A 144,179-nucleotide genomic window follows, 5' to 3' on the forward strand; every position below is an offset into this window, starting at 1 on the left:
TGGCCTCTCTTCCTTGACCTAGAAGTCTTTTCCTTATAGGACTTTACTTGAGCAATCCCAAACGTGATGGGCAAACATTTTCTTGTAGAGTGGGTTTTTCATTAAGCGCGTATCTTCTAGAATTATCCTTGCACTAGTATTCTGATTTCCTTTAGGATTCTCTCGGATTTCAAACGTATGCCACAAGTATTTTTAAGTTATGCCAGGCCCTGGGCTCTCCCTTATTGCCAGCCCATGGGCTCGGATCCGTCAGGCCCAATGTAGCAAAGGTTCGTCATGCTATTTTTTACCCCTTCAGTTGCCCCCTTCACCCTATGGTCCGTCATGATTTTGGTGGTCAGACCAGTAGGGTGACGGTTAAATTTTATTTGGGGTTGACGGTCCAAGATTATTTATGTTGACGATCCAAGATTGTTTATGTTGACGGTTGAAGACTGTTTAGGTTGATGGTTGAAGACTCTTGTAGTTGACGGTTCTTCAAGGGGACATGAACTGCGAACATATGTTGATAGGTTGTCAAGCATTTATGAGGCATGACACGTGTCACTTTTTGATTAGATTTTGTACCGGATCGAAGCGTCGCTTCGTCTTCCATGCATCTCTCATATATATAACAAACCTCTCCCCCCTCATTTCTACAATTTTCAGCCAAAACATATTGTCAGCCCGTCGTCGTCAACATTGTCAGAGCAATCCGTCGAACATCTGTACCTGTCAACTATACAACCGTCGACTTTCCGTTACTCAAAGCGGTGAGTATTTATTATTATTATTTTTTCAAGTCTTGCATTTTGTGCTTACATTTTGCTAGACCTACACACCCGTCAGTCACTATTAGATCCGTCAGTCTTAGGTTTTGTCGTCAATTGTAGGCCATGTCTAGTGCGTCAAGTAATCAGTCTGTAGTTTGTGACGGGACGGAATATGAGGAAGTATACCCGTCCGGTCATAAAGACCCAGAGAGTCCCGGAGAAGAGAGGAGTCTGTCCGCCACTTCCTCATCCTCAACAAATGAGGACATGGAGATGGTTGAAGTAGAAGAAACGTCTGATGACGGCGAGGATCAACCATTGGGACCCGTCATCGGTGCTGATGGACTTAGGGAATTCATCATGCTACCAGAGTGGACGGTGCATAAATTCACTTCCGTCATTAAGGAGAAACACTTCAGCACATTTAGGCCTAACTTCCAAATTCCGGACTACATTCCAATCCGTCTACCCTATGTATCGGAGAAATGTTATTACGACGGGGTAGAAGGTGTCGGAGTGTACGAGCAGATGCTGAAGGCAGGACTTCGGTTTCCGCTAAGTACCCTTCATAGAGAACTTTTAAAATATCCGGGTCTGTCCGTCAACCAGACATCCCCAAACGCTTGGAAGGTCTTCATAGCCATGGAAATTCTCTATGGTGCAATGACAGACGGTGCTAGGAGGCTGACGGTGCGTGAATTCCTTTATTGCTACTGTCCAGACGAGATTGACAAGTCAAGGGGAATGTATAGTTTTGCCAGTAGGAGCCCGTTGTTGAAGGTCATTTTTGAAACACCCGACTCAAATAGAGACTGAAAGAGTCGTTACTTCTTCTTAGAGGGTGACAGATGGATGAGCCGTCCATGAGAGACGGAGTATATGCCCGTCGACACAACTTGGGGAGTTTTACATTCATCTTGTATACATCTGTCCAAATTTTGCAAATATTTTTTACATTCGTCAGCTATGGTTCTTTCCTTTAACCGTCTATTTTCTCTGTAAGTAGACGGCGCCTTCAAGTTAGTATTAAGGAGTTTAGTTTCCTCAAGAAGATCTTTCAGAAGACCAAGTCAGAAGAAAGGACTTGGGGGAAGTTGGTAAATCCTAACACCATCCATTGGTATTGTGACGGTCCTAAACCCACCCTTGAAGCCGTCAGATACGATGAAAGAATTCATAGACGTAAGTCCGTCAACCTTTACTTCGCATAAATGGTTTCAACTATATGTAAATAACTTCATCTGTCCTATTTTACAAAGATGGACGACGCTAAGAGGAGGGCCCTGATAAAATCACAAGCCGTCAAGCAAAAGGAGTCCGGTGAGGTGGTGGTTCCTAAGGGGACGGCAACATCGATAAAGAGGAAACCGTCATCCAAATCCGACCGTCTACATAAGCAGCCAAAGGTCTCTCTGGAACCTATCGTAGGGTTGATGGCTGAGGGTGTGAAGACCATCACCCCAGTAAAGCATGGGTCTGGCAAGGGCTTAATGAAGGCCCCGTCCACAAGCCAAGAGAAGCCTCCTCCTCTCCTCCGTGACGACTCCAAATTTGCCTTGGAGAAGCTTTCATCAATTATTTCGTCGGAGGACTACGAGGATTTGGGCAATCACTCGACGGAGGCAATGGGGGAGACGGGTCTCTTTGCTGTTGCACAGGTAACTTTTATCCGTCGATTTAAGCTCGTCTATTCTACTTTGTTTTTGTCTAACACTGTTTAACTTGTTTGTTCCAGTCCTTGGTCATGATGAAGGGCCTAATGGATCGGTGTCTTAACCGTGAGGCGGCTCTGGAACGTGTGCGAGCAAAGGCAGAGCAGACGGAGGATGAGCTTGGTCAACTTCACAAGTGGAAGTCCACTATGGAGAAGAAGTTTGACCTTTCAGAGTAGGCAAGGAAAGAGCTTGATCAGAAGACGGAGGAAGCTGGGAAGGCCTTGGAGGTCAAAGAAAAGGAAATCCAAGACTTAAAGGAAAAGCTCCGTCAAGCTAAGGAGGTTGTGGTCCGAGAATACCGTGATTCCGACGCCTTATTGGGCGAGCTGGGGGGATCGTTCCTTCAAGGCTTTGATGATGCACTCCGTCAAGTTAAGAAAGCCTACCCTGAACTGGATGTGTCAATGATAAATGTCAACGACCAAGACCAGACGTCTACTTTGCCCGTCGCCTCAGAAAACACAGACGACCTCTTTGGTGAGGATGCAGTTCAGGGTGACGGAGAATCAGTTCCAGCGAAAAATGTCCAAGATGCCGACCCAAAAATGTAGGTTATATTTTTTTTATTTTTTTATTTGAGAACGATCCGTCCTTTATTTTGTGTATTTAACAATTACCCTCTAAGGGTTTTATCCGTCATTATTGCATCATCTTATAATCTTATGCTTGCTATATCTTATTGTTTGAATTTTGCATAAATATCCATCCTCTTTAGAAAGGAGAAATTTGAGTAAATATCCGTCCATGTAATTTTTGTATAACGGTGTTGACGGTCTGGTACTCGTCTATTTTGCGGAATACGAATATTTCCAGCCTATGCGTGATCCGAATATCCTCACCATGAGAGTGATCCGTCCATTTTGTGGACTTCGTAATTATTCTCACTTTGGTGATCCGTCCACTTTGCGGACTTTGTAAATTATTCGTCTTTAGGTGATCTGTCCACATTGTGGATTATGTAAATTAATTTCACCCTTTGGGTGATCCGTCTACTTTGTGGACATTGTAAATTATTTTCACCATTTGGGTGATCCGTCCACTTTATGGATTATGTAAATTATTTTCACCCTTTGGGTGATCCGTCCACTTTGTGGACATTGTAAATTATTTTCACCATTTGGGTGATCCATCCACTTTATGGATTATGTAAATTATTTTCACCCTTTGGGTGATCCGTCTACTTTGTGGTCATTGTAAATTATTTTCACCCTTTGGGTGATCCGTCCACTTTGTGGACTGTAAATTATTTTCACCCTTTGGGTGATCCATCCACTTTGTGGACTTGTCTATCAACCTATTAGGACGACCCGTCCACTTTGTGGACTTTGTCTTATATCCGTCCATGTTGGACTTCAAATCCTCATCCTCTTAGGACGATTCGTCCACTTTGTGGACTTGTTATGTATCCGTCTACTTTGTGGACATTGTGTAGCCTATCCATTCATAATAAAAATCCATGTGGAAAATCAAAGCTGTATCTGAATATTCTTCTTTAAAGAAAATGCGTTTGTAGAAAAAAGTACATGCCCCCTTGGGCTTAAAAAGGCACAAAAAGATTGTAGCAAGAATAGTTAAAGAAAAACTAGTAAATTGTGGCTAAAGATTAAATAAACTGGGAAATTGGGGATTTGTTCATATTCTCTCTACTGGTAGTATTTCCATAGATGCTCCGTGTTCCAAGGGTGCTGCAGCTTTTGTCCGTCCATTGTCTCGAGGTGGTAGATCCCCTTCCTTTGCCATGATGCGATCCTGTAGGGTCCTTCCTAGTTGGGGCCGAGTTTTCCTTGTGAAGAATCTCTAGCGGCACCCATTACTTTCCGTAGTACAAGATCACCGACCTGGAAGTCCCTATGCCTCACTTTGGTGTTGTAGTGTTTTGCCATGAGATTCTGATAATGCGCCAACCTTTGCTCTACTGCCGCTCTGACTTTGTCCACTAGGTCGAGCTGGAGGCATATGGCCTCTTTGTTCTTATCTTTGTCGTAGCTCTCCACCCGGTAGCTCGTGAGCCCCACTTCTGCGGGAATGACAGCTTCGGTTCCATATGCAAGTCGAAATGGTGTTTCTCCAGTGGGTGTTCTTGCCGTGGTCCAGTATGCCCATAGGACGCTTGGAAGTTCGTCTGGCCAGATACCCTTTGCCCCCTCGAGTCGGGTCTTGATTATCTTGAGCAAGGACCGGCTCGTGACTTCGACTTGCCCGTTTGCCTGTGGGTGTACGGGTGACGAGTAGTGATTCTTGATCCCTAACTCCGAGCAGAAGTCTCTGAACGCGCTGTTGTTGAATTGCTTACCGTTGTCAGAGACCAGTACTCTGGGTATCCCGTACCTGCATATGATATTCCTCCAGACAAAACTTTGGATGTTCTTCTCCGTGATGGTGGCTAAGGCTTCCGTCTCGACCCACTTAGTGAAGTAGTCTATGCCAACTATCAGGAATTTTAGCTGTCGGATCGTCGTCGGGAATGGGCCCATGATATCAAGTCCTCATTGTGCGAATGGCCAGGGTGTTGTCATAGGTGTCAGTTCTTCAGACGGCTGCCTGATGAAATTGCTGAACCTTTGGCAATTGTCGCAGGACTGGACATAGGCTTGCGCATCCTTCATCATTGTAGGCCAGTAGTATCCTGCTCGGATCAACTTGTGTACAAGTGATCGTGCGCCCGAGTGGTTTCCGCAGATACCCTTGTGTACTTCTCTCATCACGTAATCCGCTTCCTCTTGGCCTAAACACCTCAGGTACGGTCAAGAAAAACCTCTTTTATATAAGACGACCTTTATCAGCATGAACCGTGATGCTTGGACCTTCAGCTTTCTTGCGGCGCCCTTCTCGTCTGGTAACACCCCAGTTTTTAGGTAGGATATCAATGGCGCAATCCAGTTGCATTCAGAGTTTACCACCTGCATATTTGTTCCATCATCGATAAGTGAGGAGATTTGAACGAATGATAATACCTATTCGGGAACCAGCATAAATTCGGCTGACGCAACTTTTGTTAGATGATCGGCCCATTCGTTTTCTTCCCTTGGGATCTGAATGAATTCGACTTCGAGGTCGCTGATTCGGTATTTTACTTCTTCTAAATACCTCTTCATTCTATCGTTCTTACACTCGTAGTTGCCATTGATCTAACTCGTTACCACTTGTGAATCGCAGTGTACCACTATGTTTTCTGCTCCCGCGGACTTTGCAAGGTCTAGTCCTGCCACCAAGGCTTCATACTCTGCCTCGTTGTTGGTTGTGGGGAAATCCAGTCGGATCATACATTGTATCTTGTCCCCTTGTGGAGTTTGGATCACTATGCCGACTCCTCCGGCTCGTCTATTTGAGGATCCGTCTATATAGATATTCCACTGTTCTTTCTCTTCCTCCACCTGGCCTTCTTTGAGAGTGAACTCGGCGATGAAGTCAGCTACTACCTACCCTTTTATGGCCGTTCGCAGGCGGTATTGGATGTCAAACTCTCTCAGCTCTACTATCCACAAAGCCATTCTTCCTGCTGCTTCTGGGCTACTCATGGCTCTTCTCAATGACTTGTTCGTTAAGACAATGATTGTATGCGCTTGGAAGTATGGCTTAAGTCTTCGTGCGGCGATCACCAACACGAAAGCCAACTTCTCCATTTGAGGGTACCTCTCTTCTGCTCCTCGGAGTGCTCGGCTGGTAAAGTAGACTGGTTTCTGGGATCCATCCTCCTCTCTCATCAAAGCTATGCTTACTGCAGCTTGTGAAACGGCTAAATATAAGTAGAGTTCTTCGGCCAGCATGGACGGACTAAGCAACGGTGGAGATGAGAGATATGCCTTCAAGTCGTTGAATGTCATCTGGCATTCATCCGTCCACTCAAATGATTTCCTTAGAGTGCGGAAGAATGGTAAACACCTGTCCATCGCCCTTGAGACGAACCTGTTTAGGGCTGCGATCTTCCGTTTAAACTTTGGACCTCCTTAACCGTCCTTGGTGGTTCCAACTCCATTATGGCACGCACCTTCTCTGGATTGACCTCTATTCCTCTTTGGGACACCATGAAACCCAAGAACTTCCCAGCTGTCACTCCGAATGCGCACTTGTTTGGATTCAACTTCATGTTGAACGATCGGAGCGTATCGAATGTCTCCCTAAGGTTGTCTAGGTGATCGACTTCATGAAAGCTTTTTACCAACATGTCATCAACATAGACCTATACGTTCCTGCCGATCTGATGTGCAAACATCTTGTTCATTAACCTTTGGTATGTTGCCCTAGCATTTTTGAGTCCGAAAGGCATCACCTTATAGCAGAATAATCCCTGGCTTATGACGAAGGAGGTCTTCTCTTGATCAGATTCGTCCATCCTGATCTAGTTGTAGCCGGAGAAAGCGTCCATAAAGCTTAGGAGCTGGTGTCTTGCAGTTGAATCTACCAGGGTATCTATCCATGGGAGCGGGTAGCTGTCTTTAGGGCAAGCCTTGTTGAGGTCCGTGAAATCTACGCACATCCTCCAGTTTCCGTTGGCCTTTTTAACCATATCGACGTTTGCCAACCAGTCGGGGTAGTATACTTCCCGGATGAAACCTGCCTCCAGTAATTTTCGAACCTCCTCGGCTATGGCCTTGTCCCGCTCCTGGGCGAAGACTCGTTTCTTTTGCCGGATTGGAGGGAATGAGGAAGACACATTTAATTTGTGGACCATGACTAAGGGGTCGATTCTTGGCATGTCTTAATGACTCCAGGCGAACACGTCTTGGTTATCCCTGAGGAAAGTCGTGATCGTTTGGCGCACTGGCCAACTAGCTAGTGTGCCAATTTTAGTCGTCCGTTCAGGCCGCGTGTCATCAAGTCTCACCTCTTCTAGCTCTTCAACTGGCTTTGCTAATGCTCGCTGCTTTCCGATACACATCGTTTGCTGTTGATCCTCAATTTCTAACATGGCAATATAGCATTCCCGCGCTGCTATTTGATTTCCCCGCAATTCTCCCACCCCATACTCCGTCGGGAATTTAATCATCAGGTGGTATGTTGAAGTTACCGCCTTCCAGGAATTGAGAGTGGGTTGCCCGAGGATGGCATTGTAGGCAGACGAGCAGTCAACCACGAGAAAAGTTACCTCCTTAGTGATCTGCTGAGGATAGTCACCTGCCGTCACAACTAGTGTTATTGCGCCCAAGGGGAACACCTTCGTTCCCCTAAATCCCATGAGTGGGGCATTGTTTGGGTCAACCGTTCCCTGTCAATTCTCATTTACTGGAATGCTGGATAGTATAAGATGTCTGCTGAGCTGCCGTTGTTGACGAGGACCCGATGGATGTTATAATCCCCTATTTGCAAGCTGACCACAAGTGCGTCGTCATGAGGATGGTGAAGTCTCCGAGCGTCATCCTCTGAAAATTCGATAACGGGGTTATCTATTCGCGGCATCTTGGGTATGGATCCTATAAGTTGGACGCTATGGACCATCCTGAGGTAGGTTTTGTGGGCTTTTTTGGAAGATTCGGCTGCGGTTGTGCCCCCTACGATCATTCTTATGTCCCCTATAGGTGGTCTAGGGCGCTCGTTCTCTCGTCGTGGGGCCTGTTCCTGCGGTGGATCAGTTCTTTCCCTGCTGACGAACCTCTGTAGCTTCCCTTGTTTAATAAGGGCCTCAATCTGCTGTTTCAGGTCGTAGCAGTTGGTTGTGTCGTGCCTGTGGTTTCGGTGAAAGCGACAATACTTGTCCCTTGACCTTTTGTTGGGATCTCCCTCTAATTTACCAGGGAACGTCAGTGCTCCTTCATCTTTGATTTGCATCAAGACTTGATCGATCGGGGCGGTTAATGGGGTGAAATTGGTGAACCTTCCATTGGGCGGTCTAGGGCGCTTTTCATCTCGTTGATCTCCGGTTCTAGCAACCTTTTGCCCCCTATCTTGTTGCGTGTCCTCCTGCCTCTCCCTCTTCTTAGGCTTTTCCTCGCGGGCTAGCAATGCATCTTCTGCATTCATGTATTTGGTGGCTCTGTAGAGCACGTCCGTCATGATCTTCGGGTCATTCTTGTATAAAGAAAACAAGAACTTACCTTTCCATAGCCCATTAGTAAATGCAGCTACGAGTATCTTATCATCAGCTTCATCAATTGAAAGGGCTTCCTTGTTGAAACGAGTTATGTAGGCCCGCAGTTTCTCGTCTTCTCGCTGCTTGATGCTCATTAAACACGCGGTGGACCTTTTGTACCGATGTCCGCCTATGAAGTGCGAGGTGAACTGGGCGCTCAACTCCTTGAAAGTATTGATGGAGCTTAGTGTCAATCTACTGAACCAAACCCTTGTAGGGCCCTTCAGCGTCGTTGGGAAGTCCCTACACATGATCTCGTCCGGTACCCCTTGAAGGTGCATTAGGGTCTTGAAAGTCTCTAGATGATCGAGGGGGTCCTTGACCCCGTCGTAGCTTTCGATCTGGGGCATGCGGAATTTCGGTGGTAGGGGGAATGAGTTGACGGAGGTAGTGAATGGTAAGTCGGTTCTGTTTATTAGGTCATCAAGATCAGTGGATACTCGTCCCTTAAGGGCATTCATCATGACCTTCATTTGCTCCTTCATCGCCTACAACTCTGCGATAATAGGCAGAGGGGCAAAATCCATGAGAGATGGAAGGCTTATGTTTTGCCGCTCTGGTCGGCTTGGGGTGTTGCTGCCCTCTGGCTTCTCCTGGTACCTTCGTTTGGCACTATTACCTTCTTGGTTTTCCTTCTGAACGTTAGGTCTTGCATCCCTTTGGCGGAGTTGCTCCTCCAGATCATGGTTTTGCTTTATGAGTCGTTCTACTGCTGCCATGAGAGTCTGGACCTGTCTCTCTAATGCAGTAGATCTCGGCGGCTCGTCTTCTTGAACGTTGTTGGTGGTAGCCATCGAGCGAGTGAGTACCATGCTACTCTTCTGTCCGGGAGGCGATAGTCTGGCTTAGGGGTGTCAATGTTCAACCCAACCTGCGAACACGACACAAACCCAACACGGATTTTTCCGGGTTAAGGTTGGGCCTTAATGGGTTTGGGTCATAAATGGGCCGACCCGAAAGCGACACGATAAGAAACGTGTCATAAGCGGGTCAACCCGCAATTGACACGTTTGACACGCCAATTTATTTGTGTCAACCCGAAATGACCCACTTAACACAACCCGTTTAACTCGTATAACAAATAAATATTTATTTTATTTTAGATTTGTCAAATACCTTTTATATCCAACATATATTTTAAATTTGAAAAGAAAAGTGAGTAATTACAAAAATTTAAAAGGGATATAATTGGAAATTAAAACTTTACAGACCCTAGAACTACTAATACTTTTTTTTTTTTTTTGGCATAGAACTTGCACAAATGAAATTGAATGAACTTATGGAAGATGTTATGAATTTGGACATCAACAAAGAATTTATGGATGATAATCGTGGTCATAGTCAGGATTAGTCTACTGTTTACTCAAATTCTTTCAATATTGATACTTAGCATTTAGCGAGTTCCAAGGATATTATATTTTTGTTGAACTATGTTATTTTATTTTTGTTAAACTTTGTTATTTTGAATTTGGGTTGAAGTGTATGCACTTCTTTTGGAGTGTAAAGAACTTATTTCTAGATGAATGTTATATTTTTGTCGAACTATATTATTTTGAATGTGGGTTGAAGACTTGAAGTGTATGCCCTGTTTTTTGGGATGTAAAAAAAAAAATTTCTAGATGAATGTTATATTTAATATTATGTAGGTTGAAATAGGTTATGTTACATTCGTGTCAACCCAACATGACTCGTTTATTAAGCGTGTCAAATGGGTTGGGTCAGGTCAACCCAACATATTAACAGGTCGGGTTAGGGTTGAAAGATCATGACACGATTATTAAATGGGTCGGGTTAGGGTTGAGCCATTTAGTTGAATACCTCTACCTCGACACGACACGAACCTGACACGCTAGCCCGAATTGACACCCCTAGTCTGGCTAAACTCTTCGCGTTCCCACAGACGGCGCCAACTGATGATGTCGTAAAATCACCAGTGAGCTACACGATCCACACTCGCTTAAACTAACAACCTGCAAGAAGAAAGAAGTGATCTCACAGAGGGTACCGGTGTGGTATCGGCCAAATACCCTCCGAAGGCCAAGTTAGAATTATTCTCAACTCTAGAGTGCTAGAGAGGTTAAATTATGTGTACCTTGATTTGTGAGGGTATTGGGGCTTTTATAGTAGTAGGAGGTTGGCCTCTCTTCCTTGACCTAGAAGTCTTTTCCTTATAGGACTCTACTTGAGCAATCCCAAACGTGATGGGCAAACATTTCCTTGTAGAGTGGGTTTTTCATTAAGCGCATATCTTCTAGAATTATCCTTGCACTAGTATTCTAATTTCCTTTAGGATTCTCTCGGATTTCAAACGTATGCCACAAGTATTTTTAAGTCATGCCAGGCCCTGGGCTCTCCCTTATTGCCAGCCCATGGGCTCGGATCCGTCAGGCCCAATGTAGCAAAGGTTCGTCATGCTATTTTTTACCCCTTCATTGACTAAAGCAAAAGTGGGAAGGGGGGGGGGGTGTTACATTTGCAATTATCACAAAATTTTATTCTTCACCAACTCAAGGTTTTTGCCAAAGCACATGACACACCAAAAAGGGATATCTAAGCCTAACCAAGAATTAATCACATTATGTTTTAATGCTAATTATATATTTCATATATAATATAATGAAAAAACACATACTAAGCATACCCAAAAAAAGCACTTAATGCAAAAACATGAACCGGTATTTTGTTGGCATAAATAAAGTATGAATTTCGAAAAATTTAGGTTGTAACCCAGCTTCTTTGAATTTGAATTTTTTATTTTTTTTTACTCACATGCCAGAATCATAAAAATATATATACTCTTATCCTTTTTATTTTATTTCTCCTCTTATTAGAACCTTTTTCTTTACATGTTAGATTTCAAAAAATATTTTATAACTCAAATTTTGGTTATGGTTATAAAAATCTCATTAATTTATCTTTTACATATACGCATAATACAAAAATATGCACACATGAAATAAGCGTAAAATCTTATTTAATTACTTAAATAAAGTTTGTTTTTACCAACATGTTTATATTTAGGTTTAGAAAAATGTTTAATGAGGGAAAGTCTCTTTATATGTATATTCAGGGTCCGTTTAGATACAGCTTATTTTGCTGAAAATTGAAAAAACTGTAGCAAAATAATTTTTAAATGTGTGAATAGTGCCGTGGGACCCATTTTTAATATTTTTTTTCCAAATAAAGTGGTTGTGAGTTCCATAAATAGTACGTGAACAGTGCTCAACAGTACATGAACAGTGCTAGTTGTTCCCTAAAGCTGAAACGCGTGAAAAAAAAAAAAAAGAAAACGCAAAACGTGAAACGCACAAAACATTAATCCAAACACATACTCAATTAAGAGTTCTCCTACCACTCACCACATAGGTGGCTATGACTCTAGAAACTCTTTGCTTGACAAAGTCTTACGCAAACTCATTAAAGTTTTACAAATAATTAATTAGAAGTTGATATTTTTATTTTTTTAATAATATAATTTTACTATTATTCAATAAATTTACAAGATTTTGTACGTTTGAAACACACAATTTTTTAAATAATGTACACAATTTTGGACATTTAATGTACGCAATTTTTCTAAGAATGTTCATAATTTTTTAGATTTACTTGCTTCATTTCCTTAAACCCTAGAGAGTGAAACAAGTTTCATTCACAAATTAGGTTCCTAAAACCCATGAGTCCAAATCTTCTGTCTCATTCTTACTACTCCACTATATACTCCACAAATAAAAACATGTCACATGTCTATCTATTTTATTAAATGCTAAATTTATGTCTTCTATTATTTCAATGTCTTAAAATAAATAAATAAATAACCCATTATATTTAGGTAATTGAAGTAATAGAAGACATAAATTTAGCATTTAATAAAATAGATGGACATGTGGCACATTTTTATTTGTAGAGTATATAATGGAGCAGGAAGAGTAGGATAGAAGATTTGGATAGAAGATTTGGACTCAAAACGAATACCCTAAGTCCCTAAGGGTTTACATAAACTATCATCTTTCACCACAAATTTAGAGATAATAAATTGGTGATAAATGACATTATCTTTATAAAAGCCTACTATTTCGGTGAGATTATAATCATTTTGCTTAGCATCCTCACTTTTTCACCTAGCGCTACATTTTCCACACAATCATCTCGGTATGCCTGATCATCTACAAGGAAGATTACCAACACTCCTTTTAAACTTTTTAAAGTATAAAGCACAATTGCATAAACATGCAAATAATTTTAATGTTAACCTAAATTAATGTTATATAAATTAAGTTACAACACATTAAACTATAATATTAATTATTTTATTTTAGATATAATAAAAAAAAAAAACACATTTGAAGCATACTAAAATAAAAATCACAATGCTTAACTGCACATACATCAATTTGTATTTGATTGATGTAGATAAAATATGAACTTTGAATCACTAACATCATAATCTCACTTCTTTTATTTATTGACTTTATACGTATATGAAATAAATAAAAAAAGAGCGTATATTCTTATCCTCATTTATTGGTTTTTCTTTTTCTTAGAATTATTTTCTTTAACATGTTATATTTTTTAAAAATAGTTTGCACCTTAAATTTTGTTATAATTATATAAATTTTGATATTTTTACTTTTACATATATCACATAGTACTGGAAAAAAAAAAGAACATAAAAATGATTTAATTCATTAAATAAACTTTATGTTTAACATTATGGTTATGTTTAGGTTTAGGAAACTTTTTTTTGAGGGCAAGTCACTTAAAGGCTCTTTTTTTTTTTTTTTTTTTTTTTTTTTTTTTTTTTTTGTAAAGGTTAATAATTTACATCTATTATAATTTAGAAATATATATGTGGGATTAAGGGCCCGAATTATATATTGGGCCTTAGGCCTTGGCCGAGAGCGAAAGTGGTCTAAGGAGGAACGAATGGTAATGAACGGTTTAGGCTCAGAATTTAATTAGCAAGATACAAATGGGAAGGTTGTCTGAGGAAGAATATCTCATCGGATACGATAAGTACAGCTCAAATATGTATTCCAATGATTAGAGTGGCCTTCCATGAAACTTCAGTGATAGGGATGTGCATTATGAACATACGAGAAGGAGGGGAACTCAAAAATATCTAAGGGAAAGTTGCTATCACCGCATTGAATGTACTGCAGCTACTTTTCTGACCGCATTTATGTGAAGAAGACCTCTGAATAATGCTGCATTGACTACCACAACTCACAGAAAGCCAAAGAGGGTATTTGATGGGACAAGTACTCAAATAAGGGCTCAAATGACCAACAAGTGTAGGATCAAGATGGTCCAAAGAGAGCTATATAATGTAAAAGACCCTCCATGAGGAAGGGATCGGAAAAAGAGAAAGAGAACACTGTAGCCATCAAAATTATACTTGTATTTGGTCTAGTTGATTTATATAAAGACTTACCTCCTTGGACAATGAATTGATTCAGATCAGTGCTTCTTGTTCTTGTTTGATCATCATTTAAATCCATATTAGCCGTTGTCCAATTCATTAAGACCTAGTTCTTTGACTCACTCTCTACAAATTTATTGTACTAGGTTCACTGGGTTAAGATCCCATACATTTTTGGGCTTGGGCTGCAAAACGTGTCCCTACAATTGGCACCGTCTTTAGGAAGAACTTGTGTAATAGTGAGTGCGACGTTTAACTATGGAAAGATTAGGTCCCCATCAACAAGAATCCATGGGTTCTTAACAACAAGATGATTTCCTTAACCTCGAACGCAAGCGGGATCGAGAAGGTAGAGTACACACCACACATACTAGAAAAAGTTACTCTCGAGTTCGGAGTCACGTCTCTCAGGAGTAGAACAACAGAGCCATGCAAAAGGAAATTGACCATCTAAAGAAGGAATTACGTCATGCACGATGAAGATGAACTCCCTCCCGGTCTGACTCCTCTTCTGATGATGAGAAGGATGGTAGTTATCGACGTAGATCAAGGACTCCTCTTAGTGAGTCTTTCTCATATGAAGAGGAATACCATCGTGAACGCAGATACAAGAGCCTAACTCGCAGAGGATTGGGAAACAATGCTATGATCAAAGCGTTGAATTAAATTTCCAAGTCGTCCTTCACGCACAAGATTGAAGGGGCAACTCTTTCTCGACGTTTCCATCAACCAACGTTCACCATCTACAATGGACGAACGGACCTGGTGGAGCATGTGAGCCATTTCAGTCAGAGAATGACTGTCCATTCTAAGGATGAAGCCTTAATGTGAAAGGTGTTCTCATCCAGTTTGGACCCGTTACGATGAGATGGTTCGACGGCCTAAGGGCAGATTCCATAAATTCCTTCAAGAAGCATACCTGGGCTTTTGGCTCTCATTTTATTACGTGTACCAGGGTCCCTCAACCCATAAATTCCCTACTGTCCTTATTCATGTGAGAAGGGGAGACTCTGAAAACGTACTTGGACAGATACTGGGAAATGTTCAATGAGATTGATGGCGACTTTGATGACGTGGCCATCAGCACCTTTAAGGCCGGCCTCCCAGCCGAGCACGGTTTAAGGAAGTTTTTAACTAGCAAACCTGCCACCAGTGTGCACCAACTCATGGACCAGATTGATAAGTTCAAGAGGGTTGAGGAAGACTAGCAGCTAGGGAAAGGAAAAGCTAAGGTTATCCCTCAAGAGAGGAGGGATTTCAGGTCGGACCGGTATAATAATAACAACTGGCCTCGGAGAGACTTTGTTGGCCAGTCAGGGCCTGCTAATACTCAGGTGGTTAATGTAGTGTTCCGAGAACCGGTGCATCAGGTTCTAGAGAAGATTAAGAATGAGTCGTTCTTCAAATGGCCAAACAAGATGGCTGGAAACCCCATGAGGCGTAACCAAAGCTTTTATTGCCAATACCATCAGGACCAGGGACACACCACAGAGGACTATAGAAATTTATGGGACCATTTGGACCAGCTAGTTCGAGAAGGAAAGTTGAAACAACTTTTGCACCATTCCAGTGGCCAGGCGGGCTAGACAGGTTTAGATCCCCGGAGAGATGCTTCTTCAAGACCTCCTCTGGGAACAATCAATGTTATCTTTGCTGCCCCTGGAATGACTGATTTTTGCCCCTCCAAAGTGATGTCTGTGACTCGGTTGTTCGCCAAGGATGATAATCTGGAGCTAAAGAGGGCTAGAATGGATATTCAACCTGCAATAAGTTTTTTGAATGAGGATAAGATTAGGACCATACAGCCCCATGATAATGCTTTGGTGGTCACGCTCAGGATTGGTGGATATGATGTGAAGAGGGTGATGGTGGACCAAGGCAGTGGTGCCGAAATTATGTACCCTGACTTATACAAAGGGCTGAATTTAAGACCCGAGGACTTGACGGCCTACAATTCTCCTTTGGTGAGTTTTGATGGGAAGGTAGTCATTTCGAGGGGTCAGATAAGACTACCCGTGCAAGCTGGTTCAGAAGTGGTGGAAGTAAACTTTATCGTGGTGGATGCCTATTCCCTCTACACGGCCATTGTAGCCAGACACTGGCTTCATACCCTGGAGGTCGCCTCTTCCACTCTGTACCAGAAGGTGAAATATCCATCCAGGGATCGCATTGAAGAAATTGTGGGGAGTCAATCCACAACTAGGCAATGCCTAGTGGCTGCCATCTTACATCAACTTGAAACTGAGTCCTCGACCTCTACTGGAGCGGGCTTGTAGCAATCAAAGGCTCCGGTATTGCCTATAAATGGACCAGCCAAGGAGGCAAAATGTGAAGATTTAGAAACGGTTATGGTCGGTGATGACCCGGAGAAGTTCTTTTTGATCAGAACTTAGCTACCTTATTAGGAGAAGAAAGAACTAGTAGAATTTCTTAGGAAAAATATTGACGTGTTTGCATGGAATGCTTACGAAGAACCGGGGGTGGACCCGAGCTTCATCTACCATAATTTAAATGTTAACCCATCCATCACTCTCAAAAAGCAATCACCTCGACGCCCATCCAAGGAACATGCAGATGCTGTCAGAGAAGAGGTGATGAAACTCAAGCAGGCAGGGACAATCAAGGAGGTTTTCTAACCTGAATGGCTGGCCAATACTGTGGTGGTGAAAAAGAAGAACGAGAAGTGGCAAGTGTGTTTAGACTTCACAGATCTGAATAAGGTTTGCACAAAAGATCCCTTCCCTATGCCTCGAATAGATCGATTGGTGGATGCAACGGTGGGACATCCTCAGATGAACTTCTTAGACGCCTTTCAAGGATATCATCAGATATCACTAGCCCTGGACGATCAAGAAAAGACAGCTTTTGTCACTCCTATTGAAAACTACCGTGATATCATCAGATATCACTAGCCCTGGACGATCAAGAAAAGACAGCTTTTGTCACTCCTATTGAAAACTACCACTACAAAGTAATGTCCTTTGGTTTGAAAAACGCAGGGTCTACCTATCAAAGGATGATGACGAGAATGTTTGAACCACAGTTGGGCAAAAGTATTGAAGTCTATATAGACGGCATGGTGGTGAAGAGCAAGGAGGTGTCTGAGCATGTGGGAGACCTCGGAAACATCTTTGAAATTCTGAGGAAACATAAGGATCAAGGTGGTCCAAAAGGAGCTATATAATGTAAGAGACTCTCCATGAGGAAGGGATCGGAAAAAGAGAAAGAGAACATTGTAGCCATCAAAATTATACTTGTATTTGGTCTAGTTGATTTATGTAAAGACTTACCTCCTCGGACAGTGAATTGATTCATATTAGTGCTTCTTGTTCTTGTTTGATCATCATTTAAATCCATATTAGCCGTTGTCCAATTCATTAAGACCTAGTTCTTTGACCCACTCTCTACAAATTTATTGTACTGGGCTCACTGGGCTAAGATCCTATGCATCTCGGGCTTGGGCTGCAAAACGTGTCCCTACAATATATTTTTTATTTTTCAAACAAATAAAAATGATAAACTTTAGAGACAAGCAGTAACTGTAATTTTTTTTGAACATGAAGGGAAAAAAAAAATCCTAAATTTTAGAAATTCTCTTTTTGAATTCAAAATGGAATTTATTATTTGACATTTATGACCCTATTTCTAAATGAAGTTACCATTTATTAATGAAGGTGTTTGTACACCACATAAAAATCCAGTTGAAAGAGGGGAATCCTCTTATATATAGTATAGTGTATAATTTAGAATTTAGAATTTAATTGAATTTAGACTCTTCGGTTTTTGTACCCAATAATTCACTTGCCACAAAAATTAAAAAAATTAGATGGACACGTGGCGCAAAATTGAACTCCAATTGAAATCCAATTTAGAATCTAATTGGATTTGAACTCTATGATTTTTACACTTAATAATTTACTTGGCACAAAAATTAAAAATTAAATGGGACATGCAAAATTGAGAGTGATGATAAGAAATGAGAGAGAGACTTAGAGGTTCAGAGAAAGACAGGAATTAATATTCTATTTATTCATTGCTTGCAATCTTTCTTTACAAATACAATGCTTCTTTATACTTGCATCTAACTAACATAACATGACATGTCAAGAGCTTTATATCTTAATTGGCACTTCTCCATACAGAAAAATGCTTGTAAGTTTATGGGGGAAGGAGGTTGAATTACAGGATTAGCAACATATTGTAATTATCTCAAAAAAAAAAAAAAAAAAAAAACCTAACATAATCGAATCTAGTAGCCTATAACAGCTTAACGGACTCTTAACCTGAAATAACTGTCAATGTAATTTTAATTCAAGATTAATTGTGTCTTTCTTCATCATGAACTCAAAGCTTTTATACTGATGAAATTATTTTGGGCATATCTCTTGGCTGCATTCAATCATTTGTTTGACATAATTAAAAAATTTTAGTAAACATGGTAAGAAATTTCTATTGGTTTTGTTTGAGTACATTTTACTTTCATAGGTATTCAAATAAGTATTCTACAAACAACTTGCATCCAAATTCTGTTGAAGGCCCTTAATTGTATAACACTCAACAATTAGTGTGCGTTTGGCTCCAAATTAAAAAGCTAGCTTATTTTACTATTCAGCTTATTTTTTTTACTATTTATGAGCCTCACTGCACTTTTTGGTACTATTCATGGGTCCCACTGTACTGTTTCAGTTAACTTTTACATTTATTTACAGTACTTTCAGCAAAAAAATTTCAGTTTCAGCAAAATAAGCGGATCTGAAATAGATTCTTAATGTCCCATTTGGAACTCCATAGACTCTTACCCGTCTCTGAAGGGGTGTTGCTTTTCAGTGCAAAGATAAGAAGAATTAGCTCATTTCCTTAAAATGTTGTTTTAGTTGGAATGCCTCACCTAAACTAGAGTACAATAGCAGTTGAAGGCCCTCCTAAGCAAGACCATAGGTCTTTTTATAAAGCTGATGCTAAACTCACCCTATATTTAGTGTGCGTTTGGGAAGCACGTTTTGTGCTTCCCACGTCCTGCGTCTGCATCATTTAGGCATGTGAACAGTGCAACGCGCGTGAACAATAACTTTTTTATTGTTTTCAGTTTTCAATTTTGAGCAAAATAAGCGGTATCCAAACGGACACTTACTTACAAGCAAGAAGGGGTTAAGCCACTAATAGCCATCGTCTAGCAATAGGGCCGACCCAACCTAATTTGGGGCCTAAAAAGATTTATGTGGGGCCTTTTATATATAAATATTAATTAAATAAAATTATTTAATATTAATCAAATTGAGGTTAATTTGTATTAAATATAATTCAATGAATAATACCAACTAAAACTAAGGTTAATTTCATATAGAGAATTGAATATCATAATTAAAAAATAAATTTAACAAAAAGAAAAAATATATTATTTTTTAAAAAGAAAATTAATTTATCTTGAATATATGATGATACATAGTTAATTACATTTATAATCTAATTTGTAATCTATGATATTAATTGATGTGTATCTTTGTAGTAGATTAGTTTACAAATATTAATGTTTCAAACTATTAAGGGAGATTAATCATCATTGATGATCTAGCACATTTGCAAAATTTTTTTAAAGCCTTGTTAGAAATAAAAAAGGAAAATGCTAAAGGTACTACAAAATGTTCATAATATAACGTGACAATAACAGTGATCGATGAGTTTCAATAATGTAATTAATGAATATTTAAAATACTTTTTTGTGATTGGTAACATGTTAGTTTGTAAATCTATAGTAAAATTTGCGATATTCCTAACATCACTAATAATAAAAAATACACATCCATTTGAAAAAATTCATATTTTTTATAAAATTGTGAGCTTTTTACAATTTGATGGGTCTTTTTTTGTAAAGGGTAAATATATATATATATATATATAATTTTTTTTTTTGTGGTGGGGTCCTTAGGTCTAGGCCCAAGTTGCCTAGGCCTTGGGTCAGCCCTATCTAGTAAAAAGAGTTATTTAATCAAAATCCTCTACTTTTTGTAAAATTTAAATTTAATTTTTTATTTGAAGAGAATGCAATGACCAAAATCCAAAATATTGCTACGAGACAACTTTAAATTGGATTGATAAGCAATGTTGGATTGATAAGCAATGTTTATCTCTTATGTAACATGTATCACCACTATATTTGAATATAAATCTACTTGCATGCTTGCTTTGAAAAGTCATTTCTAAAGGTTGATTAAGTTTAGGGGAAAAGTTGACGGATGACTTAAGGATATTAGTTTAAAAAAAAAAATTTATTTTCAAAAAAATTTATGAAAAATATTAAAGTAATTAATTTTTTTTCCAACTTTTTATATTTTCCTTGAAAATGGTGTTAAAACTTTTCTAAAATAATTTATTAATAATAGCCCTAAGAGCACCCATTAACATGATCTTAAGTTTAGTGGTACATTTTATCATTCAAAAAAGTTGTAATGATTTTATCAGACTTAATCATGTTATAAGGGGATCCTTGGATAAGTAAAGACATACCTAATTTCTAGTTTTCAAATACTACTTAAACATACTATAGCATTAATGGCCAATTAATACTGATAAATCAACCTTAAAACAATGTGTGAAGTTGGTTTCTTTTCAACCTTGACTTTAGTATCCTTCAATTTATGACTAAAGATATTAGGCCTGGTTATTATAGAGATGGTATTGATCTTTAAGCTACGTTTGGTTGGAGTGAAAATAGGTAGGATATAAAATAAGGAATAGTTAAGAGAAATTTTGATTGAAAGGAGTGTTTGGTTGGAGTTATTTTAGTGAGAGAAAATGGTGAGGCCCGACTATTTTTTCCCCGAGCCTACCATTTTTAAGGCCCTCAAGTTGGAGAGAACATGAAGAGGAAAAGTGAAATAGTTTGATAAAAATTACTAATCTACCCTTTATCCTCCCCCAAAATAAATTCATGTTAACACTCTTTTTCTTTATTCTCTACTACATTACAATTTAAACTCCTTTTCTTTTTTTTTTTCTTGGGTTCTTTGCTCTTTACGTTGAACTCATTTTCTAAGTTAGAGTTGCTTATTTTATTCCAAAAAAATATATATATATATATATATATTTTTTTTTTTCATTTTATTAAATACCTTTAATGTGGTGGTCACTTCACAATTATAAGTGTTTGTGGGATGTGTGGGGTAAGAGTCGGGGTTCAAGTCTTCAAGTGCAGGGACGGAGCCAGAACTTAGAGTTAGAGAGGCAGCTTTGTTGTTGGTTTTGTGTAGTGATTTCGGCTTTCGACTATGCTGTTGCTTAGCTGTTGGTTGTTTTAAATTTTTTAAATGGTCAAATTGTTTGTTTTAGGTAAAATTGGTTGATTAGGCTTAATTTTTTTAAGTTTTATTATTGGTAATTTTGTTGAACTAATTTTTTTGGGCTTGTATATTTTGTTTTAGATTTGGTCTTTAAAATGAGAAAAATGCTAGAATTACAAATTTTTTTACAAATTGCTGATGTGATGAGTAGTTATTAGTAAGTAAAAAAATATATATAAATGGTGGGCCCAAATGTGAATCAATAAGAATTTGTTACTTTAATAGTTTATAAAAATGTTGTAGAAAAATTTGTGACTATAACAATACTATTAAAAGAATAATGATATTGTTAAAGAGACAAAAGTGTAATTTTATAAAATAAAATTGCTAAAATTAGTACCTATATATAATAATATATTTTTTTAAAAAATTTGGCGGGCCATTGCTCCCCAAGTCCAACTATAGCTCCGTACATATCCAGGAGAGAATTTCACATATATATACACTTAGATTAAGTTATAATAGAATTTCTATCATGTATATAAAAAAAATATTCAAATAAATAAAGAGTTATATAATAGCAGCATAAAAGTAAATTCATATAAAAATAATAATTTCAATAAATACTTTTGTTAATAAAATATATCACGCAAGCTATTATCTAAGTATAAAATTCAGGGCCCTGGGCCCTGGCCATATTCCCAAATGATGGAGCGTACTTTGCACGTATTATAGAGATTTGTGGGTCTGGTGACTCTGATGGTCATTGTCCCTGCTACTTCGTGGCACCGGCACATGCATTCATTTTTGCTTGTACGTAATATAAAATCTCACAAATTAGATTTGAAAACTGGGAACTTGGAACCATCTACATTGATTTATATTAAAAGAATATTCAATATTGAGAGGCTGGTGAATGGTGAGTGGTGGCCGGTGTGAGCTTTTCAGTTGTCCTTTTCATATTTTTTATTGGTGGGGCCTTCTGCGCTGTCGTTTTGACGGGTTCGGGGGTTGACCACTTTTTGCTAGCTGACCAAACCAAAATTCCCAGGAGGATTATGGTCTGATCTGGGAAATAAATTATTAATTAAATAATGGTTTTTTACATGTTTGACACGTTAAGGATTTGATTTGATTAATCAAATTTCAAGTCTGTTTTGACAAATGTTACAGTTCAACGGCTTAAATCTAATCCCATTTTTTTCCTATACAATTAACATGACGTTACGCGTGATGTTTTTGCGTTATTATTAAATTGAAAAGAGACAATACATGAATTATGTGTCCATTAATGAAGGTGTAATCTAGAAGTGTTATTTTATTTCTTTATTTTATAAAAGTAATCTAGGAGTGATGCTTTCGATCATGGAATCAGAGTTTGAGAGTTAGGCAATAGAGGCATGGTGCAAGAGCATCAGTGGTAATGTGGAGAGCATGCAGCATGGTGCTTATGGGTTGGGATACTGGGATCGTCTCTGCTTAGAATTAGATTTAGATTTTATTTTATGGATATAACAATACAACAAACTGTCATGTCAATTAAAAAATAAAATAATAGTGGGTTTCGGTTTGTTTAATTGGTAATGTAGAGAGCATGCAACATGATGTGTATAGGGTGGGATCCTCTCCACTTTAATTTGAATTTAGATTTTTATTTTATGGATCTAACAATACAACAAACTATAAATGTCAATTAAAAAATAACGGTATGTTTCAGTTGACTCAACTAGTAAAATCTTTAATGGTTAAATAAAAGTTTCAGGATTAAATTCCTGCATACACCAAAAATTGATTGGTGTCTACGTGAAACTCGTGTGAGTGTGAGTCTGCGGTGTGAGTCTGTGAAACTCTATTAAAAAAGAAAAGAAAAGCGTGGAGCTTGTGTGAGTGTGAGTAAACGAGATAGGTTGATAGCATTCAGGTAAATGACTAGAATCTTGTAACTTAATTGGTCAACACTTATTGATGTTTCCAATGGAGACATTTATGATTCAATTCCCGCATACACCAAAAATTGATTGGTGTCTACGTGAAACTCGTGTGAGTGTGAGTTTGTAAAACTCTATTAAAAAAGAAAAGAAAAGCGTGGAGCTTGTGTGAGTGTGAGTAAATGAAATAGTTTGATAGCATTCAGGTAAATGACTAGAATCTTGTAACATAATTGGTCAACACCTATTGATGTTTCCAATGGAGACATTCAACGTTCCAATAAAAAAAAGGGTAATCATTTAAAAGTCCTATTAATGGTTGTCCTTAGAGCAAGTATTATTAAATTATTTTAAGAAAGTTTAATATCACTTTTATAAGAAATATAAAAAACCATCAAAAGATTCAATTACTTTTTTTATTTTCCAAATTTTTTTTAAAAAAAATATATTTTAAACTAATGCTCTTAAGGAATTAGTTAACTGTCCCTAATATCATCCCAATATCAGTTGCAGCTCTTAAAACTTGAGTTTTAGAGGCAAGAGTTCCTTAAGGGTCCGTTTGGATACAACTTATTTTTGCTGAAATTGAAAACTGAAAATTGAAAACATTGTAACAAAATAATTTTTAAATGTGTAAATAGTACCGTGGGACCCATTTTTAATATTTTTTTTGAATAAAGTGGTTGTGGGTCCCATGAACAGTGAGTAAACTGTGCTGCTATAGTGTGTGAACAGTGCTGCTACAGTACGTAAACAGTGATAATTGTCCCCTGGCCTAAAGCAAAACGCAAAAAAAAAAAAAAAAAAAAAAGAAAAAAGTAAAAAACACAAACACAATTACAGTACGTAAACAGTGATAATTGTCCCCTGGCCTAAAGCAAAATGCAAAAAAAAATAAAAATAAAAAAAAAAGCAAAAAACACAAACACAATAAACGTGACTCGGATCCAAACACATACTAAGTGTACTCAAGCATCTAAGACTGGTTTTTCTGATACATAACCAAATTGTTGGTAAAATCAGGCCAAATGGCCCAAAAAAAAAAGATCCAATATTTAATGGTTAGGCCAACAAGAATCCAGAATCCAGTTAATTTAATAATGGACCCCTGGCCCCAAAAAAAAAAATAATGGACCCATAAAACTCATGCCCAAAGCCCAAACTTAGCCCAAAAAAAGTTTCCTCATTTCTTCTCCACTGCAAGACTAGGGTTTTGAATCTATTCGATCCACTTACAGTAAAACCCAACAAAAACCCACACTTGCTACTTGCTAGTTCGGAATCGGAGACTTGGAAAAGGGAAGCCATTGCAAGAAGCAAGAACAATGGCGCTTCTTCAACATCTGGGGCGTTCAAAGAGCGTGGCGAAGAGGTCGAAGAAGTACTTAGAGGAAGCACTTTACACGAGGCTCTTCAAGGAAGGTGGGTCTGAGTTGAGCGTCAGACACCAGCTCAACCAGTTCATCAAGACCCACAAGCGAGTTTACAAATGGGAAGTCGGTGACACTCTCAGAAAGCTTCGCCAACGCAAGCTCTACTACCCTGCTCTCAAGGTTTGTATTGAAATTTTTGTCAATGGTTTCAATTCATTTGCTTATCTCTCTGTTTTATAAATTTACCCATTTCAACATTTGAGCCTTTAGGACTTGAATGGTTAGGAGTTGTGTGATTTTGTGCAATTTGATATGAAGGGCTTGCTTTGTCGTGGGTGTTATAGCTTTTATTTGGATTATCGGCATTGCTGCATTTTGTTGTTTTTAGAATTCAAGCATGTTAAAATGTTTATATTCTAGAGTATCGAGAGTGGCTAAGGCCGTCATGTATGTTTATAAATTAGAGCACTGATATTGTAAGCAGCTTGACGTGGTGACATATTGAAAGTTGAAACTATCTGATATGAAGTCAAATCTCGTCCTTCACATAACTTGGATTTCAATTAAAGGGCAGAAATGGAGAAGGCTTTCGTATATAGCTTTCAAATTTGCTTTTCAACTTGGTCGAATTATAGATGGAGCTGGATGTTGTTCAAAGATTTTAGATTGTTGGGAATTTGATACCATTATGTATCCTAGTTCTTAGGCACTATGTTTAATAGTGTGCACAAGCCTCTTAGGTCTTAGATATGCAGATAGAAGGGAATTTACTGTCCTAGGTGGCGAATGCCATATCCAATCACTCTGATGATGTGATCAAAAGTGTGAGTAAATGTCTTTAAGGTTTGATTTTGTTGTGGAAAGAATAGTTTATGCCCATATTTATGATTCAGCCATTATATAGGCAAAGTGATATAAGCAGTATGAAAAGCCAATAACTTATTAGCAATGTTGCTCCAACTTAGGTAAGATCTTAACAACAGACAACTTCATAAAAGATGTGTGCTTGTGCTTGATTGGTGCTATATGTGTAAGAGATGTGGGGAGTCAGTGGATCACCTTCTGCTTCATTGCCCCATAGCTTGGGAGTTGTGGTCTTTGTTTTCTGTTTGTTTGGTATTCACCGGGTTATGCCTCATACAATTATTGAGTTGTTTGAGTCTTGGCAAGGAAAGTTTGGGTGACATCGTAACATAGATGTTTGGAGAATAGTGCCTCATTGTTTGATCTGGTGCATTTGGCGTGAAAGGAATGCTGGAAACTTTGAGGGTTGTGAACGTTCTTTACTAGAGATTAAGTCTTTTTTCTCACTCTCTATGATTGGAGCGTGGTCTTTTCTCATTTTTCTTGTTCTTCCCTTCTTGTTTTTCTTGATCGTTGTAATTTTGGTTCTTGATTTGTGCCCCCATAGTACATCCCCAATGTACTCGGTTTGTCATTTTTTTTATTATTAATAATATTTTTACGTTACTTATCAAAAATAAAAACTTTTAACTTTCAATGCCTCCGTATTCAGGATGAGTGTAGTTTCTAAAAGCCTCAATTATTGCCCTCACACATGGGTAAATCCCATTTTTGATCCTAGAAAGATCCAGCAATTACTCACTTATCATGAAATAAGTAAGATCCTGCAATTATCCTGTTTATTGGATTAAGTGGTTTGGCTGTGTCTGTTTAGCGTTGCTCTTGGTTCCAACCCATGTTGTTTTTTATTTTTATTTTTATAAATTAAAATTTTATGGCCAGTATTCAGTTGATAATAGAAACTAATGCCCTTCCCCACCCCCTTCCTCATTTTTAGGGTTGTGCATTCAATCCGCCACCCCAATGGACCCAACAACTTGGATTGGTTTTTAGTGAGTTGATGGTTTTTGAAGTTTGTGTTGGTTCAGGTTTTGGGTTGGCACTTGGAAAAATGTTCAATCAGATATAACGGATCCAAGCCACAATATTAATAGTTGAAATTATTATTTTTTAAAATTTGTTAGTATTTTTTTTTATTGGATTTTTATGCTCAGTTTAAATATGTTATGAACTTGATCTGGCCTGACCCAACACAACGTCTCATTTGCCTCTCTCCATTTAATAAAACTACCCATTTTGCTTTTGCTATGGCATACGAATTAAGTTTTGCTAGATTTTTAATGGTTCACAGTTTTCTGGTTTTAGAGTTGTATGATTTGCTCTGGGCATTATAATTTTAATAGGATTTTCAGCATTGCTGGCTGTATTTTGCTTTATTTAGAATCTAAGAATGTTAAATTGTGTGAATACAAGAACAACCAAGCCTTAGTCCCAATTTTTTTGGGGTCGGCTATGGATCCTCAATAGATTAGTCAAAGTCGGTCACATACATTCTTTTTCGCCATTCTATTCTACCTGAAGGCATACTCTCTGTTACTATCTTAATTGACATTTCCTTTTTTTTTTTTTTTTTTACTACTTATGTTATTTTTTTCCTTCCTCTCTCTCTCTCTCTCTCTTCAACTTGAATCAACTTACTCTTTCTCACTAGTGTATTAATCGCTCTCTTCTGATGTCAAACTGTGTGAATTCTTATATATAAAATGGATGTATTCCTTATTTCTGTTAGCTCTTCCCTCTGATTTGTTTGTATTTGCTTCAAGTGCAGTGAGTTTACTATTGTAAACACATCGCACTTTTCTTATCAATAAAACTTTAATTACCTATCAAAAAAGAAAGAAAGATTTATTCCCTTTATTTTTATGTGTGACTTTTTGTGTAATCTGGGATTGATTATTGATTGTTGGAATCTTAATTAGTTATAATTATTTTAAATACTACAGCTTTCAGAAACTATGGCTAAAAGGGGCATGAATAAGACTGTCAGTGATCAAGCTATACATCTAGATCTTGTTGCCAAAACACGAGGTATATCTGCTGCAGAAAATTATTTCATTGATCTTCCTGAATCATCAAAAAATCATCTTTGTTATGGTGCCCTCCTAAATTGTTACTGCAAGGAACTGATGACTGAAAAGGCTGAAGCTCTTATGGAAAAGATGAAGGAACTGAACCTTCCTTTAAGCTCAATGCCTTATAACAGCCTTATGACCCTCTACACGAAAACCGAGCAGCCAGAAAAGATCCCGGCCATCATACAAGAAATGAAGGCATCCCATATCATGTTTGATGCCTATACATACAATGTCTGGATGAGGGCTCTTGCTGCTGTCAATGATATTACTGGGGTTGAAAGGGTTATTGATGAGATGAAGAGGGATGGCCGAGTTGCTGGAGATTGGACAACGTATAGCAACTTAGCGTCAATATATGTTGATGCTGGATTGTTTGAGAAGGCAGAAAAGGCACTCAAGGAATTGGAGAAGAGAAATGCCTACAAAGATCTCTCTGCTTACCAATTTCTAATTACGTTGTATGGCCGAACAGGGAACTTGCTTGAAGTTTATCGGGTATGGCGTTCTTTGAGGTTGGCTTTTCCTAAAACTGCAAACATAAGCTATCTGAATATGATTCAGGCACTTGTTAACGTAAAAGACTTACCAGGAGCGGAGAAGTGTTTCAGGGAGTGGGAATCTGGGTGCTCAATTTATGATATCCGTATAGCAAATGCTCTGATAGGAGCTTATGCAAAAGAGGGTTTGCTAGAGAAGGCTGAAGAGATCAAGGAGCGGGCTCGCAGGAGAGGGGCCAATCCTAATGCTAAAACCTGGGAGATCTTTTTGGATTATTATATGAAAAAACGGGAATTAAAATTGGCAGTAGATTGTGTTGCCAATGCAATATCTATCGGTAGAGGGGATGGTAAGAAGTGGGTCCCATCATCTGTGGTTGTCAGCAGTTTGATGAGGCATTTTGAGCAAGAGAAGGATGTTGATGGTGCAGAAGGGTTTCTTGAGAATTTAAATAAGGCCGTGGATAATCTAGGGGCAGAGGTTTTTGAATCACTGATAAGAACTTATGCAGCTGCTGGAAGGACAAGCCCTATAATACGGCGCCGGCTAAAAATGGAAAATGTTGAGGTGAATGAGGCTTGCAAGAAGTTGCTTGATACAATATGTGTTGAGTGAGTTTTTTTTCTCTTCATTCTAATTTTGGTATGTAAAAGTGATTTTGAATGGTTTCTACTTGCTATTATGTTTCAATAATAATGTTGCCTTCTTTTGTTTATTAATGTGAAGTGACACATGGATTAGCTGAGTTAGCTCATTCAAGGGTACCTTCCATGCATTTATTGAAAGGGCATTACCTTTGTTATAACTTGATATTCAGAAGACATTTCAATTAACCTATTGTTAAGGGATTGAGATTTCACACTGGTCAAGTTAGATAGGATGTATGTTTAGTTGTATGGAATATGATAAAGAGTGTGATGATATAAACATAACCATTGCAGTCTTGTTCTTTCTATTCAAGATACAGGAACATGGTAGACAAAGTTGTTACTATTTTATTTATTTATTTATTTTTATGGCATTACTTAATGCTGAATGTAGAAGGACAAATTGATGATGAAGGAGAAGAAACCTATGTTAATCTGTTGTAACAATTTAATTTCTTATGTTTCTTTGTTTTAGCTAACCCACTATTTGATGACTAGGGCTAAAGCATGCATAATCAAGTCCTAGGGTTTTATCTCCCACATGGACCCAAATTGATGGGAGTGCAAAACCCTGTGTTTGTAAACTGGGGAAGGGTATGCTTTCTCCCTACTCCGGATGGTAAAATTGTGGACTAGTAAAAGATTTGGCCATCACTGGACAAGTAAGCACAAACATATTGGAGCCTATAACTTCCAAATTGTTTGATTGCGGGTTGGAGGAATTGGGGGATGATGCTCCGTTGGGTGAAAATTATAAAATGTTTTTGAATGTGGATTGGGTTGGTGTCTGTAAACCTAACGGTGAATGCGCTGCCTAGATATTTTCTGGTTGAATTCCTAGCTGCCTTGCCTATATGAATAGGCACACAAAGTAAATTCATGTTTTTTCACTATATTCTGAATCATTTTATGCCATCAGAATTTCGAACTGCCATGTCCTGCTTATTGTGATACAGTGCTGGTGTGATAAACGCTTACTTTAGTATATCTATACTGTTCTGTCACAATACTGAATTATTCTGGGTATTGGTCCTCATCCTGGTAATGCTTTGAAAAATATTTAAACTATCTTCATTTCCTTTGTTTTTTTTTATGAACGGATGGAATAGTTTTTGTTTGTTGTTTAGTCTTCTTTTAGTTCTTATCCTGCAGTTGCAATTCTGCTGTGCAATTTTATTTGTCAAAAAAAAAAAAAAAAAAAAAAAATCTTCTGTGCAATTTGAGTTGGTTTGCTTTATATAAATAGCATTAATAATAAGAACAAAGACGTAGTTCCAAAACTTTGAGTTTGACTATGGATCCTCAATGGACTAATTGGGGTTTGTCGCATTAATTGTCACATTAATTTTTCTCTGCCATTCTTTCATAATCCAAACCATAATCCTTGTTATTTTCTTAATTAATGTCATTTTTACTACTATTAGTGTTATTCTAAGGAGATGCTTAGAACAATTTGGTTCCATTGTCTGATCCAAATCTCGAATCTCTCTCTGGACTGTAGTAGCTATTTTAGAAGAAATATTCCTTTCTTCTATGCTGCCTTGCTATTGTTGTTGGAAAATCTCAACCTATAAATGAGAACTTGAATAGTGTGGCCCATATATTAGGTCAATGGGTTTATTGTTATTATCGAGTTGGGCCTATACCAATCTTAGACAATAACCTTCCAGATTCGGTACTATTTATTATGTTGGAGGTGAAAAAGACTCCAAAACTCTAATCCAACTATTGAGTGGTTGGTTTGTGCTTCAATTTGGATTGAAAATCGATGACTATATCTTGAATAATTTCAAAATATAAATAGACTAAAACTACCCTTAAAAAATGATATTAGTCCAATAGCTTTACCTACATCAATTATTTTTTAGAAAAGGATATGCATAAAATTAAGAAGCCATAAGTCTATAGGTGCTGCCCTCCTTATTGAGGGCTATCAAATCCTCCACCATGTGCGGTGGGTTATCAAATACAACAAAAGTACTAGTAATAGAAACATTGAGGGGCTGTTTGGATTTGTTGTTTCCATAACTCATAACTCTGTTTCCATCACTCATAACTCAAAATATGTGAGTCCTACGAAAAAAAACTCTGTTTGGATTTGTTTCCAGTTTTTGTTTTCATCACTCAATTCTCTAATTTTTGAGTGATGAGTTATGGAAATTGAAAACACATTTTAGGTGTTTTTAGTTTCCAAAACTCAGTTTCTAATGACATTTTGGTAATTAAACACACATTGAGGGACCCACTAGATAGAGGTCAGCCGCAACTTTTTTTTTTCACTGGGTTCGGTGAGTTTGGTTTCACACTAGTCTTTTTTTTTTTTTTTTTTTTTTTTTTTTTGTCTTTTTCCTTTCACACTAGGTGATCTTCTTCTTCTTTTTTTTTCTTTTCCCTTTCACGCTGGGTCTGGTCTGGTCTGGTCTTCTTCATCTTTTTTTTTTTCTTCTTCTTTCACTGGGTTCGGTGAGTTTGGGTTCTTCTTCTTCTTTTTTTCCTTTTTCCTTTCACATTAGGTGATCTTCCTCTTCTTCTTATTTTTCTTTTCCCTTTCACGCTGGGTTTGGTCTAGTCTTCTTCATCTTCTTTTTTTTTTTTTTTTTTTTTTTTTTTTGGTAATTTTCACTGGGTTTGGTGAGTTTGGGTATTGGGGGTTGAAGGAAAAAAGAAAAAAAAAAGAAAAAGTAAAAGCTGCACCAAGTTACAGGTATAGGGCCCACAAAAAGTTGAAAAATTTGAGTGATGTGAATTGAAAACAGTGTCCAAATGGGTGGGGTTGGGAAAATTAGGGTATTTTAAGTGATGAGTAACGAAAATTGAGTGAGGAGTGATAAGTGATGAAAAAAAAAAAAAAAAAAACCCAAACAGGCCCTGAGTCTGCCAAGAGCATTCGCACATCAATTTGCTGCGTGATACGTGCGATCAACTTGGTTGCTAGTTCCTAAAAAAAAAAAACTTGGTTGTTAGGGAGGGTCTTCAAGAGGATCTTGTAATCAGATAACAAAGGTTCTGGTGATTGGTTGTCGAGATGAACCACAATTAAGGCATCTAACTCAGCAATCAGGTTAGAGATATTTAAGTCTCTAGCTAATAATAGGCCATCTTAGAGAGCTCCCAATTATGCCATTATACTAGTCAAGTGTTTGGAATTTTTGGGGAAACCTTTGATCCACTCACCAATGTTGTTCTTCAACAGCCCATCTCCACCTAATTCATTAGGATTCCCAAAGGATGACCATCATGTGTTAAGTTTAAGGGTTTGTTTAGTTGTGTTGTTTAAACAACACAACATGTATTTTCACAACACTTTTTCACCCATACGAATTTTCACAACACTTAAACAACGTTACTAGAATAACATTACCAAACGGGCCCTAAACCACCCACCTTGCAGTGTACTCCACGAAATTGGAATATAGGTCTTATTTGATGTTAGCATTGGGCTCATATACGAAATGCAAAAAAAATCTGCTCATTTTTTAACACAAGCATCAGCAACTTTTGGTTCTATAAACCCATTACGGAATATGTAGGAATTCCAGTGTAGCCAAAGTTGCCAGACTCTCATAAAATATAAGACATTCCATAGCAGTCTCATTTTGTTGGAAGTGCTGTTGGAAACAACATTAGAATGAATCCATTCCATCAGCAAGAGAGAGTGTTTTCCACATCTTGTCATATACTAAGGTTCGACCACGTCAGTCATATTCTTTATGGTTCGTTTGGATTGAGGAGGAGGAAGGGAGAGTAGAATAGAGTATAGAAGATTTGACTCAAAATTAGCCTATATTTAGCTAACTTTACTCTACTCTACTTCTTTCTAATCCTCCTTATTGCCCTCTCAATCCAAACAGACCCTTAGGATTTTTTTAGATTTAAGGGAAAAGTTAATGGATGTCCTAAGGGCATTAGTTTAGGATATATTTTTAGAAACTTTTACGGAAAATAAAATCACTTTTTTGACTGTTTTTTATATTTCTCATAAAAATTGTGTTAAAAATTTTCTAAAATTGTTTATTAGTAATTGCCATAAGAGCACTTATTAACAATACCTTAGATTTAATTCAATTAAAAATTTCACAAAAAAAATGTTTGTGATAGGATAAATAAGGTCATGAAAAAAATATTGATTTATTTATATCTCTTTACATATAATGGATTTGCTTGGACGTGCTTGCTTCATTTTTAGCTCTAGAAGTATTTATATATATATATATATATATATTTATTTATTTATATATTTATTGGTTCTTATGTTGCACAGTTTCAGTCAAAGAAAAGACTAATGAATTCTGACTCGGGGAATAGACCTGAACGAGTACCCTGTCAGACAGCCATCAATTCAGTAAAAGGACGTATGGAGTAATTTGCGTCGAAGACTCACTAATGACTTGTGGGATAATTCATGGAAGAAGAATTAAAGAAATGTTAATCCTACTGTTTCTCTTTTGATTTCCATATATGTTTCACTTTCACCACGCACTAATGACTTGTGGGATAATTCAGTCAAAAAAAAAAAAAAAAAAAAAACTTGTGGGATAAAAAAGTCATGAGCAAACCGTGTCAATTATCAGTGTATAAGAAAAAGCACACATTGATTGAGTAATCGTTTTTCATATGGAAGACTTAAGGAAGTCCTAGAATTGGCTTGTCAAAGAAGGACAAAAAAAGAGTATAAAAAAATGTTAAAATTATCTCTGTCCTTTGATTTCTTGTATATCACAGTTTCAGCCAAGGCTCGAGCAATTGCCTTGCCCCACATCCAGCGTTTCTGAGAAAGGACGTGATATTATTGAGTTCTCGTTATCAACACTACGGTTGGCTTGTCATAGTAAATAGTATTCCCTCAAAGTCCTGCCAATTTAGACTTTGTACACCAACTTTCAAATTGTAATTGAGTATTAAGCTCGGACACAGGTACGACTACAAACATGAATATGGATACAAATATAGATACGGACATGACACGGTGACACAAACAATTTCTGAAAAATTATAACTTTAAAAAAAATTATAACATGAAACGGCCATTATGACACTGATATAAAACGAACACGATATAAATATGACACGGATATAACCACCCTAAATAAAATAAAATGTCCCTATTCACACAAATACGTATCACAAAAAGATACTGCAGACACTGACTTAATGCTATGATAATAGGGTCCACAGACACAGAGTGATGAATATATAATTCTAAGGTCTAAGGTGCTCACTGTTCCTTGCACAAACAATTGTTCTGGTTTGTGTTACAATTAAAAGCTCCCAATGTGTATGATTGTCACTCATCTGTAATGGTTGGTGGATTCATTTAATAGGTATCATAAGAGCAATACTTGGGAAGTTGGGAACACATCATTAACAACTATCGATGGGTGAAATACAGAAAGAAAAAACACCCACATTTTATGGTTGGTCCATGGACTTTTTTTTTGATCCACTCTACGCATTCGCTTATGCTTCAAGTATAACTTAGATCTTATTATAGACTTATAGTATATCTGACTTCTATAATATCTGATGCACCGACTTGGGGTCAAAGACAACTCCATCACTCTGAAATACACATTGGTTTAGGCCTGCAAGAATGGCTTTAATTTAGCTTCAGTTTGACCTTATTGGTTCATGATTGCTTGCCTAGACAAGAATCTATATAGACCATGCTGGTTTTCCTACACCCTTTTTAGACGTGAATACAGGTTTTATAGTGCTGGTTAAGATTTGAATGCGTCTAAACATTGTTGATGATGTTTTATCTTTATCTTTTTCATTGAAGAAAATGATTTCCATTGTAATTTAAAAGGTTAAACTAGCCAAAATCCACAAGTTGACTCATACCTAAGGAGTGAAAAAGCTAAAAAGATGTAGCATGAGAAAAGATTTAGTTGTGATCAGGGCAGAACTAGGATTTTATGAATGGGGGCCGAAAGTACAACAAATACAAAGTTGAACTAATTTAATTGAGTCATACAATAAATATGAAGAGTTTGGGGGGCTAATCATATTTCTTTTATAAAGTTTAGGTAAATTTAGAGGTAAAAGTCTAATATTTGAGAAGTTTGGGGAGCTAACTATATATATTTTGAAATTTTTTCAAAAAACAAGGGGTAGTTTTATAATATTTGGGAAGTTTGGGGCCCCATGGCCCCCCCACTTCTCTAAGTAATTTTGCTCTGGTTGTGCTTATTAGAGAATAGATTCATTAAGGGTCTGTTTGGATTGAACTTATTGTTGCTGAAACTGAAAACACTGTAGCAAAATAATTTTTACATGTGTAAATAGTACCGTGAGATCCATTTTTAATATTTTTTAATATGTAAACAGTGTATGCATAGTGCCTGAACAGTCATACACTGTTCATAACAGTAAATGTTGTCTCCTAAAGTCAACAAATGCGGGCAAAAAAAAAAAAAAAAAAAGGAGAAAACGCGCTTTGAAAACGCAGACGCCGGATTAATTGCTATCCAAACGCCCTCTAAAACCGATTTAACTTGATTAGACATGTCTATGCATAATAGCATAAGAGAAAAATTTTGCATGTCAAACTCCAAAAATCACTTGTATCAATAATCAATCTACGTAAACTTGTATAAATTTATATTGTTATTACAGTAAACATGTCAATATGCATGATTACTATTTACATGCAAATATATTTTTTAATACTTTTTATTCATAAATGCAAAGAGAGAGCAATAAAAAAATTAATAAAGAAGTAATATTTTAATAAAATATAGTGTAAAATACGTAATAAGTGTTTTTGAAAAGTGGTTGTATGTAATAGAAAAAGCAGATCTTATGTTAAAATTAACAAAAAATTTTACATGAGCTGATACTGATGCTTTTAAAAGTGTACAGGGATTCAGCTTAATTGGATGGACTTAGCCTTTTATAAAACTCTCTTTCAATGAGAAGGTTTTACACAAAGGGCAAAAGATGGAATAGATTCTATAAGGTTTTACATAAAGGCCAAAAGATGGAATAGATTCTATCTGTTCATTTTGCATTCTTAAGAGGAAACATGATAGGATAATGACCATTTATCTATAGAATTATAAAGAAAATAATCAAAATACCGAGTATGCATTCATATTCACGTTGCTGAAGTTTAAAGCGTTTTGACATTATATTAATACAAATTCCCGTTGTACAGCAATACATATCTCAGTTTCAGAATGTTCAAACATTTTAAAGTTTGAACAATAAGAAGAGGAAACGTGGACTTCAAGAAAAAGATAATAGTTGGCAATCGTGCACATTGACATTAACAAATATACAAATCCAATTTCTTAAAAACAAATTCATGTGGGAACGCATCCCAAGGATTGGATAAATGAGTAATGATAGAAGATGGGGTATTGTGTTGTACTAGTAATAATCATGGTCAATAGTCTTTGGGGGCTCAAAGTGAGATACATTGTATCTACTACTACTATTTTTTTAATGTATTATTCGTAATGACATTAATTATCTCTAAGTTTCTATCTTATATTCAAAGGAAAGCATGCTTACTTTGGTATTATTAGTACATTAAAAAGTGTATGTTTGTGGGGGAAACTAATTATTTATGCTAGCTAAGTATGTTTCATATTTCATCCAGCTGGGTCCACAGCTCCACATGCTAATCATAAATGTAGTTACATACTTATGATATCTTAATTTTAGGTTTACGAGAGATGTGTCTCCCTATTTAAAAAAGAATACGGAATTTATTTATTTATAATTTTGTAAAAATTGCATATTAGGTAACATTTATGAAAGTTTCAGAGCAGCTAGCAGGTAGCAACTACATGCGAGAAAAACAGTCACCGACTCATCTCTCCAAAGTCCAAATTCCAATTATAAAGAGTGATTAATTTTGTGTGGGACCTATGGCCTTCATCAAGGGCAGGCATGCAGGCATTTAATTTGTGAAGGATTAATGTGTCTACAAAGATAGTAGTTGTTAGGTTTTGGTCAATTGTATGGACCCCTATTTTGTAAAATTGAATTAATACCAATCTTGCACTCTCAAAGTTATAAGGGGAGACCATGGGGTGAATTCCAGTTAATTCAATTGGTAAAATTTTTGGTTAAATAAGAGATTTGTGATTCAATCTCCGCCTACATTGGAAACCGATGGATGTCTTAGTCCGATAATAAAAAGCAAAATCACATAAGTGGATGCTATAGGTTGAAATTCTATTAAAAAGAAAAAAGAGAGATCATGTGAATTTCAAGTAATTCATTTAGTTGTTTTTAGGGCCTTATTTGATTCATCAAATCATGGATTAAAAATTTTTGGGCCTGGTTAATAGATGTTCTTAAAGCATTTATTAATAGACTATTTTAGAAAAAAATTAATACCACTTTCCTAAGAAATATAAAAAAAAATTTCAAAAAAGTTAGTAACTTTTTAATTTTTCCATATATTTTTAAAATATTTCTCAAACCAATGCTCTTAAAGCATTCTTTAACTATCCCATAAATTTTTTAGCCAATATTTTGGGTATCTCGAAAGAATACTCATTGTAATAATCTAGTGTATGGAATGTGGGAATTATACTCAACTAAATCTCATGACAATTTTTTTTTTTGGAATAATGCTAGAGATATAAATTTTTTTACAAAAAAATTTATAAACTGCTATGTGGTGAGTGGTTATTGGTAAATGAAAAAATGATATTAATGATGAGATTAGATGAAAACTAATAAAAACTTGGCCACATCAACTATTTGTAAAAATATTGTAAAATAGTTTGTGGCTGTAGCATTACTTTTTTTTTGGATAAGTCATATTAGGATTAATTAAGTGCTCTAAAAGTCATGTATATCCACATATTAAGAAAAAATAAAATAAAAAATAAAGATGGAAATCACAAACCACAGTATATTCACTATTTCTTTTTCCGAATTTACACAAGTCCCTAAAGGCGGTATAATTAATGAATCACCTGTTAGTAAGAGAAGAAAAAAAAAAAGGAAAAGAAAAAGAAAAAGGAAATGACAAAGAAAAAATGGATTAACAAAGTAAACATATTATACCCCAAGCTCACCGAATGATCTCGAGAAGAAACCCAAATAACCCAATTTGATAATAAAAGAAAAAAAAAACAAAGTAACTTTCCACCTTTGTACCAATCCCATTAGGGACACCTCACATTTCTTCCAGGTCCACCATAGTAAAAGTAATTCCCCCAAACACCATTTATTCCTCCTTGTATATCATAGCAATTGGGATGATCTGCTAGGACTCTTAGGTTTGATAATGGAATCAAGTTATTATCCCAATCAACAACTTGCAAATTTCGAAAATAAGATGCTTTTCCAAAACCCTCTCCTGCAAAATGTCCACTGCCCATTTGTGTTGAAGTGTGAAAACCAGATGGCCTAGAATTCACAGTTTCTCCTCCAAATTGTACCATGCTTGCATGACTTTGTAGGTGAGTGAACAAGAATGATGGCCAGTACCCAACCAGAATTCCGGACCCAAATTCTAGCCACCAATTTCCATGCTTCGGATCCTACACAATATTATCAAAATCACTCCGTTAGAGGAACAAAAAAGAAAGAAAGAAAGAGAGTAAAAAAAAGTAGGTATAATTCTTTAGATATTATTTTTGAGATTTCTTAATTAAATTCAATCTTGTGGGGAATAAATGATTGCATAGTTGAATTTAATTCTTTTTAACAAAGATAATATTGCTTTTGATGTATTGACGAATACAATTAAACATAGTTCAATGGATAATCGTAATGTACAAGTACAAGTAGTTGAGGAATTGTAAGTAGGTTTTATTCAAAACTAAAAGTTGTTAAAAGAAAACCAACGAGAAAAATGGTTATTCTTTAAGCCACAAAGTTCATGGTTCAAGATTTTTATTCGTGGGAAATTCGTCATATTTATGAAAAAAAGGTGCATGCGACAGGAAGCTCTTTTGCTTGGAAAAGAAGAGAATCTTGCAAGACATAAAAAAGCACAATGGAACATTGGAATTGCAATTCATTAGTGTTTGAGATTATCAGTGCACGCGTACGATGACTATAGTATAGTGGGATGTGTGGCACATTTTCACTTGAAATATGGGCTATTCCTAATGTTCATATCTTCATGCATGGTATTATTATTATATTTTGATATATATATTTTTTATTTTGTCAATACTCAATTCAACAATATTACAGACACACCAAATTCAACACTTAATTTCATATCTTATTAAAGTGATTGATTTTAAGTTGTGAAAAAAAAAAAAAGAAAAAAAAAAAGAAAAAAAAGAGAAAATATGAAAAATTGGTGGGCAAAATATATCCATTACTCATAATCGACTACTCGATTTTACAGTAAAATTGATGTATTCCTAGATTTCTTCTACTTGTAAGTTTATGTATGAAATTAACCTTGCCCCCTTGCACTATCTTCAATGGACAAGTTGGGATTTCGAAAGTTCTAGAGGTGCTTGACCATCAAATCTAAGGACTTTTTGGGCTAGAAAAGTATTTAGATCGAATGGTCCAACGCAAATCTAACATTAAATATTTTTATATTTTGATGGGGTTAAGAGATCCATGGCCGTGGATGTTTCCTACACACCTAATACTCTTTAGACTCTTCTTGTTTTGTCGTTTGTAGGTTATATGATTGCAAGTTTTACCTTAAACAAATAACCGCCAAACCCGCCATGACCTCAACTATGAAAAACATAACATTAAAAAAAAAGTTGCTATATCTATTTCCATATTATTTATCCTATTTCTATTTTAAAACTAAGGTACAACCTATTTATGCTATTCCTTTTGAATTTTATTGTTTTCTCATTAGCCAAAAAAAAAAAAAAAAAAACTATGCTAAAACAAAGAAATAAAAAATTGATTTTAGTAACCAAATCAAGGTTTATATATATTTTTGTGGTGAAGTTTAATTTACCTTCCAAACCAATAGGCTAATATCGAATTGTCCACCATTGTATGAGGAAGTGGGAGAAATTGCAGCCCCAATTGCAATTCTATTGTTAGTCTGAACGAAGCCGGAGCATAATAAATTGTAACACCCAGTTGCTTGATAAGCATCAGTCTGTAAATTGATAAATTAATAAGTACCTTATTATTTTGTGAAATTAATTTCAAAGCGGTAGATGTATTGCAATTTTTTTCTTAAATGAAGGAAATTTTATTACTTACAGTCCAATAAGTAAAGAACCTGGGATAGTTGTCCCCATACAGCTCTGGACTAACCTGCAGAAAATTAAATGAATTAAAGAAAATGAGAGGTGGTTGAGCAGTGATATAACCACTTTAAATGTGAAAGCAAATATTGGTATTTAATGTGTCGAAATTCTTTGCAAACATTATATTGCTATGTCTGAGTGTGGCTTTCTCAATTAAATACATGGTGTCTTCCTATAAAAAAATCTTTACTAATTTTATTAGATAAGTTTTTAAAAATAGATGTGTTAACTTTTAAATACAACACAAGAAATTAATTAAAAGGTTTATTTATTGTGTGATTGCTGTTATATTTATTGTCATTTCTGTTTGTAAATATTCTATAGTAGTAAAATTGATAATAATTTTAGCATTTTCATAAATCTATCAAGAGTTTCAAAACAAGTTGCACTAGTAGGATTGAATATACACACACCTCATAAGAGATTTTCCCATTGGCAAACTTCATATTATAGTTCAATGACAGGAAATAAACAATTTTTTTTTCTTTTTTTTTTAATTTATTTATTAGTCAAACCTTAAAAAAGTATCCATTCTATTGTGATTGTGACGTGTGAGTAGCATCCCGCCAAGACAAGTATAGTAAAAAGGTTAACATTTGTCTGTTAATGGATAGAAATGAAGGGCATATGAACTTAAAAACATGTGTTTTGTTATTTGAAAATATATGGAAAAATACGTGTGGGTAAAAAAATGTGTGAAAATACGTGTAATGTTTAAAAACATGTATTTTTTTTGAAATGATGTACCAAACACCCCTAAACTTCTATGGGAGAAGATGATATGAGGAAATAGAAGCATACCTGCCAACCAGCTTCAATGGTGTTAAGGTCATCGCCAAATGAACCAGAGATGACCCACATTTGAGACAAACTGAATTCATATTGATTAGCCACGCGAGGTGCCCACACATTTATGCTAGCTTTTGCTCCAAAATACTGATCTCCACTCACATACCCAACCGCATGCTGAAACCCACAGGTTTAAATGAGAAAGGGACAGTAATAATGCCATAATTTTAAAACTGATTCATTACTATATGTTGCTTAATTTTCATGGTTTCTTAAACCTTTAAGTTTGTTGACTTATTCTTGACGTTACAGTACATACGTCTTCTTTTAACCTTTTTTTTTTTAAAGAAAAAATTCTTATTCTATTCGAATAAATTCAATATTTAATCTTCATAGAATTCTATACTTTGGTTCATTAGAGTGCATTTGGATTCACTTTTTATAGACAAATTTATTTCTCAATTATTTGTTACAAGTTAAGAAAATCAAGATTATAACTTATAAAGTGAGACTCTAAAAAAGTTGTATATAAGCAAATAAGCTAATAAGATATTAAAAAAAGATGATCCAAACACCGTTTATGTTTGATAAGTGAAATGAAGGAAACCCCACAATCATATATATTTTGGTTTATTCTGCTTACACAGGAAAGCATCAGTGATCAGACACATTATTGTCATGATCTGGGTTATGTTTTGTTCAAAATTCTCCGGAAGAATTTGTTGTAAAGAGAATAGAGGGAATAAAATATGTTTATCAGTGACTTCAGTTTCATATAAATAAAAACAAATTAAAAAAAGAAGAAGAAAAAAGCAGATTTTTGTCACACTTTATTCTTTGTTCAACAAGTTTATTAATAAAGCTGTTATCTTTAAGAACAAGAATACGAAAAAGGAAAAAAAAGTTGCAATATGAAGAATATTTGTGTCAGTTTGATCATAATTTTGTGACACTTTCCTCTTATTAATTTGTGTAATTGCTATTAATTGCACTTTACCTCATGGCCATTGCTGCTGGAGTCTCTTCTAACATGTCTTCTTGGTTTCCTTCCAAATCTTCGCACAGAACTAGCTCTTAACATATCTCCTTCAGTTGTTCTTCTGATTGGAACTGTTCCTTCTGGACATGACTCCCCAGAAAGACTCCATAACTGAACGTTTTCTTCTAACATGCCTGATGGGCTATGGCCTTTTGGTCTATCCGGTGGATCCTATAAATTTAAGCAAAGAAATTCACACTCTGATTAGTTTGAATTCACTAGCTTGGCTCCAAAATATGAGTTATGAAAACCTTCAAATAAATTGCCAAAAGTAAAGTTAAACTTACCAATGGTTTTTGACCTTTGAGTTGAGGGTGATCAAAAGCTGGTTGTAGATGAGACACAACGCAATCTATTATATCACCATCAGGGCTCTGCAGCAACAAAAAACAAGAACATTAAGTCCAAAACAAGTGCAAGAAAAAACAGAACAAAAACAGAGGAAGCGAAGGTTTAGTCCTATAAAAAAAAAAAAAAAAGCATTAATAGAGTCATAAGTGTCAAATATATGCCTGAATTGTCTTCACAGCAGGCTTGTTGATCTTGCTGAGACGAGCTGCTATTATTTTGAGCTTTTTCAACTCTTCGTTTGGCCGGAAAGTTTGATTGGATGCACGGTCATCAATGGTTTCCAATGAATGAACCGGACAAACCAAAGAAAAAACAAGAAGAAACCAAACAAAAATGGGAATGATTGGGGAGATCCTACACCAACTAGATGCCATGTTTGAGAAATTTCCTTGTGCTGTTGTTCCTTTTGCAATATCTGTTTGTGTTTGTGCACATTGGTGTTGTCTTCTTCTGTGTTCAAAATGATGCCATTTACTACTAGATTTTCTCCATGAAGACACACCTCCCAGCAAATCCATCCAAGGCTAAAATGACTATTCTAAGAGAACCCAATTCACTCTCTCACCATTTCCAAAGCTTTGGACACCCCAGGATAACGAAAACAAACTTCTATTCTATTTCTATTCTATTCTATTCTCTCTCTCTCTCTCTCTCTCTCTCGCTTCACGCACCTTCTAATACCTTGGTTTTGTGTTCTGACAACTTGAACTCCCAGGCGTGAGTTTGATTAAAAAACACACACAAATGGGTTGGGTTTTCTTAAAGTTTTACCCATGTGGGCATGGAGTTATAAATAGTTTGGTAGTGATGAAATCATGCCCTGTTTTTAAAATTCGAAAAAAGAAAATTGAGGAGAGAGAAAAATCCGGGGGGGGGGGGGGGGGGGGTGTGTTTGAGAGGTTGTGTTTCCAGTCTCCAATACAAAGACTGAAACTTTAGCTTTTGTGTTAATTTTATAGGGGAAAATGGTACTGATATCTGTTATTCTTTACTTTGGCTATGAGGACAGATTGGAATTACACTTGATTCTGGGTTTCCAAAGTTCTTTGCTTTGGGGTCTCTCTTTCTCGCTTCCCTAGATGTTCTTTGTGTCAGCTAGTCTGTTTTTGTTATCTCTCATTTACAATTATGGTTTAACAAATTAAAATTTGCCCACATTGACACATTTTGCGAAAAAAAAAAAAAAAAAAAGCATGCCGACTTTGGTTTTCTAAAAATTGTTGTGGTAAATTTTTTGATTTTTTCTTTTTGGGGTTTGGATAAATAGAAAAAGGAAGTAATGTGCTATCATGATACTACAGTAATTAACTTGCTGATGGGTGAAGATTTGGACATTTGTTGGGTTGACCACAACCCAACAAGCTAGTCTCAAATCAATAAGGAGTAGCACTTCCTACGGTTATAATTTCTGACTTAATCTAAGTTTCTCTTAAGTACCATACTTTTTGAGCAGTCATTTTCTTATAGTGAGCCAATTTTGTTAGCGTGTTGGGCCTGCTGTGTTGGCACGCGCATCTGGTTTTGTGCACTTCTCTGCATGCCTATGCACACACCCATGCATCAGCTGCTTAATCTTTCATTTTGCAATTGATTAATGGTTATTGGTACTGGTACATGAAGTTCCACTCTGCATTTTTCTTTTATTCTTTGCACAAATCGTTTAATTACATGGTGTAGAAGAATTAGAACCAACACCCCACCCCCCCCCCCCCCCCCCCCCCCCCCCCCAAAAAAAAAAAACTTGTTTTTTGGATTTATTGGATATTTTAAAAGAAAAAAGAAGAAGAAGAAGGAATGTATGCATAGTTTTAAAAATCGAAACGGTCAAAGAACCAAAACTAGATAAGGTTCTCAATTTTTGATTGATTTTTCCTCAGATTTGGAGGTTTTTACCAAACCAAATTAGGGACCAATATTCAGTTGAATTAATCAATCCGATCCAGTTTATTTAAAAAAAAAAAACCATGGATGTATGTTAATTATGCAATAATTGTGTCTTTATCAAATTATATATGATACAAGTTTACCAAACAGTAGGGAGCTGACTAGAGTATCTCAAATAAGGTCAAAAAGCATAAAATAGTAACACAAAATATAAGGAGACTCCAAAAGATATCCACCCATAACCATTAGCTTTAGGTGCGCTTACGGGTGGAGTTGAGTTGGGTTAAGCTCAACTCGACACTTGACCCGACCATGTTGAATGAAGAAGGAAGAACCTGTCAGCGATCAAGGAGAACTGGCCCCTTGAGTGTTTGAGAGTCCATGTGAGTAGTCAAATTGTCTAATGTAGCAATAATGATCACAAATGTGGGATGATGATGGCAATGGCGGTCACATAATTGACTAAAACAAGTGATTACAGGTGATGATGGGTGCATATCTAGCCCAAACTACAGTGGGGAGGAGTCGATGATCACAGATCGAGTCAATGATGATAGGGAGATGATGCAAAACAAGTAGGAAGGAGGAAGGTGGCAACCTTTATGATGATATGAGTATATATATTCGATTAGGTTAGATTTGTAATGTCGAGGAGGAAGAAACCCATTGCCCAATTCTCCACCCACCACTCGAATACCCACTTGGTTGCATCATCTAACACTCTTTAGGATAGTTTAGGTTGGGCGGGTGATTGATCATCCCTAATTAGCTTGTTAGCATAATGATCACTTACATGCATATTGAATGGACAATTAAAAAATCTCTAGAGAGAAGTGTTAGGATATCTAGATGTTGCTTAATCCCATAACAAATTTATTTGTAATTGTTAGGTTTGATTTTGTAATATAAAAAGTGGTAATGAAGGCTAAAGTTGAAGATTTTGTTAATTATGCAAGAAAGACAATGTCGGTCATGCGTAATTCAAGCTTGGTCATGCGAGATTCAAATAGACCCCTATGTTAACCCTAATCTTCAAAGAATGAAGATAGTTATTGGAATTACATTGAATTGATTCTTGTCTTCTAATCCTCCCTATTTGTGTTATCCTTGAGAGGATATTTTACCACCTAAATCAAGATCATCACTTGTGTTATTGGAGTGTTGTTGTAAAAGGATAATGCTAACAAACATATTTAAGTGACCTATGTTTATGCTTGAGCTCGCTATTATGTTTGAGCTCCGCTCATTTAATAGTTGGGCCTAAACTTATATTGAGTTTAACTTTATTGGCTAAAAAAAATAATATAAACAAATTTTTTTCCAAAGTCAATTCGAATTACTCATAAATAACTTGGTTCATTTACAACCTTAATTGCAAATTTATGAATTCAAACTAATATGATACTAGAAAGATCCTTTTTGTTTTGTTTTTTGTATTTTTGGGTGATATGTGGTTGTAACAAACTAACAATTACCAAAAAAGAAAGAAAGAAAGAAAGAAAGAAAGAAAGAAATGTGAAACTTATATATATTATCTTAGCTATAGTTTCCTTAACTGAATTCGAAAACTTAATTACATTGATTAATAAGGTAAGAATAGTATTATTTTTTCAAAAAATAATTGAATTCAAAACAATCAAGTGTTACAACTCAATTTGAGAAACTAATATACTATAACAAAGGAATTGTATATAAGTTTGAACTAAAACGAAAGAAAAAAAAAACCCCTACATCTGCCAATATGTAAAAACCTGTGAAAGAAAATGTGGAGTAATTCTCATTTCTCATATCTATCAGCCAGAATAACTGTTGATGATATTTACACAAGTGAACAGAGCAGTGTATGATGTCACGGTTAAAGGATCATGACATCAATAGTCACCCAAGGCTTGGGATTGATTACACGTGTAAGTATTACAGACACTGCATGCACTGATGCACCTATTGCATCGTTTTTATTTGTAACATTTACTTTTGTCCCAGAACGCTCCTTATTCTACTACCTTTTAGAATACTCCAAATTTTAAATACATCTTGATTTATTATTATTATTATTGTTATTTTTTTTTTTGGTAAAATTATATCTTAAAGTTTAAGATGTACAAATTGAGCAACTGTCATGCAAATCAGGGTTAACTTCATGATAATCTTCTTCTTTTTTTTTATTATTTATTAAATAATTTAGTTTAAACTTTAATCTAGTAATTACCAGGGCTTGCCTTTCCCAGTATTCCCCTAGCTCTCTTTTTAGGACCGTGGCAATGATGCCTGCCACTTCGCCGGCATAACCTTTTATTCTTGTTTTATTCCTCTTTTTATTTATTTATTTAATTATTATTTTTATATATAAAATAAAATATTTATTAGAATTCTGATCCTACTTCCTAGGGTTTAACAATCACCCACACCTGCATCATACAAAAAATTGAAAGCATACAAAAACATTGACCCACAATGAATTTTTTTTTTTTTTTGGTCCCACAATGTGTCACTCTCATAATCTCATTCCACGTCAATTGGCTCACATAATTTAGATATCTTAGTGGAACCAAACCCACATAGCCACAGAATTTAGAATTTAAATTGATCCATAGAGCAATGTTATTGAAGCCAGACCCTCCAGCCCATATGGTATAATTCTTTGTTAGATTCTAATAATTAAATGGTAGCATGCATGTCTATTGAGTATTGACAATGTCTGACTGAATGGTTGTGATTTCAGAAGATGCCTTTATAAACCTTTTTAAAACCAGGTTGAATAAAGTATTGGTTTGCTTCCACAAGTTTATTAAGAGTTACAGCTAGAGAAAAATGGTCTCCAGGGACCACTATAGTGTTAAAGAATTATTGTGCAACAAATTCACAAAGCGACTGAGCATGTTCACAAATGTCTCCAAGAGAGCTCGTTCTAGCTAGCGACCCTTCAATTTTTTGTGCCCTTAACAAGTTACAAGTTTAAACACCCAATATTGACTGAATTTGTGTCACCATAATAATAGAGTTTTGACCCTAAATCTAAAACCAAATACACTGAAAAGGTTGGTCCCAAAAAGGTTGGCAACTACTTTGAAAGCTTCGGTTAAAACCATATACATACATTAACATTTAGTTAAAAGTGTTGTGTTTATAGCAGTGAGAATAATTTGACCATTTTGAAAAATCATTTGAAAGCTCCACTTGGAAGGCTGCTAAAGTAGCATGCAGTTGTTGCTTTTAATTTGAAGGGGGGACAAAGGCCAAATAGTTGTGCACAAACTAGTGTATTTATAGTTGGACCTAAAAACACTATTATTTTACTAGGCCTTTCCAAAAAATTAAAAGCATGGTCATCAAGTGTTAAAGGCCATGCGGGTGCAGTGAGTGTGCATGAGTAATTATAGGGTTCAATGCAATTTAATTTGAGAAATACCGACAAGTTTGGCTCAATGGACCATTGAGGACCTTTTATGCACACATATCTCATGGAAATTTGTGCTTTCTGTGAGAAATTAATTAATGGATCCATTAACAAGTACAATTTTTTTATTTTTTTTATAATAAAGTTTCAACTGATATCGTCCGCTTTTGATAATTATACTGTTTATCATCAGATCAAGATACTGATCGATTTTTAGTGTAGACGAGAATTGAACCTCAGATCTTTTATTCAACCATTAGAGACTTTACGAGTTAGCTAATTGTAACCTACTATTAACAAGTACATATATACACTGAATGATGCTTTTCTTTTATTTTGGATAGAATGATGCTATTAATTGAAGTACAATCCTTTTGAGCCAATGCACAACACAATAGTGACTTCAAAATTGGCTTTAATATATTTAATTCAAAAAAAAAATTGGCTTTAATATATTATAATAAGATTTTGTACAGTATATACTTGACATGGCAGCCTCTACTTTTCCTTTTAAAAAAGAAAATTACAACTTTTTTGGTCAGAGAAAATGGAATTTGAGCGTATTTCAGTGCATATGATTGCGTCTTATGGGGGTGAAGAGGGTCCTGTGCAATCTTGATTGAAGCCAGCAAGCCATGAGATCTTTATCTTTCTAATGGATTCAGCAGCTATGTCCCTTTTCATCATCTTGATTCCAGAGAGAAGAAAAGCTGACATCAGTTTAAATGCCTAAAAGATGGCCATAAACAAAACCAAATTGAAGGGAATGCTTTGAGAATAGGTACCCAGAATCTAGTCTGCTATTATGATTTCTTTTGCACACCCATCATTTTTGCCCTTCTTTATTCTAAATTCGTGTCCCACTTGGAGTTGGGGAGTGTTCAGTGTTCACATTCCAAATATTATAGCTGTGTTGGGCCAAATATAAAGGATTAATATCTAAAATTGGTTTTAGTTCAAACAAGCTGACTAGCTTATATTCTTACCATCTTACCATCTTATGTGTGTATTCTTCTTTTACGGTGAGTATAAAGCCACGACACGACAAATAACAGGTTGTGATAGTTTTATGTAAAAGTGATATACAAATTACAATTTGTCATCTTAATAGTTTTGAAATCATTTGTGTTTATAGCATGTTGGGAAGAGAATACCTTAAGAAAACTCCCATTGAGTAGTTAATGTAACATATATAGATATTACTTGGTCCAAAAATTTAAGCGAATGGGCATAAGTCCAATTATGTTATATTAACCATTCATTTTTTTCATTAGTATCCAATGTGAGATTTCATTATTTAACCAAACACATTACTCACAACTCACTTAAACAACACTCACAAACAAAAACAACAAAACTCACAAACAAAAACAAAAACCTCTCACAAACATCAGGCACACAAGCTCACAATTCCAAAGCCTTAAGATACCCAATAACTCTCTCACACTAATAAACAAAAACTCTCAACGCATAACCACAAATATCTCTCAAGCTCAAGAATTTACTAAACTACTCTTTGAAGAAACCAACTCATGTTCTTTTAGGAATCTTCTTCTCTCTCCATGTGGGCGGATCCTTGGACAAAAGCCACAAAACCCTTTGCAACAATGTCTATTTATAAGGCTTCAATTCAATTTCTTGATGACAAGAAATAGCCAATTACTTATTTCACAAGATAACTTTTTTCTTTCCATATTAATGAGAATCCTTATCTTCTACACCAAGGACAAACCTAAACCAAATTTAATTAGAAATTCGAAACAATATTTAACATAGCATTATTGATTCTTTTAAGTTGCTTTCCGTAGCCTGAAATCTGAAGCTAGTGCAAGGGTCAAAAGCTCAAAGCACTCAGTCCAAATAATGAACTTTTATTTTTTGGCTGCAGTGCAGATCAAAATTTTTGCAGGGGTTTTACTATCTTGGTTATATTTTTCCTGAACTGGAGTCAAATTTTTATTAGATTTGTACCTATATATATAATCATAATGTCTGTAAGTTGAAGCTGGGAGATGGGATAGTGGCATCCGGGAAAAGATAAAGCATGTTTGCGTGTTTATAATAGGGCCGCAATGTATGTAAGTTACTTGATACATCCAACAGTTGGAGCCAAAGTTTCCCTTTTCTGACATCTTAATGCCTGCTTGGTTGCATTGACTCTAGAATGTGAGTTGAATGGCATGCATGAACAGCACGGTCACTTCAAAGTATCTATTCTATTTCTTTCTGTCTCCCTGAGGCTATTCAGTTTTAAATTGGGATCATTCACATTTCACACCCAGATATGCATTATAGATAATACTGTAGAAAAAATCACCAAAAACACCCATATCTGATTATGAATTCCTGTTCAAATTTTACCACATTGTCACAGTGTCATTTAAATATAGACTAAAAATACTTATTTTATTCTACCATTCGCTATTTGATATGACTGTTTGGAACAAAATAATAAATATAGAATAAAAGAAGAATATTTAGATAGAGTTAAAGTGTAGCTGTGTAGGTGGCCAAAAGAATAACTCACACCACTACATCAGCCACCCTATCCATTCCCTATTTTAGGATTGTGCTAATATAGGAAAGAAAGTATTGTTAATTCCCCAAATTAGTATTTTATTGTTTTTGTATCTTGGTAATTGTGATAAAGAAAGAAGGGATAATTACACATAACCCACCTGTGGTTAGGGCGAAAATCACTTTGCCTACCCGTGGTTTGAAAAGTATCACTTAACCCACCTGTGGTATGTTTCCGTCAATCTCCGTAACCCATCTCAAGCCCAGCCGTTACAAAAACACATCTTAACACCAAAACACAACATAACGCGAATCAAAACACCCAAAACTCAGAAACTTTTCAAGGGAGAGACTTGTGGTGAGATCAACGTGTTCTTCATGGTTTTTATATCTCTTTTTCAGCATCACTCACCCGCAAATCCCTACTCTCTTTCAGTTTCATGGGGTTTTCTCGCAGACCCATTTCGCATTCCACCTGAATTCCCACAAACCCAGTTCAGATTAGTGGGTTTCGTACTTGTTCTTCGTGCCACTCTTACTCTCACCAGTTGAGTTCTAGCCATGGAGCCGATTTTAAGAATTTGGGCCGTTTTGAAATGCGATTTGGGCAACTGGGTTTTGATCATTTTCTAGTTTCTACAGTTTCGAATGGTGGGTCGGGTGGCTATGGAGGTTCTGGTGGCTATGGGCAACTGGGTTTTTTTTTTCAATTCGAGGAGTTAGCCAAAGGGTTGAGGGAGGCAATGGGGAAAACTTCTATCTTTCTTTTCTCTCTATTGTGAACCCATAACCACTGGCCATCGTGATTTTTGCAAAAAAAAAAAAAAATAATAATAAAGCACACCCATGAATCTGTAGTAAGGTTGATCTGGTGAACCTATACCAGTAACTTAATTCGATAGTAACCCATCAAAAGCAAAAGTGATTTATAATGGAATAAACCAGCTGCCTAGATTGAAAAAGAAAAAAAGAAAAGAAACTTGCAATAACATACAAAGAGATTCTCAATCAATACCTCATATCTGAATTTGTAAAAAATCAATATATTCCCAATCAGATCTGCTAAAGAGAAAGGAGGTAAGATATAAAAAATAAAAAATAAAAAAAAGAAGCAAAGCCCAAATTCAAGTGCCCAACTTTTAGTGATACACACATTTGAAAACCTTCCATATGATATTTATGCCAAATGAAAAGAAAGAAGAAACCATTTACAATCAATCAAAAAGATATGAACTTTCTTATGACATTTGCCAAAATGAAATTATAAAATATTAATACTTTGTCCTTCAGCATTACAAGTGCCTAAAAGTTATAAAACATATAGCAGGAAAAAAGGCCAGATATGGTTTCATAAGTAGAAAAAATAGAATCTATATTTTCCAAGATAACTGGTTTTTGTCAGAAGATAGTGGCAGACCATACCCATTAGGAATATCTCTATTTCCCATTAAGTTAGTATATGAAGGATCATCTATTTCTGGAATGTAGGGGGGTTTCTTTTCCACAAGAATATCTTTGTATCAAAAAAAAAAAATAAAGCACACCCAAATGCAAAAACCAACAAAACCCACAAATGGTGACACAAAATCACCAAATGGAGAGCCTCAACTCATTAATGGCGAGAAAATTTGTAACCACTTATGGAGAGCCAGAACCATCGTGATGAGATGAAACCACCGGGTCAGGACAGGCTGAAAAAGAGATATAAAAACCACGAAGAACACGTTGATCTCACCACAAGTCTCTCTCTTGAAAAGTTTCTGAGTTTTAGGTGTTTTGATTCGCGTTATGTTGTGTTTTGGTGTTAAGAGGTGTTTTTGTAACGGCTGGGCTTGAGGTGGGTTACGGAGATTGACGGAAACATACCACAGGTGGGTTAAGTGATACTTTTCAAACCACGGGTAGGTAAAGTGATTTTCACCCTAACCACAGGTGGGTTATGTGTAATTATCCCAAGAAAGAATGAAGAGTGAGAAAAATAATAATAATAATAATAATAATAATAATAATAATAATTATATCTAAATGAATATGGTTTAAATTAAGAGTAATGTTATATATACAAATTATTTTACAATATTTTTACAAACTGTTGATGTGATTTTAGTGTTTTCCAAATAGCTATTGTAAGTAAAAATGTGATGTTAATGATGAACCCATATTAAAACTAGTAAGAATTTGCCACATTAGCAGTTTGTAAAAATGTTGTAAAATAGTTTGTGTTTGTAACTTTACTCTTATATTAAAGAATCTAATATGTATGAAAAGGAAAATAAGGTAGCTAAAATAGGAAAAGTAGGCTTTTATCCGATAATATGGAGAACATTTTTGGTAAGCTAATACCAATACTTGAGAGAATAAACAATGAGATGTAGGGTGTATTGTTAAAGTAGTTAAGTAAAATAAACAGAATAGCTTTTGGGGATGGAAAATGAATTTTTTTGGGCATTTTGAGATGTGAATTCTAGAATAATTGTACCCACACGCACAAGAAATATGAAGAAGAGGTGTGATTGTTAGCCCAAGTGACAGGCTTGGCTCTAGGATAATGTGGCATACTTTAAGAGGCCTTGAATCCAAGTTCTTGGATTTGATGTTGGTGGCTCAACTTGTGGAACCTGGAATCGGTAGCTAGTAAGGAGAAATGATTGGTATAATTAGTTGCTAGTAGGAGCAAGAAGCTGGGATACAACTACGCTTAGGGCGAAAATGGGAAACTAACCATAACTTTCCAACTATATAGTTAGTAGTCAATGTTTTCAAACTATATTTTTTACTAGCATCTCGAGTTTAAGAGACTTGATTTTGGACTATAAAGACTCGATTTCCATGGTCTAATCACGTCCCATGTGGCATCTTTTTCCACGTGGTGACCACCTGGAAACCGAGTCTCTAAGACTTGATTTATAAACCAAAAAAAATTTTAAAAAATTTTAAGTCTCAAGTCTCTCATGTACAAGCCGAAAAACCAAAAAAAAAAAAAAAAAAAAACAATTAGATTAGAGAGAGAGAGACAATCAGATCAAAGAGAGAGAGAGAGAGAGAAAGAATCTAGAGAAAGAGCTCACCTCACCAGTGCGGAATGGGGCTCGCGCAGCCTGGGGCTCATGCGGCCTGGGGCTCGCGCGGACTGGGTCTCGTGCGGCCTGGTCTCGTGCGGCCTGGGGCGCGACCTGATCCAGTCAACCCACAGCCACCCCAAACTCCAAATAGACAGAAGTTAAAGAAACCACAGTAGAGAAAGGGAGTGAGACGGATCTGGTTGTGGATGGTTACAAATTTGGTGGTTGCGGTGGTGTTTTTGTTTCTTGGATTGAAGCATGAGAAAGACCGAGAGAGAAGGAGTGAGACAAGAAGAAGAAGAAAGAGAAGAGAGCAGCCTTTTTGGCTTTCTTTTCTTCTTCGGCTTCTTTCTTTTTTATTTCTGGCTCTGATTTCTTTGTTGGTGCTATTGTTCTTTTTTACTTTCATGTTTGGGTCTAGGCTTATAAATTGAGTCTTAGAGACTCGATTTCCAGGTGGCCGCCACGTGGGAAAAGTGCCAACTCAGACCCGATTAGAACATGAAAATCGATCCTCAAAGACTCGATTTATAGGTTCTAAATCGAGTCTCTTAGACTCAAGATGCTAGTAAAAAATATAGTTTGAAAACATTGACTGCTAACTATATAGTTGGAAAATTATGGTTAGTTTCCCATTTTGGCCCTTACTTAGAACTTGAGGGGGGGGGGGGGGTTTGTAAGGGTAAATAATGTACCTCAACTATTCTTACCAGTGAATTTGTGTGGTGCTATAGGTCTCGAAAAGGTTTTTACTTGTTGTGGGCTTTTCTCTCTATAAACACTTAATGGTGTTTTGGTCCGTTGGTTATTGGGATTGGCTGTTTGTTGTGTATATCCATGCAATTAATTAACTGGACTTAGTTGTGAAATTTACTTAAAATTGGTAATTAGTTGTAATTGGAGTGGTCTAAACTTGTGTTTTTCATATTGGTTCAGGTGGATTAAGATATTCTATAGTTCTTAGATAATTCAATCATGAAGTTCCTAAAATCCTATCAATCTGTTTTGAAGTGGATGGGTTAAGTTTTGAAACATCATCAACAATTTGAATATATGCCAAAATAATAACAGTCAACATTTAATTAACTGTTGATGATGTTGCCAAATCCAATTGATTTGTTTCAAAATAGATGGATTGAATGGAATTTTATGAGCACCATGATGGAGTTGTCCTGAAATCTTTGACGAGCTTGTGGCTGCTGCTGCTACTACTACTATGTATCTAATCTCCACCCAAAAAAAGGTTTTGAGATGCAAATTCCAATTAAACAAGACTCATATCTACTTACCTTAAAAGCTGGTTGACTAAAAACTTTATTTATATTGACTTAAAGACAACATGACTAGACCCATTTCTTCTAATGGCTTGAGAACCCCACAAGGAAGAACCAAAGGTGAGCTTTTTAGGACCCAATTCCTAGAAACCTTGAAAAAGATGTCCAACTGAGAATGTGAAAGAGTAAATGAGGATAATTACCCACATTTAAGTGGGGGCTGTGGGCTTGTATTTCAAATGGTTGAAAAGCAATTAAGAAGTTTGTCATGATGACATAGTTGTAATTTCCTGACTTCTTTTTTTTGAGCCGCTAATTTAGTCAATGAGCTTCAATTCAAAGTCTAAAAGAACCTTTCACAAACTTTTGCATTATCATCCGATCCCACTTAGAAGAGAATGTCTGTGAAGTGTCTAGATGAGGAACATAGATTTCAAAGAAAGTCATATTAGTTTATGCAATTCTTTACTTGGTCGTTAACACTATATGAAACAAGCAAATTACTTGAAATAGTAAATGTAAATTACAATTCCATTTTTTGTAAAATCAACCAAAGTAAAAGATTAAAAAGAAAAGTTAACCTATCATGGAACAAAGACACATGTAGATTGCATTTCTTGTTAGACCAGCATCTGGCTAGGCATCTGATTTTTTAGAATTTAAGTTTAAAAAGTGGAATCGTATTAAAGTGAATTCCACTTAGACCCGACATAAAAAGAAGAGAATAGAATCATTATAAAGGGTGGTAGTAGTGTATGTAGGGCTTAAATGATCAATTCAGAACCACTAGTGAACACCAACTTTTGTTCATGAAATAGTATTACGACCATTATTCTCTCTCTCTCATGTGTACATGATTGATTATTCTATATGGAAGGGTTCATTGATCTTCATCCTCCTGTGATGTGTGTCATATTTTAATGCAAAAGGGTCTTGAAAGAGCAAAAAAAGAGCCACATGAAAGGCTTGCAAGCATGGTAGACTAATGTTAAGCAATGATTTTGTCTCTAAGAGGCATGGTCACCTTTCCTAATTGAATGAGGGTAAGAAGTAAATCCCAATGGGTTTTTCACAGCCAAAAACAAAAGATAAAAAAAATCCTAAAAGGGTTTGCAAATAAAGGGACATAGCCAGTGAAAGATGTCGCTGACTGTTCTTTAATCCAACAGGGTTTGTGCATAAGCCATGATTTAGGGGGGTGGAAATTGTTGGAGATGAATTTCCTTAGGCACTCTTTTTAATTAGGTACGTAAGTGTAACATCCTCAAGGCATAATCTCATGGGTCACATTGCTAATACATCATTATGTTCATCATGATGATGTTGCTCGAACCAAATACACAATCTGAACTCTAGCTTCTTGGCATGGCTTGCTATGGGGACAACATATGATGATTAATCATATGTTTCATTCATTAGCTGCACATGTACATGTGTCTTGTTACCAAATATGTAAGAGATATATAATGTTCAAGTCATCGTCCCTCGTTGTCAATCAGCCATATACGTCTTTTTTGTTCATAGATCATAATCAGCAACATATGTCTTGACATCTGTTTAAATGATCTTAATTCATCTTTTAGAATAGAATGTAGAACTTTTAAAAGTAACACCTTACTCATTTTTAAAGGTATAAAGTAATGTAAAACTAATGAAAATATCATATTTTTCAAGCTACAATGTAGATCTTATAAGGTGAGTTTTTGAATTTTACTATAAGATATAAATCAAATTATTATTATTAAATCATTGAAATGTGTCTTGATGAATAGTGAAATTTAGTATTAGTGACTCAAACCGGTAGTTAGTTTGGATAATAATGGGAAAAGTTTGGTACATAGCTTTATTACCTAACCAAATCTTATAATGTTCCATTTGTTTGACGAGATTTCATATGATGGAATATTTTGGTAAGCATAAAACTTTTTCCGAAATTGATGGAAAATAACTCAAAAATGCCAAAAACGTTTTTCACTTTGAGAAATAAGAACATTTTCCACCATTCCCTTAGTTATGCCCTCACCTCTTCCATTATCTTTTGTTGCTGACACTAATATTATCGCAGCCACATTTAGCATGGCCATCACCCTTCATGTTGCTGTTACCACCACCATTGACGTTGTTACCACCCTTGCCATTGCTACCACCATCCAACCGCCACTACCACCATACAATCATCAATTCATCATCGCCACTACTACTACATTTACGGAAAATATTAATGATTTTTTGTGTGAATTAACAAAATAAGAAAATTTTGGATTATTTTCAAAATCACACCCAAAAGTAGGAAAACAAGCCATTTTTTCCACCAAAAAAAAAAAAAAACCACTAACAACATTTCCTGAAAAGAATATTTTCCACAAAATCAAAGAAGCTTTTAGTATGGATTTGAGCTCAATTTCTAAAATCCGTAGGAAATTGGATTTTTAGGCCTTCATACTTGAAACTAACCCTATTATATACGTTAATTACTAAAAAAAACTATAAAATAATAGCTATGGAAATTCAAGATTTTCTGTAATGCTTACCCATTACTTCTCTATCTCCATTTCTCATATTTTCCCCTTATACAAAAAAATTAATATGACATAAATTATTTAAATTTAAATTTTAGTTTCACCTCTTATTTTTTTTTAAAAATGCTTTGCTTCCTAAGGTTGCTATTTTTAAATTGTTTTTTCTTGAATTAATTGCCATCTAACCAATCTAAATATTTTCAAATACAATTTTTTTTTTAATATAAGAAAGTAGTGTCACAACCTTTGACTAGACTATTCGACTCTTTACTCATAAGACACTCTAGAAACCACATGCACCAACAGTATGGTGGATTGAATCTGTAAAGTTGTGATTTCCAACTATATTGTGTTGGCTTTATTTCTGTGCCAAATTTGATTGTAATTTCTTCAATCACTTTTCCTGTATGTATGTGGGTTTATCTGTAAGGGATGATTGTGAGAGATCGGTGAAGAATCAAGCTTCAAAAGTCGAATTAGTGGATTTTGCGACTGGCTTGCGAGTAGCTCGCGAGAAGCAACTCGTGAAAAGGCCATGTGTGTAGCACATGATTGGAAGATGAAGAGTCGTGCTAAACTGTCAATTTAGCGACTGTCTCGTGAGGAAGGCCAACTTGCGAAAGTTTCTGTTTGGCAAAAAATTGTGTTTTGTTTTACCAAGTCTTTACCCACACTATATATACCCTCATTACCCACAAATTGTAAGGAGTAGGGGTGTTCGCAGTGCAGTGCGGTTTTGGGTCATTTTTAGCACCGCATTTTGCGATGCAGTTTAGTTAAAACCATATCTGCACTGCACCTTATTTTTGCGGTTACATGTGCGGTGCGGTGTGGTGCGATGCGGTTTACAGTTTAGCCAAAACCATAATTACACCGTACCTCATTTTTGCGGTCACATATGCTATGTGGTGTATAAGATGCAGTTTGAATGATTTGAAATTGGTATATATTTCAAATTTTCTGCTTTTTCTACCCAGCCCAAAACTAATTTTCCCTTTATTTTGGTCCAAGTTTTAAACTATTGAGCTAGTTTTTCTTTATTTTGGACTAGCTTTCTTAATCAACATTTGCTAGGGTTATTAAACTTTTTTTTTGTTTTGTTTTGAAAACTAGGGTTATTAAACTATTAATAATATATTTAAATTTAAAATAATTAAATATATTAATATATAGAGAGGGTGCAGTGTGGTGCGGTTTGTGTGGTTTTCTTATTATAAAACCGCAAACTGCACTGCACCATGCGGTGTGGTGCGGTGCGGTTATGCTATTTTATGGGCGGTTTTGGTGCGGTTTGTGCAGTTTATGCGGTTTGGTGAACACCCCTAGTAAGGAGTGTTTTTTTTAGAGAGAAAACCCTAGAAAATACACTTGAGAGTTAGAGATTGTTATATCCACAATCATCTACACATTTCCTTGTGGTTTTCCTCAACTCCTACCTCTCCATCTCTAGATCTTTGAGAGGTTGCTAGCCCAAACACTTACCACACCCATTCTGAGTATAAAGTGAGATTTTGGTGTTGTCGAAAAGTATTGGAATGAGCCATTCATTGGCGGATGCAATTGGGTTGAATTGCGGGATCTAATAAGTTAGAGAAGACAAGACTTCGATAAGTCTGTTGATAGAAAGAGCTTGGAAGGCTCAAGTACATGGGGGTAGATTAGGCTTGGACGGTTTTTTGTTATTCGTGTACTCCAATTTTATTATCTAGTGGATCGATTTCGACTTGAAGGGTTGCGGAGAGGTTTTTAGCCAAGTTTTTTGGTTTCCTCTTTGATAACACGTCTCAGTATTATCTTGTGTTTACATCTTTCTTCCCCACTCTTTAAACTTTCATTTTATTGTTGATGATGGATGAATATGGCTTAGGGAAGTGTTATTGGTTCATTGCGCTTATTTACTCTTGTTCTGCACTTAGTTTAAGTTAGAGTAAAAGTAATCTAGTCGTAATTTTTAATTGGAGGTCTGAACAAGCTCTTGGATTTTACTACAAATCCGAGCTTTCAGAATCTAAGACCTTTCGGTTTATGTCACATCCTAGACTAGTGAGCTCACCACCTGAACACCTTATCGGGGTAATTATAATGTTTTTTTATAGATAAAATCTTGAAGAAAGTAAAATGACTTTCGCGTTATAACTTCTAAAATTGGTTAAGATCATATTTAATTATATAAATTGGAATAGAATTTTTTTAGTTTCCACTTTTCCATTTCCAAAATTACCTTTATTGTTTAGTTCATAAGGATTTTCTTAAAACCAAAAATTAAAAATTTTATTAGTAAATAGTTGAAAGAAAAATTAGAATAATTTTTTTAATGAGGGGTGAAATAGTTAAATTGAAAAATCTCTTTAACATATCGAAGTTGAGCTACAATAATCTCTTTAATCGTGGCTTTAGCACACTAATAGTCCATCCCTTTGTTGTACATTAGTTCAACTCAATAGTCCAGTTTCCAAATGCTTTAAACATGGGCCCCGTTGGTACATACTAGCCCAGAGTTAACAAATATGGGTATTTACGCTATGATCAGTAAGGCCCATTTACTAATCTGATTTTCATTCGTAATTGAACTGCAAAGTGGCACAAGATGTTGATTGGAATTTTGGTGGAGGTTGGATTTGAATCCTAGATCTCATGTTTGATAATAAGAGATTTTTTTGGTTGAGTTAATTAGAACCAACTTGGTACTTCAAACTTTGATGGAAACATTTTGCAATTTTTTATTATTATTTCCTAAGAGCATTTCCATCCCATTATGCAAAAAAAATAAATAAATAAATAAAAATTTGCTTCACTAAAAAACCGCTTTATCTATTTTACCTAATCACTTTAACCATACATCCCACATCTTATTTTTTACTATTCAATACGTCGTATAAAATAATCTAAATAACAATTTTTATATCATATTTAACACCAGCATTTAAGAGAGAGAGAGAGAGAGAGAGAGAGAGAGAGAGAGAGAGAATCCAGCCACCATAACACTAGCCTAATTATTGAAGAGATAGAGAATAAAATATGTCAAAATAAATTTTACAATTTGCTACAGTTGTGATGCAAAGTAGCAAGTTGGATAACTTTATGTGAAACACACGTCCGGGTGTAATTTATAAGTGGCTTTTTGTACATTTTTATGAATCATAATATTTATTTTACATTTTTTTGGGGTTATACATAAGCCAATAGGAATGCTTTTCCTAAGGAAAAAATATATATGGGCTGGGCATTTAAGCACTTATTGGGTCATTATCTTATTTGTAGCTGCAACGGGCCTTGCAGGTTTACCTTAACTCATCCAAAAAACTCCTATTTCACTTGCCATAAAAAATGTGGTTGGGAATAAAAAATTAATGGGCTAGGGTGTTGTCTCAAGGAATGAATCTACTAGCTTTTTTGTCTTGCAAAAAACATGTGCTTGGACATTTTCCATTATTTTTGAGAGAAAGGTAATCTGGGACATTATCTATTCATTAAGGGCTACTGATTGTAGGGCCCAACCCATGATGAGAGAGACAGAGAACATGGGGCACTTGAGTACAATTTACAAATAGAGAAAGAACATGGGTCGTAGGCCCAATAGGTTTTGTAAAAGTTAATGGGTCACAATTCACAATTCACAAGGCACATTTGCATGAGACCCAAAGTTTATCTTGAGATCTGAGTTCGTGATTTCGTAAAACCCATCTCGTGAATTAGAAAAATACAGACAATTAATACGTCTAAAGTAATTAAACTTATGTTACGTTTGGTAGACTGTAATAGGCACGGTAGTATAATAGTTATTCCTATGATTTAACTATTCAATAGTTTGATTATGTTTTTATTATAGAGAATAATTATTCCTTATGAATAGTTATTCTTTAAAATGAGGAATAACTATTCCTCTCTAAAAGGGTTGTAATAGCTATTCCTTAATAGATGTAATAATTTCTAACATTAATATATTTCCAAATAAATAAACTTTCCATATCCACCTAACAATTATGGAAATAAAAAATCATAAAAAAATAACTCCTCTCTTAAATTTAAAATATATTATTTTCTAAAAAATATAATTATATGAATGAGATTTTTCCTAAAATAGATCATAAGTTTTATTCTAGTATTACAATTCACAACCAAACTAATGAATATGTTTAGTTATTCCCTTACAACACATTTTATTCATGGTAATAAAGATTTTCATTCTTGTTGTAATTCACATTCAGTATACCAAACGTACCCTTAGTGCTTTGCCCATTAGCATGAAAAGAAAATGAGCAAAAATGCCTAACCCCAATAGACAATTAACTGGACTCTTGGGTTCTGTTACTTCTGTACATATTTGGCCCAATTTCTAAGTCTTATGAAGTTGCAATTTATTGGCGAATTAGAGGTTGGCACGTGACTAGGGAGGAAAAATAAGTTATGAACATTGACAAAACTACAAACATCAACACCTCTTCCTACTAGTAAAAAAAAAAAAAAAAAAAAAAAGAAGAAGAAAAAAGAAAAAAGAAAAAGAAAGAAGAAGAAGAAGTAAACAAGGGTAAACCTCATTTTGGCTAATTATCTAACCCTGCACTGATTTTTTTATTATTTAAAAAATAGGATTAGAAGAAGGGAATGTATTCGAATTGGGAATTTTTGTAGGGAGTCAAGCTAAATATATGATTTATTATATATATATATATATAATATTATTTTCTTATATAAGAAAATTTTATCAAGTTAGTTTTATATAATTCGAGACAAATATTTTCTTTCATTTTCATGTATAATTATCTTTTAAATTATATTAATCACAATTAATAGTCTTTAAATAAAATATATACAAATCAATTAATTTCAAATAAATTAAATAATAAATGTCACTTTTATACGTTTTAAATTATATAATTTAATATAAGAGAAATATAGTAACAGAAAAAAAAAATCTATTTTATTTATGGGTTACAAAGTAGAACATATCCCAAATTTTTAACCATAAAATCATAGCATATTTTCTTTTAATGAAAAAAAAAATAAATTCATGCATTCCTGCATCCCTAATTCTTTGAAAACAAAATAAAAAATAGATTATATATGTTTGGAAAAGAAAAGGAGTTTTTATTGAAAAGATTTAGGTAGAGATTTTTCAAAACATATGTTTTAAATGATCTCAAAGGTAATGTGTGATATATGAAAAATGTACATTAGGAATTTCGTTAGCCTTTAAATAGTCCACTTGAACTCTCTAAAAATATAAATTACCACACATTAAATTCCTATAATGGATTTTTCTCCCCAAAAAAAAAAAAAAATCTCTTCAAGAAAAAGCCCACTCATACTCAAATACTACCTACTTATGTGAAGAGTCCTATTTTATCTTTTGCTTCACTTTCTTCTCTCACAATAATCCATAAAGGATGAGGTCATAGGTCCAAAAACTCATTGCGTGCATACTCTAGCTTCTATAAGTGAATTTTAAGTAAAAATATAATTTGCATATTTGTGAAAAATTGCTCCATGATCTCACTATTTAGTCTTCACCCATTATTTTTGTTTATTTTAATAATAATTACAACAATGAAAAATGAGATATTGGAACATTAATTGGTTCTCCCTACAAAAGAAAGAAGGGAGCATGTTGAATAATTACAAAGCTTTTTAATGATAATTCAATAGTTAAAACAATAGGAGAGGAGGATTTAAACCCCCGTTTGCCGAATAAAAGAAATACGCTATACCATTAAACTACAAAACTCTTAACTGACTTCACCCTTTGTTTAATATGGAAAAAGACGCAAATTAATCAAAAGAAAAGGCATGTTACTTCTCCAACTGCAGCTTGTGAACTAAACTGAGCATTTTTTCCTACAACAATTAGCAGCTGATGATTTTAAATAGGTTTACTCTCTTCTAAGAAGATTGCAATGCCTTTGTCCTTGAGTAGATTCAAGAAAGGATGAAGCAAAGTGTTGCTTCACTGGATGCAAATGAAGTTTCATTCCCCTATTAATTTTTCCAATATGGCCATTACCACCCACTATATCGAAGATATGTTACATTAGTGGAGCACTTGAATTGTTAATTTTATGAACTCCATGATATCCATTGTTGACCGGATCTTTTAACTTGTAAAGTTCCTTTGTCTTTGTTTGGGAAAATGGTTCATGATTGATTTTGGACTAAATAAATACACATGTTCTCTGCTGGTTGGTGACCATTCCTACGTGCCCTTCATTTGGAATACCATGGATTCCATTCAAAATTGGAGTGTTTTACTATCCCCTGATATATGAAATATATGATAAGATAAGCAATGCATTTGTGTTAAGCTCAAAATTTTTATGCATTAGTGGGCAACAAAAAATAATGAAAATGATGGGAATGAAGGCACTCACGCTTTGATTAATTGACTAAAATCAAAACACAAATCTTTCTGTCTGCCTTTTAATATTCTTTGTGATTTGGAAGAGAATCTTTCAAATCAGTCTTTCGAAATAGTGTTGGCTATAAAAGGCGGCGCAAAATAAAGAGCTCACAACAACCACAGAATCGTCACAAAATTAAACAAAATCAAAATGTTCCTCGCAATAATAGTACTCTACTTTTACTTCAGTAATAGTTGTAACCTCGTACACTACGGCCACGCCATCGAATCGCCACAGTACACAGTGGTGCACTCAGAATCAGATTTCGAGGTAAGACTATACACTGAATCCTCGTGGATGTCTGCTCCTGTCCTAGGAACAACCTCCTTCGACTTCAAGGAGTCCACCAAAGATGGTTTTCACAGGTTTAACTTTAACCAACCAACTACTATATAATGCACTGCTAAATCCTCTCTCTCTCTCTCTCTCTCTCTCTCTCTCTCACTGATATAGTAACAAAAGATAATTTTGAATGGTGAATTTTTTTTGTTATTTATCAGGAATTTTACTTTGAGATCATTGTATTGCCTTTTTATATGGATATTATTATTGCAATGTTAAAGCTGCTAACCATTTACTAGGATCACATGTTATTTTTCCATTTCGTAGTTTAAATTAAATTTTACAAATTTAAAAATGTATAAAGTGTTATGTCATTTAACGTCTTACATTATTAGATCTAGTGAAATATACTTTGGTTGAAATAGAGAAAATCATGTTCCGAGTCATGCGCACTTCAAAAATGGAGTTGTACAAAATTTGTAATTCATGCTACCGAATTAAGTTTGATGTTAGTGAATCTTGTCTGATGGGGCTAGATGAAGAATGCAAAAGGGTTGTGTAAAATTCAGACAATTTCACAGTGGAGGTTTATGATCTTTGATTACGTGATAAGCATACCTCATTATTCCTTAACTTTGAGGATTATTCTATAAAATTCAAACAGTTCACGTTAATTTGTATTGCTTGCATCAGGTTGTATGAATACATTCATGGTGGAAACCTAAACTCTTCTCACATTGTGATGACTGCTCCTGTCTTGACAAGCATTAACTCATCATCATCTAGCCGGTCTGACTATTTTGTAAGGTTTTATATCCCCGCAAAGTATGGTGGAAACCCTCCACAGCCCAATCCTGAACTGAATGTGCAGCTTGTCAAGTGGAAAAGTCATTGCATAGCAGTTAGAAAGTTTACCGGATTTGCTAACGATGATGAAATTAATAAAGAAATTGAAGCTCTTGTAAACAGCCTAAATAAGCAGAAGAGTGGAAAGGCAGCAATATTGGAAGATAAAAGTTACTACTCCGTTGCCCAATACAATGCTTCACATCACCTTTCTGGACGCTTAAATGAAGTGTGGATCAATGTGTCCGGTTTTACAGCAGAGGGATGTCCAAACTATCAAGGGAACTATTGATTTGGCCTCAGATGTCTGGCAGAATCTAGCAAGGAATGTTGATCCTGCTGAGAATAAAACAGTGCTTTTATTGTAGATATGCTCCTTCATTAATAATAGAGTTTCAATAAATGAGATCCTGATGCAACATTTGGTACCTTGTTTGTGCATCAAAGCATGCTATATTTTGTTTGTAATGTAATTTCAGTTTAGTCTTTTGTCAAGTTTCCTGGCATTTCTTTCGTGCTATTAAGCACCTGATTTTTAAGACTCTCTCTCTCTCTCCAAATGAGATCCTGATGCAACATTTGGTACCTTGTTTGTGAATCAAAGCATGCTACATTTTGTTTGTAATGTAAATGTAGTTAGGTCTTTTGTCAAGTTTCTTGGCATTTCTTTCATGAATTAAGCACCCGATTTTGAAGAGTCTCTCTCTCTCTCTCTCTCTTCAAATTTAACATCTTTTAAGTGATTAGGTTGATTGAAATAATCATTATAATTATCTATGTTAATGTGTATAGGCCTTAGGCCTTGGGGCTTTCAAGTCTACTTTAGTTATTTTGTATAACACACATACTTGTACTGCACTCATATGTCTTATAGTATACTCCTATACCTCTTATATAAAAGCAATCTTGTATATTTATTACTTGAGAAATAAAATACAATCATTCAGTATTTCTGACACTCTATCTTGGATCATATCACTTGGAAAAGAATTGGGATGACATAGATGCCAATTTCAGTGAGTCACCATGCCAACATTTCATGCTATATTAGTGCATTGTATTGGATCAACGTAAAGCATGAACTTAGACTATATTGCAATATTGCGACTTTTAGAAGTATTTCCAATCTTGATACCACCTTGTTCCTACTCCAAGGTTAAATGATAGGTAAATCTTAAAAAAAAAAAATAATAAACTAATGGACTAATATAACTTTAATCAGTATCATAGGACTCATAAAATTGCTCATACTTTTCTTCTTCGTTTGCTTTGAAGCTTGAAATGAATCATTGTAAATACCGCTTTTCTCTGATTATCACTTAGCACGTCAGGTATCACACAAACCATTTGTATATCAATATGAATGCTGTTCAGCTATGAAAAAAACTTAGGTGCTTATGAATGCTACAAGGCATTCATATTTGGTATCTATACGGAATCAATGGGCAAGTGTACCCACGCTTAACGTTTAAACACGTTAACATCCGCTGTCTTGTTTTTGGTTAAGGTTTGGGAACTTTAATTCGAACCTCTTGTAGGTCATTAGTGTATAATCAAATTCCAGACACTTGGGTGGTGATCGATGCCCTTATTGCCACGTAAAACCTAAATCACGCATGACTAAGAAAAATAAGGGCACATTTATGAAATAAAAAAAAGAGGAATTATGAGGACACAGTCACACCACCAAGTCCAAATGGATGTAATTATATTAAATCCAATAAGTTTAACAATGAATAATACATATGGGTCTTCCTACTTTCTAGTTTCTACTAAATAGGTCAACCCGGATATTACATATTGACTTCTTTATAAACTTACAACGTGATAGTTTAAAATGTCATCCTTTATTTGTGTCAACCACTTCTATCATCTTTCATCTTTTCTTAGTTCCCTTTTCCTTTTCTTAGGTTGTGCTTTGAACTATTATTCTTATTTATACAAGTTCACCATGAGGATATATTTTTTAACCCAAAGGAAGGGTAAAAAAAAAAAAAAATCAGAATCACATTTGAGGTCTTGTTTGAACAACGTATACTTTCCCATCTCTAATCACACCTTCAATGTCTTGTGGATACCCGTACAGCTCCTCAATTGCACTACCTGCACGAGCAATGCCAGAAAGGACCGAGTGGCGAAAGTTTCCATCAATGATGAGTGGGTCAGATGAGTAGTCAAGCACAACTTTGTCTTCCTCATCCATCGGCACACTACGGAAAAAGTAAGCCTCGTTATATTAGCAAAAAAAAAAAAATCAAAATTTTCATGAGACTAATATGAAATGCATACATTAAGAACTTAGCAATATGATCTGTTGGAATATTCATGTGAAAATGGTGTGATTGGTTAAATGGTCAAGTCCCACATCGAGTAGTAGGTAATGGTTAGAAGTTGGATGAATGATAGTATTATAATATTAGCAATACTACATGAATTCGAATTACCAATCTTGGTACATATCTTTCTTTTTTGAAGAAGGTACGCATCATTTTTACTCAATCTTACTCTTTACAAATCTATATTTACCCAAGTTGTTCTTATTAAATCAATAATATATATATGGGCACTGCATGTAATGATCAGCCAGTGATAATGTCTCATCTGGCCATGGAACTCATCTGTATCAGTGTTGGGAAGTTAAAAGATTTCACCTGTCATAAAGGCCGGCACCAGCATAACCTTCTAGATCTTCACCATTGGAATCAGATCGGAAAATAATAGACCGTCTTATAAAGAGGCCAATGGGTTTGCTGGGGTAGCCCAACACCTGGAAAATGTCAACAAATTTGTGTGAATAGTGGCAAGTTCAACAAAGACGTGCATGTTCTCTACAACAGTAGAAGCTTATTCAAACATATTTTATTAATTTATTACAGAATTAATGTGCCAATCGTCAACATAGCACCAGGAATTGGTTATTTCCCATCATGCACATCTACATAACACCCTCTGGTGAGAATCGAGGGAAGATGAGTTACCAGGGGAGAGTTCAGATCATTTTTCTTGCTGATAAAACTTAAAGCACGACCAGGATATGCTCCTACTAGTGTTTCTCCAAGTCCCTTTACAACCTGTACCAGGAACGAGATGCAAATCAACATGTCTAATTAATCCAGCAGAGAAAAATGGTAAAGGCATTATTACAATACCTCTGCATATATCTCTGATGAGTCTCCTGAAGATGGATTAGTTGTGTGAATTACAAATGCATAATCAGCATTTATAATCTCCTGAACAAGGACAGCCATGCAGAGATAATCGTGATCTAATTTTACTTTTCTTGTGCTGAAATATGCTCTTTCATTCCACTTTGAAGCCCAGACCTGGATTGTAACAGATCAAGGCATATCCTATATATCAGAATTTTTTTAATGGAAATAATTGATAACTGAAATTTAAATGTAGGAGAGCAGTGTGATGATTGCAAGATACAGTTACAACTTCCTCATTGCACAATAATTTTTACATAGAAAAGTCAGGGGAGATATCTGACATCACAAGCAAACTGTTTATACATCCAACATAAATATATACTAATCAGCTAGATAGAATTAAAAACATAGATTTTTGTGAGGTACTCCTGCAAATTCTGACCATGCAATAGAAGATAGGATCATATTCACTCTCTCAGAATGAGAATATCTACGAACAGCAAGGTGGATGGATATAAGGAGGATACAAGGAGTGTCTAAATCAGAGAGCACTGAAGAGCATCAAAAATCAATGATTAAAGATCAATGTCCTAGATGCCTCATGAAAAAATTTCAAGACATTAAAGTGATGATATTAATACCACTATTACTAGGGCTAGTGGAACAAAATTATTTGATCCCTATTTTTATCCAAATAGAAGATTTTACGAAAGAAAAGCAAGAAATTGATTACAATCAATGAAGCATAAATATCAGGAATACCTATTTTTATCAAAATAGAAGATTTTATAAAATAAAAGCAAGAAATTTATTAGAATCAATTAAGCATAAATATCAGGTTATATGATATACTTGAGCGGAGAAAAAGCAGTCTTACCTTCTTTATAGCCATCCATGCCTGCCTCCATCGCTGTTCACCTTCATCACCAGGCCAAGGCATTCCTGAACCTTGCATCTTAGTTTTCAGCTCCTGAACCTGCAATTAAGTCTTGCAATAAGCTATTAATTTCATGTGAAACTAGGTTATTCTGCCATAAGGCCCTAGCAGAATTATATTCAATGGAAAACATGCAATACCTAGCCTGTCTTAAGGAATGGTTAAGTTCAGCCAATGATGGAATAAGTTTAACAATTTCCTTATTAGTTTTAGAATCCTACTTCAATTAAAAAAATAATATGGAGACATATAAGTATATGGTGAAGATATAAAGCTCAACTCTAAAAGCCCTAAAATCGTTTAAAGTATGCCATTTGGCTATGTTGAGACCTACTTTCTTCCATGTTTGGCTCCAAACATATTTAGAGCCTGCCATGTGCAATGTGGTTAAGTAAGTCATATGCATTGCACATAACAAGAACACATGCCATTTTCTTATTGGGGGTTGGAACTTTAGAGCCAAACTTTGTCCTTAATTATTATTGTTATCAATGACTCATATATTAGTCTCATTAATACTCTTATTAAATATCTCCTCATGATCAATGATTCCACTTGGCTCATTTAATGAACCCATTATCTCTTTGATAAATCAGTTTTTAGTTATCAATGAAGTACATGACAAATGCTATATATTCAATAATTTGTAAATTTAATTATGGTAGCTATGTGTAATTAATTTGTAATTAATATTAAGTGTTAATTTTAGTTCAAAACTTTAATTAAAATAGCTATATACCCATTTAATATAATTTATTAAACTAACGTTTTCAAACAAATTATTTACTCTAAAATGGTGTCTAAAAATTATTTGGGTATTGATATTTTCTCATTTGCAATAATTACTTGTAAACATATAAGGTCTAACACTCTAACCTATGGTGTGTGTGTGTGTGTGTGTGTGTGTGTGTGTGTGTGTGTGTGGGGGGGGGGGGGGGGGGGGGGGGGGGGGGGGGGGGGGGGGGGTTGGTGTGTGGGGACTACAAATGGACCCAATTCATGCTATTGACCTTTCAAATGGAACTTCCACCCCCATTAAGTATGAGATGGTGGTTAAAGGTTAAGGTTTGAATCCCCTTAAGTGGGTAAGTATTTACCTAGGGAAAAAACAACAAAACAATACAAAACAAATGTACCCATAGCATATTACTTCAAAAATTTGAAGATACTGCCATGATACCATAAATGTTTCATATATGGTTGTGGGTGAAAAAAAAGAAATAAATATGTGCCACATTCTGTCATCGTAGCAAACTTTATGGGTTCCCTAGTGTCTAATAATGAGCTTGTCAGAAAGAAAGAGGAAGATTGTGGACTATGTTATTAACAAGCATGAAACATAAAGCTCTACCAGAAAAAAAGAACATACCAATTGGGGTGGTGCTGCCAGCTGTAAAACTGTCTCGCGAATCTCTCGGAGTGCACTGAACTCTCCTTGTCCCAACTTCTTCTTGAGAATCTTTAACTTCTCAGCAACTGCCTGTAATGTGTGGATGAGAGAGAGAGAGAGAGAGAGAGAGAGAGAGAGAGATTCCGTCAAACTAGAGAATGGTCTTATAGTATAGTCATGATAAACAACAGATCCAAACTGGCACCAGCTGAACATAATATTTGGCAGCAGGTGCAATTAGAGCCCAGAGAATGAAATTTGTTAGGATAACTACAGATTATTCACTCAAAACTGGTTTTAACCTTCAAGGGTTCTCCTAAAAATGCTGCTTTCAAGTAATTGGCCTAAGCCACCTTAAATTGTCTTGATGCAGCCATGTAATTTCTTTTGTTGCTATTTCACAATTTCATCCATTCAAGATTTATTTTATGGGGTCAATGTGTGAAGTCCAATTCAAGCAATTTAAAGGTCTTGTATCTTTTATAGGATTAAAATAATTTTTGATTCACCATCCAAAAGTAATCTAATTCAGGTTTTTATTTTACAAGGTACCATTAATTTTGTAATCAAGGACAAATCTGTAATTCTGCATCTTCTTCTGTGAATTAAGGGTATCTTCATAATTGAGTTGAGTCTTTACAAGCCTCTTCCCTTCCCCAATCAAGTTCTAAAAACCCCACATATTTTCCATACCAAATAACTACCAAAATTCAAACTTTTCCAACTTGGACACATTCAAAAAACCCTTACTTTTTCTTCAAGAATTCTAAACTCTAAATCCACAAATTCTCCTAACCTAAACCCACCACAAGCACACATAGACAAGTTTTCCCTAAATTAATCCTATTGGTCCAAATCCCCCTCAGGAAAAGATAATAATTTTCACTTGATTCCACATCTAAAATATCCTGTTCAATTTACAGTGTTTTAATCTCGTTCATAGCAATTAATCTCTTGTTCAATTTACAGAGTTTTAAAGCCCACCCAAAGACATAATTTTTGTTCACGTGTTCTGTTCACATAACCCCTATACATCAAGAGATTTATCTTTTCCTTCTAAACAATCTGACATCAAATATTTTTCCTCCCCTAATCAAATTCTAAAAACCCCAGGTATTTTCCCTACCAAATAGCCATCAAATCTCAAAACTTTCAAACTCTAATTCATGTTACAAACCCAACACCACCACCCCCCGCAACACTTAAAAAGAAAAAAAATCCTAAATCCTAAACCCTAAATCCACAAATTCTTTTAACACTAAGCCCACCTCAAGCACACATGGGTTGTTCCAAAATCTGTCCTATCATTCAAAGCAACTACGAGAAAAGATAAAAATGTTCCCTTGATTCCACATGTAAAATTAATCTCTTGTTCACTTTACAATGTTACTGTTTTAAAGCTCACCACAAAAGTTGGGTATCACTAAAACATGATGACAATGAAGATTTTACCAAAGCAATTCTCCTATGTTTATTATAAATTATTGATTGTCACAAAAATTTAAGTTGTTAGAAAATAATGAATTTAATCATTTAATCTAACACACTGCCTTCATGTGTGGGCCTAACATGTGGAAATTTGTTTAAATGGGAGATAAAGTTTGAATAGGACTTCCTGTTTTGATACCATAATAAATTACTGATCATCCCACAAGGTTAAACTATTAAAAAATAGTAAATTTAATCATCTAATCTAAGAGAGAGATATAACAAAGAAAAGCCTAATTAATTTTGAAAGTTAGATTGTTCACAGTGAAGAGATGTTAGAGGACTGTAGCTACACAATTCATTATGGGGAAAAAAAGTATGAAGGAATTTTTGATATGAGGAAAACCTGATTTGAATTATCTGAAAGAACCTTCTCAAATACTCCAAATGGTAGGGCAACTGATGTTGGAATTCCAACCCACGATGGCACTTTCCCTTTTAGATAAGAGATATTACGTGATTTGGCTCCAACCTATGAAAATCACAATTTCAAGCAATTCATGCAAACTTAATGCCAGAGAATTAAGACAATTGAAATACATTATTTTGCCCAATCCTATCAATACTAAAATATAAAGAGAAATGAGGAAAAAAATAAAAAAGAAAAGAAATTCTAGGACAGGACATAAACTAAAGTTAAATTCAAAGGGCTAACCATGTCACTCGTGAACTCCTCAGATGATATTGCGTATCTACCATTAAATTTCTTTCTAACCAAAGTTAAAGATGGTGAAGAACCATCTTTCAAGTTAGTTGAACTTGCATCTGCTAGCTCACCTTCCTTTAGCTCACTAAATGAGAAACAAAAAGGGTAATAGAGATTATATTTCAGTGATGTTCATTCATGCAACATTAGAAGAGAGATACATCATGCATAGAAATAATGGAATTCACTAAGTTCATTGATAGTTCATATGCCATTTCATCATGCATATAATGGAACATACAACCAACATATTTTAAAATTAAGCTAAACAAATGGGAATTACCTATAAATTACATCGGCAGATGTAGGTTTTAGGCTCAATAACTTCCCTTTCTTAGCTTGGAGGTCAGACAATATACTAGGATCAAAGCATGTGGCAAAGCATATCTGCAAAACAATTGTCAGCTATTTTAATAAAAACTTACCTATAAACTCACAAAGAGGAAAAATATGATTCAAAGGATAACTACCTTGCCATTTCTTGCTCGCACAGATACATGAGACAGGACATCAGGCATATCAGGAGTCAGCACAGCCACCACACCATCTGGAATTTCTTCCTCTCCTCTTACACTTTTTGCCACTAAAATTGTAGGCTGCCCATAAGATTTATTCTGAACAGCAAGCAACTCATCCACAACATCAACATATCCAACAACTTCAACTGGGCTGATAACTTGCCAGCTGTGTCAGACCAACCAAAGTTGCATTAGGAGGTTATCTTAAAGCATTTAATCAGTGAATGATGCTATGTGGTCCAATTTTCAAGCTTCATTATTTTCAATTACCTAAAATAAAAATCACATCTCAATCCATTTGATAAATTATACATATATTCAAGTTAATAACCGTAACATGAGGTTTCAACAGGATTTATTTGATTAAATGGACAGTACAATCAACCTTCCGAGGTTAGCAGTCTTTCGAAGAACAGGATCAAGTCGATTAAGAAGTGTGGATAAAGAGGCAGCAGATCCAGCACGGATAATTTCTTCAGTAAATATGTTCACCTGTGAGATGTAAATATGAGGACAGAAACAAGGCAGGCATATGGTGTTTGTTATTTGGATTTTTAAGATAACTTGTAACATACAGCCCATTGGTCCACTCCAAGCCGTGACCCAAGGTACTCTGCTGACGGTTGCAAAACTTGCAGGTACCACTCTGCCTTGTTTGCTAGTGCGAGACGGGTTCTGTCAAGGACCGATTTTGCATATAATGCCCAGTGATCATCCCTACTCTTGGACATGCTTTGGGCATGATTCCATCCCTTCAAAAGAAATGGTAGAAATATTATATTGTAATGAAAAAAACTGTCTTCTATAAAAGCATGTGTTGTTTATCATCTTAAAATTCTCGTTTAGAAATAGGCACAAAACAACAATGGCACTGCAATATTTAGTCATTGCCTATAAAATTCAACTCCTTCATATTTCAAGAAAATGCAGTGTTGGATAACTCCCTTGATCTTTACTCTATGCTTCTCAATAACAATTTTTCAGAACAATTTGTTTCCAAAGCAAGAATTTGAAAACTTGTTCTATAATGTGTAAACACTCAGATATGGTCTACAATTACCCCAAAAAAAAAAAAAAAAAAAAAAAAAAAAAACTAATTAATTTTATGTGTAATACCTTCAAGCAGTAGATGAGATCCTCATTATTGTCCCATGAAAGTGCAAGATTTTCGAGAACTAGAGCAATGAAGTACATAATTTTCTGCGTGATGCATAAATTGGCTGGTCAAAAACATATAGTATGATATTACAATCATTCACGACTGTAGACAGAACTGACACACTAAGGCATCAAACATGAGGCACAAAACAACTGATATTGCCAACAGGATTTACCTCTGGTGGAGCATTATTTAACTCCTCATATCCCCTTTCAATAGCTGTCCTAACAGTAGAATCAAGGGCTATGTCCAAAAACAAAAGGTCCTTCAGACGATCCTTAGACTTAAAGAGCAGTGGCCGGAGCTCCTGACGAGCCTCTAGCAAACCCTTTATCACAAAACCAAAAGAATATAGAAAGGCAACATTAGAGTATAAAGACCAACAGAAAAAAGTGATCTCAAGCATCAAAATTTCACAAACCTCAAGAAGGGCTTCAACATTCTTATCTTCAACATGCTCAAGGACAAACTGAAGCAGGTCCTGTTTAAGGAGATGAACCAAAATGCAACTAGTTTTATAATTTGTCACATACAGGTGACACCATAGTCGATGATAATATTAAAGAAAAAAAGGTTTGACAGTTCAAAATGAAAGTTGAAAACTTTACTGGAAATCCAGATGGCAAGCCAGATATAGGATTTATGTGCACTCCAACCATGAAGCCTTGACCCTGAGGAAATCAAAAGTTTTGTCAAAGCTAAGAAAGGGACACCAGCTTGGGAATCTCCAGCCAGTTACAGACAATACCTCAGATTTGTAACCCATACAATTTGTAATAGCAGACTCAAGATCTGCACCCGAATGAACTGCCTGCATATAAATCATGATTAGAACAAAATTGTGAAATATGGTTACACAGCATATGGGGCAGGCAATGGACTCAAAGGCATGCCACATAAATTATCATTTATAAGTTAGTTCCGCTGCAATTCATAAATTCTACTACAATCCTTCATTTTTTGAAACAAGTATCAAGAACAAAAGAAAGCATAATTGGCATAACATGCACAAAACAAAAATTCTTTGCAAATATTATTGAATATAAACCAGGTGCAATTTCCATGTCTTGCAAAAAGACATTTATAAAAAATAAAAACATAGACCTTAATTAAGAAAGGTTTATGAGCCAACCTTCAAAGTTCTCATGTAGTTTCTCAAATCACGCAGAAGTCCATCCCTCTGATCTCTCCTGAATGATGGTTCAGAATGAATGCCACGATCATAGCTTAGAAGGCGTTCTTTTGTTATTCCATTGTCATTCAAACTTTTCCAGTAAACACCCATATCAAAGTCACTTTCAATATGATCAATTAGTGCCTAGAGGGACAGCATTAGGATTAGAGAATTCAGAAAACGCATACCAAATGAAAAAAATCCATACAGATAACAACTTCAATACCTGACAGATTACAACATCATCAGGGCTAGTGTTATTATGTAACTTTTGATGCCATTCTTCCATCATTCCACCCTTGCAATCATTGTGTCTCTGAAAATCAACATTTTGTTACTCATATTGTTCCAAGTTCCAACCATTCACTTACAAGAGAAAGGAAATAAATAGGGCACAAAAAGAGAAAGAAAAGCAAATAGCAAATAGCAAAAGCAAATCACAATCAACCTGGAGGACCAGGATTTCATCCCGAATTCGCTGTCCCACATCACCTTCACCTCCACGTCCAACAGTAGACATAATCATCCGCAGAACCTCGCGATACTGTGGATGACTTGAATAAATATTCTGGAGTAAGTCTGTAAGTCTATCCTGTGCTCTACTGATCTCACTGCACCAATAGAAGAGAAATTATAATCTTAAAGGATGATAATCTATGCTCACAGAACATCAAAGATTGACAACTGGTTCATTAAAAGAAGTGAATGAAATTAGCAAAATTACAAACAAAAGTGAGATCAGATGTGAAAGCAGATATGGGCAGCATAAACTCAGCATGAAGATAATGATCCAATTTGATGAGCCATATGTGAAGACATACACCTCTAAGGTCCAGAAAGCCATAGAAAACATTGACCAATTGGGTGTTTAGTAATGCTATTTGAACAATAGTATTCGTTGTTTAAACAACATAACATGTATTTCCACAACACTTTTTCACCTACACGTATTTCTACAACACTTAAACAATGTTACTAGAACAACATTACTAAACGGGCCTAAATGCTTATCATATGAGTAATACCGTGGCTTCACATTGTAATTTTTATTCCATATGAGTTGCCTTGTAGCCATAAACCTCATCCACACCAAAATTCCTGCAAGACCCAATTCACCAGCATTTTTGGCTTGATCTGTTAAGTCTGCTGCAATATTAAATCTGAGAGAAAGAACATATGAGTCATCAGTATATGAACAACTGAATCTGAAAATTCTTGGTGACAAAGATATGAGTTAGAATACTATATCAGCAACAATATTTAATAAGATATTCTCTTTTATCTCTCCAAAGGATCTGTTAAAAGCATCCAGTGCTAGCTCTAACAAAACTAAAAGTGAAGTTTTTAGCAATGAACAATCAGAAAAGGGACTCCAAAAATTATGTTTATAGCTGAGTCAATTTGTTTTTGGAAAACATAAATGCACATTAATAAAATACAGAAGATATGATTTTTTTTTTTTTTTGGTGGGTGTGTGGGGGGGAGTTGGAGTTGGAGTTGGAGCTTCAATCAGCATGATACAAAAGTCTAAATCTACCACTAGAAACTCTAAGCATACTTCAACGAAAATTATAGCAAAATGAATTTACTTAAGATCATAAAAAAGCACCTTGCCTCCAGCAGTAAAGGCAAAAGCAGAAGCCGAAAACTGAAATGATGACATATATGGAAATCTGTCAGAGATTACTAACCGGTGCATAAAGGACTTCTGGGCCTCACTTTCCATCTCTGCTATTTTATCCAGCAAAGACTTGGCAGTGCCTTTGCCATCACCATAATCCTTTAATGGGAAAAGTCCAGTCATTAAATCTGGAAAGGTAATCTAATCTAAAGCAGAATGCAAAAAACAACCAAAAACAAATCTGGATAAGCCAATCATAAAAGATACTCCTTGCAATATGAAACAGAGAACAACCTTTTGGACTGGCTTGGGTCCAACACTGAATTCAATATAGAAGTCTGAGCCCTTGTTCTTTATCCAATTTCCACCAGAGACAATGACAAACGGCATCCCTTTGTAATTTTCATCTTCAATCTCAATTTCTATGGATTGGACCTGATAATATATTGGGATTAAGTAGATGTTGTCTACAGATCTTTTAAAAGTTGGACTTTAAAGATTCAATATGTAAGGTGACAGGATTAAATCAATCATCTCTTAGCATACCTCATAAAGGGGATTGGCAGAAGAACTATTAGTAAGTTGTGTTTCAATGGCCTTGCTTAGAGAAACTGAACCAGGGGGTAATGCTGTTGGAGGTGGTACCTAAAAGATGGAAACATATTTTATCTTTGTAAGGCACATAAACTTGCCATTAGAAATTCAATAGAAACCATTATTATCATTTTGAATATCCACAACTTCTTGCAGACCAAGTTTGTGATCAACACATTCGAAATATTACCAACCACTCTCCAGCACTTTGCTTAGATAAGGCCCAGTGAAGGGTAACAGGTTCTTTGAAATCTGTAGCCAGATGCACCTTTGTCTTGCCCTCAGTCTTGGTTACAAGTACCTTAATAATATGCAAAGAAGATAAAAATTAGAATAATCCCCACAATTCCAGAAGAAAGAGATGTGAGGATGAAAATAACATCAGCAGCACATCTTTGTCTTACCAGAAGTTCCTTATCAGCAAGCTTGTAGATTTTCTTGTTCAGAACACGACCACCATCCTGTTCTTCCTTTGTCTTAGCAAAATTTTCCACTACTGTCAAGGCTTTTGGTTGGTTAGAGTCAGGTTCCTTTACAGACTCAGCCACATATTTAGTGATAAGCTGCGTGAAATCCCTTTTCTTGCGCTGAATCTTCCCAGGAGTAAAATACTTTTTGTGATGCAATTGCTTTGCAACCTTAGTTTGTATCTCTCCTTTGGCGATTTTCTTTCGTATCTCATCAAGAGAGGCACCTTTTTCTAGCTCAAATTGCAACTCTTTTCTTGCTTCCTCAAATTCTCTCTGTTCATTAGAACATTATACCAATCAAGATCAAGTACAAGCAACAGCAAGGGATGCACTCATTAAAGATAGAAAGAAGTAGATGAGAAATCTATTAGCATCCACTAGCTATAATAGAAAGCTCTTTAAAATGAACAAAAAAAAAACCCAAAGAACCAATTAGCCTAATGATATTTGAAATTTACAAGTTGTTGGTCTTGGGAATAGTTAGGTTTCCCTGCTTTCTCCCATCGTATAAAAGCTTGTATTTGTACAAGATCATCAGGTATTTTCTTTGTTTCAGAAATAGGTGGCTCCCTCACTACACTACTATCATTCATTTTCATCAACCTTGCTCGGAGATCTTGTATGGAAGCACCCCTGGCTACTTCCTCCAATAACTCAGTTCGAGCTGCTTCATATTCCACCTGTTAAAAAGTGCAAAATTTTGTTATGAGCAGACAAAACAAAAGACCCTGGCATATCAAGGCACCAAGTTTTTATGATATGGTGTCCTACATAAAGAGCTTTTGCTGGACTTTTGCGGGGCATTTATAGTAAATTGTTACTTATATAATAAGAGAAGGACTCTAGGAAGTTGCAGAGATGTTTATCATATTCCCTTATCTGGAAATGGTCACTAAAACTTCTATAAATGCTACCTCCATGAAGACATGGAAAGAAAGGAATGTTCAAGAAGAAATTTACATTATGTAAAAGCTGCACTTTTCTAGTTCTTATTTCTCCATCCACAAATAAATTCCTACTTTGCTCTAATCATTGTTTCACTAGAAGCTAAAATAAGGCAAATAGGTACTGGGTAAGATTCAATTCTCATGCCAGTTTGGGGCATCCAATAGAGTTAGATACATTAGCTAAATACGCATAACGTGAATAAGTATTAGGTATCCAAGACTAAATTTCTCCCTGGTAGAGAAAATTTGGTGGAGGACGTTGATGAGGTAAAGGAGGCATTGAGAATGATGAAAGTGAGAAAAGTCGTGGAATGGCTGAAATTCCCATTGAGGTTTGGAAGTTCTTGGGCAACATGGGTGTATGCTGGTTGACAAACCTATTCAATAAGATCTTAAGTGCTAACAAAATGCCTAGTGAGTGGAAAACATGTACTCTAATACCTATGCACAAGAACAATGGAGATATTCAAAATCATACAAATTACCATGGAATTGAACTTATGAGTTATGAGCCACACTATGAAACTTTGGGCGAGAGTGATTGAACATAAGTTAAGACATGAAACAGTAATATTAGATAATCCATTTGATTTATGCTAAGAAGGTCTACCATAGAAGCTATATTTTTACTTCGATGTCTAATAGAAACTATTGAGAGGCTTGTAAAGATCTTCATGAAGTTTTCATTGACCTACAAAAAGAAATTTTAGGGTCCCTAAAGAGATTATGTGGCAAGTTTTGTAGAGCATATGAAGCTGATTAAGGATATGTAAGACAAAGTTGTAACTAGTGTGAGAATAAGTGAAAGCATCACAAGTAAATTTCCCATCACTATATTTTTGTATCAAGAATCAACATTACGTCCATATCTCTTTGAACTAGTGATGGATGAACTCACTAAATTGAAACAAGAGTAAGTCTTTTGGGTGTATGCTTTTTGCAGATGATATAGTTTTAGTGAATGAAACTAGATGTGGAATTAAAGTTAAGTTAGAAATGCGGTGAGATGCTTTAGATTCTAAAGGCTTTCGGTTAGGCAAGACTAAAACAGAGTACATGATATAAGTTTACTAAAGGTAGCTCTTTTTCTTATTTCTAACAAATTTTTTTCATTACTAATCAAAAAAAGAAAAGAAAAAAAGTAGACAAAGATGAATGGACTGTTATTGTTGTTGTTGATGATGAGGGCTCTTATCCAAAACATAAATTTTGTAATATATTTAGTGTATCTTCTACTAGAATAAAGAAAATCTAAATAAAATTACCAATCATTAAAACCTTTATGCAAATATTTAACAATGAAGATGAAAAATACCGAATGCAGAATCAAAAGTTAAACTAGATACCGACTGTACTCTATTCAAGAAGGTGGCTAGGAGGGGAGAGAGAGAGAGAGAGAAGAATAGTTGTTGAAACAGTGTGCTATTGATTATTGTTACATGTGGCTTGAATGATTCTGTATAGTTGCACCAATAAGCTAATCACAGAATCATACCCCTGGAAAGCTAGTCACTCCCAGACGACTAAGTAATTTATTTGATTTGAATTAACTCTGCATACAAAACTTTGAACAACTTACTGACTTTGTTGGCCATGCTTAGTTCTTTAACACCCATACACTCAATTTTTGGGTTTTGCACAACATGATTTAGAGAATAAGGGATTCTCATGGTGTGCTAGTGGCAGGAGAGGGTTTTTAGGTGTTTTTGGGATTTGGATTTTTAGAGAGTTTAGTACCACTATTGTAACCTCCATATCTTTCTAGTGAGACTTCTTCCTCGGCGCCACCCGTTGATATAGGCCTGAGGTTGAACCACCAGCCTCACATAAAGTTTGTGTACTGTTCCGTGTGTAATTGATTATCTATATTCTGTTTCTATTTCACATAAACCTATTATAATAAATTAAACTCACAAAAAATTGGTAAGATAGATTCCACTATGTCAACAATTATTCATGTTGAAGTCACAGAATTAAAGCAGCACTTTCACTTGCCTTCTCTTGCTCTGGAGTATACATTTGTTTACCCTTTCTTTCCCACCTCAAAAAAGCTTGAATTTGAACAAGATCTTCAGGAACTGAAACATCTGGATTTAATTTCTCTCCCTTATGTATTTCAACATGAAAGTTCTGACCATCATTTTTAAACCTGAGGAAAGAAAAATTCACAAGGACAAAAGCACATAAATTTTAACTATCTTATTTTAAAGTTGCTAAACAAAGCACAAATAAAAATAATGAAAGCTCACCATTTATTATGGGCTTCATCAAATATAAGAAACTCTATAGCTTGTATTCTAGGATCATTAATTTCTATTTTAAGGAAGGAATTTGAGCCAGACTGTAGAAAAAACAATAAATTAATTAATTAAAATATATTTAAACTAGCCAAAAGAGTACCAATGTTCAGTCATATGATAGAATTCTATGACGAAATTTGCTGCTGCTGCTCTCAGGAACTTACTTTCACAAAAGGAGTTCTAAGGGCTCTGTTCTTGTATAACTTTGTTCCATCTGGGTGATGAGAAGGAAGTACCCATTTTCTAAAAGTAGGAAAAAAAGGACATAAGGAAAGAAGTCTCAAATCTAGGTAGTATTTGATCCATATGGGAACTTGAGATGAAAACAATTAAGTTCAAATTACAGTTGAACTTACTCCTTTCTATCATGTATAAGACCCCAGTGAAGAAGCAAAGAGTCACTACTATATGAAACTTGAATATCTACTTGTGTGGCAGCCCCTGGAGCAGGAGTGCTAACACCAACCTGCTCAGTTAAAAGAGTGAAGCCTGTTAGTATGACTTTCTCCTGCATCATATAGATACCTTGTATCAACTCAGCAAAAGCTTTTCCAAGTATCTGGGGTCAGCTTCATACCTGCAATTCTATATTTCCTTCAAGGTTGAATTTTCCTGCAAGCTGCGATGAAGGAAAAAGCAAAAGTTGGTAGACATAATTACGTGTCCAGAACAAAAATTTTCAAATACATGCAGAAAAATTACTCATTTATCAATTCCATTTGTCTAATACTGAGTATTATTTGGGTAATGCTTGGATCAAAGTTTGACTCAGCCTTGTTTGCATATTTTAAATATGCAATAAACAAGCCATATATACAAAGAGATTAGAAGCATACCTTTTGACACTAGTGGGTTACTAAAATAAAAAAATGGAAAATCAAAATTATTTAGAATTTAGAAGAACTAGTAAGCCCCATTTATGAAGAACTATGTTTAAGATGAGATTTTCTTTTTTTTTTTTTTTTTTTTTTTTTTTTTTTTTTGTGGTGGTGGTGATTTGGGTGGGTGTTTTTTTGGGGGGGGGGGGGGGGGGGGGTGTGGTTGAGCACTAGCGCTAATACATATATCCATGGACTCAAAACATATCTCAATCTTAACATTTCACTATGAAGCTAACGAGGACTAGAAATATACACTAGGATTATAATACTTAAAAAAAAAAAAAAATTAAAAAGCATCATTAATTTCCTAACTTGTATGCCCAAATATAGGTATCTGAAACTCATGAGATAGCTGGATAACGTCTTTAACTATCTGTCTTCCTCTCCAACATGAGCGAGTGGCTTCTTCAAAATATGATCAGCAGCACTGGAGTCATTAGCCATAGACGCAGTTCATCTCTTCAAGTTCTTTGCTTCCAGCAATCTATTACCGAGTTAACGATCCAAAAGTTCATGGATTGCCACTAAAAGATAATCCCCAGCCCAAGTAAAGGTAAATGAGACCGTACCTGGTGAACCCTGGTCTCTAAACACAACCCCTCAACCCCCTCTCATTCCAAACATACACATATCAATATTATGTAAAACCCAAGTGCCCAAAGGAGGGGAGGCATTAAGAACCTAATGTTAAGGGATATCAATGTCCAATCCATTAATTATTAGTCAAGGTTGACTGCATCATCCCAATCCAAGTTCATTTTAGCTCTTCGGGGGTTTACACTAAAGATGTATGCCTTTAAAGCCGAACCACGTTAACCTCTTATATTCTTTCTCTCTCGTCTTCTCTTTACTTCTGGATATTTTCTTATTCTAACATTATATCAGAGCTACGCCTCGTCTTTTCTAAAACCTGAAAGTATAAAACCAACATTGCTATTCCAGCTGCCATAATTCTCAGTTCGTAGCACATTCGTCCAACCCCACCACACCAAAAAGCTTCTTCTAACGACATGCGAAAATAAAGTATTTTTCCAGTTTATTGATTTTTCACAATGTTATTCTAATGAATCAAATACCATACTCTATCAAAATCTACTTCAAGGCAAGCAAATTTACATACCGGGTCTTCCTACACATTCAACATCTTAAAACAGAAAGGATAAGCAACCATTTTCAGCAAGTGAATGATTACCTCAGAAGCTGGATCCATGGCTAATACAGCACGGGGAACAACTGTGACAGGACACCGTGTTCCTGATGCTAACTTCGACTTCCGCACACTCAGATTGTTCCCGAAAAATTTCCTGGATAGTGGCGATTTCCTTGAATGCGCTGCTGATTGGTTCCCACACACAGCTTGGAACAAAGTGTTTGCAGGAATGCCAGAAGAATTGAGTTTTCTTTGAGGTTCCAGAAGTGGGGGACGAAGCAAACTCTGCTGGAGTATATTATGGCCTAAGGTATTACTCATATTCGTTGATACACTCCTTAGTTCTGAAGAAAAGAAATCCAAGAATCAGACTACAGTAAGAAACAAAATTTTCACAAAAAAGGAGCAAATTATGCAAAGCTGAAGTTGAAGTACTCATACGAATGGATCAGACAATCTCATTACTTTTTCTAATATCATGAATATTAATTTGAAAATTCACCTATTCTAAGCTCTAATTCTCTGTTTGGTTACTAAGAAAAACAGTGGAAAACAAAAGCAAAGAAAATCAAAATATCATTCCCATGCAAATTATTCGTATTACGTTCAGTTGAATCAGAGCCATAGGTTTTCTCTAATCCAAATGCAAAATCCAATTCTTTTTTTTATTTTGATTTCGTTCTACATTTTCTCAGTAACCAAACGGAGCATGAATGAAAAATAAAAACCATAAAAAATAGTAACAATTTGAACATTCTATTTCTACTCGATAATTTTCCACAGAGAAATCCTAGAATTCTTGAAAAAAAGTGAGAGTAAGAAACAATAAATTAAAAAAAGAAAAAAAAAAGAAAAAAAGTGAGCAGAGCTGAAGCTTAGGTACTGTTACAGTCAGTTACACATTCTAAACAAGATAAGAATGGATCAGACAATCTCTTTAATATCATGAATATAAATTTGAAAATTTACCTATTCTGAGCTCTAATTCTCTGTTCGGTTACTATGAAAAGCAGAGAAAATCAAACTATCATTCTCACGAAAATTATTCGTGTTACACTCAGTTGAATCAGAGCCATAAGTTTTCTCTAATCCGAATGCAAAAATCCAACTCTTTTTTCTTTTCATTTCTTTCTACATTTTCTCAGCAACCAAACGGAGCATGAATGAAAAACAAAAACCGTCAAAAATAGTAACAATTTGAACATTTTTCTATCTACTCGATAATCTTCCACATAGAAACGCTAGAATTCTTGAAAACAAGTTCAAACTAGATCAAGATTATGACAAAATCAGTATCCAGAAATTGATCAAACTTCTTTAAAAAGCAACACAGATTGAGTTTCCAAACGTACCTTTGAACTCGATTTGAAGCTCTCCGAATTGTAGAGAATATAGGATTAGATCTTAGAATCAAAGAAAATTGTGTAGCACTAGAGAGAGCTCGAAGTATTGGAGGTTTTTATTTCTCTCACTCACTCGGTCTCGGTGGCTCTGCCTCTGAGATGAAGAAGTTCTTTTAAAATGAAATGAATGAAGAGCAGAATTACATAGAGTGACATGGCGTTATATCACCTAAGCTGGACGCTTGGCGTGGTTTCATTGGGCCACGTAGACGGAAAAGTTCGGGAATTGGAGCTTGTCACGTGCGAGCGAGAGATGGTAGGAAAAAAGAAAAGCATGGGCTGAGCGAAAGAAGCCGTGGGGTCCGTGAAAATAGAAGACCTTTGATATTTAAAAAATTGTGGTTGTTAATTGCCCATGGGCTTTATTTGAATTTTCAGTATTACCCCTATGTCTTTGATACTTGTAGGATTTTTTATTTTTATTTTTTACTTTTTACTTTTTACTTTTTAAGTTTTAAAGTGTACGTGTGACATTAAATTTTAGATTTATGATTCAATCATAAATTTTTTTTATCAATTGTGATAATTTGAACCACTTCTTTTTTGCTTTTCTTGTTTCTCCGATATTCTATACATATATTTTTTCATTTTTCCGCCCCCTTTTGGCTACATATTTTATGGGACCAGCTCTAAAAAGACGTAGAAACAAAGAATGTTAACATCTTAATTCTTAACATCAATTGACAATTGCTCAACTGAGCAATCAATAGTTCTAACTTCTAAGTTCATTCAAAGTCCTCACTCCTCACGCATTACATATTCAAAATTCAAGCTCAACTAAGTAATCAATTCTCAATTCCTTCTCAAAAAAACTAAGTAATCAATTCTTCTACAATTAGAAAATAATAATAATAATAATCAATTACGGCAAGTTTGTCATAGGTTCTCAAATTACTAGTGAGTTTGACAATCAAGTTTTTCGGTAGTTTATTTGTTAAAAAGTGGGGCAAAAATAAATAAATTTGTTTTCTTTTAAAAAAAAAACTGATTTATTTTTTTAATAAAGTGTGAGACAAAAAGCATATTTAAGCAAAAAAACTATCTAAGAAAAAGTTTTGAAAAAAACAATTATTACAACACTAGTGTTTAGAAGTGACATTTAAAATACTGAATTTGATTTTGTCATGTATGATTTTGAAAAGGTGATGCACATGTGGAGCTCGGTAATGTAAAATGAATTTCATTTTGCAAATAAAATTAAAAAGATATGATTTTACACCATTGTATTAGTTTTCTCTTCCTTTCTCACATCATTTTCAATTTAAATCATATTACATAATCTAATTTTTTTTTAGAGATAGTTTTAGCGTATGTCACCCGCTCTTAATGATTGTTTTTTATCATTAGACTAAGACATCAATTAATTTTTGATATAGAAATCTCATATTTCTTATTCGACTTACCAGTTGAATTAATTAGAACTCGCAGCAGAATTTATAACTTGAATGGCTATATATGCCCGGTTTCACAATTGCTAGATATATAACAATCTTAGCTTTAAGGGAATATTTCATGGGACAGTGTGAATCTCATATATTAGGAAAGGGAAGTAACATAAGACCGTCCTATTATATAATTTTCCAGAGCCAAACAACTAGCATCAATGTCATTTGCCCATTTCTGTAAATACATTGTTTTCTATCAGATTTTTGCGTGAATTTGCTGTATCAGATTTTTTTTTTTTTTGCTGAATTTGCTGTATCAGATTTAGATGCATTTCCATTGTACTCATTGATGGATCCAAGGTGCAATAGATTCTTGCTAAATCTAATCATTTTATATGTATAATAAGGGAGGTCGGTCATAAATATCTTTCTTTTTTTTTTTTTTTTTTTTTGGTATCGGTCATAAATATCTTCCTATCCTGATCCCCCTCTCTCTCTCTCTCTCTCTCTCTCTCTCTCTCTCTCTCTATATATATATATATATATATTTTTTTTTTTTTTTTCATTCACTTTTATTCGTTTATAAAGAAAAATATATAAAGAGTATTTGTTCCTTTAGACTTATTTTCATCCAAAATATATCACTTTTTAGATTCACACATTCAAGATTCAGTTATTATTTTGATTACACAATAAATTAAATAAGCTATAGAAAATAAATTCATCTAACGCACACTAACAAATTTGATTGAAATAATAATAAATCTATGGCTCGGACAAATAGCTCTGGAATTATTTAGAAAATGCATGCACCCATGTCAGTCCAAGGATAACGAAAGGGATCGCTGAAAATCTACAACCGTTCAAAAGGTCTCACGAATTATAAAACAAATTTAAGTCGATGAAAGAAACAAAAGGGACTACGTACGAGTAGTGTCTGGCCACATGAAAATGCGCACAAAATTTCGCTTACCCAACCACGCAAGCAATACTTTATCGCTTTTGGCCTGGCTGGTAGTCTTTTTCTTCCAACAATATATATAGCATGTGGAATTTGAGTATCATCTAGATTTTTCTCCTGGACAATTTTTCATGGATTATCTTAGCCATTAGATGATAGATCATAAGCATCATCAAAGCCTATTTTGGGGCTTTTGGGGGTCGCATCAGATTGTGAGAGACAGCTCACATGCATAGAAAAGAAGGCGACAAAATAGATATGAAGAATGAAAGTCATTCACACAAAAAACACTGATTTCAGTTGTGTGTCTCTTATACATAGTGTGTTCCTATCATCAAAAAATAAATAAAAATAAATAAAAAATTTAAAGTTGCCTTGTGTGAACTGTGAAAGCCATTTTATTCCAAGTTAATTCAGCTGCTTTGAGAAACTTTGCCACCCAGTCGTTCAGTTTCTTTTTCTTTTTCTTTTTCCTCTTTTTCTTCTTTTAATTTGTTTATTTTCTTTTCTTGCTTTGATTCTTTTCTTTGGAATAGTTGGTAAGCACGAAAATAGGTTCGTCGGTAAACTTTTCTTTAAAGTAGGCCGCACCTTAGCTACTAATTTGCTTAAATCATTGAGCAAATAGTACGTGAATAGACGCAAGAGGTTATTTTATGAGTGTGTGTTATATACAAGAGCATGTATTGAGTCTCATATTAGATCTGTACGTATTTATTCAATTTGGACCATGATGAGTCTTAAACATTGTTTCAGCGATAGGAAAATGATGAGCCTTAGTTGTAGTTTGATTAATTTGTTTGAATATAATACAGATGTTACTATTGTTTTCTTCAAATTGTAATAATTCTTTTAGATATGGTGCAAAAATGATGTGACTAAACTTTATCTCAATTTTTGATTGTACGAAGCTTGTCAAACTCTATCTTAAAATTGAAATTATGAAAAAAAGGGAGAAAATATAACAGAAGAAAAGGACATCATGGAGAGGCAACAAAAGCAACTTCTAACATCCAAGTTCAAGAAGAACTAATTTAATCCAAAACTAATTCCCAAAATGAAATAAAAAAACATTAGGCCAAAATATATTATTGGTCCCTAAAGTTTGCAAAGCAAATGTTTTTTGTCATTTTTTTTTTACAAGATAGAAATTCTACTCTAGTCTAATCTAAGTGTATATGTGTGTGAAACCCCCTCCTGGAAACTTAAATCTCGACCCTTATCCCTTACATCCCACAAGTACTTATACTTATAGAGTAACCATTGCGTTAAGAGTGCGCAGTGGTTCCTTCTTGTTTAAAGTGAGTGCTATTAGTTTTTCCATTAAATGCAATTAATCTAAATACTTACGTAAGTTCCTAACATAACAAATGACATGGCAATTTTTAATTAAAAACTTACACTGCTTGTTTGCTGTAAATGTTTTGTCTATCCAAGTAAATTGTAATAAAAGTTTGATCTCACTTTAGTAGTACGTGGAATAGCATTGTTATCTCTTCTGAAGAGATAGTGTGAAAGAAACAGTTAAAAAACCAAGTGGAAAGTGAACTTATAATGTCTAGGTAGAAGCAGGGACGAAAAACTAAAAACTACAAAATAAAAAATAAATATAGACTGAAAGCCTAAATTACAATTCTCAAATTTTTACCCTAACCTCACTCTTCCTCCACTCAACCTCATCAACGCCTCCAACCTTCATCACTGCTGCTGCTGTTCTGCTCCTTCTCAGTATTGCTACTGCTGCTCCTCCTCAAATCCGGACGGTTGTTGCTGCTACTCCTCCTCAGATCCTTTGCTATATTGCTCTGCCTTAGCCGATTAGCCCTCTGCCCTTTGCCCTCTGAGTTTTGTTTTGTTTTTTTTTTTTTTTTTTTTTTTAATTTTTAATTTTTAATTTTTAATTTTTATTTTTATTATTATTTGTTTTTTATGAACTGTGGTGTTTGACTGTTGTGTTTGTGGCTTTTTAAGTGGTGTGTTATGTCTCTCAACCACTTTGTAATTGTGGCTTTTGTGTGGACCGGTTTCAGTGTTTGTAAATTGTAACTTTTTTTTTTGGTTTTACTATTGTCTGTAAAGAAATAAAGGGGGACCACTGGGATAAGGATGTGACTAGTTTTGTGAATATATGAGACTACTGTTTGGTAAGTCATTAGTGGCTTTTTTTTAGACCAATTGACCTTTTTTTTTTTTTGGGTAGAATACGGAATAACATTAAAACTAAGAAACAAAACCAAGATCAAAACACTGTCTGTTACTATACAGACCACGGCTATCAGCCTCTAGAACAGAAATAAGGTCCACAGGCGGACCAGTCCACAACACAAAATCAGAATCTAAGCTCAGCCCGAAACTTGCAAGCCAGTCTGCACTTTTGTTTGCTTCCCTATAGACATGTCTAATAGTTGCTTGGGGGATTTGGTTCATCAAGAGCTTACAGTCCTCCATAATTGAAGACACAATAGTGTTAGCTGCAGATTGGTGAGTAAATGCATCAACTATGGCACTTGCATAATTAAAGTCTTTGGTTTGATTGTTTTGATTTTATCAAAAATTTTGTCTTTATGATTTTGTCACTTTGTGTGATGTGGCTAATATTAGTATATATATAAACTTGCGCTTGTTTTATTGTGATTATTTTGGTTTTAGATTTTATTTATTTATTATTATTGTTGAGAAGTCCCCTTTTTTTTAGTTGATGTATAGAACTACAAAATATGAAAATAATGAAACATTTTCAAAAGAAAAAATCTAATGATTATCTAATGGACTATGATTTTGTACATTGAGAAGGAGATTGCTGCAAAATTTGGTACAAAATCAATCATAGATGACTTTCAAGACTTAAAAAGAGCGTCGAGTTTCATTTTGATAAATGTGTTGAAATGTTTAAAAAATACTTATTATGTATATTATACTTTGTCGACATTTTTATAATATCAAATGTTTAAGAAACACTTATTTCATATGTAGTATTTTGTTGAATATGAAATAGATGTTAGTTTTTATTTTCATTAAAAAAAAAAAATTGTTTTAAGCTTTGGCCCCAGGTTCGAATCCTGGTTTCATCCCTGGGTAGAAGTTGGGTTGATTGAAATTGCGTCTTTAGTTGGCCGAACATCTAACTAATGTTTGACGAGAATTTCTACATGCAACTCCTTAGAGACTCAGTTGACTGAGTGTCTAATGAGATTATGAAGAAATTGCATTATTTTACAAATTATTGCTAAAAGTTGCACCATTTGATATTTAAATGTTTAAGAATGTTCGGATATTGTTTCTAACTATATTCTAGTAGTTATATGTTATAACTATTTATTTGTGACTTTTCATAGTCTCTATATATTGTTTAAACTTTCATTATGCGGTGGGCGAGAATTCAACATCTCAAATTACAAATCTCTTTGCCCCTTGGCCTTGGGGCATAGTGCGTTAGTAGGAGTCTTGAATTTGGTCACGCTTGCGAGTTTAGGAGAGTTGCTGGATTTGAGTTGTGCATTTCATAAAAATGTTGTGTCAGAATGCATATAGTCCTAATACGCTCAGGGGTGCCCCACGTCATTAGTAGTGGGTTTAAGTGGGTCAGGTCAATGATCACATGTGTGAAATCCTTTTTTGTTCATCAAAAAAAAAAAATCTCTCTCTCTCTAGAAGATTAAGAAGATGTTACGTAAAAAAAAAAAATTCTTTTTTGAGATGTTACGTAAAACTTATTAGTAAGATGTATATGCTTGTGTTCTTATAGAAGTAATGGAAATGAATCAGGACAAAAATAGCAACAAGAACTCTTTCGAAAAGCCCAATCCAAATTAGTACTACACACACATATATATATATATATATATTTGCTGAGACAAACTAGTACTATATTATTCTACAAAGATAAATACTATCATATATTAATAAATATGATATTAAAAAAATGGTTTAAGAATAAAAGATTTTCTTATGCGTCACAGTGCCACAAGAATTGAGAAACAGGACCACAAGACACAAATAGTACAAAGTACAAACATGGCTTCCACATAACTCAAAAATTTTTAATATAAAGGAAAAACAAAAAAAAGCCTAAAACTTTCTTATAAAAATTTTCTTCAGGCCATTTTTTTTTTTGACCACTCATGTACAACTCACCAGGCTCTTCTTCAATGAATGTAACCTGATAAATATATAGAGTTGACAGCCATTTCACACAAGAACGCATCAATTTTGTCAATGGGATTGATCACCTTAGATTCAGAGAACGCGTCATCGCATGCAACGTAGCCATTCATGGCAGCCAAGAGGTTGACATTCAGGCCAGGCAGGTCACGGTCCTCGAGGCTTTTCAAGCTTTTCTTGAGGATGTCAATGGAGTCCTCAAATTTCGCTATGCAGACATCCATTTCGCGGGACTTGCCTTGCTGATGAGCCAATTTCGTTGCCGTTTTGCTCTCGTAAATCAATTTGTGAATGGATGAAACCAAGGCATCATGAGGGTCAGTTCTATTATTCACGATTTTTCTGCCCAGGGGCTTATTCTGAGCATTTTTGCATAGGTCATCGGTGAGAACACGGCCATGAGCGTGGCCGGCGAGGAGGATGCTGGCTGTTGCTAAAAAGACCAGTGAGAAAAATGTGTAGTGCTTGAAAACCATGGTTTTTTGTTGGCTTTAGTAACACTACAAGGTTCTATCTGCTGCAGGGGTTCAGAGAGAAAGACGACTTTTGAGTTTTGACATGGTTGACAAGTTATTTATACAAATTTCAAAGGGCTGTCATAAAAGGGTCTTTTTTTGGTTGATATGTTTTTTTAGATGTGGGAAATTATTGATTTTTTTTCTACAGCGAAGTTTTTAATTAGAAACCACCTTAACAAGGCTTGTTTGTGAGGTTTACCTTAATTATTGCAAAAAACCTTTGTGTGTATTTTTATTTTTAGGGAACAAACTGAAGTGACAAGTTTGACATTTTTTAGTTCAAATAGTTACTCAGCATCGACGTGATTACAGAATGTAGCTATCTATAGTGGGCTTTGAAATAGAGCTTTTTTAAGATTTTACCAAAGATCAATTTTTCCTAAAAGAGCATCAACTATTTTTGAACAACATGGGCTATAACCTCTCTATTTTTTTTTTTCTTTTCTCTTTTTCTTCTATATATATTGATTGTGGATGTGAAACAAGAATGAAGAAACAGGCCCACAAGACACAAATACTACAAACATAGCTTCCTCATAAATTTTTAACCACTCACATAGTCACATACAAGTGATACAACTCACTAGCTAGGCTCTTCTTCAATCAATCAAACTTGATAGAAAACAAACAGTTGATAGCCATTTCTCGCAAGAGCGCATGAATCAGTTTGGCTAATGGGATTGATCCTGTTAGATTCCGAAAACGAGTCATCACATGTCACGTAGTCAGTCAGGGCAGCCGAGAGGTTGATATTCAGGCTAGGCATGTCATGGCTCTAGAGGTTTTAATTTCAAGGACATGGTTCATGAGGTTGTCAATGGCATGCATGCATCCTCATAGTTATTTTTGCAGACATCCAGTTCGTGGGACTTGCCTTGCTTATTAACCAACCCCTTTGCTCTTTTGGTCTCGAACATTAAATTGTGAATGGCTGACTCCAAGGCATATGGGGGTCAGTCGACTCAGTCAGTTTATTAACAAAGTCATAATAGAGCGGCCGAGGGACTTAGAGTCAGCATTTATGCATAGGTCATTGGTGAGGCCATGGCCATGAGCGTGACCAGCGACGATGATGGTGGCCATTGCTAGAAAGAGCAGTGAGAGAGAGGTGTAGTGCTCGAAAGCCATGGTCCTTGTTTGCTCTAGTAACTACAAGGCTCTCTCTGCAGCTGGGGTTCAAATTAAGAAAGAGCGCTGGCTTTTGATGATATGGTCGAGAATTGAGATGCGATTTATATAATTTTCAGTAGGCAGGTCATGTTCCTTGAGGCTTTTCAAGCCTGTTTTGAGGTTGTCAATGGAATCCTCAGAGTTCTCTATGCAGACATCCATTTACTGGGACTTGCCTTGCTTAAGAGCCAACTTCTTTGTCCTTTTGCACTCGTAAACCAATTTGTGAATGGATGAAACCACGGCATCATGAGGGGCAGTCAGATAATTCAGCAAAACTTTTGCGTGTGTTTTTAGATTTTTTAAGTAACAAATTTAAGTGACAAGCTCAACATACTTTAGGCCAAATATAGTTACTCAGCATCAATGTGGTTATCAACACAAGTTTATCTATAGAGGGATAAGGATTTTACCATCAGCTAGAGATCAAATTTTCCTAAAGGAACATCAACTATTTTGAACAATATGGGCTGTAACCTCCTTTTTTTTTCATTCTTTTTTTTTTTTTTTTTTCTTTATTGATTCTAGATATCTCTAGCTATTTATTTCAGCATATACATTTTCTAGAAAATATGTCATTTTTTCAAAAAATATTTTTTTGTAAACTATCTCTTTTTTTTTTTCAATGTTTAGTAACGATCTTAAAAATAATGTTGTTTGGTGTTTAGTTTTTTTATCCTTCTAAAGGTTCCATCAAACGTGAATTAGAGTATAAAATGGGTAACTCATAGATGTATGGAATGAAATATTATATATATTTTTTGAATGTGTTTAGAGTATAATAAAAGAATGGAATGGAAAAAATATATATAATTTTAATATTGTGTCCTTTAACTCATATTTGTGTTTTTTAAATTAGAGATAAAATTAATATTTTAATTCTATTTTATTAAAGAAATGAGTGTTCTTTTCATTTTCAGAAAACTTAAGAATGTAATTGAATGGAGTAATGTACATTTTATTATAACCATTCTATGAACATCATTTTAAGAAACAAGGTCTATGGTGACAAAAATTGTTATCGCTAAACGTCTTAATTTCGCCAAAATTCATAGAGAAGAAAATAATCTAACCTTTTATATAATTTAATATATTAATTGGAGTATTTTTTATCTATATGTAAAACTTATTTTAAGAAGTAGGATAATATGGGAAGCAGAAAAGCCATTTGGTAATTCAAATATTAGCCAAGCAAGACACAAATAAATGAGCAAACATGGTAGACACATTACAAATCAATACGAAGGAAAAATGGACAATTTATGCTTTAGTAGCTACCAAGAAATCTAAGCCATCATTATCAGAATAAATATCATGTTTGAGAAAATATTTAAGATCAAGACACTATTTTTCAAGCTATATATCATCATCTAGTGAAAAATTGACTTTTGAATTCTTCAAGAATCAAAACGGATTTATTCCAAAAAAAAAAAAAAAAAAAAAAACCAAAAGGGAGAGAAAATATGCTTCTTAATTTTACCTTTTGTTTTTAGGGATAATCACTATTCTTCTATTGACAACATTGGATTTCAGGTAATGTACGTTGGATTTTAGTGATGAATTCCTCTAAATAATTATTAAATCTTATTTTAATTTTAATAGAGAGAAAGGACGAGTGTATTCACCTTTATTTGTTTGGGAGATCTAAAATTTTAGACACTTAAACTAGTGCAAATAGAGTAAAACGTATTAACATAGTGCACAACATTTGAAGAGAGGTTAATTTTTTTCTAAAATGGTTCATTGATTAAAAGTTTTACGTTATGAGACAGATAAGCAATGCATTGTATTAGTCGATAGAGAGGGCTTAATTCTTTTTTTATTTTTTATTTAATTTGTTGGCCAAGTGAGGGACCTATTTATTTATTATTACACTGTAAGAAAAATAGTATATTATATATATATATATATATATGCACACACATATATAGTCTTAAACTATTAATAATGACTTTTCTTTAGAGTTTGGCGAATTGATTGATCTACTTGCTTCTATTATGCCAATCTTAATTATTGTTCTTGGAATTCTTGTTCTTATTTGTAGTGACAATTACATGTCTCATAATCAAGGCCATTTAAGATTTTTTGCTTATATAAGTTGTGGGGCCTGAAATTTGAAATCCCAGCCTACATCATATCAAGGGCCCAAAGCCCAAGCCGAGGAACCTACTGCCGAGGACGTGTGATGAAAGCTCTTTAATGGTCCAAGAACGTGGCCGAGGACGATCTCACGCTCAACACCTCACAAACGCCTGAAGAAAAGGACAAACTCAATACAAGAGCAGTACAAACGAGAAAGCTGCCAATGCCATAATGTGGAGCTCAGCGCCTGACAAGCCCATACTCCATACCATACTATCCAGCTTTTCCCCAACCATTCTGACGTATGGATTGATAGGATGAGTAATTACCCCAAATAAGGAAAAACTGACACGTGGATGAAGAACTGGAGGGGAGTACTAGTATAAAAGGGAAAGGGAGCTAAAAAAGAGGTGGGGGAACGAAAAAAGGAGGAAAGATGGAGAGAATGTAACGCTCCTTGGACTAATTCCGAGGAGCCAAACCCTTTATACTACATCGATGTAAAGCTCAACTATACAGTCCAAACCCACCTTTGTAGGAGCTCTCTTAAGACCAGGACCAGACCACTGCCTATCCCCAAAGGGCAGGCCTTTCCAAACCCACTATCTACAAATCATGTTGTTCGGGCCCTTTACACACGAGCCCAACGCCATCTTTGGGTCGTTAAAAATCGTGTCTTTACAATTGGCGCCGTCTGTGGGAAGGCTTGCGCATGGGCGCAGGTGACAGTGGAGTCAAGTCTCTAGCAAGCAGAGGTTCGCGGGGTCTCCTCCATCTCCGGCGACAAACAGTTGTTGCTCCGACATAAGCTTCTGTTAGGGGCTACGCCCTGCAATGCCAATGGCGCGGGTAGCTCTAGGGGCTTCTGGCCTCAAACCAACTCTCCCCGCCCTGGTCTAGAGGCTGACCTTCGAAAAATAAATAAATACAGATAAAAACTACTCTAAAGAAAAATTACAAGTTTTGGACAGAACCATGGCCTTGTATGGTCCTCAGACTCAAGCCTATGGAGAAACCAAGTACTCTAAAGAAAAATCACAAGTTTTGTACAGAACCAAGGCCTTGTATGGTCCTCGGACTCAAGCCTATGGGGAAACCAAGTACTCTAAAGAAAAATCACAAGTTTTGGACAGAACCAAGGCCTTGTATGGTCCTCGGACTCAAGCCTATGGGGAAACCAAGTACTCTAAAGAAAAATCACAAGTTTTGGACAGAACCAAGGCCTTGTATGGTCCTCGGACTCAAGCTTATGGGGAAACCAAGTACTTTAAAGAAAAATCACAAGTTTTGGACAGAACCAAGGCCTTGTATGGTCCTCGGACTCAAGCCTATGGGGAAACCAAGTACTCTAAAGAAAAATTACAAGTTTTGGACAGAACCAAAGCCTTGTATGGTCCTCGGACTCAAGCCTATGGGGAAACCAAGTACTCTAAAGAAAAATCACAAGTTTTGGACAGAACCAAGGCCTTGTATGGTCTTCGGACTCAAGCCTATGGGGAAACCAAGTACTCTAAAGAAAAATCACAAGTTTTAGACAGAACCAAGGCCTTGTATGGTCCTCGGACTCAAGCCTACGGGGAAACCAAGTACTCTAAAGAAAAATCACAAGTTTTGGACAGAACCAAGGCCTTGTATGGTCCTCGGACTCAAACCTATGGGGAAACCAAGTACTCTAAAGAAAAATCACAAGTTTTGGACAGAACCAAGGCCTTATATGGTCCTCGGACTCAAGCCTATGGGGAAACCAAGTACTCTAAAGAAAAATCACAAGTTTTGGACAGAACCAAGGCCTTGTATGGTCCTCGAACTCAAGCCTATGGGGAAACCAAGTACTCTAAAGAAAAATCACAAGTTTTGGACAGAACCAAGGCCTTTGTGATTTTTGGACAGAACCAAGGCCTTTGTGATTTGGACAGAACCAAGGCCTTGTATGGTCCTCGGACTCAAGCCTATGGGGAAACCAAGTACTCTAAAGAAAAATCACAAGTTTTGGATAGAACCAAGGCCTTGTATGGTCCTCGGACTTAAGCCTATGGGGAAACCAAGTACTCTAAAGAAAAATCACAAGTTTTGGACAGAACCAAGGCCTTGTATGGTCCTCGGACTCAAGCCTATGGGGAAACCAAGTACTCTAAAGAAAAATCACAAGTTTTGGACAAAACTAAGGCCTTGTATGGTCCTCAGACTCAAGCCTATGGGGAAACCAAGTACTCTAAAGAAAAATCACAAGTTTTGGACAAAACCAAGGCCTTGTATGGTCCTCGGACTCAAGCCTATGGGGAAACCAAGTACTCTAAAGAAAAATCACAAGTTTTGGACAGAACCAAGGCCTTGTATGGTCCTCGGACTCAAGCCTATGGGGAAACCAAGTACTTTAAAGAAAAATCACAAGTTTTGGACAGAACCAAGGCCTTGTATGGTCCTCAGACTCAAGCCTATGAGGAAACCAAGTACTCTAAAGAGAAATCACAAGTTTTGGACAGAACCAAGGCCTTGTATGGTCCTCGGACTCAAGCCTATGGGGAAACCAAGTACTCTAAAGAAAAATCACAAGTTTTGGACTGAACCATGGCCTTGTATGGTCCTCGGACTCAAGCCTATGGGGAAACCAAGTACTCTAAAGAAAAATCACAAGTTTTGGACAGAACCAAGGCCTTTGTGATTTGGACAGAACCAAGGCCTTGTATGGTCCTCGTACTTAAGCCTATGGGGGAAACCAACTAACCAACAGAAAGACTACAAGCTGTGGACACGACCTGGACGTATATGGTCCTTAGAATCTACCCCGGAGAAGAGTTCCCCATTGATAGTTGGGCCGATCCCTAAACTGCATGAATTCCTCGGTCCACCCTCGGATCCCCAAAACCAAGATGATCGATGCAATATAAGGCCACATGTTGTTAAAAACACAGTCAAAGCCCCTTATTGCTCAGTTACCCTATCAGATGAATTATTTAAAGTTTATCGTCCTCGGACGGTCGCCTCGCATGCATTACGAAGCGCTCAGCCATTATCTCGGTTAGTTCCAAGAGTTTAATCTATTGAGAATTACCATTGTTATACTTGATAACGTAGGTAAGTTCAAACTAGTAGGAATTTGTTTTAAGGTTTTTTCCTGCTCTAAGTATCATTAAAGGAAAGTGTACATTTAACATTCATGCACAAAGTAGTTGTTGCAGAAAAGAAAAGTATTTGAGATTAGGCAAATTCATTTCTTATTAAGACAAAAGAACAGTATAGTGTACAATGAAAGAGCTTAAATAAGCTCATACTGAAACTAACTACACTAGCGAAAAGAAAAGATACAAGGGGATGAAGGAAAAGCCGAAGAAGGGATGCAGAGAAGAGGCGAGCTACCGCTCCAAAATTTTATCGAAGGAAGCCATTCCTCAATACTTTTACATGCCTTCAACTCAGGCAGCCAAAGAGTCCAACTTGGAACATGCACCGTTGAAGAAAAGGTACAGAGAGCCCGACTCCGGGCTTGCGCCGCTGAAGAAAAGGTGCAGGGAACCCAACCTGCGGCTAGCACCGTTGAAGAAAAGGTGCCGGGAACCGGAAGTTGATGAGCCTCCACATAATCACGCCTGCGATAAAGCAGATGGCGCTGATGGTGGAAAACATTTCTTCTAACACACCTAAAATCTGATGTGACCAGAACCTGCTTTGAATTTTGACTGAAAGAGGTGGGGGTACCGTCCCCACCTTATCCAAGTGGGAGGCTACTTTAAATCTGTGCCTCCCCTGCCCAGACCATACCACCTTAAGTCTAGGAAGGTTCCGGTGCCTCTGTGGCGAGTGAAATTCCTCCACCTCCACCCCAGCCTCAAACATATTGTACTAAGGGAAGACGAAACTGGATGTGGGAATTGGTTATGGATAAAGAGTTATGATTTTTAAGAGAGCAGAAAGGTTTATATGCCCGGAGAGTAACCACTTATCCTACTTATATAAAGGGTAAAGTGGTGTCATTTAATGTGAGCAGATTCCCAAGAAACGCTGCAGACAAGGCAGTTCTGGCACAATTTCCAACACTATCCGCCACCACAAGATTTAAAGGTCCTCGTGAAGGCGCGCCTCGAATACTGAAACATCAAAGGACACTGCGCGGGCGTAGAACAAAGTAATGCCTCTTAATTCGGCACTTCTCCCATGCAAATGGAAGAACACGAACAGCAGTAAAGTACGAAACTTGAGCAAGCTGCGAAGTGGGCCCAACATCGCCAAAACCCTACTCCCCAACTGAAAAGTCGAGAAGCAGGATTTTGAGGGGCTATTGTGGGGCCTGAAATTTGAAATCTCAGCCCACATCATATCAAGGGCCCAAAGCCCAAGCCGAGGAACCTACTGCCGAGGACGTGTGATGAAAGCCCCTTAATGGTCCAAGAATGTGGCCAAGGACGATCTCACGCTCAACACCTCACAAACGCCTGAAGAAAAGGACAAATTCAATACAAGAGCAGTACAAACAAGAAAGCTGCCAATGCCATAATGTGGAGCCCAGCGCCTGGCAAGCCCATACTCCATACCATGCTATCCAACTTTTCCCCAACCACTCTGACGTATGGATTGATAGGATGAGTAATTACCCCAAACAAGGAAAAACTGACACGTGGATGAAGAACTGGAGGGGAGTACTAGTATAAAAGGGAAAGGGAGCTAAAAAAGAGGTGGGGGAACGAAAAAAGGAGGAAAGATGGAGAGAATGTAACGCTCCTCGGACTAATTCTAAGGAGTCAAACCCTTCATACTACATCGATGTAAAGCTCAACTATACAGTCCAAACCCACCTTCGTAAGAGCTCTCTTGAGACCAGGACCAGACCACTACCTATCCCCAAAGGGCAGGCCTTTCCAAACCCACTCTCTACAAATCATGTTGTTCGGGCCCTTTACACACGAGCCCAACGCCATCTTTGAGTCGTTAAAAATCGTGTCCTTACATAAGTTTTTTCAATACTCCCAATGTTGGGATTAGTTGCTGTGGGGGGGACGATAACCCAAGTGTCTAATAGAGTTCACATAGTGGTGGCCTCGAGGAGCATGATTGTCCTTGGAGGGTATGCATATAACTCCCCCCTAGACTGGCCCAACAATAATTGATGAGGATGCCGAGGACATCTGCCTAACCTCGGATGGTCGAGGGGCAAAGTCAAAGGGTGCATGGGGCAACTCAAGAGGGAACAAGGGTAACTTGGTATTGAACAAGGAAGAAAAGAAAAAGGAAGTACAAGATGGCTGTCCCCTCCGCATTAAATGTACTGTAACCACTTAGCTGGCCACATTAATGGAGAAATGACCTTGAATAGTGTTACCACAGCTGACACTCAAGTGTAAAAACCTTCTAGTAAGGTCTGGATGGGACAAGTATCAAGATAGTTTGATCATAGCCTTCCAAATGTAAGATCTGGATGCACCTTAGCTAAGATATATAAAGCCAAGTAGCACCAGGATCAAGGGGAGGTGGGGGGGGGGGGGAGAGAAAAGAAAATAGGAAAAAGATCATAAACTAGGAGAGGAGAGATAAATCATCTGTAACACTATGCTCGGACTAAACCCGAGGACAGGGACGAAACCAGGATTTGAACCTAAGGGGGGCCAAAGCATGAACCAAAAAAAATTTCAAATGACATGGTTTATTAAAAAAAAAAAAAAAAATCATGGTAGACAAAACAATTGCACTTTATTACCATAAATATTTAAGTCAAGAAGGAAATAATGTGAACCAAAAAAGTTGAAAGTTACAATATGATATTCTAACCTTTTCGAAGAAGAAGAATAAAAAAAGAAGGGGACTTCAGATCTCCAGACTTTGGGTAATTAGAATTAATATGTTGATTTTATTATGTTGACCAACTCACCAATATGATAAACTCATACTTTTGGATGCAACTGAAAATCACACTAACGAAATTTTCAAAACTTTGTTTGAGGATTTTAAAAAATTGGGATATTAATATTAAGAGTTGGCAATGCTACATCATCAATATTGGCTTTTAAAAGAATTTTGCATTTTATCTTTTGAACAAAAATTTTTATATTGTAATTGACTTTCCCATAATTTATAAATCAATTAAAAAGTCATATAAGTTATTGTCACCCCCATAAGGGAATTTTTTTTTCTATGAGATTTTTTTGGTTATGAATTATTAAAGATGATTTGTGGATTTTTTGTTGTATTGTATTTGGACAATGGAGAGGCCACAAGCCCAAAGAAAGGGTTAGGTGATTAGTTTCTTTTGGGCTATTTAGACCAATCCAAAAATTTGAGGGGGGCAACTATAAACTCTAAAATATAAGTCATCCATTATACTACTTAAATTTCAAAGAAATGGTTTGTTGTTGCCTTAGTGGGTCTGTCCTTGCCCAAGGACCAACACTTAGTCTTTTTTCATCGATTTCCTACTTGAATATTAATCATTATGATAGTAGTTTTTTTTTACACTAGATTTTCATTTTTATTGTATCGTGACAGTTACTAAAGGGTTGATCTTGCATCCCATCTCTAAAAAATGAATTGTGTGAGCAAATAGTAATTGAAGCCAGAATCGAATTGAATTTGCACCACTCTCTTTTTGCTCAGCACAATTACTATTCCTAATTTGATACAAATTTATATTTTTTGAGACACCCAATTTGATTTTCCTTGAGAAGGAAAAAGAGAAAAAGGGGGAGTTAGTATAATGTGGTTGAAGTTATCTTAAATTTTGATTCAATATTGATCAATAAACATAATCAAGATCTTTTCTTCTTCTTTTTTGTTTCAATATTTTTCCCCAGATTTCACAATACAAGTTGATCATTGAAATTGGAAAGGAATGCAACTAAAATTGTCGAAATTATAAAAATGAAAGAAAAGAAAAAGAAGAAAAGATAAAATTGTGCCCGCTAGCTCCATAGAACAAGCCTATAAGATAATTTTTAATTGAAGAAAAATATGATATCTACAGAGTCAAGGATGTCAAGCTAAGATTTCGAAGCTTTAATTTTAACAGATCAAGATTCTTTAGAATTTTTAAGGAATTCTCCCCCCATAAAATTTTGTTAGACTTAGACATTTGTTTATAATTAATAAAAGGTATGTCATGCATGTCATCAATATTCCACAAATGAAATTCCTCAAAATGATTGTTCAAATAAAAATTCTGGGGTACAAAGTTTTTTTTTTTTTTTTTAATTGAGAGAAAATTTTTTCACACTTAATTATTAATTATGCTTTAAATGAATAAAATAATTCACTATAATAAGCAAGATATAGAAAGACGACTTTTGATATGGTTGTGAGTGATTTATACAAATTTCAGAAGGCTGTTATTGAATGGTCTTTTTTTGTTTAATGTTTTTTTTTTAGTTGTGGATTTTTTTTTTTTTTTTTAATAGCGAAGTTTTTGACTAGAAACCACCTTAACTTTTTTATTTTTAACGAATTGAGAGGACCAGAGAGGCTGGCTTGTGAGGTTTCCCTTAATTATTTGCAAAACTTGTGCGTGCGTTTTTACCTTTTTTTAAGGAACAATTTGAAGTAACAAGGTAGAATATTTTAGGTCAAATAGTTAGTCAACATCAAATTAAGTGGTTATATATCAACATAAGTTAGCTATCTATAGTGGGAGACATGAGAGTCTTTCAATGGAATAGTAGACAAATGACGTGCTCTACCATGAAAATTGTATAATTTCTCCTATAGTGGACTTTGAAGTAGAGGGAATAAGGATTTATGAGCTTTATTAAGATTTTACCAGCAAAGATCACATTTTTTCTTTAGGAGTATCAACTATTTTTGAATAATATGGGCTGTAACCTTTTTTTTTTTTTTTTTTTTTTCCTTCTTATTCTTCTTTATTGACTGTGGACATGCATTTCTAAATAAATGAATATCTCTTCAAAATTTTCTCATGTATCACAATGGCACAAGAATGAAGAAACAGAGCCACAAGACACAAATACTACAAACAATGGCTTCCTCATAAATTTTTAACCACTCACATGTACAAGTGATACGATTCACTAGGCTCTTCTTCAATCAATCAAACTTGATAGAAACATACGGTTGATATATAGACATTCCACGCAAGAGCGCATGCATATCAGCTTTGCTAATGGGATTGATCCTGTTAGATTCTGAGAACGAGTCATCGCATGTTACATAGTCAGTCAGGGCAGCCGAGAGGTTGATATATTCAGGCTAGGTATGTCAATGGCATGCATCCTCATAGTTATTTTTGCAGACATCCAGTTCCTGGGACTTGCCTTGTTTGTTAACCAGCTCCTTTGCTCTTTTGGTCTCAAAAATTAATTTGTGAATGGCTCCAAAGCATATGAGGGTCAGTCAGTCTTTCATAAAGTCACAATAGATCTAGGAAGCACTAACACAAACATGGGTATGGGTACAGACATGGGTACAACATTTTAAATGAAGTGTTCATTCTTCCCAACACTAGAGTGGCCGAGGGACCTAGAGTCCGCATTTATGCATAGGTCATTTATGCATATGCCTGAGTTTTGAAAAATTCTCTTAATAATAGTACTAAAAAAATAGGAAGAACTTAAGTCACCCTGGCCTCCCCTAATGTTTTTTATAAAAAATACATATAACAATTTTAGTCCTAAAAACTCAGCCCATTCTCTGGTCCATAAACAATTTTGCTAAAAAAAAAAAAAGAAACTCAAATTCCTAATCTTAATTAAATTAGGACTCCAAAATCCAAATAAATACACACAGATTGCAACATTAAACTTCACATAACACAATCCAAACTTCCCAACCCCGAAAATCCAAGCTTCACAAGCTACAATCGTTTATTTCCCAAAATAAAATCTGAATATATCACCCAAAAAAAAAAAAAATTGCTCTTACACCGCCAGCTGCGTGCTACCGTGCAACTTGGACCACGACTCCACCTCAACCGCTTGATCTATCTCTGGTGTGGACTGTGGTATGAGTTTTTAACTCTCTCTACATATTTTTAAAACAAGTTCAGCCGTTAAACTTCCTTTTGGGTTTTGACAGAAGAAAAGTAAATTAGCTTATTGTGGTAAAGTTAAAACCATTTGTCTATGTCCTGATGGAGTAATTCTTATAAGGTACACAATAAATGGTGCTCTATGTACTCTCACATTCATAATGAGGTTCACTCATTAAATTTATAGTGGGGTCCAACATGAATATGAGAGGGAAGGACACCATTTTACTATACTCTAGGACTACCTAAGAATTTTCTGTCCTGACATCCATGGTTACTGTATTCTCTAGAGTAGAGTTAGGGGTGTGCATGGATCGGGTTAGATCGGATTGAGGAGATTTTTCAATCCGACCCACCATGGTGGGTTAGAAAAAATCCAACTTAACCCAACCCATTACAGAGGTTTAACCCATCCCAACCCAACCCACATGAATTGGGTTAGGTCAGGTTGAACCCATGGGTTAGACAAATTTTTTATTGTTACTATTATTATTAAATTGAGCAAAAAAATATATCTCACTTGTCACCTGAGTTGATAAACAAAATATACAAGAATTAGTATTCTAACTAAATTATAAACAAAATATATCCAACTGAGTTGACAAACAAAATATACATGAACTAGTTCCTAACTCAATTATAAACAAATAAGAGTGGAGTGAGAAAGTGGGTGTGGGAGGCGGCTAGAGTAAAATAAGATTGTTAGGGTTTGCGAGGTAATCTATATATATATATATATATAAAACCGAAACTTCTGAAACTCTCACAAATTTCCATATCATCACTATTTTCTTTTTCTTTTTATTTTAGTTCCCCCACTATATAGAGTTTTGGTCATGGTGATGTCCTTACTCCAAGGACACTTTGTAGGTAGTTTAAACATAGTAAAATTCTAATTATTAGGCCATTGCATAGCCAAAAAAAAAAAAAAAAAAAAAAAAATTTTGCTATTCGTTCCCCCACTATATAGAGTTTTGGTCTTGGTGATGTCCTTACTCTAAGGACACTTTGGAGGTAGTTTAAACATAGTATAATTCTAATTATTAGTCCATTGCACAGCCAAAAAAAAAAAAAAAAAAAAATCAAAAAACAAAAAAACAAAACAAAACAAACAAACTTTGCTATACGTGTTTCAATCCATAAACATATATAACAATTTTTACTTATCAATTTTTATGTTAGAATGTATTCATGAACTTTGAGGTTTGTAAGATTTATAGTTGGAGTTTGTGCAAGTATTTGGTTAGGAATATAATTATGTGCTCTCTACTGTGTGAGCTAATGATAAGTTTGTTAGAGAAGCTTAAAATGTAATATCAACTTTCTCATTATTTTTATTTTTTTTATGAGAGTAGACCACAAATAGAGAAGTTCTATTCTATTCAAAATTTACAATCAACTTTCTTCTTCTTTTCTTTCAATCTATAAACGTCTCACACAACTTTCATCCGCCAACTTTGTATTAGCTAAAATCATATTACATGTTTAATGTCTATTTCAGTGCAGATTTGTATGTAATGTTTCTTATTGACAGATTTATGGACACTGAGAACATTCTCTATTAGTTTGAACTCACATGTCTATAACAAAAACTACTCAAAGAAGAGATAAACCCGTGCATCGCATAGGTTAACGACTAGTTGAGTTTTATATAGGAAGAGCTGAATAGGGGAAAAAAATTAAACAAAAAATTATTAATTATATAATATGGTTTTAAATATATATAATTTAAAATTTAAATATATATATATATATATATATGTGGGTCGGGTCGGATCGGATTAGACGAGTTATGATTGTTATAACCCAAACCTAACCTAATCCACTATTAAAAGAAAATTCATAACCCATCCCAACCCAGCCATCCTTAAAAACCAACCCAACCATGGATTGGATTGGGTTGAGTCGGTTTTGACAGATTGGCGGGTTGGTTGTACACCACCCCTAATTAAAATCAGTAGAGTAGTAGAGTAGGCTTATTTTTGTGGTTTCCAACTAAACAATTATTTGAGTCAAAGCAAACCAAAAAAGAAAAAGAACTAAAGTAACTATGAGTCTATGACTAGAATACAGTACTATAGCCATAGGTCCTTAGCATGGCGGAGTAGTTTAGTACAAATTTAATCTATTATAATTTGATAATAGTAATTTGTTAATTGATATTAGTGGCTTGGATAATTAAATTAAATTAAATTATCATTATTTATTCTATCAATTTGAGCTATTGAGATTATAAAATTTAATATTCAGGTTTTTATATTCTGCAATAATTTATGGGGAAGATCTACAATTGATGCAAAAATAACATGTTGTTTGTCGCAATTTAGTTCAAAATCATTTATAAGTGATTTTTAGTTCCACAAAAGAGTGTAGGGCACAACTTTTTAAAGTTACAGTTAATTTGTGAAATTATATTTTGTTTTAGTCATTTTTTTTTATACATATGAACTTTATTGTGCTTACCTTGGCCCATTTCTTGGCTCGGCCACTTGTGAGGCCATGGCCATGACCGTGACCAGTAGAAAGACCAGTGAAAAAAGAGATGTAGTGCTCGAAAGCCATGATCTTTGTTTGTTCTAATAATTACATGACTCTTTTTTCAACCGAGGTTCATAGAGAGAGCCCTTTTGATATAGTTGAGAATTGAGATATGATTCATATAATTTTCAGATTAAGCCGTTACGGAAGGGTCTATTTTTGGTACTTTTGTGATGGACAATTTTTGTTTTTGTTTTTCCTGCAACTTAAGTGTTTGATTAGGTACCACCTTAACCTCTTCTTCATTTTTATTTTTTATTTTATTTTATTTTATTTTTATGTTTTACGAATTGAGAGGATAGGATGGGTTGGTTTGTGAGGTTTACCTTAATTATAGCAAGGCAGTGTTTGTTACACATTGCCTGTGCACTAATCATTATCCTCTTATAGCAAAACTTGTGTGTGTGTTTTTTTGTAAAAGCATTTTTAAGGTACAATTTGAAGTGACAAGCTCTACATATTTTAGGATAAATAGTTACTCATAATCGGATTGGGATTAGCTGTAATATCACTTGATGCAATTAATTACAATGAATGGTTAAGATTAAGAGTTGGAAAAATCAACTTTCAATTTCAATCATTAAATAAAAAAAAATATTAAAAGAAAGTAAAAGGTTAAAAATATAAAATATGTTGTGAAGGAATGGGGTTAATTGTATGGTGCAATTTCACCTGATCTCAATTCCTTAACATCTATGTGGCTATTAACACAAGTTAACTATTTACTACGGTATTTAAACTAAGCATCAACTATTTTTGAACAATAACAACCAAAATTTGTCCAAATAATGGCAAAAACAACTCAAATAATAACAAGAATAGTACAAATGACATCAAATAAACAAAATATTTAACAAAAAAATCCATTCAAAACAAAAAATGAAAACTCTCAATCAATATTACTCATTCCTCAACAATAATCACTAATTTCATTTTCCTAAAAAATGTACTAAGAGAGATACTATCTCTCCATTTTTCTCTTCTACTCTATATATCATAATTTCAGACTTTCTCTCACTTTATTACTCTTATCTCAAGATTTTTAATTCTCATTTTCTCTTATCACTCAAGTTTTAATTTTTCATTTTGTTAGTAGAAATAAATAGTAAAATTCACGCATTTAGTTATTTGCGTTGTTTTTATTTTTATTTTAATGTCGATATATTCAAGTTTTATTTGTATTAAACTTTGTATAATTAAGTTTCTTATAGAGAATGATGAAAAGGAATAATGAAGAAAACAGTAGCAAGAACTCTTTTGAAAAGCTAATCTAAAGATTCTAAACTAATACTATATTATTCTATAGGGATAAATGTCAAGATAATTTTTTTTTTCTTTTAAATAAGTTTAAGAATAAAAGATTTTATCATGTATTACAATGGCACAAGAAAGAGCTATACCAGACACAAATGCTACAAATTAACATGGCCTCCCATAAAAAAAATACCAATTAAAGTTCTACAAATTCTTCTTCAATGAATTATAGTTGATAGATACAAACAATTGCTAGCCATTTCCTGCAAGAACGCATCAGTTTCGGCCAAGGGATTGGTCTTGCCAGATTCCGAGAACGCGTCGTCGCATGTCACGTAGTTGGTGAGGGCGGCCGAGAGGTTGATATTCAGGGTAGGCAGGTCATGTTCCTCGAGGCCATCCAAGCCTGATTTGAGGTTGTCAATGGATTCCTCAAAGTTCTCTATGCAGACATCAATTTCCTCTGAATTTCCTTCCTTAAGAGCCAACTTCTTTGCATTTTTGCTAGCGTATACCAATTTGTGAATGGCTGAAACCATGGCATCATGAGGGTCAGTCAGGTTACTCACAATAGCTTGGCAGAATTGCTTGTTATCAGCATTTTTGCATAGGCCATTTGGGTCCAAGACGACGGCACGGCCATGAGAGTGGCCAGCAAGGAGGATGGTGGTTGTTACTAAAAAGACCAGTGAGAAAAAGTTGTAGTGCTTGAAAGCCATGGTTTTTGTTGGCTTTAATAACTGCAAGTCTACAACTTCCTCTCTCTCTCTCTCTCTGATACCAAAGTTCTAAGAAATAGGGCTTTTTGATATGGTGGAGAAGTGATTTATACAAATTTCAGAAGGCCGTTGGATAAGTTTCTTTTTTTGGTTAACTTCTTTAATTTCTTTTTTTGTTGTGAGAAATTACTATTATTATTTTTTTTTAACAGCGAAGTGTTTCGCTAAAAACCACCTGAACTTTTTTATTTTTTACAAAAATTGAGAGGAAAAGAGGGGGCCTGGTTTGTGAGGTTTGCCTTATTTAAAGCAACACTTTTTGTGTATGTTTTTAACTTTTTTAAGGGAAAAAAATTGAAGTGACAAGCTCGACATACTTTAGGCCATATAATTACTTTACAACAAGGTGGTTATCAACACAAGTTAGCTATTTGTGTTTTTTCTTTGGTTGAGAAAAACTATAAATTGCTAACTTGTGTTTTTTTTTTTTTTTTAGTTTTTCTCAACCAAAGAAAAAAAAGATAAAAAAAGCTATCTATAGTGGGCTTTGAAATAGAGGGGATAAGGATTTTGAGGAGCTTTTTAAAGATTTTGCCATCAAAGACCAAATATATATAATCTATTTATCTATAATATCTTATAAGAGTTGGATTTCAAAATGAGTAATGCTATAGATTCTGGCTACAATATTTTCACAATCAATCATAAATGATTAGTTGTTATTGGTTTTAATTTGAACCTTTCACTGAAATTATTTTTCTATCACACCGATAACAACCTTTAACAACTTGCCACATAACATTTGTTGTGAAAATATTGTGGACATATCATTTTTCTTTTTACAAATTGTTGATGTGGTCAACTTCTTACTAGTTCATCTAAGCCCACCAATAACATCACTTTTTCATTTACCAATAACCACTCATCACATTAGCAATTTGTAAATTTTTTTGTACAATAGTTTGTATCTCTAACATTATTCTTTAAAACTGGTAGATCATACTACATTGACACGTGTACCTTTACTCAAGGACAAAACATTAACATGTAGCAAAATTCTCAATAAATTTTAAGGTGATACAAACTAATAATGTTATGCGACAAAAATTTTAATTTGTTTAAGTGATAAATTGATCCCAAAAAAAAAAAAAAAAACTCCTAATATAATGCACTTTTTTTTATAGCTATAATAAAAGTTTGGAGAAATTACATTTTGTCCACCTGTGATTTGTCCGAAAAAACACTTTGCTTACTTGTAATTTAAAAATTGACACTTTTCTCATCTAAGGTAAACTCTGTTTATCTCCAGTTATCTACCTTTGTTAAAAATAGTGGAAATTTTGTATTTTTGCTACCCTTTTATGTTTCTTTCTTTTCAAAACAGAAAAAACTAAAAAGTCAAAAGAAAAGAAAATATAAAAGCTAGGTTTTGTAAAAATTAAAAACATTCTACCAAAACAATTATTTCTGATTCCTGTATTCCATTTTTATTTTTATTTTGTCTTTCTTTTATTCTTTCAGTGTTGTTTTGGAAGGTTTTTATGTTATATTAACAAGACGTTGGCTTTGACAGTTAGAGATAATCAAGCATGGGAATAAGTACCTCTCGGTCCTTTTCTGAGAAATTAAGAGTTTCGGTAAAATTTTGGAATTTGACTGCTTCATTTTTCAAATTCCATTTCTCAAAGTATAAGTCAGGAATGCGTGCACTTCAAAGTTTAGTCACTTTGCTTGCAAGTGATTCTTTATCCTACACAAAACTGAAGACTTTTTTTTTTTTTTGTTATTTAGTGATAGTTTGGATTGGGATTTCAGTCATGTTTGCGTCTCTCTCAATAGGTACTGTACACTGTTTATAGGACTTACAAGTTATCTAACTCAGCAAAATTTTCATTAAAACTGGGTTTTATGGCACTATTCACACATTTAAAAATTATTTTGTTACAGTGTTTTCAGTTTTCAATTTTTAGTAATAAGCGGTATCCAAATAGACTTGTCTAGCATTTTTTAGGTACTACAGTGTCCCCATGGATTGTAATACTAGATGCTCTTGAACCTTTTGCTTGAAATTCAGATCTTCTAGATTTCCTTAAATCTTAACCATTCTTTAATGATTTAATGGTCTAGATTTTGCCATGTTAGCATTTCACTAATAATAATTTTAATTGTTTTGTTTGTAACATTATTTTATTATTTTAATAGTATTGTTAGCGGAATACTGACATGGCAGAATCTAGACTATTAAATCATTAAAGTGTGGTTAGAATTTAGGGAAATCTATTGATAGAATATCCTAGAAAATCTAGAGGATCTGAATCCCTTTTGCTTGTGATGCTCCCAAACAGGTAGCTTATCATCTTAATCACACACTAGTCTCATCACACGTGCTTCGCGTGTGCGATGAAGCTTTTTTTTAAGCAAAAAAAACTTGTGTTTTTATTTTTTATATATAACTTTTATTTTGAGAATCTAATTTATAAGTGGATAAAGTAATTTGAAAATCAATAGGAGTATAGTTCTATTTTTTACTTTTTAGGCAATGTTTTAGTGGGAGTTAGAGTTCTATTTTTACTGGATTGTCCTTTAGTTTATCTTTACATAAACATAGGTGTGTGAGGGCTTTTTGAAACCAAAAAAAAAGAGGAATTCAAACAAGAAAAATCCCTTAAATAGTTGTATAGATAACATGACAGTTTTTAGGTTCATTATGACGTTCCCAAATTTCTTGCCTGGAAGACGTGGCAAGATGCTATACAATGTGTGGTTAAATTGCAAAACCCTCCTTCGTTGCCATATCTTGCTGAAAAGATATCCAATAACTATGACATTTCATTGGAGGTAGTATCCAAATGCTGTGTATATGTACAGTTAAATTGTTTTTTATACTTTATAAATTGCATCATTGAAAGATAGAGTACAAGAATATAATAGAAAAGAGCAGAGAGAATAAAAGAAAGACAAAATAAAAATAAAAAATGGAATACAGAAATCAGAAATGATTGTTTTGGTTGAATGCTTTTAATTTTTTAAAAAAACTTAGCTTTTAGATCTTCTTTTCTTTTGATTTTTTAGTTTTTTATATTATGAGAGGAAAAAGACATAAAAGGTTAACAAAAATACAAATTTATCTCTGTTTTTAACCAATAACAACTAACCACCTATGATTTATTATGAAAATATTATGAAAGTGACACCTCTCTTTTATCTTATCATAATCATTACAATTTGATAATTTCTATCTTATCTCTAAGGATCAGACTTGGTTTGAACTTTTTGTTTTCCTATAAAAACGATAGCTAAGATCATCTATAGGGTAATCTTTCCTCACTGAGGTAAATATCTACCCAATTAAGAAGATGCACCGCACCATCCATTGATTTTCACAATCTACCACCAGATTTGTGAATCAAATTTTTCTCTGCCCCATTTAACATCACCAAGCACAGCAACCACACCCTAACGTTGCTGAGTTGCATTTTTTTTCTTGTTTATAGCCTTATTCTTCTCTTCTATTTACGTCTTGCATATATATTTGATGTTAATCTTAATTTCCAGATAAAAACGATAGCTAATTCTGATTTCTAATTACTCTGGCCCATTTAAATCTGCAAGTCACGTATTAAAAGCATCCCTACTCCGAGAATGATGAAACTTCTCTGAGAAACTCCTTGGCAATCTAATGCTCACCGCACTCGAACGTAAAAATTTGGCTCAATTTCCAGCCAACGCCGCCTATCTTGCTCCTTCTCTCTAGAAATTAGTAATTAAGAAGAGTTAATGCTTAATTACTAATTTTTAGAGAACATTAATTAATGGCATGGCAATAAATGTTTTTAAGCCCTTAGATCCAATAAAAGTCAGTGGTCTAGAAAAAATGTAACTCATATAAAGTTGCATAAAATGTAACTTGAATTCATCTCATATATTTATGGCAAAATATAGAAGAGAAGTTTAAATACAATTGTATAGATACTCAAAGAAGTAAAAAAAAAACAATGTGTAAATCAATTAAATTGTGAAATAAAAATGGTTAGTAGACAATTAGGGTCTATTTGGATACCGCTTATTGCTGAAAACTGAAAATACTATAGCAAAATAATTTTTAAATGTGTGAATAGTACTGTGGGACCCAAATTTATATTGAGATCTGTGTTTGAAAGACTTTTGTAGGTCTGTGAACAGTATCGTGAGATCTACTATTATTCAGCAAAACGCAACACGTTCTCAATGCTATCCAAACGGATGGTTAATTGTCTACCAATATTTTAGTTATAATACCATACATGCATACACGGTTGACGTGGTTTCCGGCCATTTGTTGTTTTCCTCGTTCTAATATTCTTTCTCAGTCTCTTTATCTTCCCCAACTTTTTTGGGTTTCTTTCTATCTTTATCCCTCCATTAAGGCCTCCGTACGTTACTACTTGACAATAATTATAAAGCCAATCTCAGTTTCTCACATTATGATTTGAATGTTGTGGCTGCTATAAGCATTGGCAGTAGCCTTGTGTTCAATAGATGAATGTCCTTTGTCCAGTTCCAAGGTAAGTTTTTATGAACTATGAATAAGGAAAAGTTTTATGTTACCTCACTTATCTATATTCCAAATTTTGTAACTATTCAGTATTCAATGAATATAATATTATTTTTAATATTATAGGGAAATTATACTTTATCACCTTAAACAATATCTCATATACATTTTGCATCTTAAACTATTATCATTGTTATACTTTGTATACTGACGTTAATAAGTTTGCTATTAATTTAGATGAAAATTCAAAATTTATGGTGTAAAGTGTAATCAAGAATATATTAACAAACTTGATGTCGGGATGCAAACTGTAACAAAAATCATAGTTTAGGATGCAAATCTTGTACTTGAAAAGTTTAGGGTGTGTAATCAAGGATACAGTTTAGGGGAAAGAAAACAAGATCCAATGAAGTGAGAAATCTCTCCAAAGATTACCATATATTTTTTCCACTCTCAAAGTGGTAATGCGCAATGTTCGTCTCTCCATTCACAACATGAAGTTGTACCATTAGATGAGTGGCTTATCTTCTGGATAATGAGTATTTTTAACATGATCCTTATCAGAAGTTGATGATAGAGGATAGTGCCATGAGTCAACAAGAAATTCATAACCATATCTACCTGGCTTTGAAAAAGAGTTATGTAGATTAAAAAAAAAAATTCAGGTGAAATTACATTTGCTTTTTAGTTGAATATATATCAATACAATATTATAAAAATGACTAATGACATTGGTCTCCATTTTTTGAGATTAAGACACTATTTTATAACTATCATCATCTAGTGAAAAATTGACTTGATTTCTTCAAAAATCAAAAAGAATTTGTTTCCAAAAAAAAAAAAAAAAAGAACCAAGTGAAAGAGAAAATATGTTTTTTAATTTGGTCTTTTGTTTTCAGAGATAGTCTATTTCTCTCTTGTCAACATTGGATTTCAGGTAATATAATTAGGATTTAGGTGATGAATTTGTCTGTAAAACTTATTAAATCTTATTTTACTTTAATAGAGAGAAAGGATGAGTCTATTCACCTTTTATGTGTTTGAGAGATTGAAAATTTTACACTCTTAAATTGCTTCAAATAGAGTAAAATGTATTAACATAGTGCATAACATTTGAATACAGGTTAATTTTTAAAAAATGATTTTATAGATTAAGATTTTTACATTATGCGATAGTTAACAATGCATTGTATTAGTCGATAAAGGGGGGCTTAAAATGTTTTTGTTTTTGGACCTCATTTATTTATTTATTTTGTTACACTTAAGACAAATAATATATTCCATTGATTGATATAGGACCTTCTATTTAAGGGCCTTAAGTGGCCTGAAGATTGAACCATAATAAATAAATAAATAACAATTATATCTATCAATATGTATGGTCTTGGAATATTAATAATAACTTTTCTTTAGAATTGACCAATTGATTCCTCCACTTACTTCTATTGTGTCAATTTTAATTACTATTCTCGGAATTCTTCTTATTTATAGCGACAATTATATGTCTCATGATTAAGGATATTTAAGATTTTTTACATATGAATTTTTTCATACTTCAATGTTGGGATTAATTACTGGTGCTAATTTGATACAAATTTATATATTTTGAGACACCCAATTTGATTTTCCTATGGAATTTGGGAAACAGAGGAAAAGGGAGAGTTGGTAGAAATGCAGTTGAAGTTATTCTCAAATTTTGATTCAATATTGATCAATAAACAAAATCAAGATCTTTTCTTCTTCTTCTTCTTTTTTGCTTCAATATTTTTCTCCAGATTTCTCAATACAAGTCGATCATTGCAAAAAATAAAGGGAAGGTTGAAGAGGAGAAAGCATACATCTCTTGTGCCCCCTCCATAGAGCAAGCCTATAAGATAATTTTTAATTGAAGAGAAATGTGATCTCCATAGTGGTAATGATGTCAAGCGTCAACATTAAGATGTCTTAAGCTTTAGTATTAACAGATCAAGATTCTTTAGAATTTTTAGGAAATTCTCTCAAATAAAATTTTGTTAGACTTCGACATTTGTTTTATAATAAAAGGCATGTCATTCATGTCATCAATATTCCACAAATAAAAATTCCTCAAAATGATTGTTCAATTAAAAATATTTTCACACTTAATTATTAATTATGCTTTAAATGAATAAAATAAGCACGATAAAGAATCATAGACAATGTTGGAACAAAAACTTCTTTCATGCATGGCACAAGGAGCATTTTCCCTGCCTATTACAGAGTATACGAACAAATGACAAACCCCTATACATATACTAACAAATTTTTCATGCACCTCAATACTACAAGGCCTCTTCTTTAGCGAGTTAGACTAGCCAAATACAAACCATTGCTAGCCATTCGTTTCAACAGCTTGTTGGTTCTGACCAGCGGTGAGTGTCTGCCGAAATCCGCGAACGTGTCATCGCATTGCTCGTAATCCGACAGAGCCGCAGAGAGGTTGATGTTCAGGCTGGCCTTGTCATGCCCCTTGAGGTTTTCCAAACACGTGAAGAGGTTGTAAACGGCGTCGTCATAGATCTCATTGCAGTCACTACTGCGGAACTTGCGAGCCAACACTTTGGCCTTTGCGGTCTTGAAAATCAGTAGGTTAATGGCTGATGTTGTGGCCGAATGAGGGTCCTTCAAATTCTTCACGGCGGCATGGCAGACGGCCGGGAAGTTAGCTTTGCTGCACAGGTTTACGCTGCGAGCCTGACCGGCAAGAAGGAGAGTTGCCGTTGCCAGAAAGACCAGTACTGTGAAAGAAGAAGTCATGGGCTTGTTTTGTTTTTGTTTTTGTTTTTTTTTTTTTTTTTCTTTTGGCTCTAATTAATTAATAATTACTGATTTTTCAGACTCTCTTCCTTTAGTCTCTATTGCATGTGAACTTGAAATGACAAGGCTTGTTAAGTGTATATATAGTACAAGTTTTTTTGACAGTTGTTAAAGAGAAATGGCTGTTTGGATGTTTCTTAAAACTTGTCACCTTGATTGGTTTTGAACTTCATTATAATTTTATGTCAATATTAGGTTACTCTCTTGATTTCTTAAAACAAGAAGTTTGATTCGAAACAGAAATAACTGTTTTTAGTTTTTTTACTATGTTGAGCGAATAAAGATTAAAGATGAGTTGCTTTGTGAGGATTACCTTGAATATAGCAAATATTTTGTTTAATTATTTATAGCCTTGCGAGGAACAGATTAAAATTTGCGGTCTCTAAATTAAAACCCCCTAATTATTAGCTTGCATGGGGACAAATTGGTTGCAATGTTGTTTTTTCTTTAGTAAAAACCTTTGAATCTTGGAATTCTTGATTGCTCTTGCCCGCATCATTAATGATATATATGTAGTGCGCGTCTGGCAACTTATTAAAAGCTAGTTTTTTTTTTTTTTTGTTAAATTATTCAATAATTGTTACTTTTAGTTTGTCTATGCTTTATTTCAAACCATTTAACTTTTATTTATTTTTTTTTTTTGGTAAACTATATATTTGGTCTCTCTATCCTTTATACTATATATTAATTTGGTTCATAATCTTTCAATTGTATTAATTTGATCTGTTTCTCAAAAAAAAAAATATATTAATTTGGTATTTAACATTTCAATATCATGTCAATTTAGTTAATGCCGTTATCTCTTGGATGAAAATTGTTGACGCGCCAAATGGTCGAAATAAAAAATTAGTTTATTGCCACATCAATGAAAACTTTTTCTTTTTTTTGGTTGTTTGCCACATCAATAATTTTCATCTAAGAGATAATAACAAAGACTAAATTGACATAATATTGAAAAGTTAGGGACCAAATTGACACAATTGAAAGGTTATTGATCAAATTGAAAAATGTTCTATAGGACATGGACTAAATACGTAGCTTACCATTAAAAAAAAAAAAAAAAAACTAACTTTAGCTTTTTAAGGTAGAAAATGAAAATTTATCAGTTAATTTTTGGTCCCTCATTCAGGTAGCGATTTGGCCAATAAAAAAAAATGATTAAAGAAAATTTATGGACAAAAACGTTGCAACAAATGAAAACTTAACAGGATTAAAATGATAAAAATGAAAATGAAAATTCACCAAACTTGAAATATGTAATTTACATTTTGCCTTTTTTATTTTTATTTTTATTTTTTAAGTTATTGGTCTTTCCAAGACAAAAACTACGCCATCTGTTTGCTCATGATTCGATATTTAACAGCATTTTAGGATTTTTTTTTTTGAGAAAGGGCATTTTAGGAGTTGGCTCCGTTTCCATAATGAAATCTTTTAAGTACCATCTTTTATCTTTATGAAATCTTTGGTCCATGTAAAAAAAAAAAAGTGTCTATAAACCATATAATAAAATTTTCTTTCATAGTTTACCCATGCTCAGGTTCGATTCCCGCTACCAACAGGAGTCTGTTGGTGGGCATCACACCTCTAAGCATGTGTGTTCTACCCGGGGGTTTAATATAACCATAAACACCCCCATTTTTTTTTTTCTCAAAAAAAAAAAATTAGGGGTGGTAAAATAAGCCCAAACTCATTTATCCACCCAAATTCATTCACTCTAATTGAACCCAAACTCAGTCAATTAATAATTGGGTTAAATGGGCATCAACCCAAATAGACCCAGTGATTATTGAGTTTTAACTAAAAACACATTGAACCCCATTTAACTCAAAAATAATATACTTAAATTTAACCCAGCTCTTCCCTTAAAAAAAATAAAATAAATAAAACATAGTTTTTAATAATAAAAATTCTGGACGAAACAAATGAAAATTAACCTTTTTGTGATTTTCTCCGTAACCAAACATAGTCCAAATATTTAAGAAATTTAAGAGAACATTTGAAACTCAAATATACAAAATCTCTTTCTCTTTTCCAGCATTTTCTCCCCAACCAAACAGAATATTACTCACAAATAAAAAACAATTAAAAGAAGAAGAAGAAGAAGAAGAAGAAGAAGAAGAATAAAACGTAGTTTATAATAATAAAAAATCTGGAAGCAATCGATATTTGATTCGCTAGTTTCGTGAACTGACCTTTTCCAGTGGCACCCATGTAATTAACTTTACCAAGGAGGGCAAAAAGTGGACTCAAACGTTTCACCACCAACTCGTCCCCTCCGGCGAATATCGCCAACCTTCTGTTTTTAGCCCGAGATCGTTGTCGGATATTGGTGCGTCAATGGAGAAGCAGTCTTTGGAGGAAGTGGCGGCGGATATCTCAACGGCGAGGGACGGTTCGGAGGTGATCATGTCGACGAGTATGCCATCGTGGCGGAGGCCGGAGGTAGGGTTAAGTAAGACGGAGCGGACGCCAGTTCTGATCCAGATCATTCTCTCTCTCTCTAAACCCAAATCACTCTCTCTCTCTCTCTCTCTCTCTCTCTCTCTCTCTCTCTCTCAGAATTTTATTTTTAATTTTCTGACATGGCTTTCTTAAAAAATTAAAATGTTGATGTGTCAAAAAATGCAAACTAAAATATTTTGGTACTTTGGTCCTTTTTACTTTAAGGGCATTTTGGTAATTTTGATAATTGGGTAATTGAGTTTTACCCATTATAATTGGGTTGGGTTGGGTTGGGTTTGAGTTAAAAACAATTAATTAAATGGGTTTTAATGGGTAAATGAGTTTTTATATACCCAACCCAATTATGTCCACCCCAAACTCACCCAAACCCACCCATTTGACACCCCCTATGCAAAATGAGTGTCAATGTGTCATAGTTACAGCAAAGGCATGCTAGACAACCTTTTATATTCTAGACAATCAAATCACCATACGCTGGAAAATCGCTTAGAGGCGTGCATTTGAAAATTCTTTTAGGGAATACACATCTATACATCATTTGAAGATGACTTTGAACCAAGAATAATCAATGACAAGAAGAAAAACGATATTTTTATGAACATCCACTGAGGCAAATTGTACAGAATCAAAAAATGATATGCCATGTACTATAAGTGGGATTCACTTTGAAAAAAGGATTGTAACTATCATTTGCAAAACCAATTGCTTTTTAGTACAAGTGTCGGATGATAACCTAACATATTAAGCACTAAAAAATTTCCAAGATTGAGAATCTACGGAATGTCTCATAATCCCATCATTTGTACATCTCTCGGTGTGTCATCTTATAGAGAATTCCATGTTAGAGGACATATAAAACCTTTTCAGCTTGGCTTCAAGAGAAACCACCTTAGAGTTTTTGTTATCTTTTTCTTGCTTTTTTATGTTGGGAAATTTTTAGACTCCAATTAATTAAACAACCACTCAAGTTGATTAATTAGTCATTACTTCACTTTTCATATTGACTTGATCAATGTTCATTCTTAAATACTCTATATCCTTAATTTGTATCTCTAATGAAAATTTTATCCAATGAAATTTTATCCAATATTAAAAGAAAGTAGTATCCTAACCTTTGGTAAGATTATTCCTCTTTATATTCATAGTCATAATATATCTTGAAAACTAGAATTTTATAAACTAATAGTATGGTGAACTCCTATCAAAAAAAAAAAAAAAAAAAAAAAGTATGGTGAACTGAATTTAAAATTTAAAATTTTACATAATGTATCGTATTAATAAACTCATCATCTGAGTACCGCACGAGGGTAAGCATGGACTCAACATTATTTTACCTCTTTTTTCTCATTATGTATATGGAAAATGGCTAAAGGACCAAATAAATCTCCCCTTAGGCTCCTATCAACTACATAAAGCTTGAGGGAATATTCGAAACACAATCAAAGGGGAAATTATTGTGTACTCCTGGAATACTATAAATGCGTACTCCATCATCTCACATGAATGGTGAGTCCCACTAATTAAATTTATAGTGGGACCCACCATTCATGTGAGGGGGGAACTACGTATTTATGGTACTCCGAGAGTACCTAATAATTATCCCAATCAAAGATGTGTTATGGAAACATTGGAGAATTCAAATTTTATTTTAGAAGAAAATTTAATTATTTATGACTGGCATTGAATATCCTATCATGAACATCACAATGCAGGATACTTGCTCATATTAATTTCGGAGTTCCTTGAATTTTTAGCTATGTTGCTAGGTGGAATTGTTTTATTCTAAATGCGAATAAGATTCAACTCCTTCCCTCACTTGATGATATAAGTACAAAAAATGATTATATAATCATCATCGATTATTCCATAGTCAAATACTCCTCTTACCTCATATATATAATGAAACATATCTGTGGGTGGGTGATGTAACCTTTGTTTGACCATGGGCTAAGGATCAAATGCCCAAGAAGGAAATGGAGAGGGCCTAGAGAACAGATCAAACTTGCATAGTATAGAAGGTAGGCTAGGCCAATCCATGGACCCAAGGATCCATCCTGAGGAGCTCCTATTCGAAATCCCAACTGAAATTGACATCCTCCACCCCAGTTGACGAGACGAAGATTCCTTAGCAAGGAGGGCCCTGAGAGCCCCCCAGGAACTACGAAGGAATGTCGACAAATTCAAACTAGAATGGGTGGTGTCTGAATTCAGTAACAGTCATATATGCATTCATTAGGCAACCTCACCTAACATGGGTTGTATTTATTACTGAATGATCAGTCTGAATAGTATCTCATATCCAATAACCCACTCAAACTCTCCAAAAAGTGGGAGGAGACATCTGATGGACAAGTGTCTCTTGACCCCATCATCACAATCCACTATGAGTGGAAGCTCAACCATTATAAATAGGACATAACCCCCACCAAAAAGGGGGTTCGGAAAATTAAAGAGGGAGAAAGAGGGTGTTCAGAGAGAGATCTTGTACGATAGTTGTGCAAAATTCTATGTTCCTTTGTGGAATTGTGTAATCTCGAACTTCTAAATTATTCGTTGCTTTTGTAATCCCATTATGTACTTATCAATTCATAGTCTCTTGATTCATTTCATTAGCTCTCGGCTCTCCCATTGTAATATTTTCTGCCATATCCAACAAATTAATTGTGTTGACCAAGAGCTCCTGAGGCCCATCATGAAGAATCCAACCCTCATAATATCCATGTAAATTCAAGGTAAAGGTTTTTATGGTCAAATAAGGGATCTAGATTCAAATCTTGTCTACACCAAAAATTAATTAATATCTTAATTTTTTTGAATAAAAATTAATGTCTTAACAATTTTTTATTTTGTGAAATTAATGTCTTAACATAATGGTAAATAGCAATTATTATGAAGTAAACGTAATATATTTCAATTTTATTATTTATCTATCTATATATATATATATATATTTTATGTATATATTATTTATTTCTTTTTTCTTTTTTTTAATCATATCTATATTTGGAAGTGTATACCTATGGAAATAATATAGCAGGGAATAAAAATCTGTTTTGCGATCCCACCTTTTGTGGGATGCCTTGCTAATGAGGATGTATAAACTATTAAACTATAAACTCCGTAATTATGTATTGTTAAAATGTAAATAATAAAAAAGTTTATTGCTTAAGGTGGGGTGGTGGGAAAAAAAGCAAAACAAGGATGAAGGGTGATTCACCACGGCCCAATTTCATTTATGTGGGTTTTTAAGGATTTATCTCAAATTAAACAAGTATAGTTAATGATTTAGATAAAACTAGTTGCTAACCCGTGCGATGCACGCGATAGTTAAATAAAAATTAAAAGTATTTATTTTGCTTAACAATCTATGATTAACTTATAAAAAATGTATAACTTGAAAATGAATGAAAATAAATAATTTTTTATTCAATATAATGGTTTAGGAAAATTCTTTTTCTTTCATATTATTGGTTCCACATAACACATACAGATATTAATAATAAATTAATATTCTATTTTTTATTGTTTGATTGGAGGAATATAATAATAATTGTAGGGACACGAATCTCTAGCGGCCCAACAACGATGGCGTTGGGCTCGTGCATGATGGATCCCTCACAATAAAATTTGTAGAGAGTGGGCTTGAAAGGCTAGGGTTGGGTCACGGGGCGTTAGTTCAGGCCGGGCTTTAGATGAACCCAAAACAAGAAAAGGCTTTAGTTTGGATATTCAGGCCTTACACCTTTGCAACTTGAGAGATTTGGCTCCTCGGATTATGTCCGAGGAGCACTAATGTTTTCTCCGGTTACCCGACGGTGGGTTTTTCGGGGTGATGCGCATATATTCTCCCGGCATTCTCTCTCCTGAAGTTTTTTCTCCGGAAGTGAGATGGGGTCCTTTACTTCATTACCCAACGTTTTCTTTTATACTAGCCTACGTTCGTTGTCCCTCGTCCACGTGTAGGGTCGACCTTTCCAGGACAGATATCTGTCCCATCCATCTAATCCCGAAATTGTGGGAGATGATCAATAAAGCCTAAGAATCCGGCTTTGTTAGGTGCAGTGTCATATCAGTGAAGGGTATTAAGGACAACTTCCCCCAAGATATTTTCTGATCCTTTAAGTTAGCTTGTAGGCCACTCTCATCCATGAGACTTCGGGCCTGCCGAGGACTAAGCTGTCCTCGGCTGTATCTTCGGACCACTTTGGACTTCCTATTTTTGAGCTTGGGCCTTGGCCCCCTTCAGTGTGGACCTGTAGACTCCCCATAAGCGAGCGGGCCGGGCCCATAAACTATTGGGGCCCACAATAGCCCCTCAAAACCCTGCTGTCCAACGTCTTGGTTGGAAAGGTGGGTTTTGGTAATACCGAGCCTTTATTGCGGCTCATTTAATTCGGCCCTTGATCAACGTTGGCGACTCTTCACCTCCCCGAGGAATGCGCCGGTCTACAAGATGTTTCCCTCGATTTACGCGTGATGCGCTTATACCGTTTGGTTATCCGTAGCACGCCTTTAATATCTTCCTTTTACGAGACCTCCCAAATCTAACGGTTACTGATAGCGTGGGGGAACGAAACGGATGCACATTTATTCGCAGATTTCCTTGGGGATCAGAACGTGTTACGTGCCTTTGTCTTACTCCCTTATATAAAGAGGGAAGACAAGAGGTGATTCTTTCATATCTGAATCCCTTGGGCCCTTCTCATAGTTCACTTCTTCCGTCTGGTGATTCCTTATCCAATAATACATCCACCATAGTAGTCGGCCATGAATAAATCATTCCTTTTCCAGAAACGCCATGCCCTAATAAAACTTGAGATGGCTCGGTCGGGGCAAGGATGGCGGAGACTCAAGATTTGCCTCCCCCCTCTTTTAGCCAAAATCTGAAGCAGGGACTCGTCACATCCCACTTCCGGTGTGACTGAGTTGAAAACCTCCCTTGTCATCTCCATCCGCTCTCTCATGAGCATACCTAATATGGCTCCCCTTTTCCCTCTTTTGTTCCTTTTACTTTCTTTTCATTGCTTCCCTCTTCTTCTCCTCCTTCCTGCTCATGTCTTCCATCTTCTTTTTCCTTTGCACTCCTCAGCGACAAGAGCTTGCTGAAGTGCTTCCATGTGTTCTAATTCTTCTTCCTTCCCCTTCTCTCTTTCTATATAAAGTTCTTCTTCTGATATGAACAGTACTGAGGCAGAGATTTTAGAGAGACTTTGAAGGCGAGTTTAAAGGACATCTGGCGATTTACTTATCTGTATTACGGATGTTATTACTGCTTCAACAGTTCATTTTTTGTATAGGCTTGCTTAAGCCCTTCCTTGTACGTTGTAATAATTTTTATATTAATAAAAGTTACTGTTATTCTATTTCGCATGTTCTGTTTATATGTTCTAATAAATTTGCAAGTTCTGCTCGGCGCAGTAGTATAGCATTTGAACCAATGACAACTAAGGCCAAAGTACTTGCTAATAAAAAGACGCCATAATAACTTTAACAAAATTATTATTCGACATAACAATCCGACCAGGGAGGAACGAGACTTACCTTAAAATTAATCGTGATGGGGATTAAGTGCTTGATAAGGTGCAAGAAGTAATTATCCGAGGACATGTCACCCTTTCAATGAGCAATTTCTTTAGGCTAACGATCATCAGTTCGTTTCGCCATCTTCTTAACACACTGGCCTTAACCTTTTCCAGTATTTAAGCCGAGAAACTTCTCCATCCGAGTAGTTGATTTCCCAAAAGGCCTGAGTCCGAGGACTTCGCACAGCCAGGGTTTTGTTTAGGACTTATACTTTTTCTTTTAGGTGCTCGGTTTCCCCATAGGCTTGAGTCCGAGGGCCATGCAAGTCCTAGGTTCTGTCCAAGACTTATAAGATATCTTTTTTATGTTCCTGGTTTCCCTCTAGGCTTGAGTCCGAGGACCATGCAAGTCCTAGGTTCTGTCCAAGACTTATAAGATATCTTTTTCGTACTTGGTTTTCCCATAGGCTTGAGTCCGAGGACCATGCAAGTCCTAGGTTCTGTCCAAGACTCTTTGAGTTCAGATTCTCCCTTTCATAAGGCATTTCCCAAGGCGCCGAGCAGGGGTTGTCCTCGGCCACGGCCATTGCTCGGCGTGGGCCACAGTACCTGGGCCCTCACGCAAAGCGAGCCCTGGCCACGAATCCACTTAGCCCATGAATTAAGAGATATTTCTGCAACCTCTGGCCACGCGGTACTCTCTGATGTCACAGTGACCGAGGTGCGCCTTTACGAGGCTCTTTAATCTTGTGGTTGCAGTTGATGTTGGAAGTTGAGCCAGAACTGTTTTGTCTGTAGCGTTCCTTGGGACGCCGCGTGAGTTGACTGCCATCACCTTGTCTTTTCAAATAAATGGGAGGGAGAGAAAGTTGCTTTATATACGCATAAATCCTTCAGTTTTCTCCCACATCACAGCTTCCATATCCGGAGCTCTCCTCCCTTAGCATAACATGTTTCGGGCACGGGTTGGGAAGAAAGAAATTTCTCCGCCGCAGATGCACCGTGCCTTCATGAGACTCAGAATAGTACGGTATGGGCACAGGAAGCTTAGGTTCAGGAGAATACTCCATTTCGACCGAGGGGGAAGGGAATCTTTCCCTCTTTTAGTCAAAATTCGAAGCAGGTTCTGTCCATGCCAGAATTTTGGTGTGGCAGAAGAAAGATTTTCCGCCATCAACGCCTCTGCTTTGCGGCAGGCGTATATTTAGTGAAAGCCCCTCAACTTCCAACTCCCTGCACCTTTCCTTCAGCGGTGTCAGGCTCAAGTTGGGTTTCTTTTGCTGTTTGAGTTGTGGGCATGCGAAAGCATTGAGGAAGAACAAGGTCTTGGAGCTGTAGCCAACCTCTCCTCTGATCTACTTCCTCAACTTTATTTTATTCCCTTGTATCTTCCTTTCTTTTCAGTTATGTAATGAGCTTTGACGCAAACCGATTCCAACTTTTTATTGTACGCTGTACTATTTCTTTGTTTTAGTGATAATGGAAATTTCTTTACTTGTTTTGGATACTGTTCCTTTGACTACACTACCTTGTGAGTGAGTGTGCCCCATGCGTGTGTTTCTTTCCGAATATTTAGAGCTAAATAGCTTGAAATATAATCTAACTAACTCCCATTTATCAAATACTATCAGGCAATATATCGATAATTTATAGTAAATCAAACTTGGGAAACTAACCGGGATAGCAGTTGAATAATCTGTGATAAGCGCGTGAATACCGTCCAAGGCTGATAATCTCTAAATAATCCATCCGAGCAATCGACTGGGAAGTAGGGAACTCCGATGGTGCTTATGTACTTGGTTTCCCCATAGGCTTGAATCCGAGGACCATACAAGGCCTAGGTTCCGTCCAAAACTTATGGTTTTTTATTGTTTGTACTTGGTTTCCCCATAGGCTTGGGTCCGAGGACCATGCAAGGCCTTGGTTCTGTCCAAAACTTGTAAGATTTCTTGTTTGTACTTGGTTTCCCCATAGGCTTGGGTCCGAGGAGCATGCAAGGCCTTGGTTCTGTCCAAAACTTGTAAGATTTCTTTTTCGTACTTGGTTTCCCCATAGGCTTGGGTCCGAGGACCATGCAAGGCCTTGGTTCTGTCCAAAACTTGTAAGATTTCTTGTTTGTACTTGGTTTCCCCATAGGCTTGGGTCCGAGGACCATGCAAGGCCTTGGTTCTGTCCAAAACTTGTAAGATTTCTTTTTCGTACTTGGTTTCCCCATAGGCTTGGGTCCGAGGACCATGCAAGGCCTTGGTTCTGTCCAAAAGTTGTAAGATTTCTTTTTCGTACTTGGTTTCCCCATAGGCTTGGGTCCGAGGACCATGCAAGGCCTTGGTTCTGTCGAAAAATTGTAAGATTTCTTTTTCGTACTTGGTTTCCCCATAGGCTTGGGTCCAAGGCCTTGGTTCTGTCGAAAAATTGTAAGATTTATTTTTCGTACTTGGTTTCCCCATAGGCTTGGGTCCAAGGACCATGCAAGGCCTTGGTTCTGTCCAAAACTTGTAAGGTTTCTTGTTTGTACTTGGTTTCCCCATAGGCTTGGGTCCGAGGACCATGCAAGGCCTTGGTTCTGTCCAAAACTTGTAAGATTTCTTGTTTGTACTTGGTTTCCCCATAGGCTTGGGTCCGAGGACCATGCAAGGCCTTGGTTCTGTCCAAAACTTGTAAGATTTCTTTTTCGTACTTGGTTTCCCCATAGGCTTGGGTCCGAGGACCATGCAAGGCCTTGGTTCTGTCCAAAACTTGTAAGATTTCTTTTTCGTACTTGGTTTCCCCATAGGCTTGGGTCCGAAGACCATGCAAGGCCTTGGTTCTGTCCAAAACTTGTAAGATTTCTTTTTCGTACTTGGTTTCCCCATAGGCTTGGGTCCGAGGACCATGAAAGGCCTTGGTTCTGTCCAAAACTTGTAAGATTTCTTGTTTGTACTTGGTTTCCCCATAGGCTTGGGTCCGAGGATCATGCAAGGCCTTGGTTCTGTCCAAAACTTGTAAGGTTTCTTGTTTGTACTTGGTTTCCCCATAGGCTTGGGTCCGAGGACCATGCAAGGCCTTGGTTCTGTCCAAAACTTGTAAGATTTCTTGTTTGTACTTGGTTTCCCCATAGGCTTGGGTCCGAGGACCATGCAAGGCCTTGGTTCTGTCCAAAACTTGTAAGATTTCTTTTTCGTACTTGGTTTCCCCATAGGCTTGGGTCCGAGGACCATGCAAGGCCTTGGTTCTGTCCAAAACTTGTAAGATTTCTTGTTTGTACTTGGTTTCCCCATAGGCTTGGGTCCGAGGACCATGCAAGGCCTTGGTTCTGTCCAAAACTTGTAAGATTTCTTTTTTGTTAAGTAGTCTTTTCTCTATACTTATTTATTTTTCGAAGGTCAGCCCCTAGGCCAGGGAGGGAAGAGTTGGCTCGAGGCCGGAAGCCCCTAGAGCTGCCCGCTCCGTTAGCAGTGCAAGGCGTAGCCCCTAGCAGAAGCTTATAGCGGAGCAACAACTGTACGTCACCGGAGATGGGAAAAACTCGTGAATCTCTGCTTGCTGGAGAGCTGACTCATGCACCACCCGTGCCCACGTGCAAGCCTTCCCACAGACGGCGCCAATTGTAGGGACACGAATCTCTAGCGGCCCAACAACGATGGCGTTGGGCTCGCGCATGATGGATCCCTCACAATAAAATTTGTAGAGAGTGGGCTTGAAAGGCTAGGGTTGGGTCACGAGGCGTTAGTTCAGGCCGAGCTTTAGATGAACCCAAAACAAGAAAAGGCTTTAGTTTGGATATTCAGGCCTTACACCTTTGCAACTTGAGAGATTTGGCTCCTCGGATTATGTCCGAGGAGCACTAATGTTTTCTCCGGTTACCCGACGGTGGGTTTTTCGGGGTGATGCGCATATATTCTCCGGGCATTCTCCCTCTTGAAGTTTTTTCTCCGGAAGTGAGATGGGGTCCTTTACTTCGTTACCCAACGTTTTCTTTTATACTACCCTACGTTCGTTGTCCCTCGTCCACGTGTAGGGTCGACCTTTCCAGGACAGATATCTGTCCCATCCATCTAATCCCGAAATTGTGGGAGATGATCAATAAAGCCTAAGAATCCGGCTTTGTTAGGTGCAGTGTCATATCAGTGAAAGGTATTAAGGACAACTTCCCCCAAGATATTTTTTGATCCTTTAAGTTAGCTTGTAGGCCACTCTCATCCATGAGACTTCGGGCCTGCCGAGGACTAAGCTGTCCTCGGCTGTATCTTCGGACCACTTTGGACTTCCTATTTTTGAGCTTGGGCCCTGGCCCCCTTCAGTGTGGACCTGTAGACTCCCCATAAGCGAGCGGGCCGGGCCCATAAACTATTGGGCCCCACAATAATAATAATAATAATAATAATAAAGTTTTTGAAAGTCATTCATAAGTTGTATGTAGAATATTGAAACAAAACCAGTAGATAACAATGATAATAAGAATCCTACATTGATAATAGTTTTTAAGTTGTATGTAGTGACTTTCGTGCATTTACTTTTATATTTTAGCATTGCTTTATTATATGTATAAGAGAGAGTCCTAATAGGAGTCTCTTTCTCTCTTTTTCTTAATCTTAAATTTTTTTTTTTTACGTGACTTTTTGTTTGAATTAAATCAAATTAAAAAATATAGATAAAAAATGCTGATGTGAAAAATTGGAGAGAGGTCAACCAAAAGTCAAGACTTCGGTTACCTGTGTGATGCACAAGATAGTTAAATAAAAATTAAAAGTATTTATTTTGCTTAAAGGTCTATGACTTGACTTATAAAACTTGAAATGAATGAAAATAAGTAATTTTTTATTCAATATAATGGTTTAGAAAAATTCTTTTTCTTTTATATCATATGTTCTACATAACCCATGCAGATATTATTAATAAATTAATATTCTGTTTTTTCATTATTTGATTGGAGGAATATAATAATAATAATAATAAGTTTGTGAAAGTCATTAATAAGTTGTATGTAGAATATTGAAACAAAACCTACAGATAACAATGATAATAAGAATCCTACATTGATAATACTCCATCTGTCCCAGTTTGTTTGTCCTCTATTCCATTTTAAGATATCCGAAAATGTTGTCCTGTTTCTAAAAATAGAAGTCATTAATTTACTAATGTTCCTATTATACCTCAACTTTATTTTCAAAACTATTTGAAAAGAAAACTAACAAATATTTTAAAAAATCATCTAATTGGGACACATTTAGAATAACTCTTTTAAAAAAAAATGATAAATTTATTTAAGAGTAGTTTTGAAAACTTATACATTTTTATAAGACAGACAAGACAATAAATGATATTTCTTAAAAAAGTTTGACTTTTTAAACATGACAAACAAATTGGAATAGAAGGAGTAGTTTTTAAGTTGTAGAGTCTCTCTCTTTTTCTTAATCCTAAAGTTTTTTTTTTTACGAGACTTTTTTTTTTTGGAATTAAATCAAATTAAAAAATATAAATAAAAAATGCTGATGTGGAAAATTGTGGAGAGATCAATCAAAAGTCAAGACTTCAGTTATATATATATTAAAGTTAATTACATGAGAGTGTGACTAGGATACCACATTCACCTTTATAAAATCATATTTTACAGTAAAATTCTTTACCATTTCTTTTTATAAGGCTTAAGGCTTAATCATGCTAATCATCTATTGATGTTATATATATATATATATATATATATTTTTTTTTTTTTCAATTGTTCAATCACTCAATCCCATTTAAAACAGAAAAAAAAAATTTAAAAAAAAAAAAAAAAAAAAAAAAAAAAACTGTCACAACAAAAATAGTTTTCGCACAAGTGATGCTAAGGAATACAACAAAATTTTATATTGTCTTTACAAATTGACGCATGGTCAATTACAAGGATGAATGATGATTCACCAAGGCCCAATTTAATTTTGTGGGTCTTCTAAGAGTTTATTTCAGAATAGACTAGTAGAGTCAACGATTTGGATAAAATTTAAAAAGATAAAAATAAAAATTGGAGCCACAGTGTTTTAAGGTGAAAGTGTGACTAGGATACCACCTTCACGTTTATATATATATATATATATATATATTGTAAATCTTGCCGTTCGAACCACTTCTTCCTAGACTCCAAACACCTTATGCATGGAAATTTGTCAATTCAATTACAAAGCATTTTGCTGCTCAATCCCATTTAAAATTGTAAATTTTCAGAAGTTGTCACAATATAAATAGTTTTCGCACAAGTAATGCTAATGAATACTACAAAAATTTGATACTATCTTTACAAATGGACACATCATCAATTATAAAATCATTTATCATTTTTTTTATATTGTTAATTTTTATTAATCACATTAATTGTTACATTAATTTTAAAAATATAATATAATAAAATTTGTAGTTGATATATTAGTTTTTAAAATAGAGTATAATAAAATATGTAGTTAATATTTTTCATTTTTCACACGTATGGAAGATCATTTATAACCACAATTTTTACAATTTTTGGTACACTAAATGAGAATTATGGTAGGAATCGTAATTTTTATTATTGGGAATAAAATGTGTTATAACTTATTGTAGGGACACGATTCTCAAACGGCCCAACAAGGACGTTGGGTTCGCACGTGAAGGATCCCTCACAATAAGATTTGTAGAGAGTGGGCTTAAAAGGCTAGCGTCTGGTCACGGGGTGTTGGTCCGAACCGGACTTTTAGGGAAACTCAGATAAGAAAAGGTTGCAGCCTGGATATCCAAGCCCAACAACTTTGTAACTTGAGGGATTGGACTCCTCGGATCATGTCCGAGGAGCACTACTGCTTTTCTCCGGTTACCCGGCGGCGGGTTTTTCGTGGTGGTGTACATGTATTGTCCGGTCATTCTCGTCCCTGGAGTTTTTCCCAGGAAGTGAGATGGGGATCCCCTTCTAATTAGTTTACCTTTCCTTTTATACTAGCCTACGTTTGCTGTCCCTCGTCCACGTGTAGGGTCAACTTTTCCAGGACTGACATTTGTCCCGTCAATCTAATCCCAGAATTGTTGGGGATGGTTAATAAAGCCTAAAAATCAGGTTCTGTTAGGTGCAGAGTCTTATCAGTGAAGGGTATTAAGGACAACTTCCCTGAGATATTTTCTGATCTTTAGAGTTGGCCCGTATGCCACTTTCATCAATGAGACTTTGGGTCTGCCGAGGACCAAGCTGTCCTCGGCTGTATCCCCGGGCCATTTTGAGCTTCTTATCTTTGAGCTTGGGCCATGGCCTTCTTCGGCTCGAGCCTGTGGACTCCCCATAAGCAAGCGGGCCGGGCCCATAAATTATTGGGCCCCACAATAGCCCCTCAAAACCCTGCTGTCCAACATCTTAGTTGGAAAGGTGGGTTTTGGTAATACCGAGCCTTTATTGTGGCTCATTCAATTCAGCCCTTGATCAACGTTGGCGACTCTTCACCTCCCCAGGGAATGCGCTGGTCTACGAGACATTTCCCTCAATTTACGCGCGATGCGTTTATGCCGTTTGGTCATTTGAAACATGCCTTTAATATCTTCCTTTTACGAGACCCCCCAGATTCAACGGTTTTTGATAGCATGGGGGAGTGAAACGGGTGTATTGATGTTTGCAGATCTCTTTGGAGATCTGCACACATTAAGTAATCTCCTCTTCGTCCCCTATATAAAGAGAAGAAACAAGAGTTGTTTCTCCCACAGATGAATCCCTTTAATCCCCACAAAATTTGAATCCCTCAGACTCCTTCCGGAGTTTATTCTTGCTCTTCGGTTACATCTTAGCCTGAAATACACTCACCGTAGTATTAAGCAATGAAGGAACCATTCCCTTCCCAGAAACACTATGTTCTAGCGAAGCTTAAAATGGCCCGGTCAGGGCAAAGATGGCGGAGACTCAAGATTCGTCCCGCCGTCCTTTTAACCAAAATCTGAAGCAGGGACTCGTCACGTCACACTTTCGGCGTGGCTGAGCCGAGGAAACACATCATCATTACCACCCGCTCTTTCACGAGTATATCTAATATGGCGCCAGCGTGTTAGGAGTCAGGAATGGGGTAGGGACTAAGTGCCCCTGCTTCTTCCTCTCTTTGTTCACTGGCGCCCCCCTTTGCCTCTCTCTCTTCTTCTCCTCCTTCCTACTCATGTCCTCCATCTTCTTCATTCATCTCCTCCATCTTCTGCTCATGTCCTCCATCTTCTTTTTCCTTTGCGCTTCTTGATGTCAAGAGCTTGCTGAAGTGCCTCCATGTATTCCAATTCTTCTTCCTTCTCCTTCATTTTTTTCTAAAGAAGGTTCTTCTCCTGATATGAGCAGTACTGAGGCAGAGATTGGAGAGATTTTGAAGGCGAGTTTAAAAGACACCTGACTATTTACTGATCTGTATTGCGGATGCTATTGTTGCTTTAGCAATTCATTTTTTGTATAGGCTTGTTTAAGCCCTTCTTTGTACGTTGTAATAATTTTTCATATTAATAAAAGTTATCGTTATTCTACTTCGCATGCTCTGTTTATGTGTTTTAATAAATTTGCAAACACTGCTCGGCACAATAGTATAGCATTCGAATCAACGACAACTAAGGCCAAAATACTTGTTAATAAAAAGATGCCACCATAACTTTAACAGAATTACTTGACATAGCAATGCCGACCAGGGAGGGATGACACTTACCTCAAAATTAGCCAAGATGAGGACTGAGTATTCGATATGGTGTAAGAAGTAACTACCCGAGGACATGTCATCCGCAAAACGAACAGTTTCCTTAGGCTATTGAATAGGGAGTCATTTTGTCATCTTAACATACTGGCCTTGACATTTTACAGTATTTGAGCCGAGAACTTTCTCATCCGAGTAGTTGGCGTTCCCATAGGCTTGAGTCCGAGAACCATGCAAGGCCTAGGTTCTGTCCAAAACTTTTTAGAGTACTTGGTTTCCCCATAGGCTTGAGTCTGAGGACCATGCGATGCCTTGGTTCTGTCCAAAACTTTTTAGAGTACTTGGTTTCCCCATAGGCTTGAGTCCGAGGACCATGCAATGCCTTGGTTCTGTCCAAAACTTTTTAGAGTACTTGGTTTCCCCATAGGCTTGAGTCCGAGGACCATGCAATGCCTTGGTTCTGTCCAAAACCTTTTGAGTTCAATTTCTCCCTTTCTTCAGATATATCACGAGGCGCCGAGCAGGAGGTTGCCCTCGGCAGCGGCTATTCCTCGGCGTGGGCCATAGTCCCTGGGCCCTTATGCAGAACGGGCCTGGGCCGCAAATTCACTAGGCCCACGAATTAAGAGGTATTTATGTAGTCTTTGGCCACGCGGTACTTTCTGATGTCCCAGTGTTCGAGGTGTGCCTTTACGAGGCTCCTTTAATCTTGTGGTTGCAGTTGACGTTGGAAGTTGGGCCAGAGCCATTTTTTCTGTAGCGTTCCTTGGGACGCTGCGTGAGTTGACTGCCACCACCTTGTCTTTTCAAATAAATAGGAGGGAGAGAGAGTTGCTTTATATACATACAGCTCCTTCAGTTTCCTCCCAAATCACAACTCCTATATTCAGTGCTGTCCTCCCTTAACATAACATGTTTGAGGCGAAGGTTGGGAAGGAAGAGCTCTCTCCGCCACAGAAGCGCCGTGTCCTAATGAGATTCAAAATAGTAAGGTGTGGACGCAGGAAGCATAAGTTCGGAGGAATACTCCATTTCGACCGAGGGGAAAGGGTGTTTCTCCCCCTTTTAGTCAAAATCCGAAGCAGGTTCTGTTCATGCCAGAATCTTGGCGTGTCAGAAGAAAGATTCTCCGCCATCAGTGCCTCCGCCTTGCGGCAGGCAAATATTTAGAGAAAGCCCCTCAACTTCCGGCTCCCTGCACCTTTCCTTCAGCGGTGTCAGGCTCAAGTTGGGCTCTCTCTGCACTCTAGAGCTTCGAGGTTGCGGGCCCCAGGCTGGGTTCTTTTGCTGCCTGAGTTATGGGCATGTAAAAGCAATGAGGAAGAATGAGGTCTTGAAGCAGTAGCCAACCTCTTTTCTATGCCACCTCCTCGGCTTTGTTTTATATACTTTTTCTTGTATCTTCCTATTCAGTTACGTAGTGAGCTCTGACATAAGCTGATTCCAGCTTTTCATTGTACGCTGTACTACTTCTTTGTTTTAGTAAAAATAGAAATCTATTTACATGTTTTGAGTACTGATCTTTTGGCAACACTACTTTGTGAATGGGTGTGCTCCATGGGTGAGTTTCTTCAAGAATATTCAGAGCAAGATACCTTGAAACATAATCTAACTAACTCTAATTTACCAATACTACCAGGCATTATATCTATAATTCATAGTAAATTAAACTTAGGAAACTAACCGGGGTAACAGTTGAATATTCTGTGATAAGCGCGTGAATACCGTCCAAGACTGATAATCTCTAAATGATCCATGCGAGCAGTCGACTGGGAAGTAGGGAACTTCGATTGTGTTTTTGCGTACTTGGTTTCCCCATAGGCTTGAGTCCGAGGACCATGCAAGTCCTAGGTTCTGTCCAAAACTTATGGTTTTTCTTTTACGTACTGGGTTTCCCCATAGGCTTGGGTCCGAGGACCATGCAAGGCCTAGGTTCTGTCCAAAACTTGTAAGATGTCTTTTTTGTACTTGGTTTCCCCATAGGCTTGGGTCCGAGGACCATGCAAGGCCTTGGTTCTGTCCAAAACTTGTAAGATTTTTTCTTTTTTGTACTTGGTTTCCCCATAGGCTTGGGTCCGAGGACCATGCAAGACCTTGGTTCTGTCCAAAACTTGTAAGATTTCTTTTTTGTACTTGGTTTCCCCATAGGCTTGGGTCCGAGGACCATGCAAGGCCTTGGTTCTGTCCAAAACTTGTAAGATTTCTTTTTTGTACTTGGTTTCCCTATAGGCTTGGGTCCGAGGACCATGAAAGGCCTTGGTTCTGTCCAAAACTTGTAAGATGTCTTTTTTGTACTTGGTTTCCCCATAGGCTTGGGTCCGAGGACCATGCAAGGCCTTGGTTCTGTCCAAAACTTGTAAGATTTCTTTTTTGTACTTGGTTTCCCCATAGGCTTGGGTCCGAGGACCATGCAAGGCTTTGGTTCTGTCCAAAACTTGTAAGATTTCTTTTTTGTACTTGGTTTCCCCATAGGCTTGGGTCCGAGGACCATGCAAGGCCTTGGTTCTGTCCAAAACTTGTAAGATTTCTTTTTTGTACTTGGTTTCCTCATAGGCTTGGGTCCGAGGACCATGCAAGGCCTTGGTTCTGTCCAAAACTTGTAAGATTTCTTTTTGAGTAATTTTTTCTCTATACTTATTTATTTTTCGAAGGTTAACCCCTAGGCCAGGGAGGGGAGAGTTGGCTTGAGGTCGGAAGCCCCTAGAGCTGCCCGCGCCGTTAGCAGTGTAAGGCGTAGCCCCTAGCGGAAGCTTATGTCAGAGCAACAATTGCCCGTCGCCGGAGATGGGAAAAACTCGCGAATCTCTGCTTGTTAGAGAGTTGACTCATGCGCCACCCGTGCCAACGCGCAAGCCTCCCCACAGACGGCGCCAATTGTAGGGACACGATTCTCAAACGGCCCAACAAGGACGTTGGGCTCGCACGTGAAGGATCCCTCACAATAAGATTTGTAGAGAGTGGGCTTAAAAGACTAGCGTCTGGTCACGGGGCGTTGGTCCGAACCGGACTTTTAGGGAAACTCAGATAAGAAAAGGTTGCAGCCTGGATATCCAAACCCAACAACTTTGTAACTTGAGGGATTGGACTCCTCGGATCATGTCCGAGGAGCACTACTGCCTTTCTCCGGTTACCCGGCGGCGGGTTTTTCGTGGTGGTGTACATGTATTGTCCGGTCATTCTCGTCCCTGGAGTTTTTCCCAGGAAGTGAGATGGGGATCCCCTTCTAATTAGTTTACCTTTCCTTTTATACTAGCCTACGTTTGCTGTCCCTCGTCCACGTGTAGGGTCAACTTTTCCAGGACTGACATTTGTCCCGTCAATCTAATCCCAGAATTGTTGGGGATGGTTAATAAAGCCTAAAAATCAGGTTCTGTTAGGTGCAGAGTCTTATCAGTGAAGGGTATTAAGGACAACTTCCCTGAGATATTTTCTGATCTTTAGAGTTGGCCCGTATGCCACTTTCATCAATGAGACTTTGGGTCTGCCGAGGACCAAGCTGTCCTCGGCTGTATCCCCGGGCCATTTTGAGCTTCTTATCTTTGAGCTTGGGTCATGGCCTTCTTCGGCTCGGGCCTGTGGACTCTCCATAAGCAAGCGGGCCGGACCCATAAATTATTGGGCCCCACACTTATAATGGAAGAACTAAACTTATTTACAAGTTTGGTTAAGTTGTAACATTAGAATAGAATTTAAGATATGTTTTAAAAAATATCTTACTTATACAATTATATTTCCAAAAAAAATCTTATCAGAAAAAAATCCTAAAAAAAATAATTTTTATTTTTTGAGTAAAAGATTAGTTTTTTTTTTTTTCATAATTGTTATGTGCGCATGAAAATTTTGTTTATTTGAAATTATGTTAATTTTAGAAATTATTACACATACTAAGGAATAACTATTACAACCTGTAGGGGTAAAGTCCTCAGATCAAAAAAGGGCCTTGGGCCCATATGGAATTCAACCACATCCGAGGAGAAGGTGTGGGCACCAAAAGACTCCCGGCCCAATTCTTATGAGCCCAAACTTATTTAAAAGGCGGTCCGAGGAGAAATGTCTCATCGAACGTACCAAGTATGGCTCAAACATTCACCCTACCAGCAATAAAGACTACAGTTGCCACATTAAATGCATGACAGCTATTTTTCTGGCCGCATTTATGTGGAGAGGACTGGCGAACAGTGTTACCTTAGCTACTACAACTCACAGAAAGATGGGAGAGACGTCCGATGGGACGGACACTCAATTGAAGGTCCAGATGATCAACAAGTGTAAGATTCTGATGACTTCAAGGAGGCTATATAAGAGAGGGGACTCCCTATGAAAGGAGGGAGCGGAAAAAAAGAAGAACTCAGAACAGAAGAATGAGAGAAAGACCACAACCTTTGATCAGGAACAGAGGTGCACCCCATACGTCTCATTGGATTGAATATCCAATGGATATGAAGGAGATTTTCTTATATTCAATTGCTGCATGGTCCAAAGTTAACTAACGCTCGCTTTGTTAGGGCCTAGTTCTGTAACCTGCTCTCTACAAATTCATTGTCTTGCGCTCTTTGGGTCAGAACCCCATACCTGTTGGGCCTGGGCTCCCAAAAGTGACTCTACACAACCTTTTAAGAGAGAAATAATTATTTCTCAATAATTATTCTCTATAATAAAGATTTCTTTTGAGAGAGAGTTTCAATCTATAGCGTTCGTTCTTGATAATAATTCTTTTATCAACTGACTAAGATACCAATCGGTTTTTGGTGTAGGCGGAAATTGAATCTTAGATCTCTTATTCAACCATAAGAGACTTTATCAATTGAGTTAACCGAAACAATTTCTCTATAATAAAGATTAAAGTGTTACATTCAGAAAATTTTCATAACACTATAACAAATCATAAGTGTTAAGTTGTTATTAGTTTTAATTTGAACCTGAAATTATTTTTTTACCCACCAATAACAATCCGTAAAAATTTGCGACTTATCCTATAAAGGATTTGGTTGACTTTTAATACTTTTTCAACTGGACATCTCTTTTTGTTTTAAATATTTAATAGCAAGTGGTAGTAAATTTTAATCTCCACATTTTATTTAGTTAATGAGTGATATGACTGTTTCTCATTCAAATAAAAGAATATTCCAGTTAAAAAAGTAATGGAGATAAATCAAACCCTCTTATAAAATAGTAATAATATATGCCATTTAGAATTTATTGTGAAAATTATGTAAAGATAATATTTCTCATAATAAAAAGATAACCAAACGTAAAAAAAAACTAAAGTAAACTACCAAATAGTTAAAAAATATGAACTATGTAATTTCATTCCAAGTCCTTGAAACTTGAAAGTTTTTATTTATTTTTTATTATTTTTATTTTGTGAGAATCAAATCTTTGACAGTTAATCACAAATAATTTGAAACTGTTTAACGATCACGCAAAAAATCAAGTAGTTGACTCTGCCGAGACTTAATGCTTTCATATAGGGAATTGCTTCCACTACTCCTCCTCTGCTACTTTTTATTATGCATCAAAAAATCAGACGAGTAAGATACTGATTAAGACACGTTCGTCGTTTTGCGCTAACAAAGAATATTCAGTTGATAAGAAAAAAAAAAGAATATTCAGTTGAGAATTTCTATACCAAGCCAATACAATGCACTTCACATTTTCAGCGACCTCTCCAAAGTCAATACCCTTGAGTCTCAAACACTAGCCAATGAAAATTCAAAACTTGCACAAGCACACGATGCCAAGCCAGCACCGTTTCACACCATTGAATTAAATTCCAAACCGACTCACTCTTCTGCATCTGAGAATCCAAGAAAACAATGAGACTCGACGGATAAGTACACACACAATTCTTTGGTCCAAAACTTGGCCTTTTGAAGCCACATAAAGCCAGAACACAAAAATCAAAGAAACAAAAACAGCTACTCTGTGTCTTTACCTATTTCATTGGCCATTGCTCAATATTCAAAGCTCCATAATTCTCACTACAAAAGTCAAACAACATAGTATCTTAGTTTCATAGTAAAGGCAAGGCTCAACAAATCAGCAGCTAGGAGCACTATATAAGTTGAGCCAAAGTATTGTTCTTCCAAGAAAAAAGGAAGAAAGAAGACATTTTTACGGGATTTGGAAGAGGTAATTGGCAGGCTAGCTTATCCTCCTTAATTTCTGATTCTTGGACTTGAGTCCGCAAAAATTTGTTGCTTTTGGTAGAAGGCACTATCATCGCACCAATTTACCATCTTGTTAACCCTCCAAATTCAATTCGAAACATAAAAAAACATGGAATCACCACCTCCGAAATTTGCACTTCCGGTGGACTCAGAACACAAGGCGACTGAATTCAGGCTATTCTCAGTGGCAGCACCCCACATGAGAGCATTTCATCTATCATGGGTCTCTTTCTTTGCTTGTTTTGTGTCTTCTTTTGCAGCTGCACCGCTCGTCCCAGTTATACGTGACAACCTCAACCTCACATCCACTGATATTGGCAATGCAGGGATTGCATCAGTCTCTGGTGCCGTCTTTGCCCGGGTTGCCATGGGAAGTGCCTGCGACTTATTCGGACCCCGCCTTGCCTCTGCTTCACTCATTCTCCTCACTGCACCGGCGGTTTTCTGCTCTTCCATTGCCTCATCTCCTACCTCTTTCCTCCTAGTGCGTTTTTTCACAGGCTTCTCCTTAGCAACTTTTGTCTCTACTCAATTCTGGATGAGCTCTATGTTCTCTGCTCCAGTGGTTGGTACTGCCAATGGTGTTGCTGGTGGCTGGGGGAACCTGGGTGGTGGAGCAACACAACTGATCATGCCCTTGGTGTTTGGGGTAATCCGTGACATTGGTGCAGTCAAATTTACAGCTTGGAGAATAGCTTTTTTTATTCCTGCCCTTTTTCAAACATTATCTGCATTTGCAGTTCTTATCTTTGGTCAGGACATGCCTGATGGGAACTTCCATGGCCTGAAGAAATCAGGAGAGAAGGCAAAAGATAAATTTTCATGGGTTTTCTATTATGGGTTCACAAATTATAGAGGATGGATTCTGGCTTTGACTTATGGTTATTGCTTTGGGGTAGAACTGGCAGTGGATAACATAATAGCAGAGTACTTTTATGATAGATTCAATCTAAATCTCTCCACTGCAGGAATAATAGCAGCAAGTTTCGGGTTAGCGAATCTGTTCTCTCGACCTGGAGGAGGGATTCTCTCAGACATAGTGGCAAAGAGGTTTGGAATGAGGGGAAGGCTATGGACCTTGTGGGTGGTGCAAACCTTGGGGGGTGTTTTCTGCATAATTTTGGGGCAGGTGGGATCTTTAAGTGGATCCATTATTGTGATGGTTGCTTTCTCTGTGTTTGTCCAAGCTGCATGTGGGCTTACATTTGGAGTAGTTCCTTTTGTCTCTCGAAGGTATGTTTTTTACAATAACTATTATTTCTGAATCTTTGGCATTGCATCTTTTAGAATCTAGTTCTTTGTTATAAAATATTTGCCTTGTCTTTCATTGCTATCTATATAAATACAGGTGCATCTGTGGACTCACAACAATCTTTTCCAACTAATATTTGTAAAAGAAGCTAAGCAAAGTAGTATATAAAATATTTCATCCAAAATTACTCTAATTTCCTGTTTTGACATTCAGTTGCTAAGAATCAAAATTTTCAAAATAAGAGCTCAGATATAAAAAGATCTTTTGGAGAGTAAGAGAATGATAGAGCCAGGTTCATCCTTAACCAAGTTGGGTTTCAAAACAAAGACATATAATTATCTAAGGAATTGTTTATAACGTGTGCATCACATTTTATCAATCCAATAAACAGCTGAACAAGTTAATTATATAGGCTCATCAAAGAGTCTACTTTTCTTTATTAAGCCTCAACAATTAAGTTGTTTCTTATTTACATATCCCATTTTTCAGGTCATTGGGGGTTGTTTCCGGTATGACAGGAGGTGGCGGAAATGTGGGCGCAGTTGTGACTCAACTAATTTTCTTCAGAGGATCCAAATATTCAAAACAAACAGGCATAACTCTAATGGGTATCATGATCATATGCTGCACCCTCCCATTATTCTTAATATACTTCCCACAATGGGGTGGGATGTTTTGTGGCCCATCAAAAAAGGCGAATGCGACAGAAGCAGAGTATTACTTGTCTGAATGGAAATCAAATGAGAAGGAGAAAGGCTTTCATCAAGCAAGCTTGAAGTTTTCTGAGAACAGTGTAAGCGAAAGAGGCGGAAAAGTAGACTCTGTAACCAGGCCCTCGGATGAGACCTCACCAGCAAATGTTTAGCAACTGCCTCAAGCCTCAATAATGGGTTGACTCTTGACTGTTCTGCCAAAAAAATCTCAAAGCTACGCAAGTAATAATATGTGTTTATTGCTTTCTCATCAAGTTTTAGTGTGATCAAGTCAGTAATTTCAAGCTGTGAAAGCTATTAATAGCCTTGTAATTCATTTGCTCCATGGCCTCATTGATATTTAAGTTTGCATATGTTTTTCACCCCCTTCTGAATAAGCAATCATATATTCAGGTTCATCACTACATAGACACATGTGCATTTGTAAAAACAGACATCTAGATTATAGAGGTGATTGGTAGATTCTAAAAAAATTATTAAAAAAAAAATCTAGAGGTGATCGGTCCCTAGACCTTTTCTGGTGAGCATTTCTTTATGCTTAGAATCCTGCTTTTGCATCTAAACTTCAAGAAAGCCGGCATGCCTTATTTTAAAAGTATGATAGCTTCATTTGACAGTGAGAGCCAATGAAGAAGCCATCCTTGATTACTTTATTTAGCTAAATCAGCAACCACAAATTCCAGAATCAATGTCAAAAGTATGCAAACAACTAGACCTTTAAAGAATACGTGGAAGCAATTTAGATCTTAGATTTCCATAACCAATTGTCCAACAAAAACCAAAAGTCTCCGACGACTCATTTATCAATTTGTTCAATCACTCTCGACCTAGACTTTCTACAAAGATCCATGAAGTTGTGCGCTTCTTCTTGTTGTAAACAATGGTAAAAATTTAGAAGACCAATTCAGATTATGTACTACCTAAATTTCAGACCAATTAAATGCATGTAGTGTGTGTGCAAGCAAACTACCGCAAGATACAATATTGCACTTCCATTTTGCATATTTAAAATGAGTCTTGAAAATGTAAAAAGCTCCGACTTCTGCAAAGTGTAGTAGAAGTAATTGGTAGGCAACTTTAGTCCAATTATTTATTTATTTATTGGAGAGGCTGATTTGTGACTCGAACCTACTATATGTTGCTTTGGGTGGAAGGCATTCGCCATAGCATTATCAATACTTTCAACAACGATTGATATCCACTTTAAGTATGACAACGACATAGTAGCATACTAAACGAAACAAGTGGTTTCACAAATACAAAAATGTATTTTTTAGAAGCCGGAAAATAAAAGCTAAGTAAAAGTGGGCCCTAAAGAAAAAATTTGGTAGATCAAGTAAGTGTGAATTAAAATAGATAAAAATTGGAAAATTCGTGGCATAACAATATCAATTTTTCTGGAATTGAGTACCCACAGTAGATATAAACAATACCAGTTTATAAGAAAATTGTATACCTTGTTATCATCAAATGCTTGGAACCTCGTATATATAATGCACGCTCTCTTTGCGTCCATTGTTCTGCATAAATAGAGGCCTGAGTTCAAGAAGATTTTGAGATCTTAGAGAAAAGTGTTTGATCATCGGAACTGATGAGTGGTGGAAATAGTGTCTACTTGACAATTTGTAATTTTGCTATGCAAGTTTGTTAGTTTGTTGCCATCACTTGGATCATTGGGCTGAGTGTCCTCTGGTGTTGGGCCTTGCCCTTATACCGTGACTGCCTTCCTTTGCTATTGAAAATTCATTGGGCCTATGGACCTGAAATCCAGTTAGAAGACATTTAGTATGTTGTTTTGGGTCTTCTCATAGCTAGATTCTGGTTGCTATGCATCTACTTGCCCAGTAGACTAAACTATTTGGTATGCTTTATTTAATATAATATTTAAATTATATATATAATATAATTTTTTTATATTCTATTCATAATTTTTTTTTAAAAAAATTATCTTATCATACACTAAAACACTTGCTTTTTCTCCTTTTTAGAACTCTCACAAATATTTATATGGTATACTCTTTCTCTTTCATCTCTACCTTATTAATGTCGAAACTAATTCATTAAGAATGATCAAATACCTCCAACTTACTTTGTCTTGTCCTACTCTTACACCACCTGGGTTTTCCCTACCCTAAAATTGGGATGAGACACCCATAATTTGACCTTATCTTGCACTATTGTCATCTTTACTATTTGGTACAAATTATCTTATACACTTATTCCAATGACCAAAATAGAACCATTTCTATTTTATAGTTAAGCTTGTATTTCTTAAATATAATAATAATATACATAATGTCATGCCATTTACAATATTAAATAATGTGGCATTAAATACTCATTTGGATTTATAATATTTAATCTAAATTATGATATTCATCCATTTTTAATAGTGTCCTTTTTCTTTTCATAGTTGTATTTTACAACTAATTGACTAATATTGTGAGATATCTTCTCCATTTAAAAGGTAAGGAACCATAAAAACAGAATCCATGAGTTGAGGGATCGGAAAAAGCCTGCCAGTTGGAATGTTTTAAGATAAAAATTGAAAAGGTTACAAAGCACTATGCATTAGCTTTTGATCTCTTTCAAGAAAAAAAAAATTAGGCCATTATTAGACATGGCAAAACGGGTCAGAATTTTCTGACCTGACCCGGCCCGACCCGAAAAATACCCAACCCGAACCCGATTTTTTTTTTTACCCGAAGCAAAAACGGGTTAACCCATGACCCGACCCATGTTTTTTGCGAGTCAACCCGACCCGACCCAAACCCGAACCATTTTTTTAAAACTTTTTTTTTTTTGGGTAAAAAAATACTGTAATTAAGACAATATTGGTTTAATTGTTTATTGTGAGTTTTAAGGAAACAATTGATACATTTACATAACTGTATACAAATTAATTGAAAAATAAATGGTTGAGCATTCTGTAATGAGTAAAGATTTTTAGATATTAAATAGTAAAGTACATGTCAAGATAATCTAGTTACAGTAAAGTTAAAAACAGATTTAAAACTGTAGATATGTGTGAGACACATTCACAAGTGTGAAAATAGTAAAGCCAAAGTATCAAATTAGTATAAATTATGAATGCTTAGATCTATTTTTTAACAATTTATGTTCAAAATAAACGGCTTTTCAAAATAAATTATGATATTTCCTAGAGTGTGTACTGCTTAACAATGATATGATTTTCATAAAAGAGACTAGGTATAAATAAGTAAGCAATCAAATTTTAATGTATCTCTTAAATTGAAATAGAATGTCAACCACAATTGATAATAGATTATAAAATTAATTTTTAAAATTGTAACTTTCTTCTATGATTTTATTCTTTATCAAATGAGTTATCCAATAAGTCATTTGTAATTTTTTTTTTTTTGGAATGTTGATATTGTGTAAAAATAAAACTTGTATTTTTTTTTACTTATCTTTGTGTTGTTTTGTTTTAGATAGCAATGTTAAGATTTGTATAATTTTAAAATTATTGAATAGGTATTAATAAGTTTAACTGAGTTTATTCTTGATATAAGTAGTGAATTCAAAATAATGCATTTTACATTAGATAATATGTTGCATAACTATCCAAATGGCAAATACATATTGTTTTCTTTATAAAAAAAAAAAAAAAAAAGAAATAAAAAATTTCATGTGAAAAATACGGTCAACCCGACCCGACCCGCAACCCGATTGACCCGAACCCGTTTTCAACCCGCTTAAAATGACCCGTTTTTGACATGTGACCCATTTAACACATGACCCGATTGACCCGACCCGACCCGCCCCGTCCGTTTTGCCATGTCTAGCCATTATGCATGCGCAGTGAAGCTATTTAGAGGATGAGATGGCAAAAATTGTAGATTTTTTTGTGTCCCTATCATTTTCCTTTTATGCTACCCTATTATTTATTAATCTTCATGATATGAACTCAAGCCAAGTTTTAGCTTGAAGTTAAAATCAATCTAAAACTTAAGTCAACAAACTCCAGTCAATTATATTGCCGCGAAAATATATTCCCCAATGCCACAGCGCCAAACCTTCATAAGCAACTTCTTGGCAGCCATGGACTCAGTGAACCCTTTGATTGCCACACAAAGATACGCAGCTGTTGTGAACGGGACTGGTAATACCACAGTTTATGCTTTTGGTGAGTGCATGAAAGATCTAACTAAAATAGACTCTGATCTTTGCTTTGCTCAATGTAAGACTCAGATCCTTAGGTGTTAAACATTTCAAAGAG

The 144,179-nt window shown here is 35.6% G+C and overlaps 11 protein-coding genes and 1 long non-coding RNA gene across 12 annotated transcripts; 5 read left to right on the forward strand and 7 right to left on the reverse strand.

Moving 5' to 3' along the window:
• Nucleotides 1–2,011: 2,011 nt before the first annotated feature.
• Nucleotides 2,012–2,643, forward strand: LOC126719808 (uncharacterized). The gene is made up of 2 exons (XM_050422321.1): nucleotides 2,012–2,410; nucleotides 2,488–2,643. Exons 1-2 carry the CDS (start codon nucleotides 2,012–2,014, stop codon nucleotides 2,641–2,643), a joined length of 555 nt encoding a protein of 184 aa, XP_050278278.1.
• Nucleotides 2,644–7,687: 5,044 nt separating this feature from the next.
• On the reverse strand, nucleotides 7,688–9,019 carry LOC126719809 (uncharacterized). The gene has a single exon (XM_050422322.1). The coding sequence runs from the start codon at nucleotides 9,017–9,019 to the stop codon at nucleotides 7,688–7,690; it is 1,332 nt and encodes a 443-aa protein (XP_050278279.1).
• A 6,598-nt stretch (nucleotides 9,020–15,617) lies between these two features.
• Nucleotides 15,618–16,229, forward strand: LOC126719810 (uncharacterized). The gene has a single exon (XM_050422323.1). It carries the CDS (start codon nucleotides 15,618–15,620, stop codon nucleotides 16,227–16,229), a length of 612 nt encoding a protein of 203 aa, XP_050278280.1.
• An 8,136-nt stretch (nucleotides 16,230–24,365) lies between these two features.
• Nucleotides 24,366–28,827, forward strand: LOC126718432 (pentatricopeptide repeat-containing protein At1g60770). Its single transcript, XM_050420618.1, has 2 exons — nucleotides 24,366–24,711; nucleotides 27,339–28,827. The coding sequence occupies exons 1-2, from the start codon at nucleotides 24,484–24,486 to the stop codon at nucleotides 28,581–28,583; spliced, it is 1,473 nt and encodes a 490-aa protein (XP_050276575.1). The 5' UTR covers nucleotides 24,366–24,483; the 3' UTR covers nucleotides 28,584–28,827.
• An 8,640-nt stretch (nucleotides 28,828–37,467) lies between these two features.
• LOC126718433 (uncharacterized) lies at nucleotides 37,468–43,063 on the reverse strand. Its single transcript, XM_050420619.1, has 7 exons — nucleotides 42,166–43,063; nucleotides 41,941–42,027; nucleotides 41,612–41,824; nucleotides 40,627–40,791; nucleotides 39,779–39,832; nucleotides 39,525–39,671; nucleotides 37,468–38,121 (listed from the first exon to the last, which is right to left on the reverse strand). Exons 1-7 carry the CDS (start codon nucleotides 42,520–42,522, stop codon nucleotides 37,744–37,746), a joined length of 1,401 nt encoding a protein of 466 aa, XP_050276576.1. The 5' UTR covers nucleotides 42,523–43,063; the 3' UTR covers nucleotides 37,468–37,743.
• A 20,106-nt stretch (nucleotides 43,064–63,169) lies between these two features.
• On the forward strand, nucleotides 63,170–64,875 carry LOC126718434 (uncharacterized). Its single transcript, XM_050420620.1, has 2 exons — nucleotides 63,170–63,417; nucleotides 64,028–64,875. The coding sequence occupies exons 1-2, from the start codon at nucleotides 63,203–63,205 to the stop codon at nucleotides 64,470–64,472; spliced, it is 660 nt and encodes a 219-aa protein (XP_050276577.1). The 5' UTR covers nucleotides 63,170–63,202; the 3' UTR covers nucleotides 64,473–64,875.
• A 993-nt stretch (nucleotides 64,876–65,868) lies between these two features.
• On the reverse strand, nucleotides 65,869–84,191 carry LOC126718435 (alpha-glucan water dikinase, chloroplastic). Its single transcript, XM_050420621.1, has 34 exons — nucleotides 84,020–84,191; nucleotides 82,710–83,011; nucleotides 81,214–81,255; nucleotides 80,993–81,102; nucleotides 80,801–80,879; nucleotides 80,586–80,677; nucleotides 80,332–80,485; nucleotides 77,848–78,069; nucleotides 77,324–77,662; nucleotides 77,110–77,220; nucleotides 76,872–76,970; nucleotides 76,620–76,760; nucleotides 76,396–76,484; nucleotides 75,730–75,864; nucleotides 75,153–75,315; nucleotides 74,931–75,020; nucleotides 74,663–74,848; nucleotides 74,279–74,341; nucleotides 74,139–74,201; nucleotides 73,952–74,011; nucleotides 73,706–73,858; nucleotides 73,488–73,571; nucleotides 72,947–73,123; nucleotides 72,757–72,863; nucleotides 72,324–72,537; nucleotides 72,137–72,240; nucleotides 71,803–71,938; nucleotides 71,494–71,619; nucleotides 69,639–69,749; nucleotides 68,210–68,308; nucleotides 67,330–67,503; nucleotides 67,159–67,251; nucleotides 66,832–66,947; nucleotides 65,869–66,390 (listed from the first exon to the last, which is right to left on the reverse strand). Exons 2-34 carry the CDS (start codon nucleotides 82,986–82,988, stop codon nucleotides 66,186–66,188), a joined length of 4,416 nt encoding a protein of 1,471 aa, XP_050276578.1. The 5' UTR covers nucleotides 82,989–83,011; nucleotides 84,020–84,191; the 3' UTR covers nucleotides 65,869–66,185.
• Nucleotides 84,192–90,561: 6,370 nt separating this feature from the next.
• LOC126719812 (uncharacterized) lies at nucleotides 90,562–91,053 on the reverse strand. The gene has a single exon (XM_050422324.1). It carries the CDS (start codon nucleotides 91,051–91,053, stop codon nucleotides 90,562–90,564), a length of 492 nt encoding a protein of 163 aa, XP_050278281.1.
• A 16,118-nt stretch (nucleotides 91,054–107,171) lies between these two features.
• On the reverse strand, nucleotides 107,172–107,908 carry LOC126716425 (pectinesterase inhibitor 12-like). Its single transcript, XM_050417265.1, has one exon. It carries the CDS (start codon nucleotides 107,818–107,820, stop codon nucleotides 107,320–107,322), a length of 501 nt encoding a protein of 166 aa, XP_050273222.1. The 5' UTR covers nucleotides 107,821–107,908; the 3' UTR covers nucleotides 107,172–107,319.
• Nucleotides 107,909–114,621: 6,713 nt separating this feature from the next.
• Nucleotides 114,622–115,174, reverse strand: LOC126716427 (pectinesterase inhibitor 12-like). Its single transcript, XM_050417266.1, has one exon. The coding sequence runs from the start codon at nucleotides 115,127–115,129 to the stop codon at nucleotides 114,671–114,673; it is 459 nt and encodes a 152-aa protein (XP_050273223.1). The 5' UTR covers nucleotides 115,130–115,174; the 3' UTR covers nucleotides 114,622–114,670.
• A 22,228-nt stretch (nucleotides 115,175–137,402) lies between these two features.
• LOC126718445 (uncharacterized) lies at nucleotides 137,403–137,860 on the reverse strand. Its single transcript, XR_007652925.1, has 2 exons — nucleotides 137,740–137,860; nucleotides 137,403–137,601 (listed from the first exon to the last, which is right to left on the reverse strand). It is a non-coding gene; the product is annotated as an uncharacterized LOC126718445 (long non-coding RNA).
• Nucleotides 137,594–140,301, forward strand: LOC126718439 (high affinity nitrate transporter 2.5). The gene is made up of 2 exons (XM_050420637.1): nucleotides 137,594–139,207; nucleotides 139,716–140,301. The coding sequence occupies exons 1-2, from the start codon at nucleotides 138,084–138,086 to the stop codon at nucleotides 140,089–140,091; spliced, it is 1,500 nt and encodes a 499-aa protein (XP_050276594.1). The 5' UTR covers nucleotides 137,594–138,083; the 3' UTR covers nucleotides 140,092–140,301.
• The last annotated feature ends 3,878 nt before the right edge of the window (nucleotides 140,302–144,179 follow it).

This window comes from Quercus robur, chromosome 3 (assembly GCF_932294415.1).
Source record: "Quercus robur chromosome 3, dhQueRobu3.1, whole genome shotgun sequence".
Classification (NCBI taxonomy): Eukaryota; Viridiplantae; Streptophyta; class Magnoliopsida; order Fagales; family Fagaceae; genus Quercus; species Quercus robur.

Excerpts from the sequence above, each read along its gene's own strand:
- LOC126719808 (XM_050422321.1), top strand. The coding sequence starts at position 2,012 with ATGGACGACGCTAAGAGGAGGGCCCTGATAAAATCACAAGCCGTCAAG. Across the intron at positions 2,411-2,487 it reads GTCTCTTTGCTGTTGCACAG|TCCTTGGTCATGATGAAGGG; the intron begins GTAACTTTTATC and ends TGTTTGTTCCAG.
- LOC126719809 (XM_050422322.1), bottom strand. The coding sequence starts at position 9,019 with ATGAAGGAGCAAATGAAGGTCATGATGAATGCCCTTAAGGGACGAGTA.
- LOC126719810 (XM_050422323.1), top strand. The coding sequence starts at position 15,618 with ATGACTGATTTTTGCCCCTCCAAAGTGATGTCTGTGACTCGGTTGTTC.
- LOC126718432 (XM_050420618.1), top strand. The coding sequence starts at position 24,484 with ATGGCGCTTCTTCAACATCTGGGGCGTTCAAAGAGCGTGGCGAAGAGG. Across the intron at positions 24,712-27,338 it reads TCTACTACCCTGCTCTCAAG|CTTTCAGAAACTATGGCTAA; the intron begins GTTTGTATTGAA and ends TAAATACTACAG.
- LOC126718433 (XM_050420619.1), bottom strand. The coding sequence starts at position 42,522 with ATGGATTTGCTGGGAGGTGTGTCTTCATGGAGAAAATCTAGTAGTAAA. Across the intron at positions 41,825-41,940 it reads TCAAAGGTCAAAAACCATTG|GATCCACCGGATAGACCAAA; the intron begins GTAAGTTTAACT and ends TTAAATTTATAG. Across the intron at positions 39,672-39,778 it reads GGTTCTTTACTTATTGGACT|ACTGATGCTTATCAAGCAAC; the intron begins GTAAGTAATAAA and ends ATCAATTTACAG.
- LOC126718434 (XM_050420620.1), top strand. The coding sequence starts at position 63,203 with ATGTTCCTCGCAATAATAGTACTCTACTTTTACTTCAGTAATAGTTGT. Across the intron at positions 63,418-64,027 it reads ACCAAAGATGGTTTTCACAG|GTTGTATGAATACATTCATG; the intron begins GTTTAACTTTAA and ends TGCTTGCATCAG.
- LOC126718435 (XM_050420621.1), bottom strand. The coding sequence starts at position 82,988 with ATGAGTAATACCTTAGGCCATAATATACTCCAGCAGAGTTTGCTTCGT. Across the intron at positions 75,865-76,395 it reads CAGAAGTCCTTTATGCACCG|ATTTAATATTGCAGCAGACT; the intron begins GTTAGTAATCTC and ends TCTTTCTCTCAG. Across the intron at positions 72,864-72,946 it reads TTGGAGTGGACCAATGGGCT|GTGAACATATTTACTGAAGA; the intron begins GTATGTTACAAG and ends TACATCTCACAG.
- LOC126719812 (XM_050422324.1), bottom strand. The coding sequence starts at position 91,053 with ATGGTTTTCAAGCACTACACATTTTTCTCACTGGTCTTTTTAGCAACA.
- LOC126716425 (XM_050417265.1), bottom strand. The coding sequence starts at position 107,820 with ATGGCTTTCAAGCACTACAACTTTTTCTCACTGGTCTTTTTAGTAACA.
- LOC126716427 (XM_050417266.1), bottom strand. The coding sequence starts at position 115,129 with ATGACTTCTTCTTTCACAGTACTGGTCTTTCTGGCAACGGCAACTCTC.
- LOC126718439 (XM_050420637.1), top strand. The coding sequence starts at position 138,084 with ATGGAATCACCACCTCCGAAATTTGCACTTCCGGTGGACTCAGAACAC. Across the intron at positions 139,208-139,715 it reads GTTCCTTTTGTCTCTCGAAG|GTCATTGGGGGTTGTTTCCG; the intron begins GTATGTTTTTTA and ends CCCATTTTTCAG.